The 144,179-nt window shown below is 38.5% G+C and overlaps 2 protein-coding genes, 1 long non-coding RNA gene and 1 pseudogene across 15 annotated transcripts, besides 3 other annotated features; 2 read left to right on the top strand and 2 right to left on the bottom strand.

Moving 5' to 3' along the window:
• Positions 1-1,717: 1,717 nt before the first annotated feature.
• Positions 1,718-46,311, bottom strand: LOC105372558 (uncharacterized). Of its 10 annotated transcripts, none has more exons than XR_001754528.1 (4): positions 44,598-45,240; positions 43,808-43,911; positions 5,192-5,258; positions 1,718-1,945 (listed from the first exon to the last, which is right to left on the bottom strand). It is a non-coding gene; the product is annotated as an uncharacterized LOC105372558 (long non-coding RNA). The 10 variants fall into 10 exon arrangements; XR_001754530.1 differs by lacking the exons at positions 1,718-1,945; positions 5,192-5,258 and adding exons at positions 36,108-36,141; positions 36,704-36,819; XR_001754526.1 differs by lacking the exons at positions 1,718-1,945; positions 5,192-5,258 and adding an exon at positions 36,681-36,819 and having other exon boundaries at positions 44,598-44,767; positions 44,924-45,240.
• Positions 9,489-9,783: an enhancer, noted in NCBI's record as "tiled region #14823; K562 Activating non-DNase unmatched - State 24:Quies". NCBI's record gives its function as "activates a minimal TATA promoter and a strong SV40 promoter by Sharpr-MPRA in K562 cells {active_cell/tissue: K562}" and the evidence as "EXISTENCE:reporter gene assay evidence [ECO:0000049][PMID:27701403]".
• RN7SKP140 (RN7SK pseudogene 140) lies at positions 18,133-18,416 on the top strand (annotated as a pseudogene).
• On the top strand, positions 45,648-47,809 carry NKX2-4 (NK2 homeobox 4). Its single transcript, NM_033176.2, has 2 exons — positions 45,648-46,216; positions 46,641-47,809. The coding sequence occupies exons 1-2, from the start codon at positions 45,775-45,777 to the stop codon at positions 47,261-47,263; spliced, it is 1,065 nt and encodes a 354-aa protein (NP_149416.1). The 5' UTR covers positions 45,648-45,774; the 3' UTR covers positions 47,264-47,809.
• Positions 47,810-53,348: 5,539 nt separating this feature from the next.
• XRN2 (5'-3' exoribonuclease 2) lies at positions 53,349-139,843 on the bottom strand. 4 transcript variants are annotated; one of them, NM_012255.5, is made up of 30 exons: positions 139,701-139,843; positions 116,768-116,895; positions 116,573-116,684; positions 114,504-114,615; positions 112,635-112,693; positions 112,469-112,558; positions 111,541-111,613; positions 111,356-111,406; positions 110,734-110,891; positions 109,556-109,630; positions 109,337-109,470; positions 109,180-109,237; positions 108,989-109,096; positions 104,086-104,130; positions 102,322-102,453; positions 98,966-99,084; positions 96,624-96,759; positions 94,921-95,028; positions 94,744-94,833; positions 93,713-93,785; positions 88,302-88,385; positions 86,997-87,094; positions 86,509-86,588; positions 85,382-85,438; positions 77,685-77,753; positions 77,470-77,601; positions 74,584-74,711; positions 61,117-61,180; positions 56,168-56,306; positions 53,349-53,901 (listed from the first exon to the last, which is right to left on the bottom strand). In NM_012255.5, the coding sequence occupies exons 1-30, from the start codon at positions 139,773-139,775 to the stop codon at positions 53,836-53,838; spliced, it is 2,853 nt and encodes a 950-aa protein (NP_036387.2). In that variant the 5' UTR covers positions 139,776-139,843; the 3' UTR covers positions 53,349-53,835. The 4 variants fall into 4 exon arrangements, with proteins under 4 accessions (NP_036387.2, NP_001304889.1, XP_016883212.1 ...); NM_001317960.1 differs by lacking the exon at positions 139,701-139,843 and adding an exon at positions 139,327-139,676; XM_017027723.3 differs by lacking the exons at positions 109,180-109,237; positions 109,337-109,470; positions 109,556-109,630; ... (7 more) ...; positions 116,768-116,895; positions 139,701-139,843 and having other exon boundaries at positions 104,086-104,154; positions 108,989-109,095.
• Positions 139,246-139,295: an enhancer, noted in NCBI's record as "active region_17624". NCBI's record gives its function as "activates an Ori minimal core promoter by ATAC-STARR-seq in GM12878 lymphoblastoid cells {active_cell/tissue: GM12878}" and the evidence as "EXISTENCE:reporter gene assay evidence [ECO:0000049][PMID:35858748]".
• Positions 140,016-140,145: a silencer, noted in NCBI's record as "silent region_12715". NCBI's record gives its function as "represses an Ori minimal core promoter by ATAC-STARR-seq in GM12878 lymphoblastoid cells {active_cell/tissue: GM12878}" and the evidence as "EXISTENCE:reporter gene assay evidence [ECO:0000049][PMID:35858748]".

Here is a 144,179-nt window from a genome sequence, read left to right as displayed (position 1 = left end):
GTCTCCTGCAAGGATGGGGAAAGACGATCTAAATTGGACCATCTTCCTGGAAAGCAGTTTGACATTTGAATAAAAATATGCTTACCATTTTACTCAGCAATTCTACTTTAATTTATCCTTTTGTAGCAGCTTTTTTAAAGTTGAAGTATAATTTACGTATAGTAGTGAAAGTTGCCCTTTTTAGGGTACTAGTTTTGACAAATGTACAGTCATGTAACCACCACAATACAAAACAGTTGATCATCCTTCCTTCCAAATTCCTTCATTTTACTGCTTTCTAGTCAAACCATTCCCCCAGTCTTACCACTGATCTGTTCTCTGTCACTAGACTGTCACCTTTTCCAGATCTGTTCTCTGTCACTAGACTGTCACCTTTTCCAGAATGTCATATAATGGAATCATATAAGATGTAGCCTTTTGAGGCTAGCTTCTTTCACTTAGTATACTACATCTGAAATCCATCCATGTGGTTGTATGTATTCCACCATACAGATGTACCAAAATTTGTTTATACATTACCCAACTGAAGAATATTTCGGTTGTTTCCAGTTTTGACAATTTAATAGCTTTTTTCTTTTATGGATTGTCATATCTAAAAAATCTTTGCCTAACCAAAGATCACAACAATTTTCTTCTGTTTTCTCTGAAGAGTTTTATAGTTTCAGGTTTTATATCTATTTAGGTCTAAAATCTATTTTGTGTTCTTTCTTTCTTTTTTTTTTTTTTTTGGAGATGGAGTCTTGCTCTGTTGCCCAGGCTGGAGTGCAGTGGTGCGATCTCGGCTCACTGCAACCTCCGCCTCCCGGGTTCAAGCGCTTTTCCTGCCTCAGCCTCCTGAGTAGCTGGGACAACAGGCGCAAACCACCATGCCTGGCTAATTTTTGTATTTTTAGTAGAGACAGGGTTTCACCATGTTGGTCAGGCTGATCTTGAACTCCTGACCTCGGGATCCACCCGCCTCAGCCTCCCAAAGTGCTGGGATTACAGGCATGAGCCACCATGCCCGGCTCATTTTTTATTTCTTTCATTAGAGTTTTGCAGTTGCAAGCATACAGATCCTACACATAGTTTGTTAGATTTATATTTGAAAATCTCATTTTTGGTTCTATTTCATTTTTTGGTGCTATTTTGATTTCAGTTTCTAATTACTCATTCCTAGTTACAGAAATATAATTATATTTGCATGTTGACCTTATATCCTGTTACCTTGCTAAACTCACTCATTAGTTCTAGTACCTTTTCTGAAGATTCCTTGAAATTTTCTACAAAGTCAATTATGTCATCTGCAAATAAACACAGTTTTATTTCTTCCTTCCCACGCCATAAGTTTTTTATTTCTTGTTCTTGCCTTTTTGCATTAGCCAAGACATCCAGTATGTTAAATATGAGTAGTGAGTGGACTTCCTTGCCGTGTTCCCAACATTAGAGGAAAAGCACTCTGTTTGTTTGTTTGTTTTTTTCTTTTTTTCTTTTTTGAGATGGAGTCTTGCTTTGTCAGCCCAGGCTGGAGTTCAGTGGTGTGATCTTGGCTCACTGCAACCTCCACCTTCTGGGTTCAAGCAGTTCTGCCTCAGCCTCCAGAGTAGCTGGGATTACGGGCATGCACCACCACACCCGGCTAACTTTTTTGTATTTTTAGTAGAGACGGGGTTTTACCATGTTGGTAAGGCGGGTCTCGAACTCCTGACCTCATGATCCGCCCACCTCAGGCTCCCAAAGTCCTGGGATTACAGGTGTGAGCCATTGTGCCCGGCCAGAAAAACACTCTTTTTCTCTTTTATCATCAAATGTGATGTTACTGACAGGTTTTTTGTAGAGATGCTTTGTCAGGTTGAGGAAGTTCCCTTCTAGTCCTAGTTTTCTGAGAGTTTTTATCATGAATGGCAGTCGAATTTTGTCACATTCTCTTTCTGCATCTATTGGGATGATCATGTACTTCTTTCATCTGTTGACAAGGTAAGTTAATTACATTGATCAATTTTTGAATATTGAACTAGCCTCATTCATATTCATAGTTTTGTTATTGAAAAGGAAGAATTAAAATTTTCCTTATTCACAGACAATATGATTGTATGGAAAGTTCAAACAAATCTACAAATAAATTATTAGTAAGCGAATTTAGCAAATTTTCTGGATTTGAAGTATTTATATACTATATATATAACAGTGACCATTAGAAAATGAAAATTTAAAAATATAACTTATACAATAACTTTTACAAATTATATTCCTATAAATAAATCAAACAAAAGATTTATAAGAAGACCCTTATAAGGTAAACTATAAAACACTGAGAGACTAAACAAAAGAAGAAACACACCATGTTTATGGATTTGAAAACTCAACATCATAAATAAGGTGATTATTCCAAATTGATCTACAGAATCAATTCAGTCCCAAATAAAATTTCAAAAACGTTTTTAAGGAACTAACAAAGTGATTCTAAAATTTACATGGAAATGTATAGAACCAAGACTAGCCAAGATAATCTTGAAGAAGAACAAAGTAGGAGAACTTAATCAGGTATCCAAACTTATTGTAAAGTTACAGTAAATAAGACAGTGTGGTACTGGTTGACGGAAAGACAAATAGATTAATGGAATAGAATAGAATTCAGAAAGAGACCCAAGCCTATACAGACATTTGATTTGTGACAAAGTAGGCAAGACAAAGAAAAGAAATGATGGTATTTCCATGGTTAATTTTTACAAATTTGTGTTCTAGTATTTGTCATGTTGTACTATAAACTGGAACAATCTATTTAGGGGAAGAAACTGGATTTTATTCATATTGCATAACACTAGCTGCTAAAACAAGCTCTGGTGTATACTAGGTGCTTAATAAGTGTTGATAACCAGCCAGGCGCGGTGGCTGATGTCTGTAATCCCAGCACTTTGGGAGGCCAAGGCAGGTGGATCAACTGAGGTCAGGAGTTCAAGACCAGCCTGGCCAACATGATGAAACCCCATCTCTACTAAAAATACAAAAATTAGCTGGCTGTGGTGGCATGAGCCTGTAATCCTAGCTACTCGGGAGGCTGAGGCATGAGAATTGCTTGAACCCAGGAGGTGGAGGTTGCAGTGAGCAGAGATGGTGCCACTGCACTCCAGCCTGGGCGATAGAGCGAGACTTTGTCTCAAAAAAAAAAATATATTGTTGATAGCAAATGGCCAAAGCACTAAGGAAAGATCATGTGAAGCTACATGTTTTAGGAGTCCTATGCTGTTCCACTAATTGGCAACTAGGCAGTGATCAATGGAAATGACAGCAGGAGGATACTGCATCGGTCGGTGCTCTCTGAATCTATTTGACCTGTAACGCTACTGCCACTGCCACCATCAGAGAGAATACAACTGACTCTTCTCACTTCCACACACAAACTTCAGACCACATAAATGTTCTGTGACTACTTCCTCCTTCTAGATTAACCTGATTTTACCTTGTAAGTGAGAAAAGAGGGCATAAGGAATATAATTTTCCCTTCATCTCAGCCCTAGCACAACAGGAACATTCATTTTATAACTTGTCTAGAGACATGTGAAACAGGCTGTTCGAATGCATGGGGAAGTCCCACAATGGAGCCATCTCTATCTTTTCAGGCAGGAAATTAATACCATAATTCTTCTCTCCATGGTTTATCACCACACACAAAAGCCATCTTTCAACATCAGTATGAGGATTGTGCCTAAGGGGTCTCAAAATGCAGAAAGAGTTGTTCAGGACAAAGCAGAATTAAAAATAACAAATTTCTAAAATAGTATTCAGATATCCTTTATATAAAAAATAAGACTTGGTACAGTAGCTCACATCTATAATCCCAACACTTTGGAGGCCAAGGCAGGAGGATCACTGGAGGCCAGGAGCTCAAGACTAACCTGGGCAACATAGTTAGCTCTCATCTCTACAAAAATAATTTTGTTTTAATGAGCCAGGTGTAGTGGCATGCACCTGTATTCCCAGCTATTCAGGAGGCTGAGACAGGAGGAGTGCTTGAACCCAGGAGTCTGAGACTGTAGGGAGCTATGACTGCACCACTTCACTCCAATAAAGGGCAATAAAGTGAGAACCTGTCTCACAAAAAAAAAGAAAAAGAAAGAAAGAAAGAAAGAAAAAGAAAAGAAAAGAAAGGCAGGCAGGCTGAGCAGAGTTTAGAGGAAAACTATTGAGAAGATAATGTCACATAATGAGGTTGGGGTGTTTTATATTTTAGAATATAGCATCTTGGCTTGTGATGGTTTGATTTACTTTTTTCTTTTTTTCTTTTTTTTTTTTTTTTGAGATGGAGTCTTGCTCTGTTGCCCAGACTGGAGTGCAGTGGCACAATCTCAGCTCACTGCAGCCTCGGCCTCCCAGGTTCAAGCGATCCTCTCCTGTCTCAGCCTCCCAAGTAGCTGGGATTACACATGTGTGCCACCACACCTGGCTAATTTTTGTATTTTTAGTAGAGAAAGGGTTTTGCCATGTTGCCCAGACTGGTTTGGAACTCCTGACCTCAGGTGATCCACCCGCCTCAGCCACCCAAAGTGCTGGGATTACAGGTGTGAGCCACCTCACCTGGCCAACTTACATTTTTCAAAACTATTCTGATGGGTTTATCAGGGTATTAAATGCATTTTACACTTATGATATTTTCAACTAATGGTGAGTTTATTGGGACATAACCCCATCATAAGTCAAGGAGCATTTGTATTAATTTTTTAATTACCAGTTAGTCAGGGTTCTCCAGAGAAACAGAACCAAAAGGATATATATATATATATGAATTGACTCATGTGATTGTGGAGCTGGAAAGTCTCAAATCTGCAGACCAGGCTGGAGACAGAACTCCTTCCTCTGGGGACCTCGCTCTTTTCTCATAATGTCTGTAACTGATTGGACAAGGCCCACGTACATTATGGAGAGTAATATGCTAGCTCAAAGCCTACTGATTTAAGTGTTAATCAGTTTAAACAGTACCTTCACAGCAACACCTAGACTGGTATTAGACTAAACAACTGGGCACCATGGCTTGGTCAAGTTGATACACAAAATTAGCTATTATATCTTTATATCTTTAGTACAGATTCTACGTATTAGAAAGATGAAAACATCATGCCACTCCTAATTCCAGCCTTTCCAAATGCTTTAAGATGCCATGCAATCACATGCTAAAATCTGATTCACTGACCCAGAGAAATAAGTAACTACTTACTAATACAGCAGCCCTTGAACATGGTTCCATGATCTATTCAGACCTCTTGAAGGATGACAGAAACATTCTAATGGTAAATGAGAACAATATTTGACATTGCCATATTTTCTTATGAACATAAGCATAAACTACAACATTAAATAGTAACATCGGAGGATCATCAGATTGTATTAAAGTTTAACATTTTATAAGACTGACATGCTGCCAACTGTGCCAACAGGATGATTAAAGTTTAACATTTTAGATACCTGTTTTGGGGAAATTATGTCTGAACATCATGATTTTACTTTTATAGCATTATTTCATCATCATATTAGTATTGTGTTTATTTTCATAAGGAACAAGATATAGTTCTCTTTCAATAATCAACATGTAGGTACACTAAATGTGATTTTGACAGATTATAATGATTACATTGGTCATGTTATAGTATAGGTTCTGTCAGGATTGTACAGTAATTGCTTAAATTTTTCTGAGTTCAGAGCTTACTGATATAATTCCATTTGACTTAATAAACAAATCTAATCCATGTAAATGCTGACATTATGATTTATTTGCATTTTACTACTGAATTTTTAGTTTTAATTACAAGAAGCCAATATCACTCATGACTTGAAAATTATTGCCCCTGTTTTAAGTAAAATTTTGTCCAACATTTTCCAGAAAAGCGGGATCAATGATTGTTACTTTCCCATTTTTAATTTTTGAGAGGTTTCTATATTAACAATTTTTATTTCTGCCAAATATGTCTAGCAAAGAAATCTCTCAACCTCATGAACTTGAACTAAGTGTGAAATTCCTGTTGCTCTCTCAGAAATTTCTGGTTTGGAATTCTGACAAGCAGAGAAATGGAATAAAAAGGATTTCTGCAGTGAAAGACACTTGAATAATGCCTTGAAAATGAAAGCAAACTATCTAACACATAACAAAAACCTATGTAGGAAACATGTATCAAAGGATTTAAAAAGGCACAGTAGTATAGAAACAAAAGAATAGAATACTAATCTTTTAAAAACAAATAACTACAAATGGAATTTATGACACAAGAGCCTGGTATAGGACAAGCTTTACAGAATGCAAAAATTAATCACATAGCATAGCATTAAGTGGTGAAAAATGAGTAATATTTGATTCTTCAGTTTTGCCAACCCAATCATTCAGGCCTTGAAAATTAGTATTGAACATGGAGTCCAACTTATCTCAAACTAAAAATGGTCACAAAGATATATGTAGTTAATCTAAGTCAAAGAACCCACTAAACTGAAATGGCCATTTACACACTCAACAAAAGCAGGCATATCCAAGAAATAAATTCTATACTACGTTAGTTTGTAGTGATCAAAGTGGTTACCAAGAAAGACAGAAAATCTGAAAAGCAAGCAGTCAAGAGCAGTAACTACTGCCTAAAGAGAGAGAATAAGATTACTGACAATGATGGAATGGTTTCAGGAGGAAATGAGAAAATCACATGTCAACGAATGGAATTTTCACAAAGGAAAATAGCCACAGTTTACCCGAGCTTTGACACTCAGTAGGCTAGAAATAAATGCATTGCTGACATATGATTCATAGGACATTAGTAACTAAATCACCAAGTAACGAAAAAACTCAGAGGACAGGCATTATTGTTAGAGGAGTATAAGGTGGTTGTATGTCCACATGGTTGAGTCATTTAAAATCTGTCTCAACATAAAAGTCAGGGCCATCCAGCTGCCTCAGTGTAGATGCGGTCAACACCCACATCATGATCATTTGAAGTTCCTGACACAAATGTTTTTATTTTTAATAATGGTTGGTTGGTTGTCTCTTGCCATTAGCAACTACATAAACATGGACGTAAACTAGCACTTTGGGGAGCGAACTCTCTGATATACCAGTGCTCCCACCCTTCAGCACTTGAAGGAGCCTAAGGATATGTCAATGTAACTGCTCAGTGACTGGAGATTATAAGGAGTCTAACTCTGGTTTTAGACATTTGACTGCTATCTGCTTTTGAGCCTCACCCTCCCTCTGCCACTCTGCCCCATAACTGGGTAAGCTGATAAGAAAGTCTGGGGGCTCCCTCCTTTGGCACTGGGGGAAGATTCCAACCATGCAAACCACTGCCTGCATAAAGGAATCCTCTCTCCAGCCCCAGCCACAACCCCAATAAAAGCCCTAGCCAGGCTTCTCGTTTCCTGCCCTCTCAAGCCATTTGAGACTCACTTGGGATGCCTGCTCTGCTCTCTCCGGAGACCACAATTATGTACATAATTAACCTTTTCACACTCTTGGTGTGTGTGTGCGTGTGTGTGTGTGTGTGTCATCATCAGTCTCAACATCTGAAACAAATTTTGAAAGGGTGTCCATTGTGTTTCTCAGAGTGGCTACAATAGTAATTAACATATTGCTTAGCCAGGACTCTTTCCCTTTATACAGAAAAATCTAGCCTGACTTGTTAGTGGCTTACAGATGATAAAGTTGGTATAGATTTGACTAAGGCTGGAAATAAAAGGTTTGCTCAACTTAATAACAATAACAAGAGAATCACAGGTTCTACCTCTCATTTACTAATGATACACTTGAGGAAATTGTGTAAACCTCTGTGTAGACACACCAATGTCATCAAACTGGGCTCTAGGTTCTACCTAGTTTCTGCGATGTTCATAAGATTCCAGACCTGCCAAAAGGTGACTTCAGATTACCCTTCTACCATTCACATGGGAAGTCATTCTACCATTATCATCCTCATAACAAGACAGATCTTCCACATGTAAAAGATTTTTAAAAATCATTGGAACAATAAAGACATTTAAATATTTTTATAATATTTGATCAGGAAAAGAATAAAAAACCAAAAGCCACAAAGGAAACTCCAACAGATTTAGTTGCATAAAAATTTTAAGGTCCATGTATTAAAAGACATTGAATCAAAATTAAAAAACAAACACCAAACTGGGGGAAATATCTGTAATGTATACACAAAACAAAGAGTTAATATTTTTACCGTATAAAGAACTCTTACAAAGCAACACAGAAAAGATGAACACCACAGTAGAAAAAAGATACGAACAGACAATTCACAGAAAAAATCCAAATGACTATTAAGTATATTAAATGATGCTCAGTCCCATGAATGATTACAGAAATGCAAACTGAAACAATAAAATACCATGTTTCCACTGGTATGGGTATGGTTTTAGATGAAAAAGAAGGCTAAAGTTCATTGCTAGCAAGTGTGTGGGGGAAAAGGTGACCCTTATATACAGCTGGTGAGAGCATAAATGGTGCTACTTTTCTTTTCTTTTGAGATGAAGTCTCGCTCTGTTGCCCAGGCTGGAGTGCAGTGGTGCCATCTCGGCTCACTCCAAGCTCCGCGTCCCGGGTTCACGCCATTCTCCTGCCTCAGCCTCCTGAGTAGCTGGGACTACAGGCGCCCGCCACCATGCCCAGCTTATTTTTTGTATTTTTTTTAGTAGAGACGGGGTTTCACCGTATTAGACAGGATGGTCTCAATCTCCTGACCTCATGATCCGCCCGCCTCAGCCTCCCAAAGTGCTGGGATTACAGGTGTGAGCCACCGCACCCAGCCAAATGGTGCTACTTTTCTAAAGGGTAGAGTGTATCAAAATGAAAGTTCTATCAATTCCACGTCTAAGAAAATCATTGTTCAGGTGTACAAAGCTGTATATACACTGACGTCCATGGGACCGTTGTTCACAACATCTGAAAATTGTAGCAACAGGAACAACAGTCAATAAGGACCTGGTGAAGTAAACCATGCTAGAATTATACGATGGAATTTCATGCAGCTGAGAACATGAAAAATGCCATCAATATAGGAGTACATAAACAGAGAAGACTACAGTATGTAGTATCACCCCATGTATGTAAAAAAGGGAAATGTATGAAGGAGTCTAAAAGACTACATACCACATTTTTAAATGGCTGCCTCCGGCAGTTGTGTCTTGGGAAACAGGGCAAGGGCAGGCATGACTAAATGCCCTGGAATCATTTGCACAGGTGTCCCCCTATAAGACTGAGATCTGGAAAGCCAGACGGAGTGATGGAGACTGCAGGTGAAAGCAGCCTCTCCTCTGACCCCAGCTGGCTTCTGCTTGAAGGGAAAGGAAGAGAACTAAGGGGAGAGATGTTATCCAATTACAGGAGTCCCTATAAATAAGGTACCATAAGCACAATGAGGGTGGGTGGCTTAATGGGAGGCTTAGAATACATTTCATTTAGCGCCACTCAGCTAGTTATTCCTGGCTGTAATGCCCTCAAGAAAAGGGAGCTAAGAAGGTCTGTTATAACACTGGGGTAGAGTGGGGAGGAGGAGTGTTGCAAAGTGCTGAGGAACTCTGTAAACCCCCAAGCCTGGCATAATGAGTTGTGCTCTGACATCGGCAAAGGGGTGATAAGGAGGACTACTCACTTTATCAGGGAGAGAGGGAAATGACATCAAGAAAAGAGCAATAACTTGCCTTTTGTGAGTCATCCAAGAGTGTTGGGACAGAGTAACTTCAGAGTCACACTCCACAAGCAGTCAATCAGAAGACAGGCCCAGGGCTTTAGCAAACAGGTAACACCACAGTGTAGTGAAGACAACCTGGTGCAACCCTCAGAAGGTGCAGAAATGTTCCTATCTGTAAGCCCAGCTCCAGCTTTTTGGAATCTGGTGCTGAGCCATGTGCATGGTACAAAGTGGGAAGGAGCTTCAGTCTGTGAAGAGTGCCAGGGCAGAGATGAAAGTTTCCAAAGCCGAAGAAAGCCGCCGAATGGTACTTTGAGAATGACAGCTACTGGTGAATAGAACAGATGAGATCAGGGTTCTCAGGATGGATCAAGGTGAAAAACTTCCCCTCTCATTCCTCTCCCCCAACAGCCATGGCTATGCCCAGGAGTGACTAATTCAGAATTCCAGATCCTGGAGATAAAGGGAGGAGCACAGTTTTTAGTGGTTGGTGCTCTATCTCTACTCCCGACACCACCACTGCCAATAGAGACAAAATCTACCTACAACTAAGTATGGACTTGGAAAGAAAGAGTATCTTAGATTTAAATCATCTGGTGGACTACAGCTCTTGTCAAAGGAACCAAGGAAGTCTTGCTTTGGATGTAGGCAAGGAAAAAGTCAGGGTACCCCCAATCTTGATGCGCAATTCAAACTCAGGGCAGGCAAGATGAAGTTAGACAAAAACAAAGACACTTTTACTAGGAGGTCAGAGAAAGAACCATCTCTGCTTTCTCAGTAATGTTTTATTCTTGAATATTTTAAATATTCAAACGGATTTTCTGGAAGCCAGAAAGTAATTATAGGACCAGAGACAACCCATGACAAGGATGGCATAAATGGTTTCATTGTGACATCTGAAATATTTTCACATGACAGGCTTAAACATGTTAACATTTTCATTTCATTATACTGGCAACATAATTAGTTTCAGGATATAAGTACTGAAGGTGTTGATCCAAATGTAATCTCTGTATTTTAGCTCTGAGATATAAATGTCAATGAGTTACAGTTGTCTGAGGCATTTAAAAAAGTCAAAAATATAGGGAGAAATAGCTTTGCTTTGTACTTTTTTGGCATGTCACAGCTCAAGTAAGTGGTGAAATAGTGATGACAGTAAGTGTGAGGTCTTAACCACACTAATCAATTTAAAACTTGTGAGGTTTATAGATATACCCATCAATGAAATAAAAGAGAGAGTTCAGAAATTTTTGGTGTACACATATGTCAATTGATTTTCAGCAAAGACAAAAAGGCAGTTCAACAAATGGCGCCCAAATAATTGGACATTCATTTGCAAAAGAAGGAAGGAGAGAAAAAAGAAACTAGGTCAACACTTCTTCACACTTTTCACAAAAATCGACTCAAAATGGGTCACAGACCTAAGAATAAAATCTAAAACTTTAAAACACTTAGAAAAAGAGTGAATTTGAGGGGTTAATGAAAATATTCTTTATTTTGACTATGGTGGTGGTTACATGACCCTACGCAGTTCAACATTTATTGAACTGAATATTTTTCAAAGGTGAATTTTAATGTATACAAATTATACATTAATTTAAAATTTTTCAATGGCCAGGTACAGTGGCTCACACCTGTAATCCCAACACTTTGGGAGGCCAAGGTAGGTGGATCACTTGAGGTTAGGAGCTCAAGACCAGCCTGGCCAACATGGTGAAACTCCATCTCTACTAAAAATACAAAAATTAGATGGGTGTGGTGGCACACGCCTGTAATCCCAGCTACTTGGGAGGCAGGAGAATTGCTTGAACCTAGGAGGCAGAAGTTGCAGCAAGCCGAGATAATGCCACTGCACTACAGCCTAGGCAACAGAGTGAGACTCCATCTCAAAAATAAATAAAATAAAATAAAATATTTCAAAATTGTAACTGTTAAAAAAAGGGATCAATTTATATAAAACCAATCAACTCTGCCACTAGCCATCAAATGTGACCTGGGCAAAACTTAAGTTTCAGGGCTCAGTTCTTCAATTAATATACTGAAGTTAATATAAGTAGTATCTGGAACATAGAAATATATTCACAAATGTATCTTGGATTGATTAGAATAAGGAAAACACTGAATTATACACAATTTAGAAAATATGAATTACATAAAATTCAGAAATATTATTACCTCAAAATGCTATTTCTTAGCCCTTGAAAACAACTTTTAAAAGAGTTGGTGGCCGGGTGCAGTGGCTCACGCCTGTAATCCCAGCACTTTGGGAGGCTGAGGCAGGCGGCTCACTTGAGGTCAGGAGTTCAAGACCAGCCTGGCCAACATGGTGAAACCCGTCTCTACTAAAAATACAAAAATTAGCCAGTGTGGTGATGGGCACCTGTAATCCCAGCTACTCAGGAGGCTGAGGCAGGAGAATCGCTTGAACCCAGGGGGCAGAGGTTGCAGTGAGACAAGATCGTGCCACTGCACTCCAGCCTGGCCAATAAGAGCAAAACTCCATCTCAAAAAAAAAAAAAAAAAAAAAAAAAAGAGTTGGTGTTTTTTTTTTTAACCTTTGGGAACATAAATATTTCTTCAAAATAAAACAGTAAGATGTAAAACAACCAATCAAGGTTTTTCCCTCTTTCATCATTAACAATAAAGCTTCTAGTGCAAAAAGCAATACAAAGTTGCCATACCATGCCCAAGCTCTCTATTTTCAAAAAGCTTGCTACACACAGCAGTTTCCCAGCAATGTAGATAAATTCTAGGACACCTTAGGCCTATCTCTTCCCTGCACGAAACCTCCTGCAGAAGGAGAAAGTTGGCTTCTTGGGAAGCTGTGTACAGGCGTATTCTCTCTCCTTGCCTGATAGGCACACCTGTGAGCAATGTCCCTCCAGCCCTGCTACGCAGAAATGTATGCTTGGTGGCTGAGGTCTCTGAGGTCTTGTTGGGAGCATAGCTATGGGCTAGGCTGGTCGCATGTGTATAATCTGCTGTGGAGAAGCTCCAAGCCTAACCTCACCTGCAAACCTGAAATGCAGCTCAGGACACCACATCAGCTTCCTCAAAGGCCATCACCATTATAAATGGGTAAGTGGATTTAAACTATATTTAGACAAAAATTTGGACGAGAAGTAGCCTTTTTCTCCTTTGGGAAATTTAAAAGACACCTTGCAATCTGGAGAGACAGATGAATCCAGAGAGTTACAGCCATCACCTGCTGATGTGGAACAGAAGTGCTAGAGTCTTAATCTGAAAGGAACACTTAATTGGTGAGTGATGAATTGCTGGAGGTTAAAGGTGGACTAGTGTGACAGTGAGAAACTCTTGGAGAATGCAGCCTTGCCAAGGGAGTGTGGCGGGGGCGTGACATACTTTCATGGGTTTTACCTCCAGGAACCCCACCAGGTTCTTGCAGTAAAAAGTCAGGAAAGAGCCCCTCTAAGGCTCTGTCAGGGGAATGGAAAAGTGACCTTTGTGAAATACACCCAGAGCATTCCCCTACAAATGCCTGCTCTCAAGGGAGAAGCACTTTACCAGAGACTTGCCCCATCTGGGGGAAGAACAATTCTCCAACTCCAATCCCAGCTAGACTTCCCGACTCGCCAAAGGGTGCAGGAGGCAAGAAACACTTATGAAGATCACAGCCAGGAACACAGACCCATGAAAAGACTGAGATTTCATCATTAGAATGAGAATTCCATATTCATAAACATGACTTATAAGCAAGATCATTTAATTCTATAATCATAAAATCATAAAATTAGAGAACTTTTAATCTTAACCATAAATTTAAGATTTCTATATTGTCCTAAGATTACAGAACTCCCCTACATGTTACCACTAGACCAACAGGGCACCAGTATGATGGCTGTCCAGTGGATTATAACTGAAAGAGCTGTACGATTCAGACTACATTTAAGAAAGAAGATCCAAAACAACAGGCAAGCACACTACAGAAATCTGAAGCCTCTGGCACCTACAGCTATAGAAAACATGAAATACAGCCCAACTGCTAGCTAGATTAACATAAAAACCTCCCTTCAAGGCCTATTTACCTCAGTTCCTATTACTAGATACATAGTATTTGTCTTTCGACAAGAAAATTACAAAGCATGTTAAAGACAAGAAAAGGCTGGGTGCGGTGGCTCACGCCTATAATCTGGGCACTTTGGGAGGCCAAGATGGGTGGATCACCTGAGGTCAGGAGTTTGAGACCAGCCTCTCCAATATGGTGAAACCCTGTCTCTACTAAAAAATACAAAAAATTAGCCGGGCATGGTGGCAGGCATCTGTAATCTCAGCTACTCAGGAGGCTGAGGCAGGAGAGTCACTTGAACCCGGGAGGTGGAGGTAGATGCAGTGAGCCGAAATTGTGCCATCGTACTCCAGCCTGGACAACAAGAGTGAACCTCTGTCTCAAAAAAAAAAAAAAAAAAAAAAAAAAGGCAAGAAAAAGTCTAGTCTGAAGAGGCAAAGCAAATATAAGAACAAGATTTAGATATGGCACAGATTTGGGGACTATCAGACAGGGAATTTTAAATAATTATGATTACATTAAGGGCTTTAATGGGAAACAACAGACAACATACAAAACATATGGGTATTGAAAGCAGAAAGATGGAAACTAAGAAAGAATCAAAAGAAAATGCTATAAATCAAAACCACTCAGTGGGTTTGAAGAGATATTAATAGAAACTTCCCAAACTGAAATACAAGGAGAAAAAATAATGAAAAAACAAACAAAAAAAAAAAACACAGAGCATCCAAGAACTGTGGGACAAATTCAAAAGGCATAATATACACCAAGGGAACGTTAGCGGGAGAGAACCAAGCAGAAGGTAATAATGACCATTTCAAAATTAATGATAGGCCAGGCACAGTGGCTCATGCCTGTAATCCCAGCACTATGGAAAGCTGAAGCAGGCAGATCACCTGAGGTCAGGAGTTCGAGACCAGCCTGGACAACATGGTGAAACCCTGTCTCTAGAAAAATACAAAAATTAGCCGGGCATGGTGGTGGGCACCTGTAATCCCAGCTACTCAGGAGGCTGAGGCAGGAGAATCGCTTTAACCCAGGAGGCAGTGGTTGCAGTGAACTGAGATCATGCCACTGCACTCCAGCCTGGGCAATAGAATGAGACTTTGTCTCAAAAAAAAAAAATTAATGATGGACACCAAAATAAAGATTCGGTAAGCTCAGAGAACACCAGCAGGATAAATATTTAAAAATGACACCTAGGCATATCATATTCAAACTGCAGAAAACCAAAGACAGAGAAAATCTTAAAAGAAACAGTGGGGAGGGGAGACACCTCACTATAGAGGAACAAGTACAAAAATTATAGTGAACTGTTTATCAGAAACCATGAAAACAAGAAGAGATTAGAGTCAAATAGTTAAATGATCAACACCGTGGTAAGTGCTATGAGGAAGAGATAACATTATCTATAGCCAAAGAGTTAATTAACTGGGAAAAGGAGGTTAACATGTAAAAAATAGATAATTTACCAATCACAGCCACGTTTAAAAAGTGAAAATGCCTCCCTTTAATCCCATCTATTCCTATTCCCTAGGGGTAGCTCCTTGTAACTGTTTGGTGTAATTCCTTCCAAATAATTTTCTAAGATGATAAAACTATAAAAGTATATATTTAAGATATACAATGCTTTCTTCCCTCCTCCTCCAAAATGGGATCACATTGCATAATTTTACAACTTACCTTTTTTTGTCAACAAAATATCAGAGATATTTTTATGGCTGTGGATGCACCTGAATCCAGCCTGCCCTCACTGTTTTCAGTGACTATATAGCTTTTTCCTATTGATGAAAATTCAAATTATTGATAATACTACAAATTACCTACTACTACAAATTAACTACTATCTGGACAGTTTTTATGTATATCTTTGTCCAAGTATTTTTTCAGGATACTTTCCTAGAAATGGATTTGATATATCAAAGGGAAGTATATTTAATATTTTTAGACCAAAAAAGCTATATCACTTTAGGCTCTTAACAACCTTGTGACCTTGTGATCCTATATTCTCCAACTCTGAATATAATGTACATCTTTCTGGAGAAAAAGAATGGCTTCTCATGGCTATTTTATGTGCCAGTACCTAATTCCACTAGGGAACAAGCATCTTTTCAGGTGGTTATTAGCCATTTGTGTTATTATTATTTTTTGTAAATTGTCCATTCTCTATTGGCTTGAAGACACTTTTTTAAAAATGTTAAGAGATGGAGGTCTCACTATGTTGCCCAGGCTGGTCTTGAACCCCGTGGCTAAAGCAGTCCCCTCACCTCAGCCTCCTGACTAGCTGTGACTATAGGCATGTGCCATTACATCCAGTTTTTGAAGTCACTTTTATAGTAGAAATATTAATCCTTCGTATATATGTTGCACACATTTTCCCCAGTCATATATCTTTTAATCTTGCTTATGACATATTTTCCTTCACAGAAATTTTGAATTTCTATAAAATCAAATCTGTAATGTTTTCCAGTAACAAGCCCATACCCTTCATTCTACATGTGTGGAAACTGTCAAGTCTCATGCCCAATCATATATTCCAAGCTAGTACTAGAGCTGGCATCAGGATCCAGGTCTTTCCACATAATGTCTTCCAACAATGATGAAACAACAACAAAAAAGATAAATGAAATCATTTAATAGGAACTCTTAAGTTGGAGTAGCACATCAGTGGAGAGGGAGAGCAGAAGGGCTGGCCTAGCTGGGAGAGTCTTTATGGAAGAGAGAAAAATTTAAACTGAACCTTGATATATGGATAGTATGTGGATTGTTGGGAAGAGGACATGAAAAAGGCAGAGAGGCAGAGTGTGGTGGCATATCTATGGGGTAAAGAGAAGAACAGCCTGACTAGATCACAAGATGTAACCTGGAAGGAGGATGACTAGGAAATAGGTATCCACAGACAGAGATTACTAGAACCATAAGAATACTGAATTTTCTGCATATAAAGCCGGGGAATGAAATCCCTCTGTAAAATATTGGCTATTCACTTCCCTTAACCCATGAGATTGCTATGATGGTAAAGTCTCCAGAATGTCGAAGAGAAGTGGCAAAGCCAATCGCACTCATCCTCTCCCTGCTGGACATTCAGAAAAAGTAGAGAGAGGGAAGGATAGTAGCAGCAACCAGTCTGAAATTTACCAATCAAAAGCTTGAGATCTATTGCTAATCAGGATATGAAGGGCTCAGTTTTGAAATCAGTCATTATAAGGAGCAAAAATAGGAAGCGGAATCAATATAGGAATCATAGAATGAGCATGAAGCAGGCCCAGATACTAAAGAAGTTTTCCAGAAAGCAAAGATGATCCTCAAAGGAATAAATCTTTCTACAGGTCCAGATCCACTGATAAACTAATGTTACTTCTCAGCTATCTCCTTTGACATACTAGTAGCCAACCCTGGAGCCCACTGCTACCAGCACTGGTGACCCCACCCATCCCAGCGGTGAGGCTGCCTCATGTCTGTGTGCAATCCACAGGGGCCCAAGAACTGGCCCACCTGGGGCCTGCCACCTGGGACCAGCCTTCCTGGGATCCACTGACTCCACATCAGCAAATCTGCCCCCTCTAGCAGAGGGGATGCTGCCCACCCACATGTGCCCCTCAGGGGCCCAAAACCCAGCCTATTTAATGTCCTTGTCCTCAGCAAACAAACAATCACAGCTTCCACAAACAATCACAGCCTAAGCCACTGAGAAACTTGTGGATATTGCTGACGTTGATTACAGCTGAAGAAATCATATGGAGACTACACTACTGCACTCAACCAGAACCAAAGCCAGAGTATCATATCCAACCAACACTATAGCTACATCTACAGAAAAAGGTCTTTCCCTGTGAAAGCTACTCCATAAAATTGGAAGAAGTGACTGCACGTACATCAACACAGGGACAAAAGAAACATGATAAAGCAAAACACGACATTACCAAAGGAACACAATAATTTTCCAAAACAGACCCCAAAGAAAAGGAAATATATGAAATACCTTTTAAAAATTCAAAATAATGCCTGGCCAAGATGGTGAAACCCCGTCTGTACTAAAAATACAAAAATTAGCTGGGCATAGTGGCAGGCTCCTGTAATCCCAGCTACTCGGGAGGCTGAGGCAGGACAATCACTTGAACCCAGATGGCAGAGGTTACAGTGAGCCAAGATCATGCCACTGTACTCCAGCCTGGGCAATAGAGCGAGACTCTATCTCAAAAAAAGAAATCAAAATAATAATCTTAAGGAAACTCAGGAAGATAGAAGAGAACACAGACACTACAAGGAAAGCAGGAAGATGATTCATGATCTAAGCGAGAAATTCAGCAGAGATAGAAATCATTAAACAAAAAAACAAACAAATCTTAGAACTGAAAAATTCAATGAATGAAATAAAAATACAATTGAGAGCTTCAACAACAGACTAGATCAAACAGAAGAAAGAAAAACAACCAAAAACAAAACAGAAGAGAATGAGGAGGACGTGAGGGTGATCTGGCAGTGACATCTGTCACCCCACTAATCGCCAGGGCTGATTTGGCTAATCTGTCTGGCTAAGCAGGTGTCCTCTTCCTCCCTCACAACTCCATGTGTGTCCCCCCTTCGTGCTTGGTTGAAGAGGATGAAGTTCCCCAACAGAGGAGGACCATTCTTTAGCCAAGGGTATACAAGTAGCTGTGCTCCCCTACTAGAACCTCCAAACAAGCTCTCAAGGATGAAAAAAGCCTATGTAACACATGGGACACCATTAAGTAAACAAATAATCCAGAAAGAGACAGGAAAGAGCATAGAAAACCTATTTAATGAAAGAGGCCAGGTGCAGTGGCTCACACCTGTAATCTCAGCAATTTGGGAGGCTGAGGCAGGAGGATCGCATGAGCCCAGGAGTTCAAGACAAGCCTGAGCGACATAAGGAGACCACATGATATGGTTTGGCTCTGTGTCCACACCCAAATCTCATGTTGAATTGTGATCCCAAGTGTTGGAGATGGAGCCTGGTGGGATGTGATTGGATCATGGGGGATGGATTTCCCCCTTGCTGTTCTTATGATAGTGAGTTCTCACAAGATCTGGTTGCTTAAAAGTGTGTAGCACTTCCCCCTTCACTCTCTCTCTCTTCTGCTCCACCATGTGAAGATTATGCCTGCTTCCCCTTCACCTTGCAACAAGATTGTAAGTTTCCTGAGGCCTCCCCAGCCATGCCTCCTCTACAGCCTGTGGAACTGTGAGTCAATTAAACCTTTCTTCTCCATAAATTACCCAGCCTCAGATATGTCTTTATAGCAGTGTGAGAATGAATTAATACAGAAAGTTGGTACCAGAGAAGTAGGGGCATTGCTATAAAGATACTTGAAAATGTGGAAGCGACTTTGGAACTGGATTATGAGCAGAGATTGGAACAGTTTGGTGGGATCAGAAGAAGAAAGGAAGATGGAGGAAGGTCTGGAACTTCCTAGAGACTTGTTGAATGGCTGTGACCAATAGGCCGATAGTGATATGGACAGTGAAGTCCAGGCTGAGGTGGTCTCAGATGGAGATGAGGAACTTATTGGGAACTGGAGTAAAGGTCACTCTTGCTATGCTTTAGCAAACAGACTGGTGGCATTGTGCCCCTGCTCTAGAGATCTGTGGAACTTTGAACTTGAGAGAGATTATTTAGGGTATCTGGCAGAAGAAATTTCTAAGCAACAAAGCATTCAAGATGTGGCCTGGCTGCTTCTAAAAGCCTGCACTCATTTGCATAAACAAAGAAATAACCTGAAACTAGAAGTTATATTTAAAAAGGAAGCACAGCATAGAAGTTTGGAAAATTTGCAGTCTGACCATGCAGTAGAAAAGAAAAAACCATTTTCTGGGGAGGAATTCAAGGCTGCAGAAATTTGCCTAAATAAAGAAGAGCCAAGGCAATGGGAAAAATGCCTCCAGGGCATTTCAAAGACCTTCACAGCAGCCCCTCCCATCACAGGCCTGGAGGTCTAGAAGGGAAAAATAGTTCTGTGGGCCAGGCCCAGGGCCCTGCTGCTCTGTACAGCCTTAAGACATGGCACCCTGTGTCCCAGCCACTGTAGCTCCAGCCGTGGCTAAAAGGGACCACAGTACAGCTCGGGCCATGCCTTCAGAGGGTGCACAACCCAAGCCTTGGTGGCTTCCAAGTGGTGTTGGGCCTGCAGCTGAGCAGAAGACAAGAGCTGAGGTATAGGAGACTCTGCCCAGATTTCAGAGGATGTATGGAAATGCCTGGATGTCCAGGCAGAAATCAGCTGCAGAGGTGGACCCCTCAAGGAGAACCTCTACTAGAGGAATGCAGAGGGGAAATGTGGGGTTGGAGCCTCCACACAGAGTCCCCACTGGGACACTCCCTAGTGGAGCTGTGAGAAGAGGTTCACCATCTTCCAAAGCCCAGAATGGCAGATCCACTGACAGCTTGCACCATGTGCATGGAAAAGCCACATGTACTCAGCACCAGCCTGTGAAAGCAGCTGTGGGGGCTGTACCCTGCAGAGCAATAGGGGCAGAGCTGCCTAAAGCCTTAGGAACCTAACCCTTGCATCAGTGTGCCCTAGATGTGAGACATGGAGTCAAAGGAGATTATTTTGGAGCTTTAGGATTTAATGACTACTCTGCTGGGTTTCAGACTTGGATGGGGCCTGTAACCCCTTCGTTTTGGCCAATTTCTCCCTTTTGGAATGGAAGAATTTACCCAATACCTGTACCCCCACTGTATCTTGGAACTAACTAATTTGTTTTTTATTTTATAGGCTCATAGGCAGATGGGACTTGCTTTGTCTCAGGTAAGACTTTGGACTTGGACTTTTGAGTTAATGCTAAAATGAGCTGAGACTTTGGGGGACCGTTGGAAAGGCACAATTGTGTTTTGAAATGTGAGAAGGACATTTGAGGTTTGGGAGGAGCCAGGGGGAAATGAGAGGTTTGGGAGGGGCCAGGGGCAGAATGATAGGGTTTGGCTCCGTGTCCCCACCCAAATCTCATGTTGAATTGCTTTGGAAGTGGAGTCAAGCATTGGAGGTGGGGCCTGGTGGGAGGTGACTGGATCATGGGGATGAATTTCCCCCTTGCTGTTCTCATGATAGTGAGTGAGTTCTCATAGATCTGGTTTATTTAAAAGTGTGTAGCACTTCCCCCTTCATTCTCTGTCTCTCCTGCTCTGCCATGTAAAGACTGTGCCTGTCTCCCCTTCACCTTCTGCCATGATTGTAAGTTTTCTGAGGCCTCCTCAATCATGCCGTCTGTACAACCTGTGGAACTGTGAGTCAATTAAACCTCTTTTCTTCATAAATTATCCGGTCTCAGGTATGTTTTTATACCAGTGTGAGAATGGACTAATATACCCCTACTCCATTAAAAATATTTTAAAAATTAGCCAGGCATGGGGGCCTACATCTGTAGTCCCAGCTACTCCGAAGGTTGAGCCTGGGAGCTCAAGGCTTTAGTGAGTTGTAAACACACACTGTACTTCAGCAACAGAGAGGGAGAAAGAGAAGAAAAGAGAAAGGGAAAGGAAAAGAAGGGAAAGGGAGAGGAGAAGAGCGGAAGGAAGGGGAGAGGAAAGGAAGAAAGAGTAGGGGAAGGGGAGGAGAGGGGAAGGGAAGGGGAGGTGAGGGAAGGGGAGGGGAGAGAGGGGGAGGGGGAGGGGGAAGGGGAAAGGAATGGGGAGGGGGAGGAAAGAAAAGGAAAGAGAAAAGAAAACCTATTTAATAAAAGAATACCTAAAAACTTCCCAAATATTAGAAGCGATATAGACATCCAGATACAAAAAACTAAAATATCTCCAAATAGGGTCAGCCCCCAAAAATCCTCTTTGAAGCACATTATAATTAAAACTGTCAAAAGTCTAAGTTGGGGTTCAGGTGTAGTGACTCATGTCTGTGATCCCAGTGCTTTGGGAGACTGAGGCAGGAGGATCACTTGAGGCCAGGAGTTCAAGGATAGCCTAGACAACATAGTGACATCCTGTCTCTACAAAAAATAAAAATAAAAATTAGGCCAGATGTGGTGGCTAATGCCTCTAATCCAGGCACTTTGGGAGGCCAAGGGATTACTTGAGGCCAGGTTTGAAACCAGCCTGCCAAACATAGTGAAACCCCGTCTCTACTAAAAAAATACAAAAAAGTAGCTGAGAGTGGTGGTGCATGCCTGTAATCCCAGCTACTTGGGAGGTTGAGGAACGAGAATTGCTTGAACCCAGAAGGCAGAGGTTGCAGTGCACTGACATCATGCCACTGCACTCCAGCCTGAGCAACAGAGTGAGAGACTTTGTCGAGGAAGGAAGGGAGGGAGGGAGGGAGGGAAGAAAATTAACCAGGGTGTGTTGGCATGTGCCTATAGTCCTCACTACTCAAGAGGCTGAGGTGGGATGGTCCCTTGAGCCCAGGCGTTCAAAGCTGCAGTGAGCTATGATTATGCCACTGCACTCTAGTCTGTGAGACAGAATGAGACCCTGTCTCTAAAAAGTAAAAAATGAAAGTCAAGATAAAGAAAGAGAATTCTAAAAACAGTAAGAGAAAAGCACCAAGTCACATATAAGGGAATCTCCAACAGACCAACAGCAGATTTCTCAGCAGAAATCTCACAGGCCAGGAGAGAATGAGATAATCTATTCAATGTGCTGAAAGAAAAAAACCTGCTAGTCAAGAATACTACACCCAGCAAAGATATCCTTCATAAATGAAGGAAAAATAAAGTATTTTCCAGACAAGCAAAAACTGAGGGAATTCATCATCACTATACTGGCCCTACAAGAAATAATTAAGTGGGTCTTACATCTAGAAGTGAAAGGAAGATATCTACTGTCATGAAAACACACAAAAGTATAACAGTCACTGGTAGTACAGATACACAAATGAGAAAGAGAAAGGAATCAAATGTTATCACTACAGAAAGCCACCAAACTGCAAAGATAAACTGCAAAGGTAAACAATAAGATGGCTCATGCCTGTAAACTCAGCACTTTGGGAGGCCAGTGCAGGAGAATCACTTGAGCCCAGGAGTTGGAGATCAGCCTGGGTAACATAGTGAGACCTCATTTCCACACATACATACACACACATACACATACACACGCACACACACACACACACACAAATTAGCTGGGTGTGGTGGCATGTGTCTATGGTCCTAGCTACTCAGGAGGCTGTGGTAGGAGGATTGTTTGAGCCCAGGAGGTTGAGGCTGCAATGAGCCATGACTGTGTCACCGCACTCCAGCCTGGGCAATAGAGCAAGGCCCTGTCTCCAAAACAGTAATAATAATAAATAGCAATCAGAGAAGAAGAAAGGAACAAAGGATATCCAAAATTACGAGAGTAAGTCCTCATCTATCAATAACAACCATTTAAATCCCACAATTAAAAGATACAGACTGACTGAAAGAATAAAAAATAAGACCCAACTATATGCTGCCTACAAGTAACTCACTTGACCTGTAAAAATGCAGAAAGACAAAGTGAAAGAAATAAAAAAAGATATTCCATGCAAATAGAAGCCAAAAGCATGCAGGAATAGCTTTATTTATATAAGACAAAATAGATTCTAAGTCAAACATAAAAAGAGACAAGATAATTATATAATGATAAAGAGATGAATTCAGCAAGAGGATATAACAATTTTAATATGTATGCACCCAATACCAGAGCACCCAGATATATAAAGCAAATATTATTGAGTTAAAGTGAGAGGCCCAAAAACAATGAAGTTAGGGGACTTCAGTGTCCCACTCTAAGCACTGGACAAATAATCTAGACAGAAAATCAACAAAGAAACACTGGACTTAAACTACCCTATGGAGTCAATGGACCTAACAGGCATTTACCAAAAATTTCATCTAGTAGCTGCAGAATATATATTCTTCTTTTTTTTTGTAATTTTTTTATTATACTTTAAGTGCTGGGATACATGTGCAGAACATGCAGTTTTGTTACATAGGTATACATGTGCCATGGTAGTTTTCTGCACCCATCAACTCGTCATCTACATTAGATATTTCTCTGAATCATATCCCTTCTCTTACTGCCACCCTCCAACAGTCCCTGGTGTGTGATGTTCCCCTCCCTGTGTCCATGTGTTCTCATTGTTCAATTCCCACTTATGAGTGAGAATATGCAGTGTTTTGTTTTCTGTTCCTGTGTTAGTTTGTTGAGAATGATGGTTTCCAGCTTCATCCATGTCCCTGCAAAGGACATGAACTCATTCTTTTTTATGGCTGCATAGTATTCCACGGTGTATATGTGCCACATTTTCTTTTTTGTTCCCATCCAATTTTTTTTTATTGTGGTAAAATATACATAACATAAAATTGACATTTAATCATTTTAAGTATACAGTTCTATGGCATTAACTACATTCACATTGCTGGGTAACCATCACCACCATCCATCTCCAGAACTTTTTCATCTTTTTATTTTATTTCATTTTTTATTATTATACTTTAAGTTCTAGGGTACATGTGCACAACGTGCAGGTTTGTTACATATGTATACATGTGCCATGTTGGTTTGCTGCACCCATTAGCTCGTCATTTACATTAGGTATTTCTCCTAATTGCTATCCCTCCCCCACCCTCCCACCCCACGACAGGTCCTGGTGTGTGATGTTCCCCGTCCTGTGTCCAAGTGTTCTCATTGTTCAATTCCCACCTATGAGTGAGAACATGTGGTGTTTGGTTTTCTGTCCTTGCGATAGTTTGCTCAGAATGATGGTTTCCAGCTTCATCCATGTCCCTACAAAGGACATGAACTCATCCTTTTTTATGGCTGCACAGTATTCCATGGTGTGTATGTGCCACATTTTCTTAATCCAGTCTATCATTGATGGACATTTGGGTTGGTAGATGTGTGGTGTTATTTCTAAGGCCTCTGTTCTGTTCCATTGGTCTATATATCTGTTTTGGTACCAGTACCATGCTGCTTTGGTTACTGTATCCTTGTAGTAGAGTTTGAAGTCAGGTATCATGATGCCTCCAGCTTTGTTCTTTTTGCTTAGGATTGCCTTGGCTATATGGGTTCTTTTCTGGTTCCATATGAAATTTAAAGTAGTTTTTTCTAATTCTGCAAAGAAAGCCAATTGCAGCTTAATGGCAATAGCATTAAATCTAAAAATTACTTTGGGTAGTATGGTCATTTTCACGATATTGATTCTTCCTATCCATGAGCATGGAATGTTTTTCCATTTGTTTGTGTCCTCTCTTATTTCCTTGAGCAGTGGTTTGTAGTTCTCCTTGAAGAGGTCCTTCACATCCCTTGTAAGTTGCATTCCTAGGTATTTTATTCTCTTTGTAGCAATTGTGAATGGGAGTTCACTCATGATTTGGCTATTACTGCTGTATAAGAATGCTTGTGATTTTTGCACATTGATTTTGTATCCTGTGACTTTGCTGAAGTTGCTTATCAGCTTTAGGAGTTTTGGGGCTGAGATGATGGGGTTTTCTAAATATACAGTCATGTCATCTGCAAACAGAGACAATTTGACTTCCTCTTTTCCTATCTGAATACCCTTTATTTCTTTCTCTTGCCTGACTGCCTTGGCCGGAACTTCCAATACTATGTTGAATAGGAGTGGTGAGAAAGGGCATCCTTGTCTTGTGTGGGTTTTCAAAGGGAATGTATCCAAGTTTTTCCCATTCAGTACAATATTGGCTGTGGGTTTGTCATAAATAGCTCTTATTATTTTGAGATACGTCCCATCAATACCTAGTTTACTGAGTATTTTTAGCATGAAGGGGTGTTGAATTTTATCAAAGGGCTTTTCTGCATCTATTGAGATAATCATGTGGTTTTTGTCATTGGTTTTGTTTATGTGATGGATTACGTTTATTGATTTGCATATGTTGAACCAGCCTTGCATCCCAGGGATGAAGCTGACTTGATCGTGGTGGATAAGCTTTTTGATGTGCTGCTGGATTTGGTTTGCCAGTATTTTATTGAGGATTTTTGCATCAGTGTTCATCATGGGATATTGGCCTGAAATTTTCTCTTTTTGTTGTGTCTCTGCCAGGTTTTGGTATCAGGATAATGCTGGCCTCATAAAATGAGTTAGGGAGGAGTCCTTTTGTTTTTCTATTGTTTGGAATAGTTTCAGAAGGAATGGTACCAGCTTCTCCTTGTACCTCTGGTAGAATTCGGCTGTTAACCTCTCTAGCCCTGGGCTTTTTTGGGTTGGTATGCTATTAATTACTGCCTCAATTTCAGAACTTGTTATTGGTCTATTCAGGGATTTGACTTTTTCCTGGTTTAGTCTTGGGAGGGTATTTATGTCCAGGAACTTATTTCTTCTAGATTTTCTAATTTATTTGTGTAGAGGTGTTTATAGTATTCTCCGATGGTAGTTTGTATTTCTGTGGGATCAGTGGTGATATCCCTTTATCATTTCTTATTGTGTCTATTTGATTCTTCTTTCTTTTCTTCTTTATTAGTCTGGCTAGCAGTCTATTTTGTGAATCTTTTCAAAAAACCAGCTCCTGGATTGATTTTTCTAAGGGTTTTTTGTGTCTTTATTTCCTTCAGTTCTGCTCTGAACTTAGTTATTTCTTGTCGTCTACTAGCTTTTGAATTTGTTTCCTCTTGCTTCTCTAGTTCTTTTAATTGTGATGTTAGGGTGTCAATTTTAGATCTTCCCCACTTTCTCCTGTGGGCATTTAGTGCTATAAATTTCCCCCTAAACACTGCTTTAGCTGTGTCCCAGAGATTCTGGTACATTGTGTCTTTGTTCTCATTGGTTTCAAAGAACTTATTTATTTCTGCCTTAATTTTGTTATTTACCCAGTAGTTATTCAGGAGCAGGTTGTTCAGTTTCCATGTAGCTGTGTGGTATTGAGTGAGTTTCTTAATCCTGAGTTCTGATTTGATTGCAGTGTGGTCTGAGAGACTGTTTGTTATGATTTCTGTTCTTTTGCATATGCTGTGGAGTGTTTTACTTCCAATTATGTGGTCAATTTTAGAATAAGTGCTATGTGGTGCTGAGAAGAATGTATATTCTGTTGATTCGGTGTGGAGAGTTCTGTAGATGTCTGTTAGGTCCACTTGGTCCACAGCTGAGTTCAAGTCCTGAATAACCTTGTTAATTTTCTGTCTCATTGATCTGTCTAATATTGACAGTTGGGTGTAAAGTCTCCCACTACTATTGTGTGGGAGTTTAAGTCTCTTTGCAGGTCTCTAAGAACTTGCTTTATGAATCTGGGTGCTCCTGTATTGGGTGTAAATATTTTTAGGATAGTCAGCTCTTCTTGTTGCATTGGTCCTTTTGGTCCTTTTACCATTATGTAATGCCCTTCTTTGTCTTTTTTGATCTTTGTTGGTTTAAAGCCTGTTTTATCAGAGACTAGGATTGCAACCCTGCTTTTTTTTTTTTTTTTTTTTTTTTGCTTTCCATTTGTTTGGTAAATATTCCTCCATCCCTTTATTTTGAGCCTATGTGTGTCTTTGCATGTGAGATGGATCTCCTGAATACAGCACACCAATGGGTCTTGACTCTATCCAATTTGCCAGTCTGTGTCTTTTAACTGGGGCATTTAGTCCATTTACATTTAAGGTTAATATTGTTGTTTGTGAATTTGATCCTGTCATTATGATGCTAGCTGGTTATTTTGCACATTCATTGATGCAGTTTCTTCAAAGTGTCGATGGTCTTTACATTTTGGTATGCCTTTGCAGTGGCTGGTACCAGTTTTTCCTTTCCACATTTAGTGCTTCCTTCAGGAGTTCTTGTAAGGCAGGTCTGGTGGTGACAAAATCCCTCAGCATTTGCTTGTCTGTAAAGGATTTTATTCCTCCTTTGCTTACAAAGCTTAGTTTGGCTGGATATGAAATTGCGGGTAGAAAATTCTTTTCTTTAAGAATGTTGAATACTGGTCCTCACTCTCTTCTGGCTTGTAGGGTTTCTGTTAGCCTGATGGGTTTCCCTTTGTGTGTAACCTGACCTTTCTCTCTGGCTGCCCTTACCATCTTTTCCTTCATTTCAACCTTGGTGAATCTGATGATTATGTATCTTGGGGTTGCTCTTCTTGAGGAGTATCTTTGTGGTGTTCTCTGTATTTCCTGAATTTGAATGTTGGCCTGTCTTGCTAGGTTAGGGAAGTTCTCCTGGGTAATATCCGGAAGTGTGTTTTCCAACTTGGTTCCATTCTCCCTGTCACTTTCAGGTACACCAATCCAACGTAGGTTTGGTCTTTTCACATAGTCCCATATTTCTTGGAGGCTTTGTTCATTCCTCTTCATTCTTTTTTCTCTAATCTTGTCTTCACACTTGATTTCATTAAGTTGATCTTCAATCTCTGATATCCTTTCTTCCACTTGATCAATTTGGCTATTGATACTTGCGTATACTTCATGAAGTTCTCTTGCTGTGTTTTTCAGCTCCATCAGGTCATTTATGTTCTTCTCTAAACTGGCTATTATAGTTAGCAGTTCCTGTAACCTTTTATCAAGGTTCTTAGCTTCCTTGCATTGGGTTAGAACATGCTCCTTTAGCTCAGAGGAGTTTATTACCCATCTTCTGATGCCTACTTCTGTCAATTTGTCAAACTTATTCTCTGTCCAGTTTTGTTCCCTTGCTGGCAAGGAGTTGTGAACCTTTGGAGGAGAAGCAGCATTCTGGTTTTTGGAATCTTCAGCATTTTTGCACTGGTTTTTCCTCATCTTCATGGATTTATCTACCTTTGATCTTTGATGCTGGTGACCTTCCGATGGGGTTTTTTCGTGGGCATCCTTTTTGTTGTTGTTGATGTTACTGCTTTCTGTTTGTTAGTTTTCCTTCTAACAGTCAGGCCCCTCTTCTGCAGGTCTGCTGGAGTTTGCTGGAGGTCCACTCCAGACCCTGTTTGCCTGTGTATCACCAGCGGAGGCTGCAGAACAGCAAAGATTGCTGACAGCTCCTTCCTCTGGAAGCTTCGTCCCAGAAGGGTGCCCGCCAGATGCCAGCCGAAGCTCTCCTGTATGAGGTGTCTGTCGACCCCTGCTGGGAGGTGTCTTCCAGTCAGGAGGCATGGGGATCAGGGACCCACTTAAGGAGGCAGTCTGTCCCTTAGCAGAGCTTGAGTGCTGTGCTGGGAGATCTGCTGCTCTCTTCAGAGCCAGCAGGCAGGAACGTTTAAGTCTGCTGAAGCTGCACACATAGCCACCCCTTCCCCCAGGTGCTCTGTCCCAGGGAGAGGGGGGTTTTATCTATACGCCCCTGACTGGGGCTGCTGCCTTTCTTTCAGAGATGCCCTGCCCAGAGAGGAGGAATCTAGAGAGGCAGTCTGGCTACAGCAGCTTTGCTGGGCTGTGGTGGGTTCCACCCAGTTCAAACTTCCTGATGGCTTTGTTTACACTGTGAAGGGAAAACCACCTACTCAAGCCTCAGTAGTGGCAGACACCCTTCCCCCCACCAAGCTTCAGTGTCCCAGGTCGACTTCAGACTGCTGTGCTGGCAGCGAGAATTTCAAGCCAGTGGATCTTAGCTTGCTGGGCTCTGTGGGGGTGGGATCCACTGAGCAAGATCACTTGGCTCACTAGCTTCAGCCCCCTTTCCAGGGGAGTAAATGGTTCTGTCTCACTAGCATTCCAGGTGCCACTGTAAATGAAAAAAAAAAAAAAAAACCTGCAGCTAGCTTGGTGTCTGCCCAAATGGTGCCCAGTTTTGTGCTTGAAACCCAGGGCCCTGGTGGTGTAGGAACCTGAGGGAATCTTCTGGTCTGCGGGTTGTGAAGACACCAGGGGAAAAGTGTAGTATCTGGGCTGGATGGCACTGTCCCTCATAGCACAGTCCCTCACGGCTTCCCTTGGCTAGGGGAGGGAGTTCCCTGACCCCTTGTGCTTCCTAGGTGAGGTGACACCCCACCCTGCTTCGGCTCGCCCTCTGTGGGCTGCACCCACTGTCTAACCAGTCCCAATGAGATGAGCAGCTACCTCCATTGGAAATGCAGAAATCACCTGCCTTCTGCATTGGTCTTGCTGGGAGCTGCAGACGGGAGCTTTTCCTATTTGGCCATTTTGCCAGCCACAGAATACACATTCTTCCTATCAGCACATGGAACATCCTCCAGGATAGACCACATATTAGGCCACAAAAAAACAAGTCTCAACAAATTTTCAAAAACTGAAATCATATCAAATATCTTCTCAGACCACAATGGAATAAAACTAGAAATCAATAGCAAGGAGAACTTTAGAAACTTTACACAGAAATTAATATTCTCTTGAATGGCCAATGAGTCTGTGAAGAAACTAAGAAGGAAATCAAAAAATTTCTTGAAACAAATGAAAACAGAAACACAACATACCAAAACCTATGGGATACAGCAAAAGCAGTGCTAAGAGAAAAGTTTATAGCAATAAACATCTACATCAAAAAAGTAGAAATATTCCAAATAAACAACCTAATGATGTACCTTAAGAAGGTAGAAAAGCAAGGGAAAACCAAAGTCAAAATTAATAAAAACAAAAACGTAATAAAGATCAAGCAGCAGCCTGGGCAACATAGTAAGAACTCATCTCTACAAAATTTCAAAATAAGAATAAATTAACCAGGCATAGTGGCACATATCTGTGGTCCTATGATCCCAAGCTACTCAGGAGGCTAAGGTGGGAGGATCACTTGAGTCTAGGAGGTCAAGTCTACACTGAGCCATGATTGTGCCACTGCATTGCAGCCCAGATGACAGAACAAGACCCTGTCTAAAAAAAAGGAGGGAGGACAAAAAAGATCAATGAAACAAAAGAAAATCTATAAACCATTAGCTAGACCATGAAAAAAAGAGACACAACCCAAATAAAGAAAATCAGAAGCAAAAAAAAAGATACATTACAACTGATACCACAGAAACAGAAAGATCATTAAAGACTATTAATAAACAACTATACTCCAAAAACTGTAAAACCTAGAGGAAACAGATAAATTCATGTATACATATAACCTACCAAGAAATAGAAAGCCTAAACAGACTAACAAAGACAAACCCACCGCCAGATGGCTTTACTGTTGAATTCTACCAAATGTGCAAAGAAGAACTAAAACCAATTGTCTGAAACTATTCCAAAAAATGAAGAGCAGGGAATTCTTCCTAATTCATTCTATAATGCCAGCATTACCCTGATACCAAAGTGAGACAAGGATACAACCAAAAAAGAAAACTACAGGCCAATATCCCTAATGAACATAGTTGTAAAAGTCCTCAGCAAAATACTAGCAAACCAAATCCAAAAGCACATCAAAAAGATAGTACACCACAGTCAAGTAGGATTTATCTCAGGGATGGAAGGATGGCTCAACATATGCAAATCAATAAATGTGATACCTCTCACCAATAGAGTGGAGGGCAAAACCTTATGATCAATAGATGCACAAAAAATATTTGGTAAATTTTAACATCCCTTCATGATAAAAGAAAACTCTCAACAAATTATGTGTAGAAGGAACATACCTACACAATAAAAATCATATATGACAAACCCACAGCTAACATCAGACTGAACATGGAAAAGCTGAAAACTCTTCCTGTAAGAACTGGAACAATACAAGGATACCCACTTTCATCACTCTTATTCAATGCAGTACTGAACATCCTAGCCAAAGCAATTAGGCAAGAGAAAGATATAAAGGGCATCCAAATTGGAAAAGAGGAAGTCAAATTGGCCCTTTGCAGAGAACATGACCTTATAGATACAAAAACCTAAAGACTCCACAGAAAAACTCTTAGAACTAGTAAATGAATTCAGTAAAGTTGCAAGATACCAAATCAACATATAAAAATCAGTAGATTTTCTACACACCAATAATGAATTATCTGAAAAAAAATCAAGAAAGCAATCCCATTTACAATTGCTACCAAAAAATACTTGGGAAGAAATTTAATCAAGGAGGTGAAAGATGTCCAAGATGAAAACTACAAAATACTAATGGAAGAATTTAAGGAGGACACAAAACATGGAAAGACCTCCCATGCCCACAGACTGGAAAAATTAATATTGTTAAAATGATCATACTACCCCAAGCAATCTACAGATTCAACGCAATCTCCATCAAAATATCAATGATATTCTTCACAGAAATTTTTTAATCCTAAAATATGTGTGAAACCACAAAAGACAAGTAGCCAAATCACTTTTGAGCAAAAAGTACAAAGCTAGAGGCATTACACTACCTAACTTTAAAATACATTACAAAGCTATAGTAACCAAAACAGCATGGTATTGGTATAAAAACAGACATATAGACCAATGGGACATAAAAGAGAAACCAGAAATAAATCCATATGTTTACAGTCAACTGATTTTCAACAAAGGCATCAAGAATATAAATTGAGGAGAGGACACCCTCTTCACTAAATGGTGCTGGGAAAACTGGATATCCATATGCAGAGGAATAAAACTGGACTTTTATCTCTTACCATATACAAAAATCAACCTAAAATGAATTAAAAACTTAAATGTAAGACCCAAAAGTATAAAACTGCTAAAAGAAAACATAGGGAAAATCCTCAGGATACTGGTCTAGGCAAAGATTTTATGGGTAAGCACAGGCAACAAAAAACAGAAATGGGCAAATGGTACTACCTCAAACTAAAAAGCTTCTGCACAGCAAAGGAAACAACAAAGTGAGGAGACAATCTGTAGAATGGGAGAAAACATTTGCAAACTATACATATGAAACAGGACTAATATCCAGAATATATAAGGAACTCAATAGCAAAACAACTAATAATCCAAATGAAAAGTTGGAAAAACAGATAAATACCACAGGTCCTCACTCATATAGGAGCTAAAAAGTTGTGCTCATAAAAGTAGAGAGTAGAATTGTTGTTATTAGAGGCTGAGAAAGGCAGGGGTAGGAAGATAATGGTTAACAGATACAAAATTACAGCTAGATAGGAGGAATAAGTCCTAGTGCTCTGTAGCAATGTAGGATGAATACGATCAACAATAATTTATGGTACATTGAAAAAGGTAGAAGATTTTGAATGTTCTCAACACAAAGAAATGATAATTTTTGAAGTGACAAATATGTTAATTATCCTGATTTGGTCATTGTACATTGTATTTGATCATTGCACGTGTATTGAAATATCACTTTATCTCATAAATAGGTCCAATTATGAGGTGTTAACTAAAAAGGAAAAGAAAAAAATATATACTTTTGGGACATACTAAATAAGAAAGGAATAAAATAAATAATAAAGCAAATATTTTCTAAAATTGCTACAATGGGTGACTTCATCTATTACTTAAACCTATTTAATCTAACTTCACATTTTTACAGATGAGAAAACTTAGATTCAGAAAGGTTAAGTAAAATTTGCCACCAAATTTTACAGTTTGGTAGAATGTGATTCAACTGAAGTCCATCTAATTCTTTTTTTTTTTTTTTTTTTTTTTGAGATAGAGTCTCACTCTGTCGCCCAGGCTGGAGTGCAACCTCTGCCTCCCAGGTTCAAGTGATTCTCCTGCCTCAGCCTCCCAAGTAGCTGGGACTACAGGCAAGTGCCACCACACCCCGGTTAATTTTTGCATTTTTAGTAGAGATGGGCTTTCACCATGTTGGCCAGGCTGGTCTCGAACTCCTGACCTTCGGTGATCTGCCCACCTCGGCCTCCCCAAGTGCTGGAATCAAAGCCATGAGCCACCACGCCCGGCCTGAAGTCCATCTAATTCTAAAGCATAATTGCTTTTTACTAAACCATGATCCTCTCAAGGAAAAGTAACAAGGTTGAAAGTAAAAATATGTTAAGAGTGTAGGCTAAAATTTTCAGCTGGAATACTTCTACAATAGTGGTATTTCTGGGTGTTATTTTCAGGGGACTTTCCCCTTACAGTTGATATATTTCTTGGTTAATTTTCTTTTCTTTTTGGTTGTTTAAATGAGCAATAGTATTTTTTGTAAGTAGAATAGTATTAAAGAAATATTAAAGTACTTAGTAAAACTGAATTTAGACTGGTTAAAAACGTTTTAAATTATTATCTAGTGTCAGTGAGAGATGTAGGGAGAAAAGTCATAACACTGCTAACGTAAACTAATGTGTAAACTAATAGTCTTTTTGGAAGGCACTTTGGCAGCCTCTACCCTAATGTGTAATAAATTTATCCTCTGACTGGCTGGACAAAGTGGCTCACACCTGTAATTCCAGCACTTTGGGAAGCTGAGGTGGGAGGATGGCTTGAGATCAGGAGTTCAAGACCAGCCTGGTCAACAAAGCAAGACCCCCATCTCTACAAAAACTAAAAATATTAGCAGAGCATGGTGGCATGCACCTGTAGTATTGGCTACTCTGGAGGCTGAGTGGGGAAGATTCCTGGATCCCAAGGGTCCAAGGTTACAGTGAGCTATGATTGAGCCACTGCCTTCCAACCTGGGCAACAGAGCAAGACCCTGTCTCTAAATAAACACACAAAAAAACTTACCTTCTGATCCAATTTTAGTTCTAGAAATCTGTCCTGAAGAAATTTCTGTACCAGTACACAAAGATCTGTATGTTCACTGCAACACTGTTTATAATAGAAAGGAAGAAAAGAACTAAAGAACAAAAGAATGAAGAGAGAAAGAAAAAGAAAGAACAAACCTCAACTCCTTAATGGGGAACTGGTTAAATAACTTACAGTAAAACCATATTATGGAATATAAATAATCATTAGAAAGAATGTTGAAGATCAGCTGGGCACAGTGGCTCACACTTGCAATCCCAGCACTTTGGGAGGCTGAGGTGGGAGGATCACTTGAGTCCAGGAGTTCGAGACTACCCTGGGCAACATAGGGAGACACTGTCTCTACAACAACAAAAATTTCTGTATTAGCCAGGTATGGTGGTGCACACCCGCGTAGTCCCAGCTACTTGGGAAGCTAAGGTGGGAGGATCACTTGAGCCCAGGAGGTGGAGGCTGCTGAGTTGAGATCACATCAATGCACTCAGAGTGAGTAGACCTGGGCAACAGAACAAGAGACACTATCTCACAAAAAAACAAAGAATTATGAAGATGTGCACTGCTGTGAAAACATGTATTTGTACTGACAAGAAACATGTATAGGTACTGATGTGGAAACTGATACAAAATATAGTTAAAGAAAGGAAATCACAGAATATATATGTAATAACATTATATTAAAAAGTGTAAATATGTTATAGATACATAAATAAAACTAGCCATAGGATATATGTGGGTGTGTGTACACACAGATATACAGACATATATAGAAAGATCTAGAAAAACAAAAAAATACCCTAATAGTGATTGCTTCTAGAAACAGGTGTGGGATTGGATATATGCATAAGTAACTTTCTCTTTTACTCTTGCAGAGGTTGACCCACATTTTCTGTAAAGGGCCAGTAATTAAATATTTTAGGCTTGTGGGCTATACAGTCTCTTGCAATTACTCAACTATGCTGCCGTAGCAAGAAAGCAGTCATAGACAAAGGAGTGCAAGTGTGTTCAATAAAACTTTATTTATGAACACTGATATTTGAATTTCATAGGATTTTCACACATCATGAAATATTACTAATCATCTAATTTTTTTCAACCATTAAAAAATGTAAAGACCACTCTTAACTCCTGGGCTGTACAAAAACAGGTGCTGGACCAGATTTGGCCTACAGGTCATAGTTTCCTGATCCCTGCTCTAGAACAATGCTGCTGAATACAATAGCCATGAGCAGCACACTGCTACTGAGCACTTGAATTGTGACTAGTCCAAATTGAGATGTGCAGTAGGTGTAAAATTACAAAGGCTTAGTACAAGAAAAACCTCCTTAATGATTTTACATTGAGTATATAGCATATAAAAATAATAGCCTTTTGGAAATACTGGGTTAAATACAATTTTTATTTTTATTTTTAAATTAGAGATGGGGGGTCTCACTATGTTGACCAGGCTGTTCTCAAACTCCTGGCCTCAAACAATCCTCCCATATCAGCCTCCCAAAGAGCTGGGATTACAGGCATGAGCCACTGCGCCCAGCCTAAATATATTTCTATTTAATACCACCTATTTCTCTTCATTATGTGTAACATAGCTACCAGAAAATTTTAAACTATACTTGTGGCTCACATTGTATTTCTACTGGATAGCATTGCTCCATATACTTCCACACATTATTTGATTTGTTTTACAAAAAGCTTTTATCACCTCAGTAATTTTAATAATATTGAGTTAATAATGATCAATGCCAGTGTTCTACAAATATTTGTCACTATACCTGAGAAACTATATTATTCAATTATCTAAGAAAATTATTTCAAGCCAGTCATGGTGGCTTATGCCTATAATCCCAACACTTTGGGAGGCCAAGGTGATGAACTGCTTGAGCTCAGGAGTATGACCAGCCTGGGCAACATGGCAAAACTCCGTCTCTACGAAATATACAAAAATTAGCAGGGCGTGGTGGTGCCTGCCTGTAGTCTCAGATACTCAGAAGCTGAGGTGGGAGGATTGCTTGAGCCTGGGAGGCACAGGTTGCAGAAAGCCATGATCATGCCGCTGCATTCCAGCCTGGACAACACAGCGAGACCTTGTCTCAAAGAAAAGAAAAAAGCAAAAATGAAAATTACTTCATTACTGTAGTACCTAGAGGAAAGAAACACCTTCTATTACTGCTCCATTAACTCTACTCTAACCACTTGAAACTTCCAAACCTTCTGCTGCCCTTATAAAGAAAATGTATACAAAACAAATATCCAATTAAAATAGTCATCAAAATCATCTGGCAATGTAAGAATAGTCTCATTAACAACGGCTACTCAAAAATACCACAAATCAGGCCAGGCACTGTGGCTCATGCCTGTAATCCCAGCACTCTGGGAGGCTGAGGTGGGCGGATCACTTGCGGTCAGGAGTTTAGACTGGTCTGGCCAACATGGTGAAACCCCATCTCTATTAAAAATAAAAAGATTAGCAGGATGTGCTGGCGGGTCCCTGTAATCCCAGCTACCTGGGAGGCTGAGGCAGGAGAATCGTTTAAACCCAGGAGGTGAGGGTTGCAAGTGAGCCAAGATCACACCACTGCACTCCAGCCTGGACAACACAGCAAGACTCCGTCTAAAAAAAAATTGCATAAATCATCATCTATTAACCTTGTAGAGATGCAGGAGAGCAGCCATAAATAACTTTAAGATTTCTTTTTCACCCCTATTTAGAAGATCTTTACGTTTGAACTGTCAATGTTGATGACACTTCTCTTCTATTGTACCTATTAAATGAGATAAACACATAAAGCTCATGAAAGTAACTAGTATGTTAGTAAGACAAATAAATATTAGTAATGTTTACAATTTTTGCCTTATCCCCACCTTACAAATGGGATGTGTTCTGAAAAGTTCATTAGTAAGTCAGCTATTTAGAATTTGACATGCATTTTCTTTTAGACATATACATATATATATATATATATATATACACACACACACATATATATACACATATATATACAGGATATATTCACATGGATATAAACATATAATTTCAAATAGTACATAAAAGTACATAAAGTAATACATATTATGTATACATGTCTTAGTCCATTTGCTATATAGGAATACCTTAGTCTGTTGCTATAAAGGAATACCTGAGGCAGGGCAACTTATAAAGAAAAGAGGTTTATTTAGCTCACAGTTCTGTAGACTGTACCAGAAGCATCTGCTTCTGGTGAGGGCTTCAGAGTGCCTCAATTTACGACGGAAGGTGAAGGAGGGCAGGCATCACATGGCAAGAGGAAGCGAGAGAGAGAGGAGGGTGGTGCCAGATTCTTTTAAACAATCAGATCTTGCAAGAACTAAAGGAAGCAGTCACTCACTACCAGAAGGAAGGCACCACGCCCTTCATGAGGGATGCCTCCCCGTGATCCAAATATCTCCCACCAGGCCCCACTCCAACACTGGGGATCAAATCTCTGCATGAGATTTGGAGGGGTCAAGCATCCAAACTACATCAATATATAATTTTAAAATACTGCTCAACGTCAGGATATGAATGCCAGGGATAAGTTTATTCTAATATCAGAGGGGCTCCTTCCCCAGTTTTCTAAAGCACTAAGACAATCTTAAGCATATAGTAATCACTAAATAAATTCTTAGTTAATATAATTGTATGTGTTCATTCTAGATCTTTTTGCTCTGGAGGATTTTTTTAGTATGAAAAGGAGAAAACATAGGTAGAATATAATATTCTCTTATATTTAGAGTGCTTTGTGGGAAAGAACTAGAGTTAGTTTGGCATCAAAGAACTGATCTAGGACTGTTACCTGCAAATTATGGTGACCTATTTAGCCTCAGTATCAGAACTTTCTAATAACTAGGATATCAAACGATGTTGTAGTTTCTATGAAGTTTTTTTTTTGTTTTTTGTTTTTGTTTTTGTTTTTGAAACGGAGTCTCACTCAGTTGCCCAGGCTGGAGTGCAGTGGCGCGATCTCGGCTCACTGCAAGTTCCGCCTCCTGGGTTCACGCCATTCTCCTGCCTCAGCCTCCCAAGTAGCTGGGACTACAGGCGCCCGCCACCACACCTGGCTAATTTTTTGTATTTTTAGTAGAGACGGGATTTCACCGTGTTAGCCAGGATGGTCTCCATCTCCTGACCTCGTGATCCACCCGCCTCGGCCTCCCAAAGTGCTGGGATTATAGGCATGATCTATGAAGTCATTTTTTTAAAGTATGAAGCATTCCTGAATCAGAAGGCTACAAACCTGAACCATATTTTGTTCCTAAACCTTAGAGTCCTTAATTGAGATGATTCGATGTTGAGGTCTCAGACTTTTTAGGAATGGCCACTACAACAAGCCAATATTTAAAAATAATTCCATCTGCTATAGAACTATTAAGATGTTTATGTTCAGTGCTCCCTCCATGAAGCCCCATGACAAATTTTTTTTTAGAGCTGAGTATTAGGAAATGCCTCTTTCCTTGAGAAATGTTGTGTGTATGTCTGTGTGTATTGGGAGGGTGTTCTTCCTAAATGCAAGGAAAATATAACTGACTTTTTCAATTGACCACGAGGAAGCTTAGAGCCAAATGTGAGGCTCAACTATAGGAATTCAGTAGGCTTTATAGCCTGTTTAGTTGATGTTTTTTCAACTTATATCTTAATTTCCTACTCTTTTATAAGATCCTTATTTATGAGGTCTTGAGTCTTACTAAATGTTTAAAGCGCACAAATATATTTATTTATAAACTGCCTCAGATTTTTTATATATCAAGGCAGAGGAAGAATAAATGTTTATGTTTTTTTTTTGCCTTACATATGTCCTCTTGAGTCTCTAAGTAAAAATATCTATGTGAGAGAGATACATCTTGCTTGAACATATGGAAACGGGACAATCCATATACAGGAAGCTAAGGACAATTCGTGATTAGACTTTCTTGGGCGTGAAATGTGTTTGATCTTCATAAGTGTGTTTACCTGTATCATTTATTACCTATAAAGTTAAATACAATCACATGTGCATATTAAATATACAGAACATTCTCCATTTTTCCTTTAACATGGGTACAGAAGCCCTGATTTGTTCATACAATATCCATGACCAAATAATATTTCTGCCACATAAATTTTTTTCATGAGCAGCGCACTTAAACAACAATTGTACCTACTAAACCTGGGTTTTATGTAAAGATTATTTCAGAGGGCACTGGAAACCCCAGGTTTCTCTTCGATCCTCCAGTTCTTTAGAAAGCAATTTCTAACCCACCAGTTCTACCACCCTTTTAATCTCCATAAATTGTTGGTAAGAGCTGCATCAAGGCATTCTGCCATCAATTATGTTCACAACAGTAGCTCAATCATATATGCACTATCACTGATTATCCTAAAGAAATACTGCACTTAAGAGAACCAACTCTAAATCATCATACATCTCATTCCAGCAGATGTAGCTAAGAAATAAAAACAAAAAATAATTATATATATACCTCAATATTTATAGAAAAATAAAATTTCATATAATACTTTCCATTCAGATCTTTCAGAGTATTTTGTTTATATGTTTGTAATGGTAAACATATAAAGAATGTATTGAAACAATGGCCTTGTAAATTATTCTATTATCCAAATCCTAGAACAATAACTTATGCAAAACATTTAACCCTAATATAATCTTTACAGTTCAAGATTTAGTCCTTCATTAAAAAGTGAACTTTAAAAAATATAAATTTGATTTAAATTTTTTTGAATATGTTATTTTAAAAAATCTTTCACTCATTGAAGTTTGCCATTTTTTAGGGTTGAGTTAGTTTTTTAAAAATTTACCTTGGATACATAGCATATGCTTTTTGTTTTTGAAGAGGTAATCTACTCCAAATATTCTATTTTCCTTCTGTTAGATAATTATACATTTTAAAAGACATACTACATGCCAATGATAAGCTGCTTTCATTTAAGCTGGTTCCGATTTTCTCAAGCAATTCTCATTTATCTGGCTTGGTATTTCAGGCCAAATTCCAATGGCTGTGGTTTGTGACATTTTTGTGTAATTTCCATGATTTCTAAAAGTACAAACACCAGTTTGAATCACCTTTTCAGTATTACACCTACGTAATTCCCTACACAGTGACAAGATCAAATTGCCTTTTACATTTAGTACTTCACTTTTAAAAACTTTATAATAAACCCTAGATTTACTAGAGTCAGATCCCACAATTTATTTCACAAACTGGATATTCTGGGGCAATAATCAGTAATTTTCAAGTCCATCTGACACGTCTGTTGTGGTTTGAGACTCTCATTTTATTAGGTTTTTTGGGTTTTGGTTTTCTTGAGAAAATCTTATAAGGCAACTTTATTAGTCAGGTTTTCCTTGTGGCACTTACTGTCTGAAGAAAGTAGATTAATGAAATTGTTTCATATTAAGCTTTTTAATGCAAATTATTAAGCAATAAATTGCTTAAAATCTACCAAAATTTGCATTGATTTATGAGGTAAACATTAGCCTATTGCTTCCTTTTAAGAACAATTCTCAACCTACAATTCAGACAGATACATGTGAATACAAGTATCTGTCAACTATTCCCTCAACATTAGTAGTACACAGAAGAACAAAAGGGGACAAAATTGAGCAAATTATTCTCTAATTACTATATTGTCATAGCTGTTCCTTCTAAAATGTACACAGTAAAACTTTTTATTAACAAATCCAACAACCTAATAATCAATTTACCAAAACATCAAAAATTGGAGTTCTCCTTCAAGTAAGTGATGGTGGCAACAGCCCAATTACTCAGCCCAGATGTTAAAAACTGATACCTTCCTTGATAATTACAAAGTAATTTGTAAATGCAAGATGACACATCTTTAATGAGACTTGTAGGAGAAAAAGAGTTTACATTAAAGCCACTAAATCTCAGATTCGAAAAATGTGACAGTATGTGAGAAGTTATAAAGTAAGTATTTTTAAAAGCTTTGTGTATTTACTCTAATTAGGTTGTGTTGGAAACATGGTGGAACACTTAGAAAAACTAACTCCTCACACAAAATAACCAACAGAAATATAGTTTTGTTTAAAATTCAGAGGATTCTTTTTCCTATAAAACAGCCATTTAATGACACTCCAAAACATCTAAAAAATGTTGTTCAATGGAAATACCACTATGTTCCAAAATATTTTAAACTTTCTATATACACAAAATATACAATAAACTTGTAATTCAGAAATAAAAAATTATATTTCAATATTGCCATTGTTTTTCCCATACATGTATTATTACTCTAAAAAATGATTTTTAACATAGAAAAATTTGAATTTGTGGCTCAAGCTCCTAATCCTAGGGTGAGAGAATTGGGACACACTGGATAATTTCCCTATTTTTACTCCCCTGTTATAGCCCAGTGTTATTCTCTACTCTGACTGTAAAAACTATAGTGTTACAGCTTGACCCTAGAAGGGGAGGTTTCTTGTTTGTTTTTTTCCTTAGGGGGATGGGAGGAGGAATCATTTCATTGGACCATATTATAATAATTTTGACAACAAAATGTGATTACCTACTATTCATTCTCACACTGTACTAACAATTGTGTTAGCTTAAAATGTGTTTATTGATACCAATTATCATTGGTCAGAAAACAATTTTCAGTCTAAAATATCTGAATCTCAGGAAAAGGATCACAAGATTTTTTTGAGTAAACTGCCAGGAGTTTGTATTTTGTGAAGAAAATATGAAAGGATTACTGTGTCACATAGAAATAACAAAGCCTTATAAATGCAAGTGTAAAATTACTGTAAGACATTTAAAATAATTGAAATGAACACTATTGGAAAAAGGCTTATAAAGGGACTAAAAAGAAATGAGAACCAGATCTCAGAAACTGATGAATTTAGCAAAAAAAAGTAAAATAATTCAAATAAACTTTGTGTTTCATCTCTATGGCAGTTTTATTTTCCTCTTTATAACCTCAAATTTTGCTGCAAAATACTAGTATCCTTAAGATGTTTCTTTATTCCTTCCCAACTGCAAAGACAATATTTTAAGGCTACTTCCACAACATAAAACTTATTAATCAAATTGTTGCACAACTAGTTTAAACTAATTGCAAATGTAGCAAGTGTCTCAGTTCTAAAAGGCACTTACGTTTTTGGGTATCAAGCAGAAAGTTATATTTTCAAACAGTCTTGATGAGGAAATACAAGACCCACTGAAAACCTATTCACCACCTAGATAAACAATATTTCCCTCTAAGTACTGGCTGGACCCCCACTTCAAAGTGGGTATGTCAGAAGTTTCTCAACTCCTCTCAGGTCCCTTTCGCTGAGCTTCTGTCTGCCAAGAGCAAATCCAAACTGCAGAAGGCTCTTTCCTTAGAATTTTTTTGCTAAATATTTTTGGCACTAAGGCTATCTAACACATCAGAGATTTTCAACAAATACCACATTTTTGCCAGAAAGCCAGGAGTGTTTTGTCTAGAGAAATCTTGTCTTTTTGTCTAGAAAAAATTTCTGTATCTGCCACAGCCTATCTTCGTCTGTTTTCAATGTTGCAATGTGTGAAACTATAAAAACCTAAACTATGAAAAAGGCAAGGTACCAAATCACATAGAGCATGCTATCTTTTGTGTGTAAAATGGTAGTATGCTTCTAGATGGACAGGCCATTCCAAAAGAAACAGGTAACACCAAATTCCTCTGAGGCGAAGAACTAGGAGCCTTGAAGGATAGGAGAGTGAGAACCAATTCTTTTCACTGTATTCCCTTAGGCAGTATTTGCATTTTATTTTATTTTTTAATTTTATTATTTTGCTGGGTGCCAGCATTGTTTTTTAAGGAAAACAATGAGAAAACACTCCTGAGAAATACATTTCCTGTGAAATGCAGTTTAGCCAATAATATTTGAGAATCTACTAAGTATAAATTTCCACACATAATTTAGGTACACGATAATCTGATGAAATGAATACAAAGCTTCAATGGAATATCAATTGGGTTATATTGTGTCTATATATAAATGTACATATACATCCTTCAGACTATATCAATTTTCAGAATCATCCACACGCATCCAAATAGTGTTTCCGGCATGAAGATATGTAATTTCTAGAATGAGGTACAAACAATTGACAGGAAGAATTGTCAAAGACTGTAGATTTTTCTTTCCCAGAACTGTTTACCTACAGTGATGGAATACTATTTGGCTTATCAAGTTCCTAAGCAGTCAGAAAGTGACTCTCTGCAGAGAACCTTCAGATGTGATAAAGTGCTTTTAATTTAAAGATGGAAGCATTCCAGATGTATATGCACTTATAACAGGACCCAATGCAGTTGAAAAACAAAATAAGCAAAAATTGTAGTACAACCACTTGATGTTAACTGCTATGTCAAAGTTCTACAAAGAAAATTACATGAGATGAAATTTATAGCCTGAAAACAGAGTAATAATCATCTGGAAAAAATTAAAATTGTAAACACTTTTCAACTTGGACAACTAATCAATATGGAGATTATGATAATGCGTTTCATATTTGAAATACGTTTGAACTTGAAAAATAAAATATAATGGGCCACAAATAACTTTTATATTCACAGATGTCATAACACAACTATTTTTTACTTACCCTGTTGTCTCTGAGAAACATTTGAAATGACTATTATTTTATTTAAGCTAATACATACAAGTAAACAATACAATTTAAACTAAACCGGAAACGTAAAATTCAAACTGTAGTTTTCAGAAGGATCCCAGCAAGTGTTTAAATACATACATAAGTGCTTCTTTGTGTATCATTAGTTTGTTTTTCTTAAGTAGGTAATTCCAGTGCAGGTGAGGATGAAGACCTAGCCGATGTGTTTCAAGTTCATAAAAGACCTGTAAAAGTAGCATCGTGTTAAAACTGTAGCAATATTAATCTTGCTAAGTCAATACTGATGTTTGTAAACAATTCCTGTAACCTTGCATTTTATTTTTACAGTATATTAAAACATTACTCTTAACATTCGTCTGTCACTTCCTTCCCACAGGTGACCTATGGCTTTTTCCCCCCTAGAAAGGGCAGATTCTTTGCAAAACCATACTGAGTTGAACAAAACAATTATTAAAATCCTAAGAACAAAACCATGGAGAACATTTCCACCAAAGGGCTAAAACCAAACAGAAAAAGGAATATGTAACACTGTTCTTGCCTTCAAGACATGTACTGTCAGGTTAAACTTAAATCGATTCCACACACCCTTTTCTGGAAAAAAAATAAAACAAAATATTGCTTAAGAAAGCACTCTCCTTGTTTTTCTTTCTCCTGCTCCAGTTTCCAGGAAAACTTAAAAGTGTTATCTTTGTTTTCTCGTTATCATTATTATTGCTGCAAGATTGTTTTCAAAATTTAATCAATATGCTTTGCACACTGCTTTTGTCTTATGCTTTGTCTTGTTCAGTATTTAGTAGAGAGTTCATAATGTCTAAGTATTCGGGTAAAACTGCAAGTCAAAGGATGACAAAGTTTTAAAAATCTGTTTATCTATGGTTTTGTATTTTTCCAAAGAAACTACAATTTTCACCTGATTTCTGCATCCATTTTCATATCGCTTGAACAGGTTATATTTTTCCAACAACAACAAAAAGACCCGTTGCGAACAACTAGAAATATTTGGAAGTTTTGATATTTTGTCTTTCTCTTCTTTTTGATCACGGTAGTGATGGGAGAATAAACTTAAGTCAGAGATATTTACTGAGAGAAAGAGAGTAAGAACACACACAAAGGGAAAGAAAGCAGAAAAAACTTTACAAGTGCAAACTCAGTAGGAAACATTTTAGGAAATAAAAATGTTCCCCCTCTTTCCCTTGTTCAATTTCCATCCCCACAGAGGAAAAACAGAATACTTACAAGTTAGCATCTGCGTATTTATCAGTGTATGTGTGTTTTCTCTCTTCTCTGGGCTTGGATACTTTGAGCTAATTTGGAAGTGCCCGTTTGGTTGCCCACAAAATGATGCTTAAGGGTCTAAAAACGCATAAATTAGGGAGCCCTACAATGGCAAAGGACGGTCATTGTACCTCCTCTCTTTATGCGCTCTTACGGTGGGACCCAAGAGCCTTTTTTTTTTTTTTTAACACTTTAGGTGATGGAGCGAATGAGGGGCTGATAACTGGAGAGGACGAAGCAAGCCCCCGCAACACCCTCCCCCCAAACTTAGCAGCACGTTCCCCATTCCGCAATTATACCGGACTTTGGTGCGAAGTCACTTTAGAAAACTGGGATCTGGAAGGGGCCAGGCGCGGAGTCCATGTCTAGCCTCGACGCCAGCCTCCGAGTTTCTATTTCTGGTGCTCGAGGGCTGGGGTAACGGCCGCGGATGGAGGAGCGAAGGATGGGAAAAGCAAAGGATGGGAAAAGCAAAGATGGGAAAAGCAACGGGGAGTGATCTTTCCAAGAAACACCCAACTGCCCCTTTTACCTTTTTTTGCCTCCATTATGGGGCGGGGGTTGGGGGGGCGAGAGAAAAAGATGTCAATGACCATTGTTTGCTCGTTTGGGATGTTGCTCCGCCCCCCGAGTCTGTCGTAAACCTGGCGCCGGACTAAAATAAACCCCAGATCCCGCAGCCCGGGGGGCTCGCCGAGCCGCCGACTCCTCGTCACAGGCTCAGCTGCCGCGGCCGAGGTGGCGGCGACGAGCGGCCGCCGCGTCCTGCCGGCGCGCGCCCCAGGCCCCCCTACCTGGCTGCCCGCCGAGCCATGTCGTTGAGCCCAAAGCACACGACGCCCTTCTCCGTGTCCGACATCCTGAGCCCCATCGAGGAGACCTACAAGAAGTTCAGCGGCGCCATGGACGGCGCGCCACCCGGCCTGGGGGCGCCCCTGGGGGCCGCGGCCGCCTACCGCGCGCCGCCACCTGGGCCCTCCTCGCAGGCGGCGACCGTGGCGGGCATGCAGCCTTCTCACGCCATGGCGGGTCACAACGCGGCGGCCGCGGCGGCGGCGGCAGCAGCTGCGGCGGCGGCGGCCGCCACCTACCACATGCCGCCCGGCGTCTCGCAGTTCCCGCACGGCGCCATGGGCAGCTACTGCAACGGCGGCCTGGGCAACATGGGCGAGCTGCCCGCCTACACGGACGGCATGCGGGGCGGCGCGGCCACCGGCTGGTACGGCGCCAACCCGGACCCACGCTACTCGTCAAGTGAGAGGGGCCAGGAGCGCGGGGCTGCGGGCGGCTCAGGCGTTTCCCGCCACAGCCGAGGGGCGCGGGGGCGCGGGACGGGGTGCGCGCGGCTTAGGAGGTCCTGGGGCCGAGCGGGCGCGCGGGGCGTCCTGGGACGCGGCCCGGGACGCGCGGGGTTTCTGGGGACCCTGGGCGCGCGGGGGGTCCTGGGACCTGACCGGGAACGCGCGCGGCGTCCTGGGACCCGTTGAGGGCGTGGTGCTCTGGGACCCGCCGAGGGCGCGCGGGGCGTGCTGGGGCCGGAGGCCGCGGCGGTCAGGGGGTCTTGGGATTCAGCGAGGGCCCGGCGGCGTCGCGGCCGCGGCGTGAAGAGAGCGGCGGCTGGACCGGCTCCCGGCGGGCCTGGAGCTCACTCGCCTTCCCCCTTGGGACTCTTCCCCAGTCTCCAGGTTCATGGGGCCGTCGGCGGGCGTGAATGTGGCCGGCATGGGGTCGCTGACCGGCATCGCGGACGCCGCCAAGTCGCTGGGCCCGCTGCACGCGGCGGCGGCGGCAGCCGCTCCGCGAAGGAAGCGCCGCGTGCTCTTCTCGCAGGCGCAGGTCTACGAGCTGGAGCGGCGCTTCAAGCAGCAGAAGTACCTGTCGGCGCCCGAGCGCGAGCACCTGGCCAGCATGATCCACCTGACGCCCACGCAGGTCAAGATCTGGTTCCAGAACCACCGGTACAAGATGAAACGGCAGGCCAAGGACAAGGCGGCGCAGCAGCTGCAGCAGGAGGGCGGCCTGGGCCCGCCGCCGCCTCCGCCGCCGTCCCCGCGCCGCGTGGCGGTGCCTGTGCTGGTCAAGGACGGCAAGCCGTGCCAGAACGGCGCCAGCACGCCCACCCCCGGCCAGGCCGGTCCGCAGCCGCCGGCCCCGACGCCAGCACCTGAGCTGGAGGAGCTGTCGCCCAGCCCACCCGCGCTGCACGGCCCGGGGGGCGGCCTGGCGGCCCTGGACGCGGCCGCCGGGGAGTACAGCGGCGGCGTCCTGGGCGCCAACCTGCTCTATGGCAGGACGTGGTGACAGCGAGGGCGCCCCGGGGCTAGGTCCTGGTGCACCCGAAGGGTCTGCAAGAAACTGCTAGAACGGATGGGGGAGGCATGCGAAAACCGACTCGCGCGTGTAAACTGCGATTCAAAACGAACCGGTCTCAGAGAGGAGCAGGCTGTGAACCTCTTGCTGGGGGCGGGGGACAGCGACAGCCCGGAAACCGAGTAGTGTAACATTATGCCACGAGGCTTTGAGGTGGTGATTTTCTCCTCCTAGAAGTTCTTAAATGACGCGAAAAGGTGGAGAAGTTCACACGGCATTCTTAACTACAGCTCTCAAAGTTGGAAACTTTGTTGGCGTTTGTAACTATAAAAATCAACCCAGCTTTAACAATCAGTCCTTTTTGAAGTGGAATTTATCTTGGGAGATTAATTTTCGAAGGGCCCCCTAAGTGCAATTTCATTAATGTTTGATTGAAAGTAAATTGAAGTGTAGCTCAAGGTGGATCATACACATAGCAACATTATTGCAGAGGAATTATTGCCATTTAGGTAATAGAGCAATGGAATCAAAATAAAATACTGATTATATGGATTGATGGAGCTTTTTAAATTTAATGCTGATTTCAAAATGTTTTGATGATTATTTGGCAAGTGAGTGTTTGTATGTTACGCTAAAAGAGGATTTTCCCCCCTAAGATGCAGCTCACCATAAGAAAGGTTGTATACTATTTGTATATGAAATCTGGTCTCCCAACATCAACTGAGAAAATAAATAACCCTATCCTTCTGTAAACATGGTATTTACTCTCTTTGAGGTATTTTCTTGTCTGAATTTGAATACCTTGATAAAGTACTAGAACAAACAAGTAAAATTTCTAAAATTGACATCAATTAATCTATATTCAAAGCATGACAAGAAGAAGAAAGGTGATTTATTGAATTGTAATCAAGATATAAGGAATAAGTAACTACAATATAATTTTTCCACCATATTTAGAACTTAGGAGTTGCACTGGTTTTGTTGGTGTTTTATTGTACAAATAATGTATTTACTCTTTAATATGCCGATTTATATTTCCTATGTTTCTAATGGATATTTAAATATAACTTAAAAGAAACAAGTTCTTTTTTCTAAAAGTCAAGTGGTCATTTCTTTTTCATTAAGTTTATACATGGCTTGATGTGTTTTTAAAATACTAATTGTCATGATGTGACAACACAGCTCAGTTTACTCATAAATGACTGGTAGTGGACTAAAAATACTAAAAGCTGACGAATTTGTGCTTATAAATAATTAATGAAAATTAAAGAAATAACATGGATAAAGCATGATTTGCAAATGATCAAAACAAATAGTTACCGGAGACCCTAAACCTCTTCTACATTTGAGATTTTAGAATTACAGCTTGGGGCTGAAACATTGTGTTTCACTTCATTGTTAGAACATTTTTCTGAATGTGCAACTTGAATTCATAAGAAGGTGTTTTAGAAGTTAAACTTGCACTTTTTCTAGACTCTTGTATAGTAATTTTTTAAAACTCCAGTTTCTTTCACAGAGGGAGAAAAAACACTAAAGAAGCAAGGGAATCACCCTTTATCAAGGGGCCGTAAAAGAATTTTTAGAAAATGAGATCTAATTTTTAAAACATTTTATGTAAGAACAAATAATCTGAGCAGACAAATTTGTAAGAAAACGCTACAGTACACCCACAGGAAATTCTCTCAACTTGGGGTGTTTTTGGCATATTAATGGAAATGACTTTAGAAATGTTAACTAAGCTAGCAAATCTATTATTGATGTGCCAAATTTCAAAATGTTTGTTTATATTAGTTTGATTTCCTCACAATAGTACCATAATTCTGAAATTTTACTTCTAGAAAACGTTCTAAAAGCCCACATGGTTGGCAGTGTTTTTTGTTACAGTCCAATACCTACAAAAACAATAATAGCTTATAGTCCAAGGGCTCCGGGTAACATATTTAAAGAAAATGAGTCTTCATGAACAGTTTATTTCTGGAACAAAATCCTTTAGACTGAAGAAGTGCACTTTCTTTAAGAAATATGTCACATTAAGAAGAAACAACTTTTATATACAATATTTTCTGGAAGTGTATTTTGTGTGGGCATATCTTATTCCTTTCAGCATTCCTTTAAAGAGTAAAAAACCCCAAGCCAGAAATAATTGCTGCAAAGGGCTTAACATTCTATACCCAGAGACTGACTGACTGTATGTGTGCATATCCTGAAATTAGGGAAAGGTTTGATTCTTGAAGCTTAAAATAGAAATGTTTTTACCATAGAATCCCACCTTCTGATTAATGCAAAACGAGCTGTTTTCTTCTTTTTGCAATTAGTGCTTTGCAGATCTTTTATAAAAATACAAATGGCCAGACTAGGTGAAACTCATTAACTGAAGAGGAGGATAAGTGTCTCCACAACTGAGAGGGAGGACTGGCGCAGGGTCTGAGTGGAACAAAGGCCCCTCAAAGTTTGGCAGAGGCCACAGCAAACCTGTTTCAAAAATGCTTACTCAGCAGATGTGACCTTTTCCTAAATGTTTTTGGGTTTTACAACAATCTAACTTACCTTTTCCAATTGAGGCACGGAAACCAAAAGCCAGAGTCAAAGTTGCAGAGAGGAACGGAGGGATTGCAGGTACTTTTCTGTAATCTGTGTTGGGATGTATATTGAAGTGCTGTGTGTGCGAGTGTGTGCAGTTTTGAAGGACACAAGAAGGGTGTTTTGTATATGGAAGGATGGGGGTGTAACCCAGTTGTCTTCTATTTAAGTCTTTGCCTAGAACTAAAACCTAATGGTCAGAACAAGTAGTCAGACTTCTATCAACACAGATGTTGTGTTCAATCTCCATTCGGCTAGCGACTGTTTACTTTCAATTTAAAGCAAATCAGAGACTCAATCCTGTTCACTAAATGCAAGCATCTTCCATAGACTTGCTTTGTTAACTCCATTGAATACTGATGATTTTAAAAGACTTTTTAGAATAAATTTGTGAGCCATAATTATATAAAGACCTATCAATTGGATTTTTAGATGTGAATTTGTGCTGAAGAGAAAATAATGCATTATGTGATGGCAACACAAATTGCAGACACAGTTCAAAGCATGGATAATACTCCCTCACTGCTTACCATAACACTAATGTGTGGATGAAACCCTGTATGTTAATTATTTGAGTACAGTTTTTTGAAACACTATTATTATCCTGCAACCCAGTGAGACAGAGAACGATGATACATTTTTAAAAATATAAATACCCTTTCACTACTAGTGAGATTTGGTGAACATCTGGGGAAGTTTCAAAGAAGATGCCTAGACTGGGGAACTGCATTCACATCCCATCAGGAATTTGCGCTCTCCAGTAAGTATTGAGATAACTTTGTGATTTCAGGATCACTTTTGTTTTTATTATTTTTAACTTTAGAGGTAATGGAAGTTTCTGGGAGAGGTGGGTTTGGTTTTGTTTTTGCTTTAGAATGTTTACTTGCAATTGAATGAAATGCCTTTCGTTTTTTGAAATTCCATGTAACCTTCAGTAATTGTTTAGGTGACTTCTAAAAAAGTTTAACTAGGAACTAGGAACATTGCCTAAATTTAAGTTGTGCAAACTATTTTGCAGTAGTGAACAGCTATATTCCTATTTCATACACATCAATTCAAGCCTGTTCTCTTTTGGCCCTCATTCCATAAATAAGGCGTGGAGAAACAAGCCACAGGAGGATTCTGCTTTACTGAGTGGAGGAGAAATCCATCGAGAATGGGCCGTTTGCTAGTTCATTCGTTTGGTGACTTTTTCCTGATGGGAAATAGCAGAGCAGTGGATCACCAGGAATAGAGTCTGGCGAGATCGCAGCTCCAGGATCCTTTCGGGGTGGGCAGGAGGCGTCAGTCAGTGGGACGGAGCCAGATCGAGAAACTGGGGACTCTAAGTTGACTCTTCAGGGAATGTCCAGATTTTAGATTTCTAAGCATAGCAAAATTCGGTTACTTTCACACTTGGAACTTAAAACGGCAGCCTCGGAAGGAAGACCATTTCTGGTATTCTACAGCTCTGCTGCTTGCAGGGAGTTGAGATGCAGCGGCAGGTTGAGAAGCTGCGGCGCCGCGGACGAGGAAGGAGGGTGCGCCCGAGGGTAGAGGAAGGGGCTTTCCGCGCCCATCCTGTGCGTGCGGCCGGCTCGCGGGGCTCCCGGGAGGGCCAGCCGCGGGGTCTGCGGGCTGGGCCGGGCGACTAGCGAGCCGCAGGGGAGACCCAGGCGCCGGGCGCGTGCCCCACGTGCACCGAGGGCCTGGCGCTTCCCGACCCCGCTGGGAGAAAGTTGAGCCAAGCACCTAGGACCTGAGCTCTGAGTAGCACGCGGGGCCCGGGCGCCGCCACCATCCCGCCCCCGGCTGCGAGGTCGCGGCGCCCGGGCCCTTCAGTTCGGTCCAGGCGCGCCCAGCAAAGGAGTGCAGGGACCCCGGCCTCACCCGGCCCGTTCCTGGCATCCCACGTCATCGTACGAAAATTAACCTATCGCTCATTACACCCAATTTGCCTTTGTAACGCTAAATGGCAATCTAATACCAGTTTGTAGACGGCTTTGTACATTAACATACATTACCCCATTTGATCTTTAAAGGGAAGACAACTGCTCATTACGGGCCCTTAGCCCCAGAGTAGTCAGGCTGTTTCCAGGTTCTAAGATTTTGTTTAACAGGAGACCCTGAAAAAATGTGCCGTTTAAAGAGAATATAATTGCGTACAAGTAACTACTTAAAATTGGCCCAACGAATTTATTTTTACATCAGAATTTGGAGGAGATATTTACAGCTTTAAACATTAAAGCTCTGAAAAGCATTTTGCTGATTGAAATGGGCAGGGCATTTTCCTGGAAGATTCAAACGCGGAACCAAGTTGGAAAGAGATGAAGACTAAGGATGGAGAGGAAGAAGCAAGGGTGAGGTCACGGAGCAGGGCCTGAAGCCGGCTCAGCGAGGGAACACCTGCCAGTTCTGCAGAGGAAATCTGCCGTCATCAGTTTCTCCATCAGGCCTTTTGCTCAGATGTCTTCCAAACAGTGCTTTAAACATTCAGTCAAAAACTGAGTCAGTCTCAGGCCAGCTTAAAACTAAGCCAAAACTAAAGGTCTGAGAATATAAAGAGTGGAATTGTGGGTTTTGACTATGAACTATAAACAGTAAAACATTTATAAGCTCCTTTAGAATATGCAATGCTTTACTGAGATGGCTGTCTACATTTTTAATATTTGGGAGATAAACTTACAGAGAAATTTAATAGAAGGCATTATCACTTGAATGTTGAGCGAAGGCAATTATGTAAGGGTTGGGTTGGTAATTCCTGATGGAGAGACTCTTTGTCTCAACAATAAAGGATCCTGCTCTGGTCACCCATCATTAGCAATGAACTCAATAGCTACAAAATACCTTCCTATTCAAGGTTGAGGTGAGATTTTTTTTTTTCCCACAGACTAAGTTTAACAAGCGTGCTTCAGTTGAATATTAAAGCAAAAATATCCTAAGTCAGGAGGTCAAAGAGAAGCTTTACCTCACAATCTTGGGCTAGGAGGGAAAAACTGAAACAAAGCAATAGTCTCTGTATGTGTGTCTAAATATGTTTTGGCAATCAAATGAAAATGCATATGTAAGTGCTGTATGTGAACTCCAAACACACATTTAAGCAATTTATAGTGTACTTAGTAGCAAGGAAAAACATGAGTACAAATTGCAATCTAATGACATACAAAAATATGCTAAGGAGCATAGACTATTTGGCCATTAATTAAAATTGTCAACTTGAAGATTTAAAACAAGTCCTTAAAACTGGAGAAGTCTACATTAAATTTGTAAAAATGTAATTTATCTCACAAAGATTTCTGAGTTAGCCAGATCAGTCACTGACATAATACAACAAAGTTAAAGCTTTTGTTATGTCTTGCTGACCCTATCTTTTAAAATCTACTTCTTCATTGACTTCTTTGTCCTTTGGTTTGGACATCTGATTACAGAAATAGTTTTCTGCAAAAGTTAATTTTAAAAAACCACGCTTGGTCAAGATTTTCAAAGTTGAAATACTGCAAAATAACAACACAAAACAGAGTTTTAAAAGTTTAACTTTATTTTTTTTTACTAAAGTTCAGAAATTTCTGTAAGACAAGTACATTAATGAAATGTTTCCAAAGAAATACTGAACAATATATACTCTAGTTTGCTGAGGTTCCAGCTCGAGTTCAAACCTAATTCTTGTGCAATAAAAATCAGCATGGATCTTAGATGATCTAGAATACACTGTGTTTTGAAATCCACAGCTGGTTTCATTTTTAACCATTATGAAAAACCAGTACTCCTATTCCATCAAATGTGTTTTATAAGCAATAATAAATTCAGATCCACTGTATTATGCAACATACATCTTTGGAAAGCAACATAAACAGTGAGATCAGATCAGTAGAAATATACACAGTTAAAAGAAATACACAAAGTACTGTAGTTTTATTAAAAACTACTACTTGAGAAAGAAATCTTTCCACAAATAGCATAAAACTGTAGAATGATGAAAGGATTTGGGAAAGCTTTACAAAAGCTTAATTCCAATTGTATCTTCCTGAGGGTGGTGGCAAAGGGTATTTCCTTCCTTCTCTGGGATATCCCTGAAAATAAACAAAAGAAAGAGTTTATTTTCTGGACCGATACTCCTGCAAGTCAGTTAACTTTAAACCTCTATGGAAAAACACATCATAAGGAAACTGAGTATGTGTTAAAGGTACAGCACATGGAAAGGCCCCATAAAAGGTGCTTTGATCCAGAGCTTTAATACAGACTTGTTGCAAAGTTGGAGGCTAGCACAAATGCTATTACTGAAAAATAAAACAAAAAACCTTAACAATCACAAATGCACACAAATAACTAAAGTGTTCTGTGTAAACAACATGTACAGACAGTGGTTCTCAATTTTCTCACTGTCCTAGCAGTAGTAATTCAAGTCACTTTGTGGTAAGATACCCACATCAATTTAGACTTATTACACAAGGAAAGTAACTTTGCTTTAACCAAGGCAAGAGCTTGCTAAGTCAGTTAAGGCCAAATGAGCAATTGATTTTAGGGATTTTTTATTTAGCAACAAATAGTAGGGCTTTAAATGACATATTAAGGTTATTACACAATCCATTAGCCGTGACCTTTATAACATATCCTAGTATGTTTGCAAATAACATTTCTGTATAACAAAAGATAAACCTGACACCTCTTCATTATAAGTCCTTTCCTAGGCCTCTAGGGTTTTGAAATGGAACCCCCTCCCACCTCATTTTGCCACCCAGAGAGCACTTCAGTACTTTAAACATGAACATGTGCAGACTCAAGGCCAGAATGCAGGCTAAGGCCTTGTTTGGTCATATAAAACTTTACTAAAAATACAATGAAGTAATGATTCTATGTTTTTAACAACAAACTTCTGCAATTTAATAGTGCTTCAACAATTGTGATTTAATAAAAAGTATCTCCCTGGCAAAGGGACTGAGAAAGAAGAAATGTTATTTTCAAAAAGTCCTAAAAGAATAATAAATTTACCAATTGGTTTATATCTTCTAAGTAAATAAGAATTTTACCTCCTGTAACAGCACAGAGTTCCTTTAAAAGGAAGATCTCCAAAGGAGAGAGGAAAATGGATGAACTGGGGTCAGCAGTCTAGGCAGCCAGCTACCAGTTCTCCTGCTGAACCGTGTGGGGTTTTCAGGGTTTCAGTTCCTGACTTGGAAAATGAGGTGACTAGACTACACATTCTCCAAGGTTTCTTCCAGTTACAAATAGTCCTCACTTCAAAAATGCTCATCACTGAAACGGCCTAGTGCCATCTAACCATAGTAACATAAAGAGCCTTAGTTCACTGACACGATTTTTAGAGGTCCTGGGCTGAAAGAATTCAAAGCAAAATTCGATAAACTGATTCAAATAAACTGTAACAAAATCTCAGAAGAAATTATTTGCAATTAAGGTGATTATCTTCTTGTAAGGTGGAGATACTTGTAAGAATACATCAAAAAACATACAAAATATGTTCCTTAGCTGTGAGAAGAGAGGTCTTACTAATTAATATGTGAAGCACTGCAAAAGGCCTGGAGGCAACACCAGGTAAGCAATTTAAAAACCACTTCACATCACTGCAGGTGCCAAACTCCATACACATTACTCTGAATCACAGCATTCTAATCTTGTTCTCTAGTAAGGATTCCATTAAGAGCATGTAAATACTGGCCAGGGTGTCAAATTGCTGGAGGAAATTATGTCAAATAGACCTCAGTCTTAAATGCTGCTAAAACTGGATGCTGTAAAGAGAAGGACATGAAGCTTACATATACTAAATTTGTCTAGGAATTATGATAGTCATTCAGTGATACAGCTGCTTACATTGAGAAGAAAAATATGTGGAAGATTATCAAGCAGAAATTTCTTTTATGAGGAGGGATATCAGATGAATCAAGGCAGGAGACTTCTAAAATGACAACATTGTAAAATGACTTCTAAAAGACAACAGCTGAAAAAGCAGACTTACTTTCCAGCTTCCAGAAAATCATCACCCATTAAGAGGGATCTAGGTTCTATTGAAGAACAATATCCTTAAAGGAAAAACAATGTGTTTTGGTGACTGACTATACTTGGACTAATTATCACTGACTGCTATGATTTAAAGGGCTTTTGGGTTAGAAATTCTTTGGCATCTTCAAGGTATATAACCTATTTAGTGAAGCAGGTACTCAACCCATATACATTTTTAATGACAGACCCAAGTTCAGCCAAGCTACTCTAAGCTACTCTATCAGTGTCTTCTCCAGAAATGTTGGTAAGAAAATACGGAGTCCTGTGAGGCTTGTTGAAATATAAAGTGAGCAGTATACTTTTCATCCCACAACCATTTACCTGTCTCCCTCCACGATCATCTCGTCTGGGTGGATACCCACCAGGCCCAGCTAGCATCTGGTACTGGTTTGGCTGGAAGGCTGCATTCTGGGTTTGCAGCATCCGGTTCCATGGGAGCAGAGGTTCAGCCCCAACGCCTCTGTAGGAAAGTACCAGTTTTACATCAGAAGCCACACCTATTATACAGCACAAAGCCTAAAATCGGCAGGTATCATCTCCAAATTTTAGTACAATCCAATTTACCTGGATTTATCATATGGGATACAGAGTATCAGAATGGCCTTTGTGTCCCTTATATCCAGTATAATCTAACATGTTTCATGAAGCATCAGCATTTATTACAATGGATGTTTAAACTCAACTGAGAAGTTCTGACTTTTAAAAGTTATTTTGTTCATTTTCAATTGGGAAATTTCCTTTTTAGTCACTTAAAGATGTAGACCCAAGATCACCAAGATGGCTACATTTAAGATGCTATCCAAAGAGTAAACATGTACAAGACAGGAGAATGAGGCTTTATTTTCAAAAATGTCCAGACTCGTTCTTGGATCCATTCTTTCTACTTAATTGCAGGTTGCAAATGAATTCTTACTGCTGAGTATTTTGAATCCAGGGTAGGAGACTTGGCTGTTTTTTCCCATCCATTATTCTGTTCAATATGTCAGAAGGTCTGATTGGGAGGAAACCTTTTCAAGTTCTATTGATGCAGCTTTCAATTGACCACGGTGACCTAGCAACATGAGCACTAATTGGCATGGGCTGACTGGCATTTGGTGTACAGTTTACATGGGAACACAGATTCAACGGCTATTATAACCCAGTTTGCTGTCGCAGATTACTAGTCGAAAGAAATGTTTTAATTGTCTTCAAGTGACTATTTTAACTTTGCAGATGCAAAGCAACAGGTATAATGTACTAAATCATAACTTAATTAAAAACTGTCACATAAACAATGTAGCAAGGATATACCTTCTAAAGGCAATCACCATTTAAGACTTTACTTTCTCCTTAAGGCACTTTCCATAACTTCTATTTTATGGAAGGCACTACAAAGAATAAACAGAGGCAAATGCTCCAGTATACTTGAACATCAGAAGCTTTGGGGCCACTGACCATGTTAGGAGGAATTCAATAAAACTTTAAATTCACTGAAGTGCTGACTAGCTGGTAATCAGTTATAACCATATCAGCATAAGAATTTCACTTCCGAGGTCTTAGGGGAAAAAAGCCCGGCGCTGGGCTCATTGGGTAAAGCATTCTTCTCACAGCTATTCAAGCCTGAATCCATCCTCTCTACCCCCACTCTCCTCCCTTCACTTGGAGCTTGCCTTCTTTTTATTAAAACAACACCAGAGATAATTATTTTTGTGTGATGATTCGAAGAAATGAACTGCTCTCTAAAGAACTCTAGAAAGGCTAAAGTTTTTCTTTACAGTTGGTAGCTGAAACCAGAGCTCTAATAACAATGTGTTATAAGTAATTCAGAATACAATTAAAAATAAGTTTTTATCTCAGAAAGAAAATGCATATGGCTAGGGCTTTTAATTATTTTTCAGGACAATTACTAGCACAAATATATTTTAGCAAGAATGCCTCCATCTGTTTTAGCAAGAAGAGCTCCGTGTGCAGAGATAGGAATGGTCTCTTCCAGTCTCTGCAGGAGTGAAGGGCTAAACTAAGGTTTGTGCTGTAACCAAAGTCTCATCAAAACTGGGCCAATTAATGCAAAACCCACGGGCTAAAAACACAATTCACATCTTAACTGTGATCAGTTTTTCTTTTGAGTCTTACAATAATAAAATTCAATTGAGTTTTAGGAAGATCTGCTGGCATAAATAATATACATTATAAATGCAATTCAAAACTATTTTATGTTCCAAAAACAGGTTAAGAACAAAGCCACAGTTTAAAAACGCAAAGTTCTTTTTGTTTGAATTGATTACTTATAATGTTTTTGACAAATATAATTTTTATGAAAAAAATCATCAATAATTAAAATTAAACAGAAGAACAAAGCAAGGATGTCATGTACTACCTTCTTCTGACTTTTATGACAGAAAGGCCTTTATTTTCAACAAGTTTATCACATGTCTAGACTAATTATATATTTTGCAAATACTTACAAAACTAAAAATTTGCCTAGGAAATTATGTTTTAAAATCTGGGATAGAAGCACAGAAACTGACATATCCTAAATTCTAAAAATTAGCAATTAGGCCAGGCACAGTAACTCAGCCTGTAATCCCGGCACTCCAGGAGGCCGAGGCAGGCAGATCACTTCAGCCCAGGAGTTTGAGACCAGCCTAGGCAACATGGGAAAACCCCGTCTCTACTAAAAATACAAAAATCAGCCAGGCATGGTGGTGTGGGAGCCTGTAGTCCCAGCTACTTGGAAGGCTGAAGCATCAGAATCACTTGAACCTGGATGGCAGAAGCTGCAGTGAGCCAAGATCATGACATTACACTCCAGCCTGGGTGACAGAGTGAGACCTTGTCTCAATCAATAAATCAATAAAAGAAGTTAATAAATAAGGCAACTTATTTGAGCCATTTGGCATCGTAGATAGCAACAATTTTTTTAAGTTTCCAAATTGTTTTGGAAAGTTACTGGAGATGTGAACTACTACCAATTTGAATATTTTAAATGTATGCATATGGTAAAATCGGAGTTTTATTTAAAAGATTTTTCATGATTGAGCTTAACACTCATAGGTAAAAAACTAAATGGCTGCCTTGCAAATGACTGAAAAAGAGGCCTCCATTGACAAGAAGAACCCAAACAATGTGGCAAAACTCAAGTGACAAAGGGAACTCCAATGCTGGGTATCTATTAACTCTAGGCTGTGTCTGTGTTGGGAGGATGTTCCTGTTGTATTTTTAAATCTACTGGATATATGGATTATACATACCATCTTAAAGTAGGAAATTATTCAAGAAATGCAATGTAATAAAAAAAAGACACTCAAAATTCTCTTAATAGGATTCTCAACAAACAGTAGCGTCGTGGAAACATACTGAACTAAGAACTGGTAAAACCTGGTTCTGGAACAAAATGGTATCTTTCTTAAATGTCTGTGATGTAAGACTTTTATGATAGAACTCTATTATGCTCACATTTACCTTTTGCTTTCAGGCATAATTTTAAGTATCTGACTAAAACTAAACCAAAAAACATTCCCACAAAACTTGTCACTAACCTGCTGGGTTCACAAAGTCAGAATAATACTAGTACTTGGCTAGGGTAGAATAAGAACAAAACCTGATGGACAGCAGGGTAAGGGAAGGGACAATGATGATGATCTTAGGAAAACTTTTAATGTGAACAGAGGGGAGGAAAGCTGTTGGGGCCTTAGAAGTGGAAACAGATCCTTTACTTCCTTTGAAGTCCCTACGTCTTTATATTACGCTCAGAGTAAATATTCTGGTAAGTTTTGTTCCAGTGAAAAGTTTCTTGGTAAAGAATGGCACAAAAGAGTGACCTTAGGTAAGCTGCTGAACTTCTCTGTGCCTCACTTTCTTCATTTGCAAAAATGTAAACATAACAGCATCTATTTCAATGCACTGCTAGGAGGAATAAATGAAATCATTCTTATTAAAGGATGTTAACACAGTGTTAACACTTTGTAAGCAGACAAACATTTGCCATTATTATTAGTATGGAAAGTGAGCAATAAGATAGAGAAACCAAGTATATAATTTAGGAAAAATTTACCCCTTACTTACTTAATTTCTGCTTAAAATTTGTGGTACTGAGGAAAATGAAACAGCACATACTGTGTGCTTTCAGAACATATACTAAAATCAAAACATTAATACACACATTGCTAGTCGTATTGCATTTAATGAGACTTGCACTAAGTTGACACTATTAGTAAACATCGAATAACATGATTCCTTTTATCCTCTTGAAGATAACAATGAAATAAAGTTCTGGAGTCTCTAAAGAGTTATAAAGTTTTCTTAAAAGGGAAGCTGCATTTAGAATCCCATTTATAAAAACACTATTCATTTCAGATGTGAACAGATTAGAGACTGTAAACATGGCAGAGGAGAAGAGAATAAAACAGATTAAAACTGGGAAGGCAAAAAAGAAAGCCTTATTATGATGGGGCTTAATTTGTTTTTGCATTTACTGATGTTGGCAAAACCATCATGAAATGATACATCTTAAAGCTGGCCTTTAAAAATTATTCTACAGATGTTAATTATTCATAATGTGCCTAGTTGTCTTGTCGTACAGAGTCCATCGGACTTAGGAGCACACAACTTATCAATGAAGGAATACATGTTAAACATCCCTTGTTATTAAACCATGTCACATTCTTCCTAGTCCATGGTACTTATTAGACTGCAGATCCCATAATCCTCTTCTGAGTCCCTTCTGCGTTTAATTCAGTTCAGTCTTAAGTAGTTAAAGAAACTGTTTTCAGTGGCAACTAATAACTACTGACCTACAGTGACACTGCCCTACAATAGGCTTGTCAGCCCTGAAAAAGTTGTACCAAAGAAGCTGATTAGGACTTCAAGAGGTTTGTAGCAAGAATCAATGGTTGGTCTGTACTAACGCTGCATTGCCCGCACAGAAATGATAAAAGTGGAACACCATTAGTTATGCCTCATTAAGCTGCACAACCCTTCTAAAAAGAAATTTGTTTAGCCTGACCAAAACCTAATACAGTTTTAAGCTGTGTTGCATTTTTCAGGGCATCTCAAAAGCATCAATAAAATAAAGGCCAAGAACCAAGAAAAGTAAGAAAGTATATTAAACATGAGTCTTTTAATTCAAAGTATTAGCTATATATTTTCTTAAAGGATAGGCACAAGGGAAATTGTTTTTGGTGGGAAAAAGTACATTTCAAACCACAGAGGTTTTAGCTTCCATAAAAACCATAAACCCCAAATGTTGGTGTCAGAAAGTATTTAAAAGTCATGTCTACTTTTAATATTACCTGTCAAACCTTTGCTGCTGGAAAAGGGGAGGAGGACCTCGCCAGGAATCCTGGGGCCTCATATCTGAAAAAGAAACAGGAAAGGGTTAAGAAGATTTTTAAAAGTAACCAATATTCAACTACCCAATATTTTATAATTAAAAGTTCTTGAAAAAAATCTGAGAAAGACTGTAAACCAAATAAACTAGTATCATAATAACACACACCACAAATGTAAAAAGGTAAGTAACTAACAAGGTCAGCAAATTTTTTATTATTTTTCCTTTGATAACAAAATAGGTTTAGTAACCCCTGGTCACTAAACTCACATAATCCTGTGTGTGTGTGTGTGTGTGTGTGTGTGTATGTGTGTGTAAGTAAAGATACATACATTACACACAGTTTTTACATTTATATTTTAAATGCTGTGGAAAAGGAAAGGTTTAGTTCTTTTCCATAAATAGAATTAATACAAACTGAATGAATAGTATCTACAACAGAAATCCTGAAATTTTCCTTCTGAAGGCATAAATTGCTTTCATTAACATTAAGCAGAGCACACACAATCTCTCCAACACAAACCAAGAAAACACATTAATGAAGGGACCACCCACTTCTCCATCTTTTCTGATAGTTTTCTTGTAACGCAAAGCTGAACTAGCAACATCATCTAACTAGAAGAAACAATTAAATGGCTCCTGCTCTTCTACATAAACTGACGGATATAGGATGAAAGAAACATCTGGGCCTGTCTATATCAGCGAACCACAGCTTGCAGTCACTTCACCTTCAGCGGGGTCTGCTGTGACCTAATTAAAACTGCTGGTTCCAGAAGTTGTCTAATGAGTTCACCATGTGAGGACAGTAACCTCCTCTAGACTCCCGAGACCAAGGACAACGCTTACCATAATGTATTCAGGCTCACATTTTAATAGAAACACAAACTAGAAAAATGCTTTTCAAAATTACTTAAAGAAAAGAAGAGTTGAAAGCTTATCTCTGGTTAGAAACCAAAAATATATATGGTTTTTACTTAAGAAAGAGAGAGAAAGAAAAAAGTAGAATCATGCTTTAAAAGCCCCATGACAAAGAACACGGAATCAATAAAATATCTAGCTGCTCACAATGATTCTAGCTCATAACTGGCAGCCTCAGCCCTGGCTTCCTTCCCATCTCGACATGCTGAGAAGGCCAGACTGAAGAAAGTTTTCCTTATGTGGACAAACTACCTGAAGGAGGGCAGCCATCTGCAGCTGCCACAGCCCACTCCCACATCAGTCCATGGCCAGCTGGAAAAGTTTCTGCAGCCATACCCATGGGTGCCAAACCCACCTCTCAGAAAGGTGCAGGAAGCCCTTCACCAGCTGTCACTTCCAGGCAGATTCCCATTGTGAATTAAAAGGTGGTATCTTTAGTCAATTGGAATTAAGTTCCTTTTTTATTTCTTAAAAACCAAACTACTAGCAGTCAAACCGAGTAACAATGTGGAGGATGCTGACTACTACACACTCCACAGAAAACAGAGGAAGACAGTTCCCCACCCTACGCCCAGAGTAAGTTCTGAGTCATTACTACAGACTATACACTATCAGAAAATCAATTTTCTGAAGAGATAAAAGTAAGAAGTTCTTACAATAATAGCAATCATTTCATTTGTATGGTTTATTTCTATGGGAAAACTTAAGATACATTTACATATATGAATTTCAATGAGTTACCATTTGTGAGAAAGTAATCTACTGAAAGTAAAATCAATGTTTGAGCCACTTTTTCAGCTCATGTACAAAATTAGTTTAGTGAGAATCAGTTAAAATGTTCCCAGAAGTATTTCATTTTAGTGCCCTTATATATACAAAATTTGCAAATGTAACAGAAGTCAAAAGAAATACAGCAAATATTCATCCGGACCCCTCTACTTCACATCCCCTGGAATCACTGCGGTTACCCTGGAAACATACCCCTTTTTACCATTAGGACTTAATTCCATATTGTGCTTGCCTGGTGTCTTTTTATGTATGGTATAATCGCAGGATACACATTCTCCATGGTACTTACGAAAGCTTCCACAGTGGCTCCCTAATAAATTTAAAATCGAATGAAGACAATACAAAGATACAGCTACATTAAGAGAAACCTTCAGAAACAATCTAATGTTTTAAGAAAAATAAAGATGGGAAAAAAACTTGTATATTTTGTCCTAGAAACTGTGCTAATGGAGATGAAGCCATCACCACCCATAATATATATTCATTAGACTCAAACATGCTATTCTTAGATTAAGCACAGCAGTATTTCTAAGTAGAACTGGAATGTAAAGTTTACTAAGTGTAAATGCTTTTTTTGGAGGAGGAAATAATTGTCTAACCTATACAACTAGTTGTCTAACCTATACAACTAGAAATGTCTTAAAAAACAGCAAACATTTCTAATATATCACTTCTAGTGTGCCAGGTGCCTCTCTATTTTCCATTTTCTATCTCTCACCTCCAGGACAATTTTCTTTTTCCATATAAACTCAGCACATACAAAAATTACAGTTTTTTGTTAAAACCTAAGCAAATTTTCCAAAACTTTCAATAAACTCTGATGCAACTGTTAAAACACTCCTTGTTTTCAATCCAAAAAGAAAAAAGGCTCAAAGAAATATTTCAAGGCTATTTTTAACCAAATTTCTTCATATGGCTCTTAGTAACATATATAACCTGGAAGTATTCATAAAGCAGAAGTATTTCCTGGCTGATCTGTAATGAAGTAGATGGTAAAACAAACTTATTATCATTCATTTGTATGGCTCTAACAGAAGACCCATTTGAGAGGAAGAAAAAAAATTCTGAGACAGTGAATTGCACTTCAGAAGGTACAGGCGAGAGTGGAAAATTTTTTCCTTTGGTCTTTAAAAACTTATCCCTTTTCTAGAGCTCTAAGGCCATGTAAACCAAGCTTCGCCAATAGCTTCTCAAGTGACAATTTACCTAATCAGCGTGGCAATCACAGAAAAGATTCCATGTTTACTGATAGCACTAGTCAAAAATCACTTTTCAACGTGGCTAATTGACAAGTTTACAGACTAAAATGAAGAGAAGTCACATTTAAGGTTCTCTGGGCTACAGAAACCAAATGCTTTATTCAGACTGAGTACTCAGGGCTACACTCGATTCCAACAAGTTATCAGTACTCAGACAATTACTCATCAGCCAAAACTGACACATCAAAGACAAATCAAACACCAACAATAAGAAATACCTACAGCAGACACTTGACAGTTGTCAGTTTGACCAAATGGCCCTTCTTGAGTGCAATTTCATACTACACGAAGAAAATGATTATGATACTAAAAATATTTTAGACTGAATAAATGGCTTAGAACTCAATCTTACTAAAACAAGCTATTTGACTAAATTTTAAAGTTCAAAATTCTATAAAAGGAAAGATGATCTTTTATCACTTAATACTTTCACAGTACTTATTATGTACAACGTACTATTTTAAGTGCTTAGCTACTTAAATTCATTTAGTCTGGTTATTTTGTCAGGTAAATATTCTTATCCTCTGTACTATTTTCGAGATGAGGAAACTGGGGCAATGACCAAACCTGTCAGAGGTCACAGAGTGAGGCCAGGGGCTATGTCCCCGTAACCACTCTCTACTACACTGTGCAATCTCAAAGTTTCACATTCATTTATGCTGTCGGTTGAGATGGCACTTCATGTTAATTTATTTCAGAAGACGCAGAGGAGAACCACCCATGATTTTGTGCTGCTTAATCAGGAGGCTCAGAAACTTACAGTTTCAACAAGACTGGATGGGGGGTTTAACAACTACTCTCAACATCTTAAAGGTTTACAACCGACATTATTACTCATATCCAATTAGGATAGGAAAGAAAAATAACACACATTTTAGTTGTAAGCATCTAGGCAAATACAGGATTTATAGGAAGAAAATAAGAAAACATCTTGGCTAAAACACTGGAATCTCTGCTCTTTTTAAAAGGATAATACTACCCCTCAAAATCTGGCACTTAAAATGTAAAGAGAAGGGATCAGATAAAAATCAGTATCAGCGGTTCCTGAAGCACAAACCAAAACCCAACATCACTTCAAAGAGATCAGCCGGTCTGTCGAGGGACGGAAAGAGCGGAGAGGTGCTCTCGAAGCCGTGACAGCCTGGGTGAAATGAACCAGGTCCCCTTCCTGGTCAAGCCTATCTCCCTAGGGACAAAAAAGTACCTCTCTGCCCTCATAGCCAGAGGAAGCAACAGAGAGATGTGGCGCTTAGATTCACTCTACAATCCCGTCCATCCAAGTCCAAATCATCTTAAGGATGCTTTTCCTTGCCCTCTATCTCTCTTCCTTTTGTGTTTTTCTTCCTCTTATAGCAAGATGTGGATGAATGGATGAAAGATTGATACATAGGTGAAGACTGGTTCTACACAAATATTGAATCTAGAAGTAACAAGATCACAAAATAAATATGTCAGAAGTCTTAATGACAGTAAACTAAAAGAAAAAAAAAAACACAGGCCGGACGTGGTGGCTCACGCCTGTAATCCCAACACTTTGGGAGGCTGAGGCAGGCAGATCACTTGAGGCCAGGAAATTTGAGACCAGCCTGGCCAATATGGCAAAACCCTGACTCTACTAAAAATACAAAAAGTAGCTGGGCATGGTGGTGCATACTTGTAATCCCAGCTACCTGGGAGGCTAAGGCAGGAGAATCACTTGAACCTGGAAGGCAGAGGTATAGCGAGCTGAGATTGCGCCACTGCACTCCAGCCTGGGTGGCAAAGCAAGACTGACCAAAAAAAAAAAAAAGAAAAAACCGACAAATCATATGTTGGACTATGCTTAAAGAATATTAGGAAAATATCAGATTTCCTTTCTTCATTGTCTGCAGCATTTGCCTGAACTTATCATACTTTAATGACCATTCTAGATGAAGCTAATTATTTATCCAATACATTTCTTACAAAAGTATCAGGGAATGATTTGTGAAATGACATGGTTGCCTTCTAGGAAGTCCAAACTCTTAACCCAAGCTTTCCAAGGTTTTTTTTATAACCAAGAGCAATCGAAATCCATCAATCTATTCAACTCTTTTTTGAGCTTTTATGTTTCTAGTTTATATGCAGACAATCCCCAAATTTCTCTCCAACTACATCCTCTCTCTCTTGAGCAAGAACCTGACTCCTATGACTACCTAGCACAGATGCCTCTAAAGTATTTCAGGCACTTTGACCCCCACAAACTCACTCATCACATTCTTTCATATTCCTTCACCCTCCTGGGTTTCCAAACTCTGTGAAAGGCCTCAGTAAGCACCCAGGCATCACAGTGAACGCACAGGACTCTTCATTCCCTTCTCCCTCTCCTCCTCACTCTTCATATTCAATTATCCAGACTTTCAGCCTTCCCTTCCTCCCACCTTCCGGACTTTGGATCCACTCTGCCAGTGTAGTTCAGACCCTCATCATCTCTCCTTAACCCACAGAGTTGTGGTTCTACAATGGAGAGGTATCTGGTTAATTCTTCTAGAGTTTTTAAAACCTTATAAACAAACAGACTAGTGCCCAAATTAAATCAGCAAGGGACAAGAACAGCCAACTTACAAAAGAAAAACTGGTCAGTAAAAATATGACCAAAGCAGAAATTGAAAAATCATATCTTAAAACAAAGACACATTATTCCTTATCAAATTAGCAAGAACTTTATTTATTTTATGTTAAAGAGACAGGGTCTTGCTGTTACCCAGGCTGGAGGGCAGTGGGCTATCATAGCTCACTGCAGCCTCAAACTCCCGGGGCTCAACCAATCCTCTCACCACAGCCTCCTGAGTAGCTGAGACTACAGGCACATACCACCACGCCTGGTTAAATCTGTGCTTGGATTACAGGTGTGAGCCACTGCACCCGGCCAAGAACTTTTAAAAAATAACACCTGGTGGCTGGGGGCAGTGGCTCACGCCTGTAATCCCAGCACTTTGGGAGGCCGAGGCGGACGGATCACGAGGTCAGGAGATCGAGACCATCCTGGCTAACGCGGTGAAACCCCGTCTCTACTAAAAACACAAAAAATTAGCCGAGTGTAGTGGCGGGCGCCTGTAGTCCGAGCTACTCAGGAGGCTGAGGCAGGAGAATGGCATGAACCCGGGAGGCGGAGCTTGCAGTGAGCCGAGATTGCGCCACTGCACTCCAGCCTGGGCGACAGAGAGAGACTCCGTCTCAAATAAATAAATAAATAAATAAATAAAAAATAAATAAATAAATAAAAACACCTGGTATTGGTGGGAGTGGGATATTAGACATTCTCATATGCTATTGTAGGAAGTACAAATTGGTATACTCTTATTTAGAGGTTAATGTGGTGATACTGACCAAAAGTCTAGAAATTCACCATACCTTCTGATCCAGCAATACCATTTCTAGAAATTTAGCCTGCAGTTAAGAAATAAATATATTTTTAAAAGATTATTGGAAAAGCCCTATAAATTAAAAAAAAAATTAAGCAATATACTTCTAAATAATCCATGGGTACATAATAAAAAATAAAAATCAGAAAATACCATGAACTAAATGATAATAAATATGTGAGACCAAACTTTGTGGGATAAGGCTAAAGTGATTAGAGAGAAATCTGTAACACTGAAGTGCATATATTGGAAAAGACCAAAAATAAATTACCTAAGTCTCCATCTCAAAAACTTGGAAAAAGAATGCCAATTTAATCCCCCAAAAAAGTAGAAGAGAATAATGAAGACAAAAGCAGAAATCAATAGAAAACAAATGTACATGGAGGGAAAAGAACAAATATCTATATATCAACAAAGCTAAAGGTTAGTTCAATGGGAGGAAAAAAAAACAATAAAATTAAATAGGTTCTCAAAAAAAAAAAATTAAATAGATTCTAGCAACACTAATCAAGAAAAGAAGAGTGACTATATATTACCAGTATCAGCACTTAATTTTGAAGTCTTACAGTCATTAAAAATCTTATGAAAAATTTCTGGCAATAAATTTGAAATTTTAGAATGGGCACATTCCCACCAAAAAAAAAAAAAAAAAAAAAAAAAGAACTTACCAAAACCAACATAAGAATTACCGAAAAATCTGAAAAGCCAGAACTAAAAAATTTGAATCTATAATTGAAAACCTTTTCATAAAGGAATCTCTAAGCCCAACTGGCTTGGCCACTGAATTCTTCTAAAAATTAAGAAATGACGACAATCTAACGATAACCCATACAGAGAACAAAAATGTAGAAAATATTTTCTAATTTGTTTTATAAGGCCAGAAAAACCCTACCCCAGAACGTCCAAAAAAGGGAAATAAAACTAATCTCTCTCATAATACATAGATTTTAAAAATCCCACCATACACTGACACATAGAATGTAGTGACATATAAAAAGATGATATATTCCAGAAATTAGGTTTACTCCAGAAATGCCATGTTGGTTTAATATTTCAAAATCAATCAGTGTAATTTACCATATTAACACAACAAAGAAAAAACAACAAACAAAACCCCCAGGTTTTAGAGAAAAAAGCATCTGATAAAATTCAATACCCACTAGAAACAAAGAATAGAAGAACTTCCTCAGTGTGATAAAGGTTATCTACACAGAAAAAAACTGCAGCAAACCTCATATTTAATGATGAAACAGTAAAAGTCTCCCCCTTAAAACTGATTGGGAATGAAATATCTACCATCATCACTTCTATTAATTATGAGAGGTCCTAGCTTGTGCAATAAAGCAAAACAAAAAACAAACAAAAAAGGCATTAAGATTAGAAAATAAATAAATAAAATGGTCACTACTTGGAGATGACATAATTGTGTACACAAAAAGATTTCAAAGAACATATAAACTATTAGAAGAAATGAATCTAGTAAGGATGTCAGATACAAATATCAAAAAAATCAACTTTATTTCTACATATAAACAAGCAATTAGAAAGTGATATTTAAGATACTGTTACTTAAAACATCAAAACACATCAATTATATAGTATTAATTCTTTTTGTCCTGAATTTTTTATTGTGATGATTTCAAACTTAAAAGTTACAAGATGAGTACAAAGAATTCCCACATCCCCTTCACCCACATTCCCTAAATGCTGGCATAAACCTCTGTTCATCATATGACAGCAATAATAAAGCGAAAAGGCAAATTGCCAAGTGGAAAAAGATATTTCCAATATAAAACTACTCTCATAACCAGAATATAAGAACGCCTACAAAACAAAAAGATAGACAACCCAATTTAAAAAAACCACACAAACCTTGAACACTACCATCACACAAACAAAAATATCCAAATGGTCAATAAACATTTTAAAAAATGCTCCACTTAGTCACCAGGAAGATGCCAACTAAAAGCTCGGTGAGATATTCACTCCCTGCTTAGTCAAATAGCTAAAAGTGCAAAGACTGACAACACCAAGGGTTGGCAACAACATGAAGCAACCAGAACTCTCCTACACTGCTGGAGGAGTGTAAATTCATACAAACTGAATGTAATTTGGAAAATGTGTCTGGCACTTTCATTCACTAAAGCTGAACATACACACAATCCTACAGTCTTGCAATTCCACTCCTATGGAGTACATATCCATCATGAGTGTTTACATATGTGCATTGAAGGACGCACAGTTTCACAGCAGTCCAATCCAGCAACCTCAAACCAGAAACCAACCCAAATGCTACTGGATAAGTAAATAAATGGTGATATAGTCCTATGATTTAACACTATAAGCAATGAAAACAGATGAACTGCTGGGCGCGGTGGCTCATGCCTGTAATCGCGGCGCTTTGTGAGAACGAGGCGGGCAGATCACGAGGTCAGGAGTTGGAGACCAGCCTGGCCAACATGGTGAAACCCCATCTCTACTAAAAATACAAAAATTAGCCAGGTGTGGTGGCACATGCCTGTAATCCCAGCTACACAGGAGGCTGAGGCAGAACTGCTTGAACCTAAAAGGTGGAGGTTGTGGTGAGCCAAGATTGTGCCACTGCACTCCAGCCTGGGCAACAGAGCAAGACCCCATCTCAGGGAGACCAAAAAAAAAGAAAAAGAAAACGGATGAACTACTGCTACAAGCAATATAAATCTCAGAAACAAAGACTGAAAAAAAGGCAAGCTTTTAAAAGGGTAGTCATGTAATAGCTTTTTAAACTATTAGGTAATGTTAAAAAAACAAAAAGGTAATGTATGATACTATGATACTGCAGTCAGGATACTGGTTCCCTTTAATGGGCAGGGGGTAGTGCCTGGAAAGGACACAATGGGGGGCTTCTGAGGACTGACACTTTTCTACTGAATCTGAATGGTGAATACATGAATATATCTATTTCATAAAAACTACACTGTACGGTTCGATTTAGCACTTTACATATGTTACATTTCAATAAAAAACTATATGTAAAAATACACGTACAATAATCTAATTTTCAAAACTTGCACACATGAAATAATAAAAAGAAACACTGCTTATTTCGGGACTGTGGAATTATGGGTGTTTTTTATGTTTTATTGCTACATGCCACATTTTATTCAATTAACATGTACTGTAGTTAAAAATGCATTTTAAAAATATATTTAAAAATCACTAAAAATATTTTAAAAATTAGCTCTCCTCCCCTCATAATCTGTTCCAAGTATGCTCCCAGTCTAATTTTGTACCAGTTATGCTATGCTTAACACCACCCAACTACTTGCCATGTACTTCAAAGCTCATAATTTTCTCTCAGCCTAGAGGAGCCCAAATTCCCCACTTGTTGGCTCAATTTAAATATCACATGATTGCCAATTTTTTGTCCATAAACTTTTTCACTCCTCCCATTCCTGTGCCCTTTGAAAAGATGTTAAATGTCATTAGAGTCCCAGCACTAATCCTCAGTTGAGTCAATGTTTACAAGTCACGAGGCAGAGGGTACTTGTTTCTTGCTCTAAATCAATCCCTACTTTACAAAACATATCTCCCAATTTTTTCATGACGTAACTGAAATAAAGATATTCTAACTGGAATACATTCTAATTAAAGTCTGTAAGTATTTTGTACTTTGTAAGTACACATTAAATCTAATAACAGCCACAACAATGGCAAATAAGGAGTTATTTAACCAAAGTAATATTAATAAAAGTAGAGAGGGGACTCCATTATTTGAAATAAAATACACAGATGCAAACAAGAGTTGTCTATTTCCAAAGAAGGCAGACGAAGAACTATAGAACTGTAGGCCCCTAAGGGCATGAAATTCTCTCCTTTGGTGTAAAGCTAATAAATAAAAGAACCTTCTGGCTTCTTTCCCTTATTATTGGAACATGATCCTTCTGCTAGAAGCAAAAGGCCATGGTATCCATGTAAATGGTAAAAAGTCACAAGAAAAAAGAAACTGATAAGGAATGTGTCAGTAACAGCTGGCTTTAAAAATATGTTGGATATGCTTTCACCATTTATTAGTAAAATCTTAGGGCAAAGATAGCTCCTTCAAAATGATTAGACTCTCCTGTTGTACATGGTATGACTTGATACTGAATACATGGAAATACCTAGAAATGTTATTTGCTAAATCTTACGGGAAGCAGCTGTTAGCCACTGCACCAAGCAGATTCCCACAGGACCACTGACTCTGTACCTCTGTGCCCCTTCTGTGCTTCACTGAACACAAGTCCATAGTTTGCATGATAGAGCCTCACAAAGCTCCACTCAATGTCATTAAGCTATACAGCAAAGCTACACTGCCAGAGAGAGGAACAGAGACAGAGAGTGAATACACTAAAAACAGAGGGCCCTGAAAGAGTAAGACCTATAGAACCAATTTCTTCTTGGGTACTACATCCAGAAAATCTGGACTTCTGGTGTGTAACTTAACTAGCATTACAACAGTGCTAGGTGCATAGTACAAATATTTCCCATCAATTATCCATTTTAACCTGGCACGTTCTTTCATAAGTACAGCTTCGGTTTAAAAACAGCTCTGAGGGGTATCTATAACAAAGTATCACTCTGTTTTTTGGAAATCAAATTTTTATGAAATATTTCAAACATTTAGAAAAAAATGTTTTAATGATATGACACTCAGATTTAACAAACGTGAGCATCTTGCCACACTGTTTCTTCTCCCCCATGCTGCCCTTGTGGCAACCAGACAACCAGGAATGGAGAAACAAAGCCTTCATGAAGACATTCATTTTGAGAAACAAACACTGGCACATGACTTACAATTCTTTGATAAATGGGCATAACAATGGAGCTCAAAAATAACATTAAATGGGGACACAATTTAAAATCAATGTAAAATCTATGAAGTCTAACATTCAACTATCTTTTCCCTTTCCCACTGCAATCCAAATGCCATGTTAATTATTTTTGTGGTCAACATTTCTGACCTGTCCACAAAACAGATTATGAGGGGTTAAGGAAAGACTAATGTCTTCCAGAAATATAGGGTTAAAGGTATAGTCTACCTAAAGCAGTCCCTGGCTATATTGTAGGTAGCATTGAGATACAATTTGAATCAAGAAAGGGACACCTTTGTCTTTCAGGCAACTAAGTGATGACGATCCATATCTACCATATCTGATTTAATTATACTTGTATTAATTAAATAAATTGCAATCATTTCCTCATACTTTTTTTTGCCTGTGTTAACTGAGAAACAGATTTTAAGTGAAGATTAAGGAAGAAATCCAAATTACCTTATTCATTTAACTATATATAGTCAAGATGAAAAACAGACCCAGAATAATCAAAGTTATCCTGAGCAAAAAGAACAAAGCTGGAATAATCACATTACCTGACTTCAAATTATACTACAGAGCAATAGTAACCACAACAGTATGGTACCGGCATCAAAACAGATAACAGACCAATGGAATACAACAGAGAACCCAGAAATAAATCCATACATCTACAGTGAACTCATTTTCGACAAAGGAACCAAGAACATACACTGAGGAAAGGACAGTCTCTTCAATAAATGGTGCTGGGAAAACTGGATATCCATATGCAGAAGAATAAAACCATAAATTTATCTCTCATCATATAAAAAATCAAATAAAAATAGTTTAAAGACTTAAATCTATGAAACTGCTACAACAAAACTTTGGGGAAAATCTTTAGGATATTGGTTTGGGCAAACATTTCTTGAGCAATACCCCACAAGCACAGGCAACCAAAGCAAAAATGAACAAATGTAATCACATCAAGTTAAAAAGCTTCTGCACAGCAAAGGAAACAATCAGCAAAGTGAAGAGACAACCCATGGAATGAGAGAAAATATCTGCAAACTATCCATTTGACAAGAGTTTAATAACCAGAATATGTAAGGAGCTCAAACAACTCTATAGGAAAAAAACCTAATAATCTGATTTTAAAGTGGGCAAAATATCTGAATAGACATTTCTCAAAAGACACACAAATGGCAAACAGGTATATAAAAAGTTGCTCAACATCACTGATGATCAGAGAAATGAAAATCAGAACTACAATGAGGTATCATCTTGCCCCAGTTAAAATGGCTTTTATCCAAAAGACAGGCAATAACAAATGCCAGTGAGGATATGGAGAAAAGGGAACTCTCATGGACCACTGGTGGGAATGTAAATTAGTATAGAGCTACCATATGATCCAGCAATCCCTAATGCTAGGTATATACCCCAAAACAGGGAAATCAGTACGTCAAGGAGACATCTGCACTCCCACATTTACTGCAGCACTATTCACAGTAGCCAAGATTTGGAAGCAACCTAAGTGTGCATCAACAGATGAATGGATAAATAAAATGTGGTACATATACACAATGGAGTACTGTTCAGCCACAAAAAAGAATGAGATCTTGTCACCTGTAACAATGTGGATGGAAACGGAGGTCGTTATGTTACATGAAACAAGTCAGGCACAAAAAGACAAACTTTGCATGTTCTCACTATTTGTGGGAGCTACAAATTAAAACAACTGAACTCGTGGAGACAGAGAGTAGAAGGACGGTTACCAGAGGCTGGGAAGGGTAGTAGGGGAAGGGTTGGGGAGGGGAGGATGGTTAATGGCTATGAAAAAATAGTTAGAAACAATGAATAAGATCTAGTATTTGATAGCACAGCAGGATGACCATAGTCAATAATTTAATTGTACATTTCAAAATAATTAAGAATATAATTGGATTATTTCTAACACAAAAGATAAATGCTAGAGGTGATGGATACCCCATCTACCCTGATGTGATTATTACTCATTGTATGCCTGTGTCAAAATATCTCATGTTCCCCATAAATATATACAGCTACAATGTACCCACAAAAATAAAGATAAAAAATGTATGAAAGATTTTGCATAAGGTATTCTCTCACAACTCTTCTAACTTACATGTTTTTAAAGTTCACTGTCTGCACTGATACAACAAATCTTTTTCAGCAAAGAAGATTAGAAACCAACATTTGCTGTGATATTTAATTTATAATGTAAAATAACCGATTTGTAAAAGCTTACTTGACATAAGTTTTGGAATCTGGGCTTGTCCTCTCAAAAGCGGCCTGTATAAGTTTCCCTGGTAAGTCACAGGTGGTGGTGCAGCATTGCTGTAAATGCCAGTTCCTGAGCCTCTTGGCATCACATGGCTATAAAAGGACCCAACACAAGAAAAAAAAATTGTATAGTGATATACCCATCATAACACAGCTGACACAAATAAAACAAATGCTCATAGCCACGTCTTCACTAACAGATCTGATTAAGATAATACAAACAAAAAGGTGGTTTATAATTAAAGCTCAAAACTACATAATGGTAATAGTGATAGCAAATGTTCATCTGCCACACCAAGACTCTTAATTGATAACCATTTAAATATTTACAACTTACATCATACGAAAAATAATTTGCATATTTTTCTTTTTTTGCATTATGTTTCAGTTTTGTCCTTAAGGATCCATGTTCTTGCTATCACTGTATACATGACTACTCTACATCTTGCTATTTTTAATTTACTATATCAAATACTTGCCTGTATCTTTTCTTCATCTTTGTAATTCCAACACATAAACCTATAGAATACTTTACTATGTTGATGTCTTATACTTTACTAAACCATTTCTCTCATTTCGTACTAGTAGTATAGATTACAATACAATATAAATATTTGGGCATATAATTATGCTCATCTAAAATTATTTCCTCCTCACAAATCCAAGAGGTAGGAATTTGGACCAAAGGTTAAGAGTATCTTCTGAACTCACTGCTCTATTCAGAGGAAATACTATGTTGCTTTCCAAAACAGTTGAAATAATGGAAAAAGTTAAGACTATTTTAAATCTGCATTTCTTTTACTGCTACTAAGAATGAAGATTTTTCCAAAACAATGACAATAACAACTAATGTTTACATAGTGTTTAGGAACTACCCTAAGCGCTTGACAGACATTAGGCTCACTTAATTCTCATAACTTCATAATTTTAAGAATATGTAGGTATAATTACTGTCTCCACCTCAGACATAAGGAAATGGAGGCACAGAGTGGTTCGGTAAAGTTCACAAGTATATTAAGTGGTTAAAAAAAAAAAAAGGTATCTGAATCCAGACATTTAAGATCTAAAGCCCATGCTCTTAATCACTCTGCCACACTATCCCTCTTAATATTTGCTGTATAAATTACATGTTGATGGTGACCTTCTGCCTAAATAATTTTTTGAATCTTAAGGTTTCCCCACTAACTGGAAACATCTATTTATAAGTTATCATTATTAATGCATGAATCCTAACTCATTAACATTATGGCAAGCCTGTTGCTCTTTCTATACCAGCTTTACCTGTTATTGTTTACAAGTCCCCTCTCTCTATAGTATCTTCTACAGCTAGGAAAAAGACAATTCAGTTAACTAAAAAGGGCAAAGGATAAAAACTGGAAATTCATAGGAGAGGAAATACAAATTACTAATAAACATATTAAAAGATAATTTCAGTAGGCAGGGAAATGCCAATTCAAGCAACTACGAGATACCACTGTTCAAGCACTGGGCAAACAAAAATTTAAGAGACTGGAGGCTTCTACACCAATATATTGGTTAACACTTGAAAAAGAGTCTCCATCATACATTAATTAATTCAGCTAAAACTTTCTTGCGGGTAAAGAGGAGGTTTTATTCCCTTGAAGTAAGAGTCAGAAAAACAGTAAAACGTCTTAGAGAAAGTAATAGAATTCTCATGCAACACATATAGCAATACATAAATGGAGAAGTGAATTTTTAAAAATGAAGAAAAGCAGAGCAGTATCAAAGTTATTAAAATACTTACAAAACAGTTGTATTTTATGGTCTGTTAGATATTTGTGGTGTACAATAATGTGTTGTCCAAAATGCCTGTTTAGGTTTTAAAGATGGAGCTCCACTCTTTGCTTGGTTTTAAGTATGTAAGCAATGTTATGAGAGGACATAGTAGTAGTGGTGGTCTGCCATGGTGGTGAGACAAAAATATATGTGTGAAACAAACTCAGTATTTTCTTTTTTTCCCTTTTTTTTTTTTTGGTTGAGACGGAAGTCTCCCTCTGTCGCCCAGGCTGGAGTGCAGTGACGCAATCTCAGCTCACTGCAAGCTCCGCCTCCCAGGTTCATGCCATTCCCCTGCCTCAGCCTGCCAACTAGCTGGGTCTACAGGCGCCAGGCGCCTGCCACCATGCCCAGATAACTTTTTGTATTTTGTTTAGTAGAGACGGGGTTTCACTGTGTTAGCCAGGATGGTCTTGATCTCCTGATCTCATGATCTGCCTGCCTCAGCCTCCCAAAGTGCTGGGATTACAGGAGCGAGCCACCGTGCCCGGCCCAAACCCAGTATTTTCATAAAGTTTATATATATAATATATATATATAAACTATATTATATATATAAACTATAAATATAATATATATTTATATATATTATATAAACTATAAATATATATTTATATATGTTATATATATAAACTATAAATATAATATATATTTATATATGTTATATATATAAACTATAAATATAATATATATTTATATATATTATATAAACTATAAATATAATATATATTTATATATATTATATATATAAACTTTATGAAAATACTGGGTTTCGGCCGGGCACGGTGGCTCACTCCTGTAATTATATATATATAAATTTATAATTTTATATATATATTATATTATATATATTATATATATAATTATATATTATATAATATTATATATAATTATATATTATATATGTAATTATATATTATATATAATATATATAATATATAATCATATATTATATATATGGCATAAATTTATATATATGGCATAAATACTGACTTGTTTTATGGGATGATTCAGAAAAAGCAAAATATACAAGGGCTAAAAACTGACAACTCACCCCAAAGTCCTGAAGGCTGCCTGATCCAGGTGCACAGGCCTCCGGTCACGGTTAAAGCCAAGCTGAGGCTTCCACTGCCGTCCATTGCTGGATTTTTCCCAGTCACTAGGTTTCAGTACTGCTGCTGGCTTTCTGACCATTTAAAAAGACAACACTTAGTAATAGGGATGAAAACCATTTGTACAAAATAAATCTAGGTAATTTACTGTTGTTACCTTGCTCCTGGAAGCATTACAGCTTTAAAAATGTAATCTTCAGCAAACTGTGGGTCTTTAAAATTAATACTGGAAAAGAACAAGAAACAATTCAATGATCTGATTATATCAGCCTGTCTTATCATGTAGACTGAGGTATTTTTCATGTTTAAGTCCTCTCCAAAAATTATTTTAGTTAATAAATGGGTTTGACAAATGGCTAAATGTCTTCCTCACCAAACTGTCTCTAATTCCTGGTACATATAACCTTCATGTAACTTTCTCTGAGGGAAAAGTTATGTTCTAGCTGACTATTGGTGATGACAGAGAAGTAACAGACATTGCCCCAACTCAAATTTCAAAATGATATTGTAGACAGGTCGAAGAGGTTTACAACAACAAAAAATAAAAATAAAATAACCTTTAATTTTGTTCAGTCCACTGCAAAAACCCCAAAGCATCTTGAGGCAGATTAGCTCTTATTTTAATAAAGAAAAGATGGATATACCAATAGAAATATTTGCAAAATCAAAAAATGCACACAAATAGCTAAGAAATCTATGGTGCGGGGGGGATGGACTTAACAAAAAAAATTAAACTTCACAGTTGGACCCTTGTACCCTTCTCTCCTAATGTGTTATTTTTAAGTAATAAAATAATTTTCACCATTTGAAAACTACACAAATATGCTTTTTTTTTTTTTTTTGAGACAGGTCTCGCCCTGTTGCCCAGGCTGGAGTGCAGTGGCACACTCACAGCTCATTGCAGTCTCAACCTCCCAGGCTCAGAGATCCTCTCACCTCAGCCTCTCTCATAGCTGAGACTACAGGTACACAACACCATGCCCGGCTAATTTTTGTATTTTTTGTAGAGATGGGGTTTCCCCACATGGCCCAGGATGGCCTTGAACTCCTGGACTCATAAGACCCACCCACCTCAGCTTCCCAAAGTGATGGGATTACAGACATGAGCCACCGCGCCTGGACAGTATAACTATTTTTAAAAGCTATACACTCAGGCTTTGAGTATAAGCTGGGTCGAACTTCTTTTCTGGTAGTGATAGCCGTGGTAGTGGTATGTATGTGTGTTTACCTATCCCAAAGGTTGGTAAGTACCTAAGTCTGTCTTCTGACATAGCAATGCTTCTTCCAGGACTCTGGTTATACACCAGATTTATACTTAAGGATACTTATAACACTATTATTCATAATGTTTCAAAGACTGTAAAACCCAAGTGTATGAATAACAGTGGACTGGTTAAAAAAACTAGTCCTTCCTAAAAAGGAAGAACTCAGATAATATTTTTAAAAATTTAGTAATAGAAGGTTGGGTGCAGTGGCTCACAAGGTCAGGAGATCGAGACCATCCTGGCTAACACAGTGAAACCCCATCTCTACTAAAAATACAAAAAATTAGCTGGGCGTGGTGGCGGGCGCCTGTAGTCCCAGCTACTCGGGAGGCTGAGGCAGGAGAATGGTGTGAACCTGAGAGGCAGAGGTCGCAGTGAGCCAAGACCACACCACTGCACTCCAGCCTGGGCGACAGAGTGAGACTCCGTCTCAAAAAAAAAAATTTAGTAACAGAATACTTAATGACCTTAATGACATGGGAAACATATATACAACAGACTAGACATATTCATCAATCGATTATCAGTGATTTTTCTCTATAAGTTAGTAACTTGTTTCCTTTAACATATTTTTCAAAATTCCTCCAATGATTACACTTACAGTCAGTTAAAAAGGTTTTTAAAAAAAGTTTTATTGACCTGGTTGACATTTTTAGACAGCAGTTTTCTTTCTGAATACTGCCACTTTAACTAGAGTCTATCTGCTTTACAGAAATTTTCATTTTAAGTACACAAAAATGGATTCACTTACAATAAATATACCATAAGCTCAACAGCTGAACAATACTTATTACTCAACTAGTTCTTCTTACAACTCACTCTTCACTGACAACTGTCTTTAGCTCAGATTTTCTGTACTGGCAAGATGGCATGGGGCAGGGCAAGGTAGGACAGGCAGTGATAAAGGTTTAAGAGGATGACAGAGAAAATGGTAGTTAAGTATTTGTGCTCATTAGGGCTTTGCAGATAAAAAGTCAAGTAACAAAGCAAGACTTGCAAATAAAGTGTTTTGAAGCAGGTATCTGTGTTTCAGCAGGGCGTTTTTAGCACTTTGCCAAACTATTAGAATACCTATCGCATGCACGGTTCACGGTGGGAGGGAGGTTATGCACACCGCCAGGCATCAAGCCTGCCTCCCCTTCTAATAAGGGAAATAAGGAAGAAAGTGGAAAATGCAACAACAGGCACAGAAAAGATGCTGAGTCAAAGCATGTGTGTGTATACACCTTCCATATAAACATCTTTGTCAGTGTGGGCTAAAGCTATGTGTGTACTGCGGGGAGGGAATTATTTCACCTGAGGACCAAGGAAAACATCATCCAAGAGGCTGCGGTTTAAGATGAGACAGGATTGGTCACAGGGTGGCAGAGGAAACAAATGGAACAAAGATATGGAAAGGGTCCCAGGACCAAGGAACAGTACAGTTTTACTGGAGCAGCCCTTCTCAATGGGGATGTGGGAGGGAATTAAGCCCTACAAAAAATGATGAGTGAGTACATTCTCAATTCTCCCAAGGAAAAAACATAGCTAGTATCATTCTAGAGATACAGGACACAAACTGCTACCTACAATCTGATACATACAACAGATGCTTTAAGATCTCAAGGCAGAATTCTCCCATGGAACTCCAGTTGAGAAGGGCTAAATTAGAGTAAAAACGCATTTGAGCAGAAGTGGGGCAGGAAGAAAGGTAACAGAAGTGGGTTATGGTCATGGAGGGTTTGTGTGAGTATAATGTGATGCCTTTGCAAGTAGTCAATGAGGACGTGAAAGTGATCAAAGATAATTTCAGAAAGAACAACCCAGCAGCAGTGTGCGAGAGAGCAGAGGGACACCCATAAAGAGGTCACCAACAGAGCCTAAGCAACAGTCTTCGACACACATCTTGGATGGGAACGTTGGGAAAGTAAATGAAATGGTAAGGCTGGAACTAGAATGGAGATCGAGCTCAGATGAAGATCTCCAAGTCATGCACAGAAAGACCTGAAACTAAGAAAATGAAGGAAATAGCCAAGGTAATAAGCTCCCAGGGAGAAGAGAAAATCCCAGCGTCACAGAGATAACCACTTCTGCAGGAGAATGGTTATAACAAGAGATTTAATAAGACAGCTGAAACTAAAGTTTGAGAAAACAAATCCATTTGTTTTCCAATTATTCCTTAATAAAATTGTTTTTAAAATTCCATTATTCATGCTCATGCTCTGAAAGGGAAAAACTTTCCAAGTCAATAGGACAGTCTCCAAGATCATCCCTACTTCCCCTCAGAACCACATTCAACAAAAGGATCTACACACTTAATACAATACAAACCATTAGGAGATAGAAAAGGAGTATCTAAAAATAAGTTTGGAAGTTTCCATTCAAAGATGAGGACACTATTTATGATACCAAAGTATTAATATCATTTTTCCTTGGATCTTTGAGAACAATTTGAAGACACACTCTCTCCTAAAATGGATTAAGCTTCCAAGGGTTGAAAGATTCTTAGTATCTTAATTTGTTCCCAAAAATGTATACTAAGATCTACTATGTTTTTAGAAATGTATTTTTCCAATGTGATAACAGCCATAACTCAGATTCAAACAAACTTCCTAAAAGTCAAACACACAGACTAAGCAGGAACCCATTAGGCAAAGACTCAAAAAGGTAACTTTTTATATGGATCCAAACATTTGAAGGTCTTTTATTTTTTTCATGTCTATGTCATTTAAATTCCATCATCAGAAGCAAAAGGGTTACTTGTGGAAGGCTTATCTAGGGAAGTAGTAAGTAACACTGAGGTAAAGAGAGAAGCACCCTCAAGCAAGCTCTGAGAAGCAGAGGAAGGAAATGAGTTAATACAGCCTACGGACTCAACAGTCTGACCAGCTGAGGTAAGAGACTTGTGTTTAGATTCGTATTGCTTCATCTAATTCTGTAAACTGAAGTATTTTTAAACAACAGTATTTTCATCCACTTTTTCCAAATGCAGGTGAAACACTGTTGACTCATCAAGCTTTTATGTACCAGACCAGCTTTCCCCCAAGTAGCATAACAGATCCTTTCCTTAATAGGTAACCTCACTATTTTAAATGCTTGATTGTCTTCATAAACACATCAAGGGCAAAGTAAATAAAAATTTAAAACCTAAGCATGGTTGAAAATAAGGAAACTGAACAGTGCTTTTATTTATACCACAAGTAGCACTTTCAGCACTGCTGGTAAGAAGAAAATACTGTAGCAAAGTCTCAATAGAAAAGGAATGGAATATAGAACACCTTTTTCTGATTCGCTTTAAGAATTATCCTTAGAAATGCTATTTTAAGTATTACTGTTAGAGAGTGTTAACATAATTCAGAAAGAAAGCAGAAAACTCCAAATATCAAGTTTCATTTTTACACAACCTTTCCCTGATACATTCCATAATTAATGCTAAATTGGCATACAAAGGCAAACTGTTCTTGCAGGAAAATCTCATGATTCATATACTTGACATTTTAAAACACTTAAAGAGTTTATAGGATTGTGACATTCTATCAGAAGAGGTTAACCAATTAAGCATCGAAAGTGAAACCCTCCCAACTGTTTTCCACCATCAAATCCACTGCTGACTGCATGTATTCCACTTCCTTCAGGCTTTGGATCTTGAGTTATCTGCTTGCCAAGCATAAGCCTTGCAAATGCTGCAGAAATAGTTACTTAAAAAATCCATCTCCATACACATTCACATTAAAACAAAAAATCTCCTTGAAGGAATAAAACATTCTATATCTTGTCTGATTCATCCAAAAGTGAATACAAAAAGTCTAAGAAACACTCCTCTGAAGAAAAAAGTTTACGCTCTTCAAAGACTTTGGCAAACACTGGTTGCAACACTATGAACAACTGAGCTTTTTAAATATGGGTTTAGAACTCTGCTAGGTGCTATGAGAAAAAAAAAAAAAACAACCTAACAACACTACTGCTGGAAACAACATATATAAAAACTGTATAAATTATGCTTTAGAAGAAAAGCAAAGCAATAAACGGCAGGCTATGGGGCAGGTGGAGAAAAGAAAGGAAGAGCACTCCAAACAACAGGAGGAAGAGGCGGAGGTCAAAGGGTATTGAAGGGATCAGCCTGGGCAGGAAGGAAGCATCCTGAGGACCTGGGGGTTCAAGCACAGGGCCAGGGCCCTGCCAAGGTGCATCAGGCCTTGAAAAAGTAAAAGCACACATATGCACTTACCCTCCAGATGACAGACTGGGAGGAAAACTCACATGCAGAAGCTAATATGTTGAATAATTTGTGGAATTAGAAATGGGAAAAAAATATGATCTCCTAGGTTAGAGTTGACTATATTCTCTAAGGGTCTGTCTACGAATTTAAGGGACTTCAACAGCTTGTATAACATACTTTCTGAGCACTACAGATAAGAATGAATACAATGGGAAGAACTTACCTAAACTCAACTTGAGGAAACGATTTCTCAAATATCAAATGGGATACTAGATGTATTTAAATAAGGAAGAGGAAAAAAATGCCAGGAGTCAAAAGAGAAATAACTGGCAAATGACTGGTGAGTATATTCTGAGATTTTTTAAATCTGAAAATTGTAAGTTAAAGTTATAAAGCAAATTTAACACTGGAATGTACAACAAGCCCTAAAACAAACATGCAAAAACCTGCTGTAAAAACTGGATCTCTGCCTCAATGTTGCCGCCCTTCAGAGAAAACACTGAAAATTACTTTTACCTAAGGGAAAAGTTAACTTTGGTCTCCCACAAATCTTCAGCAAATTAACCTAATTTAGTTGATTTTATTATAAAGTTATTTTCAATATACACCTGAATATGCATTTAGATCTGGGATTTGTTTTATACATTTTTTTTTTTTTTGAGATGGAGTCTTGCTCTGTTGCCCAAGTGGTGTGATCTTGGCTCACTGAGGCCTCGGCCTCCTGGGTTCAAGCGGTTCTCTCACCTCAGCCTCCTGAGTAGCTGGGACTATAGGCATGCACCACCATGCCCAGCTAATTTTTTGCAGTTTTAGTAGAGATAGGGTTTCACCATGTTGGCCAGGCTAGTCTTGAACTCCTGATCTCAGATGATCCACCCACCACCCTGGCCTCCCAAAGTGCTGGGATTACAGGTGTGAGCCACCGCGCCCGGCCTGTTTTATAAATTTAATAATCTTGTGAACATAGTATGTACTAAATACCAAAGGCCCCTTTAGGCTCAGAAACAACCAACCAACATCATCATCATCCAAACAAAAAATCCAAAATGTTTCCATTAACTCTGTAACTCTCCTCTGGGCAAGCCTCTCTATCCTAATTAGAAAGTTAAGTAGAATTAACTATTTCTAGAGGGTTAGGCAGGAAGGCCCTTGAATATATGCAGAAAAATTGAGAAGCACAAGCAAACATGTGACAATCCAAAGAGAGAACCGTGGAATTAATTGGCCTGAAGCGCCAATGCTTTAATGAAAGCCAGAGACTCCAAGGGTTAATACACAGTGTTCACACTGAATCTGTCAGAGCCAGATTGTTTGTGATGGGTTTAGGAGCGTGGCTTTCAATTCTGTACTCCACCCTTAACAAAAGAGCACAAAGACAAAGAACCAGGACAAATTAGGTGTAAAGATAAACAAAAAATTATACGTAAAGATAAACGTAAGCAACTCATCCAGAAAGATTTTTCGAATTCACAGTAGTTTTCTTTAAATAAAAGCCTTTCTAGAATGGCAATCATTTACTACCTGAATCCATTTAAGATAGGAAATAAACATGTTTATATTTCACAAAGGGAAATCTAAAAAAAAATCTAAAATATTTCCTGAGGGGGAGAGAAACAAAAATGGATGGAAAAGGAGGATTCAGGATTAGCAGGCTTTTATCAAATTCTTGAATACCTGAGATGTGTTTGCTTTAGTCTTACCTAAAGATTGGAGAAAATGACAACTAAATTCTGTCATCAAGATTTGTCATTATAAAATACAAATGAGTAGTCAATTTGTTGGATTTTAGTCCAAATGGTCATATTACATTTTATATTATTTTTACTCAATAGAAAATGCTGTCAGCACCAAAGAACTGAGATATAAATTAGTTTTCCAGAGAGAAGAAATTAGCCCTTTAAGTTTATAATTGCTAATAAAAATTTTCACAAATATATTCTGTTCTATGTCATCTTAACTAAAACATACTACAGAATATTTTTGTGTTCAAACTCTGCAGGGCCATGATTATAAACATAAGTAAAATAGTCTGTTGTAATACAGGGAAGCTGTGTGAACCTCTGGGGTGTAGAGTTCTGTTTGTTCCTATATAACAAACTGCTAGATACTCCTACTCTTTACCTCCCACTTGCCTAATCCAGGAAGAATTACAGGTTGTCATGGGAAACCAGAAAACAGATAAGCAAGCATGTTAAATCAGTAACCTTAACAATATACATAATTTAGAGTTAAGAGGCTCTGCTGTAAGGTCTGCAACACAGGGACTCTCCAATCTCGAAGCATTGGTGGATTAACAGCTGCCATTTCCTTGTGAATCAAAGGTCTTTTAAAATGGATTTGCAAGTTCAGAGCTGTGTTCTGGGTGAATGCCATGAATTTTGGAAAACTTACCTGACTACAGTGTTCTGTGTCAGATCCCTTAACATAGGAACAGGAGAACATACTATTCTAGAAGGAAACAAGAGAAGAAACATCTCTCTGTAAACTGTAACCTTTTAGGTAAGTGGAAATAAGATGTTGCTATGTTTGTTAGTCTTTAGAAAAGATAAATCATTAGAATGCACTAACAAAAACAATAAAAACCATTTATATCTTAAAAAAAAAGAGTAAGTACCACATACATGAAATGGTTAACTATTAACCATAAGGCATTCAATCTCATTAGTACTCAAAGAACTGCAACTATAAACCACAAGATGTCAATGAGCATCCACCAGACTGACAGAAATTAAAGCTGTGACAAGGGTTTGCCAAAACGTAGAGCAACAAGATCTCTCACAAACTGCCACTGGGATTACAACACAGTGTAACCACCTTGACAAACCTCCTAGAAATATTACCTAGAAAAAAAATGAAGATACACATACTCTATGGCCAGCAGTTCCATTCCTGGAAATGTACCCTTGACATGTGGTTCACAAACTCTGGTCTCAGAACCCTTTTACATTCTTAAATCTCAAAGGGCTTTTGTTTATAGTGGTTATATTTATGAACATTTACCCATTAAAAATTATGACTAAGAAATTTTTAAAATACTAAAAGATACCCTACATGTTAACATAAATAACATTCTTATAAAAAGCTATTTTTTTACAAAGCAAAACGATGTCATTGTTGTATACTTTCAAAAATCTCATTAATATCTGGTTAGTATCTATTTAATAGCTACTCTCCTCTGCTTCTATCTCTTGAGAGGCCTCTGGAAAACTCCACTGTGCACTCAAGAGAGAAAGTGTAAGAAAAGCAAGTAACACCGTAACATCTTAGTATCATTATGAAAAGAGTTTTAACCTTCAGAATATCCTGAAAGGGACTCCCAGAGCTCCCTGCACAAGGTGACACAGCTACTTTGAAGAGCTAGGCTTTGAACCCAAGCATTTTTCAGTCAGCAAGGTTTTGTCTTATTTTAAATACAATTTTCTCACTATTATTAGAAAATAAACATTTAGACAACAAGGAAAAAAATCCTAACTAAACTTCCTTCCAGTCACCTCAATTATATACAAAATGAAACTTACTGATCTGGAAGAATGGCTTCTTCATCCAAAGAAAACTTTCCTTGAATCCCATGACATAGTTCAGGGGGTACCTCCACTGGCTGTGGAAAAATGCATTCCTGATCTCATATGCAAAGAATGGAAAACTGGGACTCAAGCAGATTCTTGAGTGTTCATAGCAGCATCATTCATAAGAGCCAAAAGGCAGAAACAAACCCAAATATTTACCAATAGATAAGTGGATAAAAAAGTACACATAGAGTATTATTCAGCCATAAAAAGGTATGAAATTCTGATACATTATTTAACATTATTTAAAAGGTACAGAAATTCTATTTGGGAAGATGAAAAAGTTCTGAAAAAGTGCTAATGGTTATACAACACTGGAAATATACTTAATGCCACAGAATAACCACTTAAAAATGGTTATAATGGTAAATTTTATGTTATGCATATTTTACCAAAATTTTAAAAAGTGCATTTCTAATTAACCAAATTGCGTAACATACCTCTGTGGAACCTGTCTGGTACAGCTCTAAAATGAAGTCATGGAGTGGGTGATGTTTCCCCACAAATAAGACATCACCTCCAAGGCTGTTTCTTCTGGCTAGGGAGAAAGAAAAGAATAAGACCTACACATAAAAAAATTGTACCTGCAAGACCAATTTTTATGAGCATAAAACAAGGGAAAGCATCTAAGTGTTAAGAACTTAATTATAAAATTTATGAAAAATAATTTTAAAGTGATAGGTTAGACAAGAGTAAGTTCTAGTATTTGATAGTACTGTGGAGAAGTTAGTAATTTATTACATATTTCAAAATAGAAGAAAGAAACTGTAATGTTCCCAACACAAAGAAAAGATAAATGTGAGGTGATGGATATCCCAATTACCCTATTTTGATCACATATTGTATATAGGTATCAAAATATCACATGGACCCAAAATACATGTGTAACTATTACATATCAATTTAAAAAAAATTTTTTAATTATAGTGATAGATCTAAATGCGTGATGTGCCTCTATGGGGAAAAAAATATTTTAACAAAAAAGTTTCAAAAAGATCAATAGTTATCAGGAAAAAAAACCCACTGAAATACGTATGAATATACTGCAAGATAAAGGGCAATATTTTCTTTTTATAATAAACTCATTTTCTTAGTATAAGAAATACATAATCATTCCCTAAGGAAACATATACAGTGTCATTTGATGAAAAGATTGTTCTAAAAGACAATCTTTTTGATACAGAAATTGTTTCTAGAGGCTTATTATAATGGTATTAAATTTTTCAATAGAGCCCAGCTTTGCAATTTCCGAATATGAATACTTTTTACTGTCAGTATTGATTACAAATTGCCTCCTTTTATGTCATATTTCAAGTTAGCACTCTAAGAGCATATGCTTTTGTTTCACCCTAACCTTTTAAACAAAGTAGTTATTACTGGGGAGAAAGGAGGAGTAGGGAAGAAGGTAGATGGAGAAAATGAATAATATCTTCCCAACAGGCAAAAGATACTTTCGTGTGTGCATGTCATATAAGAATCAAAATGTCAAAGGATATTGTTGAAGTATTGCTTTTTAAAAAATTTAAGAAATACTTGTAAGTTAAAACATTTTATTTAACTACTACTCAACTTACAGATAATGAATTAAGAAGCAAAGTCAACGTCTGTAATAAGAAAATAAAATCAATGATTTATATCCCCTTTATGGGAAATCTGACAAACAGGAGAAGGAAGGTCTAATTTTATACAGAAATATAAAGTGTATATTACACAGATCAATGTTAACTAAGAAGTATAATTCTTACTCTCTTCTGGAGTGAGGTCTGGGTATACCTCTTCTAGGGCAGCTCGTAGCCTTCGCTCATCCACGAATGGCAAGAGAGCAACACCTGAAAAAACAAGTGCAAATGAACCACCCCTGCTACCAGGATCACCCAAATTCCAACTTATCATTGCTCGAAATGAACGTTTCTAGTAGAGTTTCCTTGCTGATACAAAAACATTTTGGAACTGAACTCTTATTGTCTCATTAAGCCAAAACTCAGATGCTAATATTTCCCCTGTAGTTGCAGAAGAAAAAATTCTACGTATTTTCCATTCTTAAAATGGCTTATATGGAAAATCATGTTTTCTGAATCTTAACTCCATGGTGATAAAAATTTTAAATAAATGAACAAATGGCTACCTGGATACCAGTAATATATTCTCACTTTAGTTACTAAGATGCCCCCAAGCAAGCCAGTTACTCTCCCTAGGGCTTGAGTGTGTCCTTTCTTCTTTCTAGTACTTGGTTTCATCTTTTGTAAAATGAGAGCATTTCAACTAAAATACTCAATTCTGTTCAACCAAAATGCATAGATCTCCTCCTGCTCTAAAATTCCATAGTATTCTTTTTACATTTTAAAGCCTACTAATTAATTTATATACAAAAAAATTTTAAAGACTTGCTTAAATAACTTAGGGGGCAGGGGACAGAACAGAGGCTATTCATTTGAGACTTAAAATGATCCTCTGGAGTATGCTGAAATTAAGGGCACTTATTTGGACCCAAAAGCATAATTTTCAAAGAAGCACATCACTAATACAATGCTATAAGAAAAATATACAAAGTTATTGAAGCGTATATATTTTCTGCTCTACACAGTATAAGTAGTATTTTGGCTAAACAAAAATTTTACAATACACAGCAAAGACAAATGCTAAATAGTGTTAAATAATTCTGAAACTACTGCTACTCAAAACCACTGTTATTTGTGATTATTCCCTTTAAAATTATGAGAAATGAAAAGGTTTCCAAGTCTTATTTAGCTTAATTAATTATTCCAAGGTTAGGAATCATGTTCAATTTCACTACCTAGTAACAGTTGTTTTTTTTTTTTTTTTAAGATAGGGTCTCACTCTGTCACCCAAGCTGGAGTGCAGTGGCACGATCATTGCTCACTGCAGCCTCAAACTTGCAGGCTCAAGCAATCCTCCCACTTCAGCCTCCTGAGTAGCTGGGACTACAGGCACATGCCACCACCACACCCAGCTAATTTTTAAAATTTTTTGTAGAGATGAGGTCTCCTTGTGTTACGCAGGCTGGTCTCAAATTCCTTGTTTCAAGCAATCCTTCCAACTTGGCCTCCCAAAGTCCTGAGATTACAAGCATGAGCCACTGCACCTGATCTTTTTTTTTTCTTTTTAAGTTAAAAAGAAACTAAGTTCTAGTATGAATTTTGAATGGCCTAAAAGAGTGATTTCAAGGCTCTTAATACCTAACATGTGAGTCAGGCTATTTCAATTACTGATAAACACATGAAAAAAACCCAGGAAATTGCTAAAACATTATTTAGTCATACACTTAAGAGAACTATATCAAGGGGAAACTACAGCATCATCTAGCTTGTTTTCTACCCACTACATTTAAGAGATATATATATATATATATATATATATATATATATATATATATCCTACCCACTACATTTATTTATATTTATATATATATAAAATATATATAAACATATATTATATTATATATTAAATATTAAATATTATATATTAAATATTATACATATATAAAATAAGACTTTTCTACAATATCAATTCCAGAAGCTAAATCCAATCAGTTAACAATGTGAAGTGCTACTCAACAGCAAGAAAATCACTAAGCAATAAATTACCCCTACTGGCCAGCATAGAAAGGAATGCCTTACATCCAGATATGACAGAGCTACAGTGAGCTGATAGTAAACATGAGAATAGCAGCTACTGTTTTCTGAACACTTCTTATGTTACATGCATTATCTCACTGAATTCTTTCAATACCCAGAGGGAGCCCAAGTACTGGTAATAACTTAGGTATTACACAGTCACTTCAAATGTGAGCTCTAGTATCAGACTTTCTGAGTTCAGGTCTTAACTCTGCCACTGTGTGACTTGATGGAATTACTTAAATTCTCTATTCATATATAAAATATACAGCATCAAAACTACTATGCTATATATCTATATAGTACTAAGCAAATTGACCAAAACGATACTGCTTTTAAATTACGTGTGTTGGGCCGGGTGCGGTGGCTCACGCCTATAATCCCAGCACTTTGGGAGGCTGAGGTGGGCGGATCACCTGAGGTCAGGAGTTCGAGACCAGCCTGGCCAACATGGTGAAATCCCACCTCTACAAAAAATACAAAAAAATTAGGCAGGTGTGGTGGCACACGGCGGTAATCCCAGCTACTCAGGAGACTGAGGCAGGAGAAATTGCTTGGACCTGTGAGACGGAGGTTACAGTGAGCCGAGATCGCGTCACTGCACTCCAGCCTGGGCAACAGAGTGAGACTCTGTCTTTAAAAAAAAAAAAATTACATATAATGTTGATAAGCACACATTTAAAAATGTTGACGTATCCAGATATAGTTTATCTTCTATTAAGATGTGCTCAACCCAGGTAAGAGCTTAACTAAGTATTATCATTACTTTCACTAAGTAAGTTTTAAAAACATGTATGAGGAAGAAACTGTATTTCCCAACAGTACTAAATTTTACCTCAAGAAAAGTGTGTTCTCGCTACTAAGCTAAGTAAAAATATTTATATAAAACATTGTATAAAATACAAAAATATTTGAGGTCAAAATTTAAACCCATCCTAAAATTCATGTGAAATCTCAACGGACCTTGAATATGAATAAAGTTGGAAGACACAATTTCTGACTTCAAAACTCACTACAAAGCGACAGTAATTACAACAGTATAGCATTGGCATAAGGAAAAACACATAGCTCAATGGACTAGAATAGACAGCCCAGAATATTTTCAACAAAGAGTGCCAACTTATTCAATGGGGGGAAGAATGGTCTTTTCAACAAGTGGTGCCGGGAAAATTTGATATGCACATGCAAAAGAATGAAGTTGGACCATTACTTTACACCATATACAAAAATTAATTCAAAATGGATCAGATTTAAATGTAAGAACTAAAACTGTGTAACTTTTAGAAGCAGACATAGGAAAAAAGATTCATGATGTCGGATTTGGTAAAGATTTCTTGGATATGACACCAAAAGCACAGGAAACAACAAAAAAGATAAACTTGATTTCATCAAAATTAAAAACTTGTGTGCATCAAAGGACATCATCACAGGGTGAAAAGATAATCCACAGAATAAGAGAAAATACATGCAAATCATATATCCAATAAAAGATTAATGTCTAGAATATATAAAAAACTTCTATAATGCAACAACAAAATCAACCCAATTCAAAATTGAGCAAAGGATTTGAACAGACATTTCTCCAAAGATTTAGAAATGGCCAAAAAGGACATGAAACGATGTTCAGTATCACTAATCATTAGGAAAATGCAAATCGCCACCACAATGAAATACCATTCATACCCATTAGCATGGTTATTACTAATAAAAACAAAATAACAAATGTTGGAGAGGATGTGAAGAAATCTGAACTCTTGTACATTATCTCACTTTTCCCCTAGAGTTAAGTTATATTGAAAATATCCTGTCAGTGAAAGAAATAATGTATACCACAATGACAGAGTTGACAAGTCACCTGCATGTTTATATATTTAATTATCTACTTAATAAACCCAGACAACGATTTAATAATTTACTTATTTAACAAACACAAAAATATATTTGCTTCTTAATTTACTTAGTATTTTTACATCCCTCACTGTCCCATGCATCTTCTCTCTCTGCTTTAATCAAGACATCCTCCACAAAGCACCTTGAAAAACCCGAATCTCCAATCCATTTAACATGTAATAATACATGATCATGAAGCACACAACCCTTATATAACCCCAATGGGTGCACTTCCATGATCATTCCACTGAAGCGATATGATATTTCTGCTACTAAATAAATCAAGTCAACTCCAAAGCCTCCTGATTTTTCAATTTGTAAATTGTATTATTTATTCCCCCTTTGTCTCAAGATTCTCCGTAAGTCATTTTATTGGCCATTCCAACCACAGAGAACAATAAGTAAAAAATGAAAATATGATTTTACCAAATGTGTTTATTACCCTAGGAAAATGTATGGTGGAAGAAAAGGTTAAATAATTTGCTGCAGGATGACTTTAGTGTGAAACAACAGCTGGTTTACTGTGTAAGAGATATTTCTTTTTTTTTTTTTTTTTTTTTTTTTTTTGAGACGGAGTCTTGCTCTGTCGCCCAGGCTGGAGTGCAGTGGTGCTATCTCGACTCACTGCAAGCTCTGCCTCCCGGGTTCACGCCATTCTCCTGCCTCTGCCTCCCGAGTAGCTGGGACTACAGGCGCCCGCCACCACACCAGGCTAATTTTTTGTATTTCTAGTAGAGACGGTGTTTCACTGTGTTAGCCAGGATGGTCTCGATCTCCTGACCTCGTGATCCGCCCGCCTTGGCCTCCCAAATTGCTGGGATTACAGGCGCGAGCCACTGCGCCCGGCCAAGATATTTCTTTATTGTATTTTACATTCAATCATCATTACATATTGGTTGAGTGGTAAACACACCTTAAAGTTAGTACAAATTTTATATAGCCATTCCTACAAAATCTGTTAATGGAATGAAAAACTAGTAGGAAAAGTAATGATCAACATCAAGTATTTAAACTACATAAAAGTTTCTAGCATATTTTTCAAAAGTTTCCATGGAGTATACATAAATCTCCACATGGATACTACTGTGTTTCTGTATTTCTCAGCAACCTCAAAAGGTGTTAATGAGCTACTGACTGAATGTAACAAGCCCCATTAATTAATCACAAAGGAAACAAAAGATGTAATTATCAACCTATTTCAACCCAATTTACTGCTTCTAAGAATGTTATAATTAAATTTACTATTAATCATTGCTAATCCCAGGTTGGATGGAGAAATATCAACATTTCACATATAATTCTCAAAATATTTACCTTTTAAAATATTTATTTATTCATTTATTTATTTATGAGACAGGGCCTCACTCTGTCTTCCAGGCTGGAATGCAGTGGTGCAATCGTGGCTCCCTGTAACCAAGACCTCCCAGACTCAAGCAATCCTCCCACCTCAGCCTCCTAAGTAGATGGGACTACAGGTGCAAGCCACCACGCCAGGCTAATTTTTGTATTTTTTGTAGAAATGAGATTTCACCATGTTGCCCAGGCTAAAATATTTATCTTTTACAGAATTATTTCATTTCAAAAATTATGTTTGTTCACAGTTTTACCAGAAAAGAACGTCTAAATTTTACCTTGCCATGCATATTTCTTCCCATTCAAATCAATAGCAAAATCTTCAGGATAGAAGTCAATTATACTAGAATCCTATATTAGGGAGAAAAGTAAAGAATCAAAACAGAAGTCACACATCTCTGTTATAAAGAATTTGATATGACTTTCATTCAAGTTATAAGGTCTGATGAGAAAATAAAGTGCATTCCTTTTAAAAAATGTTAAGAGACATTAGGTCATTAATCCCAAGTATAGTAAAACAAAATGAACAATGTTATTTTAAAAGATGAAAAAGCATTACTGTAGAAGAATTTTAGAATTGACAACTATGGGCTTCAGACAGGCAGAAAGTAAAGGGTTTACGTACTCTAACATTTCCTACTTCCCGGCTGGGTCTCACTCTTTCTAGCTAGCATACAAAACAAGTTCACAGGTGATTTTGGGTAAGGCAGTTTCCTCATCTCTGGTGGCTACCAAATATGGCTGGAACAAATAAAATTAAAGACTTACAGGTAGCCAGAGAACAAAAATTTTTCCCCGGCCAGGCACGGTGGCTCACGCCTGTAATCCCAGCACTTTGGGAGGCCGAGGTGGGCAGATCACGAGGTCACGAGATCAAGACCATCCTGGCTAACAAGGTGAAACCCCATCTCTACTAAAAATACAAAAAATTAGCTGGGCGTGGTGGCGAGCACCTATAGTCCCAGCTACTCAGGAGGCTGAGGCAGGAGAATGGCGTGAACCCGGGAGGCAGAGCTTGTAGTGAGCCGATGGTGCCACTGCAATCCAGCCTGGGCAACAGTGCAAGACTCCGTCTTACAAACAAACAAACAAAAAAATCAAAAACTAAACAAAAAAATTTCTCCCCAAAACAAACTGATTTACTGTGCAGGGCCAAAGAAAGCAGGAAATATATGTGTGTTTGGAGTAAAAAACATACTGTTTCTGTACTTCACTGTTTTAACTATCAGCTGCAAAAGCAATTGTAACTGATATGAATAAAATGTGACAAAAATCCTGTCACCCACACACTCAAAATACTGAGACTCACAGGATCACTCATGAGCTTCCGCCATGATGGAGGTAGAAAATTACCACTTGCAGCTGGAAATACCCCCATAAGTTGTTCTAGTGGTTTAAACTGAAAAAAGAAAAAACATTAAAGACCCAAGATTATTATCTAATCCAGAATTCTATAAACTTTATGACTTTAAGTAATTAAGCTTACCGGTTTCGTACCCTTCTCAAAATCAGATGGCATGTCTGCAATGCCTTCAAAGTCTGAAGCAAATGGTGCATAATGAAATGGATAATACCACTTCCAGGAAGCACAGCCCTAGAATCATTAAAAAAGTAACAACAAAATCAAAAACCTATGTTAATGATGAACACAATTAAAAAAAACAAAAATTAGACTGTTAACCTATAATATTCTACTTATAAAACACATGACTTCTGGCATATATTCCAAATACTGATCTTTTCCATGACTCCTAAAAATTCCTTAAGTTTGAAGTTTCTAATTCATATCAATGGCTCTTTGACTTTAAAAATGCTACAAAGCATCTTTGAAAAATCAGTAGTTACTGCCAAACTTCATATTCACAAACACAATTTGGTAAGATTTTTATCCTTAAAATACATTTGGTGACATTTCTTTCCATCTCTAGAGCTGTCATCATCAAGTAAAACCAAAAGCAGTCACAGCAGACATTTACTGAGCATGTAAGGTGGTTAGAGACATTATTGGAACAGCAGTTGAAAGTAAAACAGCCATGAGTTTCATTTTAAAATTCACCATTATATTTTCACCTGACAAGTTTCTTTTGACTATAAAAACATGTGAGTAAACACAGCAAAAAGAAAACAAAAGCAAGTTATACTCATAGGAAAGAGATATCTAAGATGTGTTAAGACAGTGTCTAGTGAGTTGAAATCTTGACAGTAGGAGTAAAACGCAAACAGAGTACTTAACGGTCAATACTCAGTGCACTGTGTTACTTTCTACTTGTCAACAAACTTCATCTATTCCCAGGTCACACCAAATTTAACTTGGTTTGCTCTCTAAGCACGAAACCAGATATTAACTATCAGTGTTACAGTCCTCAATATGTCTACCTAATCTCTCACCAATCTGACATCTCAATTATCAAAAGGTAGGATACAGGTTATTCCAATTAGAATGTGCTTCATGTATCATCACTATATTATGAAAAGCGTAGCATTCAAATTCCTTTAGAATTCTTATTTGTATTTTCCAGGGTTTGTCCTCTGTTCAGTCATTCAGTGACTGTCAATTCATTACTCAGTTATTTTTAAACTCCAATTTAAAAAGCACTAACCTTTCGTCATCTTAAAGACAAAGTGCAGTCAACCACATTACTTGATCCTGAAAATACTTTTAACAAAAATTAGCTTTGTTTCTATATTAATATCTAAGAAACTTCCACGTCTTCAGAAACAAATATTTACAAATACGGACTTCTGAATAGGGAGCTTTAAAAAATGAGCCTGGGTTTGTTTTCAAGATCCAGCTCAATAATACTATTATTACAGAAATTACTGGGCTGGACGCAGTGGTTCATGCCTGTAATCCCACTACTTTAGGAGGCTGAGGCAGGCGGATCACGAGGTCAGGAGTTTGAGACCAGCCTGACCAACATGGTGAAACCCCGTCTCTACTAAAAATACAAAAATTAGCCGGGTGTGGTGGTGCGCTCTGTAATCCTAGCTACTCAGGAGGCTGAGGCAGGAGAATCGCTTGAACCTGGGAGGCAGAGGTCGCAGTGAGTTGAGATCACGCCATTGCCCTCCCGCCCAGGTGACAGGGCAAGACTCCGTCTCAAAAACAAAAAACAAACAAAAAAAAAGAAATTACTATTTTTCTTAAATGATTAACTACAAATTCAGAGGAAAATATTCTTTTTGTACCTGGTAATAATATCTAAGAACCCAGCAAAGTCCTTCAACGTACGACTGCACAACTTTCCGACGGAATTTCTCATCAGCTGCATCCACATCAAATTTGTTCTTGTAGTACCGCTGCTTCCAGCCAGCTTCCCATAACCTAAAACCAGGCACAGCTCATTTATGCTGAATTAACACACCTTCAGTAACAGGCTGTCTACTAATTTATACCCCAAATCAATTTATATTTAATACCCAGGGGAAATGTGAAAGAGTTAAACAGTCATGCTAACACAGATTCATTTAACTATTTCTAAAAAGTCTAATTTCATAGGATTTATTATCAACTTAAAGACAGTTAAACACACCCCAATCACTGATTCTGGTAAGACCATTATAAAACCACATTTTCAAAAATGTTATTGAAAAAGATACAGAACACATTTGCTCAAATTTTAATACTACTTTATATGTTTCTTTGTACAATTCTAAAGCTACATTTTAAGATTCAAATATTGAAGATATTTTAAATAGTTCAAGTTCCTTAGTTTGTTAAAATATATTTAAACCATACAAAGAAAGTCAACTAAATTACTTAAGACGCACACAGGTAACTTTTTTAAATGTAAAAAAATAGTTTATAAAAGAATAATCTAGACATTAGGCAGAAATTATGTGTATACCTACTCTCTCTATCCTTGCTTGGGCCTTATCCCTCTTTCAGCTAAGAGTTGTTGATGGCTTAAGGAAAGGAGATAGAGATATATATAGAGAGACATACACATTCTATATCTCTATATATCTATGTATACATACACACACACAAACATATGTATGTTATGGTAAAATCTAGAAGCAGGTCAATGAATCCACTAAATTATCATTCATCACTGAAAATACAATGTGACCAACCACATTTTCATCCAATGTATTATTTTTTTTAAGAATCCATTTCTTATTCTCTAAGATTTAACATTTAAGGAACATAAAGAAGCCAAATAACACTTTACAAACATCAGAACAGATCAAGAACATCAAGATGATTCTCCATTTAGGCCTCTTTTCCATGTGCCAGATTTCACATATTAATTGCAGTCATGTTTCAGAATATACCATATCAATTTTAATCTGCCCCTCCCACAACACAAAGGAGTCACAGAATAACAATTAGAAATATCCCCCATTCATAAGGTGGATTATCACTATTTTACAGAAAAGGTTAATGAAAAAATGCTAAAAGCCCCAAGCATTTCTTGGTAGAGGCATTTCCTCTAGGATTAAACAATGATTTCCTCTAGGATTAAACAATTTCCTCTAGGATTAAACAATAAAATACTAAACAAATCAAGTTACCTATTAAACTAGTATTGATCATGATGGCTACATAGTAAACAAAACCAAAGACATGCTGTAAGAGGAAAACCCAAAGTACAGAAAGTAGAGGATAGAAACTAAAGATATACAGAGTAAATGTTCAATCACAAGTAGACATGGATCTGAAATCAAAGAATGTTAGAAAAATGTGCAGAACCACACGTGACCCTTGCAAAGTTTCTAATCATAAACACAAATCACACACTTTCCATGTCCTGTAAAAGAAGCATGAGCTGTAGGTGACTACTGTCTTGTTTACCTTTGAAATAGATCGTTTTCCTAAATTCTTAATGAGCTACAATTATTGAGATTGTTGGCCTTTTGCACTTGGAGCCCACGGTTCAAATCTGGATTTAATTACATGAGAGGTTGTTAATCTTATTATATAATGATCTCAAACTTCAGGATGAATTAAAGAATCAGCTTCCTATTTTAAATTTGAAGTATACAGTTAAAGGGAAACTCCTCTGTCATGAAATATAATTGCGCATATGCAAGTCTGTGGTTTTTAAAAAACATACATATTGATCTCTTAACAGAATGATTTCTGCATATTTCATTTTGAGGAAGAACTCTTTCAATAGAGAAGATTAAGGCAAACTATATTAAGTGTCTAAGTATAACTGAACTTTCTAGGTTAAGCAGCTTGAAAATTTAATCAGTCTCCAAACAGCAACATTCAGATCACATAGTCAGAGCTAAACACCTAGATATGATATCTAGCCGATCTTGTGCCTGGTCTCAGAGGGAAAAGTGGATTGGAGGACGAAAGCCTGCACGCATACTAATCTAGACACTTAGGTTTAACAGCTACAGCTTACACATCTCACTGGAATTTACTGACTATTCTAACCCTCCACATTAATTACTGATGGATAAAAAGATCACAGGCAAGCATCTGAAGGCACTGCTGCTCTAAGCTAAATAGCATTAATTAGACTGCATCTATTTCAGCAATTTGCTAACAAAGTGCTACCAAAAAATGGCTTCACCTGACATTATCCTCTGGCTCAGGTTCACTGTCACTGTCTTCTGCTTTTCGCTTAATTCCTCCTAATGGAGACGGGGAGCCATCAGATGTGAAACTCGTATTAGGAGATATCGAAGGACTCTGCAGACAATGATGACATTACAGAAGAAGGATTTCATTATTCATTTTACATAAGAAGGTACATCCAACCACCACTACTTACCATGTTTCACAGTAACATTTTTAAAGCTACTACATAGAGATGGTAAACATATTTAGAAGGTACAGAGACTGATCTTGCTCCATTTCACTTCCCCTCAAAAGAAGTAATGTAATACCCAAACTTTCTATGCTTAAACTAAAAACAATTAACATTATTAGGGCAAAAAAAAAAGTTTCTGAAGAAAAAAAAAGTTTTAATTTTATAGATTTTTAAAAATTATAGTACTTGAATTTTATTTTCCTTTGGTGGTTCACAATCATTTGTGACAATCAGTTGTAACAATTCCTGTTAGGAATTCACAATCATTTGCCACCTACCAAATGGCAAAGCTATGAGGGGAAAAAATTATGTGATATATAAAATGCATTACATATATAGCATATAATATATAATAATATAGATGTAATAATATATAAAATAGTCAATGCTGGTGAGAATGCAGCTAAATGGTTAAGTCTTCAACCTAGTACAACCACTCTGAAAAGCAAGTTTAATAAGACTGTGTTAGATAACTTAAATTACTTTATATGTTCAGTTTTAAAAATCAATCAACAAATAAAAATCTATTAGTCATCTTAGAAAAATGCAGATTTTATTGGTATTTCAAAGACTTAGCTGTCACTTTAAATTCAGTATTATCTTCCCTTTGTACCTAACTCAATTAACATAATACGTTAATTTTAATTAACATATTTTAATATAACCCTAACATATTTTAATATTTAAAAATTAAAAGAAAATGTTCTGCAACTTTAGTTACTCAAGCTAAAGGACCACATCACCAAAAACATAAGGGGCAGAAACATTTCCACAGTCAAGTTTTTCTTCTGTTACTCACAGTATATTAGCTATTTCAAGTAAACTGAATTTTTTTTAAACTGAGAGCACAGAAGGCCATTTGAATGATATAATAATTAGAGTATCCACAGCATAAACACAGTTCATACCACAGGTCAAGAAAAGTTAAAATAATACGAAATCATATTTCACATAGAACTTAGAGCACATCTCTTTTAAAAACATAATGTCAATGTTATTAATGAAAAGGTACAGACAATATTGTCAAAAAAAAACCCAATAAAAATAAATACAGGAAGGCACTGTTGTACTTGGAAAACGAGGCAGGTATTGTTGTATTTTAGTCATACAGATCTGAGTCTGAAATACCAAATTCAACCTTTACTGGCTGTGTGGCCTTGAACAATTTATTACTTAACCTCTGTGAGCCTCATCTTAAAATGGGGATGATAACGTTCTGTTTCCTTACAAGTTATTGCAAGGATTAAATGCATCAATACATGTGAAAGATTACTGGCATGCTGCCTACATGGTACATGGTAGTTAACCATTCAGTAAGTAATCACTATTGTTTTTTCAACCCTACACTAATCCATTTGTATTAAATTATGAGAGTGACATTCCCATTAACTGTCTACAGAGAAGTTGTGTAAAAAGCAAACTTTAACAAAATTAATTACTAACAAGATATAAACTCTATCTTTAGAAAACAAATAATAATATACTTTCTAGAAAAAAATGCTGTTCACCATTTAATGCTAAATCTCCGCTGCTGTCTCTACCAACAAAAATATTCCCTTGTGAACATACCAGATTCATATTAAATTCAAATTTCTTCTTAAGCTGTTTTTTTCATCAAATTAGATATAATGAAACCACACTGAAGAACGCTAAATATAAAACCACAAATATAAGGAAATGGAAGCTATTTAATAAAACACTAAGAATGTTAATCATCAGTAGATAAGTATTAGAGACTACAACCCAACAGCTCAGAAAAATAAAACACGAGAAATCTGTAACTTTAATGGCTCCCTTTAAATAAACTGGTAATTTGACTTCAAAATTTCCTTAAATTTAGAACATTCTAGGTGAAAATCCCACTCTGCAAAGATTCGAATTCCATACCTCCTCTATATAGAAATAATTGTGGCAAGGGAAGTTAATTAAGACAGAATCAAAGAAGCAACCTCATCACCAGTCTCCCCATTACTACTCCTATGGCAGATGTTATCGATCTACAGTCTGGTCCTGTGGCCTAATACTACCGGGCCTGAAGATAATACTGGAATGCTTCCTGAAGCAACCACAGCTGGCAAAGTTTAAACCTGCCTGCCTCCCAAGATTTAAAAAAAAAAGTACTCTACCATCAACAGGGCATATAACACCACCAGTCACTCTCAGTTCTGCTCTGCGGGGATGGTAGTCACTAAAATCTTGAATGATGGGCATCAGCTATTTCTGTTCCATATGAGCATCAATAGGATAACTAACAGAATAACAGAAATTAAATATCCAAGCTTATTCAATTTCCTTGGATATATCATAGCAAAAGTGTATGTTCCTTCCTCTACTGTTAGATCAGGGTCTGTTCCCTCAGCCCTGTTGCTGTCCCACTGGGTATTCTGAGAGCTCATGGTCTATTTCCACTACAATAGGAAGGTGGTGGACAAAGTACAGCCTTGCAGGATAGGTTGATTTGCTTCTGGAGTTTGGATTACCAAGTTCAAATATGGAAGAATACCACAAGGCAAATAAATGCATGCAGTTGCTGAGTTCACAAACAGGGAGTAACCAGTAAGTGCTACCTTAAGATATTTATTTAGATCTATTCCATGCTGAATTGGAGAGCCAGAGTTTACACCTAAGGAATACTATTTTGCAAAATGCTCACAACTGCCCACTGAAGGAAAGGGGAAATAAGGGAATAAAACCCATCCTCCTCCTCTTGCCTCAGCTTTGAGACATATGGATGTCCCTTGACAAGCTTCTAGAACCATTCACCACCCTATTCTTTGGAGAAGGGAGAAGCAGTGTGTGGTTCATCTGCATTACAAAAACACTGCAGCCACTTAGCTTATTTTTGAGACAGGGTCTCACGCTGTCACCCAAACTGGAATCAGCTCTTTATATTCGCATGTATCAACAATCCTACGTGCTCTTCTTTCACATCATTTGGATATTTTCATATTGATAAAGATGGACTTAACAGAACTAAACATTTCTCAAGGCAAAGCAATTAAGAAAAACTATAAAACAAAACTCCAGGCTGTGATAAATTTCACACACACACCACCCCTGCAAGAGGTATGTGATATTCACCACTCTTAAATGTCACATAAAAGTAAGCCACTTACAGAGTTATTCTGCATCCTCATTTCATAGGCTGCTTGTCTCGGATTACTGGCTACTTGAGAACCTGGTGAATTTCTTGAACCCAAGGCATGAGGAGTTAATATTCCACTAGGAGTGAAAGCTGGTTGATCTCTCTAACATAAATGGAATGAATGTAGAAATTAAAATTAAATCACAACACAGTTAGATGACAGAAAGGAAAGAAGGGCAATGGAATAAAGTCCAAACTGTAAGCACTTTACAAAACTCACTAAAAAACCAAATGATCTTCGTTAATATTACAAGGTTGTCTACACTTTGATTTGATGGTAACTTATACCTTCTAAACAATAGCCTATAATACTTAATAACTCAGTCCTAAAGTACATATAATACATTATACTGAAACATAGAGAAAATCTTTCAAGTCTCATTATGCTAACCCACTGCTTTTTATAATTACAGAAAACATTCGAGACACAATTTCAGGCTAATAAAAACAAAATAATTTAGGTTTAAAAAAAGTTGAGTTTGAGTTATACTTAGGAAATACAACTTTTTAAATTTATTTATTTATTTTTGAGACAGAGTCTCACTCTGTTGTGCAGGCTAGGGTGCAGTGGTGCAATCTCCACTCACTGCAACCTCTGCTTCCTGAATTCAAGCGATCCTCTCACCTCAGCCTCCCGAGTAGCTGGGATTACAGGCACACGTCACCACACCCGGCTAATTTTTGTGGAAATACAACTTTTATTTACCCTTTGCCTTGCTAGAATTTAACTCTTTATTTCCAATTAATTAGATATGATTATAGCTAACATAGGTGATAGTCTTGGCTGACTAAGATACTGACAAAAATAATAATATATAAGTAGAAACCAAATATGCCCCTCCCAATCTAAATGATTTTGAACCCACTGCAACAATAAATAACTCTACTTTTCTCCCTTCTTGTTTCCTGAAATTGCTTAATTCTAACAAAACGTAGTAAAAGGCAGTCCCTAAACTCCACAAGCTTGAAAATCTAGTAGGGAAGATAAGAAAACAAGAACTAAAGAAGTTAAATGACTATAAAGCATTATGCAATTAAGTAAGAAAACATGTATCAGACATAGGAAGCACCAGAGTTAAAAGAAAGGATTGCTCAACCTGTACTATGAGCATAACCAAGAAGGGAGGCCTTGTAGAAAAGGTATGATGTCAGTGAGCTGCAAAGTCAAAAATCCATTCAGAGGTTACAAATGAAGGCAACACTCTTAATCAGCAGGGATATGGCGTATTTAGAAGACAACAGGGGATGTGCTGGACGGCTGGAATTCAACTGGATGACAGTGTGCTCTGAACACCAAACTAAGACAGAATTGGATTCTGAGGGGATTAAGGAGTCAGTGGTGCTTTTAGAGCAGAGAAACAAGTTTAGAGTGTTGTGTTCTAGAAAGATTAATCTGACAAAGAGGTAGAAATAAGAGTACAGTAACTTTCAAGGGGATACAAAATATTGACCATTTTTACTTAAAAAACAATACTTGATTGCTGTAAACCATTCAAATAGCTAACTGCCACCCACCTCTCACCTCCCAAGTGTATCCCTTCAGACATCAGAGCCTAGAGGACCTTCTTTAAATCGACACCAGTGTTCTTTCTACAGGTAAAAAGGTAACTGGGTGGACACTTACGTCCCTGACTAAGTCCTACTGGACAAGGAATAAAGCTACTGTAATGAACATCTTCCTCATAAATTGTAAAATTACGCTATTGCCAATCTCATGAAATTAATTAAAACTCACCTTCATTCTCTTTCTTTTTTCTTTCTGTCGTCTTCTAAAACTGTCCTAAAAGTATAAAATCCACATATTCTGTCAAATAATTACACAAAAATGTCAGAGTTAAGCATTACCAGGAATGATTTGGGAGACAACTTAAGTTTTAAAGGACGACCCCAGAAATCTAGGTACATGATTAAACCAGGCAATAAGACTATATGTTCAAAATGCTGCTTATCAGAACTTAACAATGGAAGACTGAATTTAGATACAATTCAATTGATCTTGGTAATTCTGTTCAGAAAGCTTTTGAATCATTTTAGGAAAATGCAAAGCCATTACAAAGACCCTTGGTTTTATCCTGGAGCAAACAGGCTGTCAATATGGAGAAGATACAAGTAAGTTAAAAAATAAAATAAAATAAAATAAACAACTCAACAATTCTTAAGGTTTAGTTGAAGGTAGTTAATAACTAAGGTATCCATTTTTAAAAAAATCAGCAAGACAATTTAATTAGACTCTGTTATCTAAAAAGGGCTCTTATTCTATAGCATGCATGGCACAATGGAGAAAAGAGAGAAGTGGGACTCTACGCAAACATTATCCCTCACCCTGGCCAGATTCCAAAAATATCAATCCGATGGAAAAAAAGGAAGGAAATTGAGGTGTATGCACGGCTTACTACTCTGGGCCAATTTAATTCACAGGAGAGGGTCCAGCCCACGTTGATTCTTTCCCCCTACTCATTTCCAAATTGTAGCCATGGTTTCAACTAGACAGAATTTTGTGTTCATCTTGTTCCCTACTAACTCTGGGCCATTCGCAGGCCTCCCATAACCATGCCCAAGTTTCCCTGAGTATCAAGGAACTGAAATGACAGCTAGGGTGGCCATAGCTACTGTTGTAGCCTAAAACAGGGGCCAGTGGATCCTATACTGATGGTCATCCTAGTAGGTACACTTCCAAAGTCAGTCCTACCAACTGCAATATAAGGCCTTAAGGAAATTGGAAATTGGTGCTTTCTGCCAGGCAAAAAGCTGAATGCCGGATACATAAGTCTCCTGCTCTAAAGTGGAGCCCAGGTGATCAACTACCCTAAAACCTCCTCTGATGTAGAAACCACTGATTTATTTAATCAAGCTTCTGTCCCATCTTCAATGAAACGTCTCTTGTGTAGGTCACCAATGACCTGCAGACTATGAAATCCATTAGTCAGATTTCAGTCCTTATCTGACCAGGATTCTTTCCTCCTTGGATCAGTCTTCACTTGGCTTCCAGGAGGCTACACTCACCTGATCTCCTTCCCTCTTGCTATGTGTCTTTGTTCCTCAACTCCCCAGCCTCTTAACCCATTTATGCTGGAGGTTGCAAGTTTTTTGTGTGAAAAATCAAACCTTGGTGATGACCTTTAGCAGTAGGATATAAATAACTCCCACAAGCTTATCGTTCCAATAATGGAACACTGGGCAGAAATGAGTTAATGTTGGTGCTCCCCTGGGCCCAGTACTTGGATCTCTCCACTTCTCTCCTCCCATGGGAGTCATCACCTGGTCTCATGGCTTTGAACACCATCTACATGCTGATGACTCCCCAACCAGAGCCTCTCCATACTTAGCATCTCCATTTGGCTATCTCAAACTTCACATGTCTGAAATAGAATCCCCAACCCACCTTTGCACCTCCCAGTCTTTCCATGAGGGTTGCTCAAAACATCTTTCAGTCTTGTGTCACCTTTCCTTCTCTTACACTCTATGTTTAATCCATTTGCCAATCCCACTGGTTCTACCTTCAAAACATGTTCAGAATCCAACTGCCTCTGATGATCTCCACTGCTACCATCCAGGCTCCCTTGGATTACTGTAAAAAAGGCTCCTCACTGGCCTGGGGCTCACTGCTTTGACCTTTCCCTCCACACAGTACTTCCAACATGGCAGCTAGAGTGATCCTTTTACAGTATGTGTCAAATCTTGTCACTTTTCTACTCAAAACCTTACACTGATGCACAATGAAAGTTAACAGTCCTATGATGACCTGTTGGGTCCTACCAGACTGGGCCCTCCGTCTTCTTTCTGAGTTCATCTCCTACTGCTCTTCCTTTGCCTCCTCTGCTCCTTCCACACTGGCTCCTTTGTGTTCTGTGAACATCCTGAGTATGTTCCTGCCCCAGGGCCTTGGCACTGGTGATTCCCTCTGTCTGTAATGTGCTTCCTGAAAACATCTGCAGTGTGCTCCCTCACATCCTTTACAACTTTAATCAAGGTCAGCTGTCAGTGAGGCCATCTCTCGTCACCTTTTCTAGAACTGTAATGCCCAACCTCTCCCTTCCCAGATGCCTCCTCACCTGCTTTAGTTTTCTTTGTGGCACTTATTCTCTAACACTTAATGAGGTTTACTTAGTTACTGTGTTTATCTTCCAGCTCTCCCAAGAGAATGTAAACTCCATGAGGGCAGGGATTTCTGTCTCCTTTTTTGTTTTTTGCTGTATCACTAGCACTCAGAACACTGTCTGGCACATGGTAAATACTTAAATATTTGCTTAATAAATGAACAACATTCCCAAGTTAAAAGGTAAACATGAAAGCTCATACAATAAAAAGCAACACATTTCTTGCCTAAATGCTCAACTTCAATAACAATTTTTTTTTCTTTGGAGACAAGAGACTTGCTCTGTCGCCCTGGCTGGAGTGCAGTAGCATGATCCCAGCTCACTGCAGCCTCCACCTCTTGGGTTCAAGCAATTCTCCTGCCTCAGCCTCCCAAGCGGCTGGGATTATAGGCGCCCACCACCACGCCCAGCTTAAATTTTTGTATTTTTAGTAGAGATGGGGTTTCACCAAGTTGGCCAGGCTGGTCTCAAGCTCCTAACCTCAGGTGATCTGCCCACCTTAGCCTCCCAAAGTGCTGGGATTAAAGGCATGAGCCACCACGCTTAGCCAATAACAAATATTAATGTATTCCTTTTCTATCATTTGTTCTGCTGGTCTGTTAAATGCCTATCTCTAAGGGTGGTAGTCACGCACAAACAGAAGACCACCTGGGTGGACCTTATGGATCTCTCCCTTTTTTGTGCTATGAACTCCTTTGGAAATCTGTCAAATGCCAGGGACATACTTCCCAGAAAAATACATATATCTGGAAACTTTCCTATTGCGTTTTTGAGGGTTTCCCCTGGTGTCCAATCATGCTGAAGGACATGGCATGACTTCAGGAACACCAACAAAGATCCAAAGCTTTAAAATGCCCTCTCCTGCCAGGTCAGCTGAAAAATCGTATTAATTAAATCTGTAACACTATGGTGTCTACCAAATCCCATACTTCCTCCTCTAATGCCAACTCAAGGTGCAGAGTCGGCTAAAGAGACAGTAGAAGCTACTGTAACTCAAGGTTTTTAAACCAAGTGGTACAAAGTATGTAGCAGCAGATCAAGGGATGCCACCATAATTGTTGAAAAAGTAGTTAAAAATGTTCCAATTGACATCTGATCTTCCAGACAAAGCTAGTTCTGTAATTTGAATTCTATATGCAAAAAACTCTTGACATCACATAAAAACATTACCAAGTACTGAAGGCTTTTGGAAAGAATGCTTACAGTCAACCCACTATGTTACATAAAATGACACCCAAAGTTTTAAAAATAAGAGATCACTAGCTACAGTATACAAAGTTGATGAAAACAGAAAATAAGATTCAATGACACATTTTAATGTGCTGGGAGATCATGAAGCAATGTAGCAGTAATATATGTTGTTATCTGCTTAAAATAGCCACATGACTTTTATAAAATCAGTTTCTGAAAGGATTTCCTTGCTGTTTCTAAGAAGCTATTACCTGCTTATTTTGCCCACTGCTGGCCTCCCTTGCTACACCCTGCAATCACCCTCCAATCACTCTGCCTCCAGGCTGCTGCTCCTCCACTCCTATCAGCTCACCAGTGGATCCCAAACCCTGTCCACGGACGAAGTGCCTGTCCATCTCACTGTGACCCCTTGAGCATGGCTTCCCATCTCTTCAGGAATTTCCTTCTACCTCTCTATAACTGGCTCCTCTTTCTCTTTAAATGTCCGTGGTTCCCTAGGCTTCTATTAAAGGTACTTTTACTCCACACAAGCTCCCAGGGTCACACTCATAGTACACTCATAGTTTCAAGTATCTTCCATTAGTTAATGGTTCTCAAATCTCTTCAAAAGACTTCTGCCCTGAGCTTTATACACATTCAACTGCTTAATGGACTTTTCTCCTCTCAGGTGTCCTACAGCCCCCTCACATTAAACATCTCCAAAATGAAACTCAGTTTTTACTTTGTCCCCACCCCAACCCATTCCACCCCTAGTGCTTGCTATCTTAGTAAATGGCACCAGCAAATTCCTAACTGCCCAAGCCAGAACCTGGACTTTTCATGTAAGCGCTCATCCATAATATGCAATCAATTTTCAAATGCTTTGCTATTTTATTTCCTTCTTGTGTTTCAATTTTTTAAGAGATTCAGCTCTCCACAGATCCTACATTCTCCCAACCCTCTGCCCTGGCTGATATAATCCAACCCACACTCCCTACATTGTCAATTCTTCTTAACCTGTCTTCCTGCCTTCAAAACATGACAGCCACTAGTTCAATCCCAATAGACTTCCAGCCTTGGTACCCGCATTTCAAATCCTATTGATTAGAAATGTGTTTGGATTTATATTCAGATTATGAAGACAGAAAAAACATTACAATGCAACTCAAACAGGGTACAATACATAGTTCCACAGAGCAAGCAGCACAACCTTTATAAAATAATCAAAGCACTGACCACTCATGATTACATTAGTGTTGACACACCATAATGATATAAAAACACACTCAAAGAGATTAAAAGTAATCACAGGATCATCATAGCCTATTAGAGACAGGAGCAATTTTAGCTACTGCAATAGAAACACTTTACCTCATCATCCTTTCTCTTTTTAAAAATGCTATCCTCAACTTCACCAACTGCTAACATGATCATCTGTACTCTTTGCAGATTGACATAACCACTTTCTGTAAGGTAACCCTGTAAGTGATAAAATATATGTAAAATGATCTTCTTATAAAAGCAAATACTTCTGTTTTGAAATCATTCAAGAATGAACTTACCCCAGTTTTGTGTACCACATTTTTGTATATGTTAACCAAACGGTCAATTGCATTTTCCCTGTCAGCAAGAGACAAACATTATGCATTAGGACCAGTAGGCACAGTAAAGTCAAGAAGCCTAAAACAGTCGTTTGAAAAGCTACACAAATGCACATACCTAATCTCTAACGATGGCAAATGAGGGAGGAAGTCATTTCCCACAAAGAAGCACATGAAAACCCAGTCATCAATGCTCCTCTCAACATCAAATGTGAATGGTAGGCTGGCCATTGTGAGTTCTCTTTCCAAATACTACAACCAAAAAGGAATGCTGCCATTACAGCTATCAAAGGCACCCTGCTTTAGAGTGCTGATTTCAATGATTATTGCTACATACCTCACGAAGAACATTAAGCCGAAGGAAGATAAACTCTCCTTCTGCACAAGGAAGACTATCGGCAAGTTCATCATGCTGCAAGAACAGGAATGAAGATGAAACAAGTCTACTCTACGTCCAGTAATTTTTTCCAACCAAGCAAATTTTAAGGCTTTTTCTAACGCACAATCCATTTTAATATCACAAGTATTTAATTTTTAAAAGCTCACCAATGCATTTTAAAATAAAAATTACCCATAAAATCAACCACGTCTAGATCAGGGGTCAGCAAACATTTTCTGCAAAGGGCCAGACAGTAAATTATTTTGGCTACTGGGGGACATATATGATCTCTGTTTAATAGTCTTTCATGTTTTATTTTGTTTTTAACAACACTTTAAAAATGTAAAAAACATAGCTCACAGGCCAAACCTGGAGGATTGAAGTTTGCCAACTGATGACCTATACCCAACCAATGATTACCCCTTCCTTGTGAACAGATGTGCATAGATACATGTATACTGTCTTTATTGTATTACATATCTGAAATAATACACTATATTTATCTCTTTTTTCACTTAACGATGTCTTTGAAAGAGGCACCATATTCTTTTTCCCCCCTCAAAAAGCATATGACTCAAGAGGCACCATATTATTGAAACAGAAGCCCCTTTAAAGGGGACTGGACATAACCAAGTGAACCTAAAATACATAAAAAGTGGGAGTAACTTAAAAGTCTTAAGAAGTTGTAGTTCCTTTTAAGAAGAGTATTTCAAACAAATAACTTCCACAAACAAATTACAAGCTATGGGCATTATTATCTATGGGAACTAAGCCTCGTGTAGATATAGGCAATATCAGAAAAAGTGCTAAGTAGAAAGGATGAGTGTGTGCATGTTTTTGAATGCAGGTTTATTTTAAAGTACTTTAAAAGATTCGTCTCTGTCGAGACTGTCTCAAAAGAAAAAAAAAAGAAAAAAGATACATCTCTGTGAAGGGTAACGGTAACAGAACAAGCACATAAAGAACTAATCAACCACAATCTTCTCTTCATCCATTTTAAAAACAAGGTAACTCAAATATTTAATGCTATTTAATTGTATACTTTAAAATGGTTGAAATGATATTTTATGTCATATACATTTTACCACAATAGATTTTTTTTTTTAATGAGGCAACTACCATCTCAAAGTTCTTACCTTTCCCTTCTTTTCTCTTGGCAAACCTTCACAATCTTTGACCTCATGTCCAAACTGATTACAAAGACCACATGGTTTGGGCTTGTTTGGTTTGAATTCTTCTCTAATAATGGTAAAGTTCGGTTCATGTGTGGCAAGGCCAAGCATAATGAGATCAGCTATCAATCAACAATGAGAAAAACATCGAACAGTGAGTATTCTGAGAGAAGTCTTACCATAAACTACTATGAGATGCCAACACAAAGAAAAGCCCAAATGAGCACCCAAATGAGCAGCAAAGCCCCAAAGCTTGACACTTCCTGGCATTTCCCAGTTAACAGGAAGTCCTCTAGATACGTGGACCTACAACATAGACTGCCACTAAGGATTAAACACTTGGGAAATTCTCCATTTTAAAGGTATGGGGAGTTAAAAGGTTGAAAAATGTAAGAAAGAAGAAAAGAAATTAAAGATCATTGACCACAGATTAAACAGCAACTCAATACTAGTTCCCTGTCGAACATAAAATAACCAAGGCATTTTGGAACTTCCAGGTAACCATGAATAATCCATTACTGCACACCAACCCATCAACTTGCTATGGTTTAATCCAAAAGAAGCAAATCCCAAAGAAGAAACTTACCATCTGCTCCACATAAACAATGATGAGTATTTGGGTCATGGTTAGGCTGGGCTAAACAAGAGAGAAACATGTATTTATATTAATATATTATATACCACAAGAATATCACTTCATACCAAGTATTTTCTATGCAATGGCTTTTTAAAAATAGAACATATAATCAAATATTGGTAAGTAAGCTTTACCTCTTTGCCTTCTAATGTAATCCATGATTTTATGTTCTCCTTCACCAGGAGCACTAGCATCAGATAAAATAACCTATAAAAAAATTGTTAACACTTTCAGATTATCCCCAATTTTCTATAGGCACAAAAATCAAAAGAATTATATGTCTCAAGAAAAACTGAGATAAGTGTTACGGGAAAATTTTCTGAATAAGGGTGTGTGTGTGTGTGTGTGTGTGTGTGTGTGTGTGTGTGAAAAACACCAAAACTACTTCACTGAAAATTTTCTGAATAAAGAAGGGGTGTGTGTGTGTGAGAGACACCAAAACCACTTCATTGATTGACTTACTACATGTAATGGAAAGGAATGAAATGTCTGGGTCAGACCTAGCCATCAGAAAAACTGATCATTCACAAGCTCCTATTTTCACTACTATGCAAGGATATAGTGCTGAACCATATATGCCCCAAGAATAATCAATAACACATATCTATAAAATATAATTTACCATTTCTCATTAATAGGGAAGCCAGCTTATGAACCTAAAATTACAAACAAGTTCATTTACATATTATTTAAATATTTGGGAACACAGCCATTTAAGACAGCCCCACAACTTACTAATTTTGCTGTATATTGATATGTAATAATGGAAATTTCCATTTAAAAATTACTTTCCTATATATATTTTTTAAATTATGAATCCCATTTTATAGCTTCATAGTGATGGTAAGAGGACAAAATTGGCTTTAAGAGAAAATTCAGCTATCTAAAACCTAACCATGCAAGGATACCCCATCTCCAAAAACCCTGGAAGCTTTTCTTTCTTCCAACAGTCAACTAGCATTTTATGGGGCAGGGCAGAAGGATAAATAATGTCAGTCATATCAAAGTACAGCCTCGAATGATCACCCTAATCTTTCTGAAGTATCAAAATGTGAAACTTACTGTCAAATTTTTCCACCCAGGGTCATTATTTAAACGATCAGCTATGTAATAGCGAAGGCATTTAGCAAGATTGTCCATGAATTCAGTTCCCTAAAATGATAGAAAGAAATAAATTAACCTATCATTTAAGAGTTAGCAATAGCTAGCAAAGTATGAGACTACTTACTGGTGTAATACAGTTGCTGTCAAATCTTTCTTTTATTTCTTCTGGAGGAAGAAAGCCACCTAGAGAAAAGAGGCAACGTTTTGTTCTCCCCATAAAAAGTGAGATAAATTACTCAACATTAAGCCAGAACAACAAAAACAAAAAGTTCCACTACAAAAGAAAGTGAAGTCTCGTCATCCGAGGAAAAATGTTCCCTCACTGGGAAGAAAATAAGATTCCATCTCTCAAATTTAAATTATTATTATTATTATTATTTGAGACAGAGTCTCATTCTGTCACCCAGGCTGGAGTGCAGTGGTGCAATCTCGGCTCACTGCAACCTCCGCCTTCCGGGGTTCAAGCGATTCTCCTGTCTCAGCCTCCTGAGAAGCTGGGATTACAGGCGCCTGCCACCACGCCTGGCTAATTTTTGTATTTTTAGTAGAGACGCAGTTTCATTGTGTTGGCCAGGCTGGTCTTGAACTCCTGACCTCCAGTCATCTGCCGTCCTCGGCCTCCCAAAATGCTGGGATTACAGGGGTGAGCCATCGTGCTCAGCCTTTTAAATTATGTTTTAATAAGACTGTAAAACAATATATGGTACACAAAAGATATTATATTGTTACATAAAAATTATGAAGTTCTTCACTCTGTAAGAGAATACACACACACACACACACACACACACACACACACACACACACCAGTTAGAGGCCATATTTTTTGATAACAGTTCCTAAAATAAAGGTGCCTAAGAAAAATGAAATTTAAAATGCCGAGTTCATCACAGCTTTACAGGATAAGAAATACAATTATCAGGTAGAGGAATATAAAAATCCTATTTTTTCCTCTCTATCACTATTAGCTGCTTCTCAAGAAACAAGTATATTTCATCACATCTTCAAAAAAAAGACATTCTTAAAATCAGAAACATTGTTATAAATACAAACAGGTTTTAGAGTCTTAATTACAAGTTGCAGCTAAAGGAACTATATACTTGTACACTTCCAGCAAAATTCAAGTAATATAAAATTTATTGTAATTGCAGGCCTGAGCTGGCTATACTATGGCATCCTTTTTCAACTGCAGAGTGCAATTATCCGGAGCCAAGACACTGTGGCTTTTCTGGTCTATTATACCCCCTTAAGTAGCAGAACACCAAACAAACCTGCTACAACCATACCCTACCTCACACACAGGTGTGGTAGGAGAGAACCAGTCCCAACTGGCATCAACACTCCCTGATCTTCCTTTTCTCTGAGGCTTAGTCAGTTCCTACCCATGTAGCCACCAGGAATTTTAAGGCTTTGGGGAACTGCAAAAATGAAGACATCCCACCCTAACCCCTCCAAACTTGAAGGAACCATAAGTACTGTGCCTGCTCCATCAACCTATATTGAAAGTATGCAAATGACTTGGCAACAGCCTGTAAATGTGGATCGAATCACCTCCGGCTTCCTCAGATAGACCTCTGAGTTTCAAAAAGCAAGCAAACCAAAGCTGATTTGAGGAAAATGTTTACAGCACTATAGCTTTCTGACAGCCGCCACAGAGAAAAGTAGTAAAAAATACTTACTATATTTCTATTCTACAGAGACATAAAAGTTTGTTAAAGAGCTGCACTGGCCCTGAGAGGAGTTGACAATCTGCAATCTCCACCAGAATTCCCTATTCCCAAGGCTCCCTCTTACTGGAGAGTTTGAAAATAAACAAGCCTATTAAGCCTATTGGTAGATTTCATGAACTACTTTTCCTCAACAGTGAACACTGGATATTCTGGGATCCTTATTAAATTAAAAGCTTGCCTCTTTGTAAGAAAAAGTTGCCACCACCCCCTCATTCTGCATACATCTTATGAAAAAATCCAACTTCAAGATGCATATTCTTTACCTTTTGCCAATATTTCTTCCCTGACTCGCTGCTTCTCGACTGCTGCTTCCATTCCTTCTTTTGATGCCCTGAACCTCCTTGAACGCTGCTGGTTCATTTTAGCACGTGGTGCCTGAAAATGTATTTCATATTCCATAACACTCATCAAAATATTCACAAATAAATCTGTACCTTATTTTGAATCAGTTGTTCTTATAAAAGCAGTACACTAAAATGGAAGAAAGGTAAGTAATGTGTCTAATAATCCTTTCATGACAGATACCAGATGCTGAGAACTTAAATTTGGACCGAGAACCCAAAAGCTGAGCTCAATCAGGTGAATGAGTGCCACGTCAAATGGACAAACATCCTATGAAGCCCTAGCACTTATACTTCAAGCCCTCCCAGTCTAACACCAGTTCCCCTCGGTTAGGGTGCTTGATTCAGGGCACCCAAGAAAGAAAGCTCACTTTACTCAAAAGACCCAGCCAACATCTGATGAGCAGTTACTACTGAACTAAGATCAGGAAGACATTCTCTATGTCCACACCTAAAAGGAAGAATGGTGTCCAAATGGGATCCACAATGTCTCATAAAAGCAACAGAAAACTATTTCTTTATGTGAAGAATCTCGGTGCACTTCTATTTCCCACAATAAGGTTTATAATTTTTCTGTCTTTTCAATAAGGCATAGCAGTTAGAAAGAAATAATGCCTTAACCAGAAGTACTTTTAAATCACTCTAACCAAATGCAATTTCAGTGGAAAAGCCCAAATAAAGTGAACTAGATTGTAAGATTTTCGAAGTTACTGAACTGAGTTTTGGGGTGGGAAGAAACTGTGAAATATCCTGTTTACATCTAAATGTAAGTTATTTAATATTCTCTTTAAACAATTCCCTTTTCTGTAGAATGAGACCATCTAATGAAGCCCTCTCAAGTACAAAGTTCTGTATCTACATTTATATATAAACAAAAAAATGTGTGTATAAACATGTACACACACATGCATATAAATGTGTACATATTTTATACTTGATGTAGCAGAAAGAACACACTGGAGTAAAGCTAAAGATTTCTTCAAAAAAAATTAGCTGAATATAAACTGAAATGTGCTCTAAACAAGACATATTCCTTTTCTTTTTACTCTTTACTCCATTCTAACTGCAACTTAGCAAGTTATCAGGTAGCTAAGGTTTTTCACTGAGTAAGACGAATCTCACAGAAAAGTTAATCTTCTTGGATTCAAAGTTCTCTGAATTTCCAAAATCATCCCATTAGCCGCTAGGATGCACTAAAATTAAAAGAATCTACTTGCAGATAGCTAAATAAATTTAGAGTTATATCTTACCTTACCCCCCTAATAGAGTTTGCTGGTCATTTATAAAAGGAGCTACTTGGTATTATTATCATAGGTCAGTAACTTACTCCTCTCAAATCATTTTCATGACTACTCATTGCCTATAGGATACAGTCCAAACTCCAGACGGTAAGGCTTTCTCAAGCTTTTGCTATACTTCCCTTCTCAATTCAAACCACCTGTAGTTGCCAAAACATGTCAGTGTGGTCAAAGGCACGGAAAGTGTGTTTACCTGCCACATTTGAGAAATCTGGAAGGTCCTCCCTCCCCAAACCCTGTCCCATCCATCTCCCACCACCACCCACCAATCTCCCAATTATTCTTCATTGTTAAAGAAATGGAACAAAAGTCACCTCTTCTCTATATCCTAACTTCCTTAGTAGCACTGACTTCCTCTTCCCTCAACACCCTGCATGTATTATCTAGTGCTTATAATGCCTATAAATAATTAAGCTCACCCATTTATCTATGCCTCCTTCCCTTTGACAGTAAGCCAAAAGTTCAAAAGCAAGGGCAGTCGCCAACATCCCCAGTATTTCACAGTACTGAGCACAAAATAAGCACAAAACACACACACAAAAAAACATCTGAATGAATGACTGAAGGATGAGGCTTTCTTTCTCAAGTTCATCACTGTCAACATTTTTCATTATTTAGCTGACTTTCATTCTAGACACTGGTAACACAGCAAAAAAAAACAAAATGGAGGCTTCTAATTATTTTAGCACTTACCACTCCATCTATTGCCATGTAGAGAAGTCTTCTTGGTCTTACAATACTGAAAAGTCTGTCAATGTACTCAAAAATTGCAACCATCATTTCATCTTCATTTTTTGGTGCTGGTCTATAATGACAACCAAACAATGTAATATAATATAATGTTTCCTCTGTGATTTGCTATATCAGTGACAAAAATGGGTTACGTACTTGTCTTCAGGATGAGTACAGGGATGGATGATTCCATTCATATCCAAATACAGATTATCAAACTCCACATCATTTGGATTAGGTTTACTGGCATCAACTGGAATCTTTACACCATTGCATTCTTTTGGCTATGAGGAAGTGATAATTAATAGTAGTTTGATTGTTCAAGTCTAAAAATGACAGATCCTAGGCTCAATATGAACTTGTGTTTCATTTCTGAACTGGAAATAAAACACTTCAAGTAACCTTTAAATTATAATAAGTTATTTTATTCCTTAAAGCAAACTGAAGCAGATATTTTATCTGTAGAAAGTGGATGGCTTCTAACACAAGTTATTTTTGACAATGTAGATGTTTAGAAAATTCACAAATCATTCAGGTTGTTCAAGTGAGAAATCATGGGAGTCATCTTAAAATTCATTTCCCTCACCACTCACATCAGTAAGTCCTGTCAAAGTAACGTAAAAAATGCTTACCTACTTCATCTCCTTTCATTCCCACCACCATGAACAACAAGAAGTTACCATCTCTAACCTAAAAGAGCACAACAACCTTCATCTAGTCTACCCCACCTCTAGACTCTCTGGTCTCCAGCTCACTTTCTGCATTGTCAGAGTTCTCTTTCTAAAACATAAAAGTGTACGTCCTTAATCTTACCTAATTTTTCTAATGATTCTCACAGCAGGTGTTTATCAATGAGCCTGGAGCCTTCCTAGTCTCCTATCCTGCCATACTATTGTTGAAGCCCACTCACTCTCTTGTAAGTTCCTGGAAAATGCCTTTTGATCTCTCAATGCCGTCACATGATGCTTCTTTCAGAACACCTTCTTCCTCCCTTGTCAACACCCACTTCCTGAAAAATTACTAATTTCCAGGGTCTACACTCAAATCAAATGTCACTCACTTTATAACACCTTGTACATATCTCCCAAGAAATTGTTCCTTCTGAATTTCCTCATAATTTTGCTTATTCACTTGTAGCACTTCCACTGTTTTACAGTTAGTCAATCTACCCCAGCTACATTGAGTTCCTCAAAAGATAAGGGCTTACTCACTGCCAGAGATACTCAATTATGTTTTTGTAAATGTTACTTCCTTTGTTTTTCTCTTCCAGAGCCTCAGCAAGAGATTAAGACTATGAGATCTAATTTTTACTATTAACAATAAAAGTCACTTAAAAAAATAACAGTTCCTCAAGCACATATAAAGCATCACTTGTAACAGCAAAAACTGTAAGCAATTTAAAAGCCCATCATGTACATACTACATCATGGATGAAGCTCAAAAACATTAGGTTAAGTGAAAGAAGCCAGTCATGAAGTACCAAGTACTATACAATCCCATTTATATGAAAAGTCTAAAATAGACATGTTTGCAAATATAAAAAGTAGATTAATGGTTGCTTCAGGTGAGGGTGGAGACAGGGGAGGGAGATGGGTAGCAACTGCTAATTACTTTTGAGAATGAAGACCCTCTAAAATCAGATAATAGTGATGATTGCACAGCTCTGTAAATATACTAAAAACCACTGAATCATACACTTTCAGCAGGTCAATTTCATGATACACAAATTATATCTCAATAAAGCTGTTAGAAATAGAAATTTAAAATCAGGTATGGTGGTATGTGCGGGTAGTCTCAGCTACTTCGGAAGCTGAGGTGAGAGGATTGCTTGAGGCCAGGAGTTCAAGGCTGCCGTGAGCTATGATCACACCACTGTATGCCAGCCTGGGCGACAGAGTAAGATCTCATCTCTTAAACAAGTAAACAGATCAACTTAGAGGAAAGGAAACAAGCCCATCAGGAAAAGAATAAGCTCATATAACATCCATATACTTGTGAGATGCAAGTGAGATTGGAAGAGCTAGAGCTAGATGGTCACAAACATACTAGGCCAAAAAAAAAAAAAGAACATATACAGTATACCACTTACAGAAAGTTATGAATAAATAAAACAGCATTCAATATTGCTCAGGGACGAATACATATGCAATGAAAGCATGGTGAAAAGCAAAGGAATGATAAACACCAACTTCAGGATATTGACTGTCTTTGAGAAGGAATCACGGGAATGCAACTGGGCTTCAAGTTGCACTTAGAATTGGAGGGAAAGAATAACAAAAGGGATTTAAGGCAGAACAGAGAAGAAGCTACTAGACAATCTTCTGTACATACATGCTGTGAATCAAGAAAAAAAGGCTTGATCAGGAACAGTGAGTGGAATAAGTGGTAAAGAAAAAAGCAGGTCAATTCTTGGGGGGGTGGGTGGAGTCTATAGAAAAAGATAATTTGATGACCCCAAAATTAAAACAAACTCTATGATGGCAAGAGGCTCTCTGCCTCTTCATCTAACCTCTACACCCCAAAGTCCACATCCACCTTCATCCTGTCCAACGGCCCACCACACTCAGGAAAATCAAAACTCATTCTTTGTGCCCTCCAGGAAAAAAATCAGTAAATATTTCAGACCTGCTGGCCATATGATCTCAGCTGCAACAACTAATATCTGCCTTTGAAGAGTGAAAGCAACCATAAACAACACAACATGAATGGACATGGCTGTATTCCAATAAAACCTGACTCACAAAAACAGGACGTCACCAGCAGGCTAATCCCTGCCCTAGTGCCTAGCACAAGAAAAGGCACAGCTCTTCATATGGAGTGGAGCTACATGAGAATTTCTACTTCTACTACCTAGGAAAAAAAATAAAGTACGGAGTAGGTGGGTCCTAATTTTGAGAAAAGAGCTCCAGGTATTCCCAGTAAGAAAACTGAATATATTTTCCCCTCAAGAGTACTGTAGACATGTCCAACACACTTATTATGTAACTTTAGAATTCCTTTCATCAAGAGAAGACTCTGATGCTCAACAAAGAACTGACTCCTCAAGAACCTTGTCCAATGCTATACCAACACGTTTCCTGTTCAGTTAAAGAGAGATCCTTAATCAAAGGGCAGCTAAAAGGAGAGCCACTCTGAACCCTAAAACCAATGTATTTCAAGTAATGACTTTTAATTATTTTTTGGATTCCCCAGATGACAGACTGAACACACACTGCAGTCTTCCCTTTCTACCCCAAGACCACATGAAAGACCAAACAAACAAACAAACAAATCTACTGTATAACTACGGCGGAAAACCAGAATTTGTGGCTGAGAAATGATGAGTGATACCTAAAATATGGGCAACCAATAGCCCTAACTGAAGATGGAGTGCAGTACCTCCAACATGTGAGAAGAGATATGCTGCCAAAGGTGGGCTAACACAAGAGGGCTCTAGGCCCAGAGAGGAGGCTCAAGGGACAGCTTCTGGATGATTCATCAGCGCCAGTCACAGCAACAGCCAGATGGGTCAACTCCTGCCCTCTCCTCTCCCTTCACCCACCCAGGTCCCATGTGAACCAGGCAACTTGAGACAGAAGCTCCCAGAGAATGTGAAGGCTTAGGTTAGAAAGGCAGTGCAGTGCCCTGGCTGAGTAACAATGCCTAGGAAGGAACAGAGAGCACCCCTACCAGAAGGCTGGCAGTCAAGGTAGCTCTGCCTAGTAGGAAGCCTGCTCCTTCGTGACTTCATGGATAAAGCAGGGGATATATTTATTCCAAATAGGCAGTTGGGATATCATTATATTTGTGCATGAAAATGCCAAGAAATCAAGATAAAGAAGGTATTTAAAGAAGTAAAGATAATACAAATATACAAATAATGTTTGTATAAATATACATTACACAGGTTTTGAAGTATATCCCTAAAATGAATTTCATGCCAACCCACTGTTCCAGTCAACCTTATGAGGAGAAACCACCACCAATAGCTCAGTAGATGCATTGTTTTTGTTTAAACCTACAAAGGATTTAACAGGAACATTAGAAAAACCATGAATCATGTCTGAGGTTCCAGGGCAACAGGAGTATCCCACTGATGGAAGTCATATGCCAAACCATACAACTCAGTTTCAGATTTCCCTTAAAGAAGCTTGGAACTATGAAAAGAAATTCAAACCATGGGTGATATTTTAGAGAGAAATGGCCAAAGGGCTAATGAAAAATTGAAATTACAGTATTTTGGCTTAAAAATTCAACCTATAATAAGACAATTTTAACACTTATGGGTGATTAGTATTTTTTCAAGTTGTACGTGTGTTAGATCTTCATTTTTATACGACGTTAGTGAATGAGGACTAATAATTACCACTAGCATTTACGGAGCACTTAACGTGATAAGCACTGTTACAAGGGCTTTTACTCATGGATTATTCCATTCTATCCTCACAACAACCTTGTGAGGTCTGGAGTATCCCACTTACAATTAAGAACACAAATGCTTAGAGAGGTTAAGTGGCTTTTCCAAAGTCACACTACTATAGATTCAGGAACTAGGATTTAAAACCATGACTCAGAGATGGTACCTTAACCAGTATGTTAGACTAATTAATTGTAATTTCACTAGATTCAAAGTGATGTGTACCAAGGTCTATATCAGGTACTACAGAGGATACAAAATAGGCAAGGTGTGTGACATTGATCATCATTTGCTAAATAAAGTCTTATCAGAAGATTTTATTCTAACATGACAGCATGAAGAGCTTCAACGACCTGCTCCCCAGTGAAACTGGTAAATATTACTTTTAAAACAAAAACATTTAAAGCCTTTGGAAATGATCCTGAGGGCAAACAGCAAGCAAATCAAGAAAACCTGTAAAAATTTTAGAACAAAATTCATTTGCAAAAGTGCACAGTAAAGTTTAAAAAACAAACAAAAAAAAGCTGTTCTCAAGAACAGTGAAAGTAGAATGAGGCCCAGTGGCTCATGCCTGTAATCAGCATTTTGGGAGGCTGAAGCGGGAGAATCACTTGCACCCAGGAGTTCAAGGCCAGCCTGGGGAACATAAGAGTCCTGGAGCCCCATCAAGAATCAGGAAGGTACAGTGGCATGTACCTGTAGTCCCAGCTACCTAGGAGATTAAGGCAGAGGTCTGCATGAGCCCAGGAGTTGGAAACTACAGTGAGCTGATTGTGCCACTACTGCACTATAGCCTAGGTGACAAAATGAGACCCTACACACACACACACACACACACACACACACACACACACACACACACACAGCCAGGCACAGTGGCTCATAACTATAATCAGAGCAATTCGGGACACCGAGACAGAGCACTTGAGCCCAGGAGTTTGGGATCAGCCTAGGCAATATGGTGAAACCTCATCTCTACAAAAAATTAGCCAGGTGTGATAGCATACCTGTAATCCCAGCTTACTCAGGAGGCTGAGGTGGGAGAATCACCTGAGCCCCGGAAGTTGAGGATGCAGTGGGCCAAGATCGCACTACTGCACTCCAGCCTGGGCAACAGAGTGAGACCCTGTCTCAAATACAAAGAAACAAACCAAAACAGTGCAAGCTATGGTGAAGAGCAACTGGGAGGAGACTAATAGATCTAATGAAGATACAGGCCTGGACTACAGGCTAGTTTGCAGAAGAAAACTCGGGATTAAGATGGCTGGGAGGAGCCCTCCTGGTGTTAGCACAAATACCAAACACTGACGTCAGAAACTAATTCCTGGAAAGATCTACAATTTAGGAGTTCGAGATCAGCCTGGCCAACATGGTGAAACCCCGTCTCTACTAAAAATACAAAAAATTAGCCAGGTGTGGTGGTGCATGCCTGTAGCCCCAGCTACTCGGGAGGCTGAGGCAGGAGAATCGCTTGAACCCGGGAGATGGAGGTTACAGTGAGCCAAGATCACGCCACTGCACTCCAACCTGGGTGACAGCAAGACTCCATCTCAAAAATAAATAAATAAGGCCGGGCGTGGTGGCTCACGCCTGTAATCCCAGCACTTTGGGAGGCCAAGTCAGGCCGATCACGATGTCAGGAGATCGAGACCATCCTGGCTAGCACGCTGAAACCCTGTCTCTACTAAAAATACAAAAAATTAGCCGGATGTGGTGGCAGGCGCCCGTAGTGCCAGCTACTCAGGAGGCTGAGGCAGGAGAATGGCGTGAACCCGGGAGGTGGAGCTTGCAGTAAGCCGAGATCGTGCCACTGCACTCCAGCCTGGGTGACACAGCAAGACTCCGTCTCAAAATAAATAAATAAATAAATACATAAATAAATAAATACATAAATAAATAAATGATGCCAATAGGTAGTGGGATAACATAAAAAGCAGTAAAGAAGTGGAAACAAACAAACAACAACAAAAGAACCCTGTCAACCAAGAATTCTCAGTCCAGAAAAGCTATAGTGCAAAACTGGGGTGACATAAAGACTCAGATCAATAAAAAGCTGAGAGAATTATTGCTAACAGACCACACTGTCAAAAACTACTAAACGAAGTTCTTCAAGCTATAAAGTTACAAAAAGTTTACTAAAGTTACTAAAGCAAGTGACTCTAGATGGTAATTCAAGTCCATGCAAACAATAAGCACAAGTATATTTTCCCTCCTTTCTTCTCTTAATTGAATTAAAAAGCAATTGTATAAATATTACATAGTATAATGTTGAGCTTATAAGGCAGAATGTAATATATGTGTAATATATTTGCCCTAATAGCAAAAAGGGGTGGATGGAAACAAAGTTGCAGTGGGCTAAGGAAATGGCTACAGACGGTAAAGTAACTCTTAAAAAAATGTATTGTTGGATTATGTCAATATATGTAATATATATAACAATAATATACAAAGGGGGGATGGGAACTGAACTATATAGCAGTAAAGTTCAATAAATTTTAGCATGTATTACTGAAACTAAGCAAGTATAAATCTGAATTTGATTCTAGCAAGATACATAGGGTAAGCTCTAGAACAATGACTTTGAAAAAATATATAGTGGAAAAAATTACTAATGAATTTAGAATCCTTCTAGTAACTGGCCACTGAATAAGAAAAGAAAAAAATTTGAATGCTATATTAGAAAATATCCTCTCATTGCAAAAGAAAGCACAAAGGAGAAATAGAGAAAAATGACATGAGACATACAAAAAACAAAAAGTAAAATGTAACTCTATCAATAATTACATTAAAATGTGAATGGATCAAACAATCCAACAAAAAGGTAGCTTGTCAAAGTGGATTTTAAAAACATGATCTAACTCTGCGTTATCTACAGGAGATACACTTGAGATTCAAAGACCCAAAAGAGTAAAAGTAAATGGATGAGAAAAGATAATCATGCAGACAGCAACCACAAGAAAACTGGAGTGGCTATACTGATATCAGATAAAACAGACTAAAACAAATAAAAAAATGTTACTGGAGGTAAAGAGGGTCATTTTATAACGATAAAAAGTAAATCCATCAAGAAAAAGATATAACAATTAAAAATACAGGTGCACCTAATAACAGCACCAAAATACACAAAACAAGACATATGGCAATTCAACAATGATAGCTGGAGACTTCAATACTCCCCCTTCAATAATAGAACAAAACAGAAGATCAACATGAAAACAGATAATTTGAACAACACTATCAACAGAGACCTAACAGATATTTCTAGCACATTACACTTAACAGAATATACATTCTCAGGTGTACACGAAATATGCTCTCAAAAAAAGTAAAAGCATAGAAATAATACAAAGTATACACTCTGACCACAATGAAATAAAATTAGAAACCATTAAGAGAAAAAAAAATTGGCAAATTCACAAATATGTGGAAATTAAACAACACAGTCCAAAATAACCAAGGGATCTAGGAAGAAATCAAACGGGAAACCAGAAACTACTTTGGGATCAATACAAATGAAGACACAATATACAAAATGTTATGGAATACATATAAAGCAGTGTTCACATGGAAATTTATAGTTGCAAATGCTTAGATTAAGAAATATCTCTTCAGAAGTATTTGGCTCTGAAAAAGTTAATTAAAAAAAAAATCTCAAATCAATTACCTAACTTTCCACCTTAAGATACCAAAAGAGAGTAAACTAAACCTAAAGCAAGCAGAAAGAATAAAAGATGAGAGCAGAAATTAATGAAACGAAAATTTAAAAATAGAGAAAAATCAATGAAACCAACAAAGCTAGTTGTTTAAAAAGGTCAACAAAAAATGACAAACCTTCAGCTAGTCTGATGAAAGAAAAAAGAGGGAAGACTCAAGTTACTAGAATCAGAGACGAGAGACAGGACATTACTGCTAACCTTATAAAAACAAAAAGGATTATAAAGAAATACCATGAATAGTCATACACCAACAAATTAGATAACTTAGATGAAATGGACAAATTACTAGAAAGACACAAACTACCAAAAATGATTCAAGAAAGACATAAACTGCATAAACCCATAACAAGTTAAAGCAATTAAATCAGTAATCCGCAAACTACCCAAAAGAAAAGTCAAGTGTAAATGGCTTCACTGCTGAATTGCATCAGACATTCAAAAGAAGAATTTGTACGAATTCTTCATGAACTCTTCCCAACAATTCCGAACACATTTTATTGGGCCAATATGACCAATACCAAGACCACACAAAAACATAAAAGAAAAAACTGCAGACCAGCATCTCTTATGAGCATGGATGCAAAAATCCTCAACAAAATACAGTCAGCCCTCCGTATCTGTCAATTCTACATCTGTGGAATAGATCAATCATGGATCAAAAATATTCAGGAAAAAAATGGACAGTTGCGTTGGTACTCAACATGTGCAGACCTTTTCTTGTCATTATTCCCTAAATGGTACAGTATAACAACTATTCACACAGCATTTACATTGTACCAGGTATTTAAGTAACCCAGAGACTATTTAAAATATACGAGAAGATGTGCATAGATTATATGCAAATATTACACCATTATATATCAGAGATTTGAGCCTCCGTTGATTTCGGCATCCACAGGAGGTCCTGGAACCAATCCCTCACAGATACTGCAAGACGACTGGACTAGCAAACAGAAGCCAGCAATATATTAAAATATTATACACCATGACCAAGTAGGATTTATCCTAGAAATGCAAAGTTAGTTGAACATCCAAAAACCAATCAATTAAACACATCATATTAACAGATTGCAAAGCAAAATGACACGATCATCTTCATATAGAAAAAGCGTTCGAAAAATCCAACACTTTCATGATTAAAAAAAAAAATACTCATCTAGAAATAGAAGGGAAATTCTCAACATAAAGGGCATCTGCAAAAACAAAAACAAACAAACAAAAAAATAACCTAACAGTTAACATCATACTTGGTGGTCAAAGCCTAAATGCTTTCCCTCTAAAATGAGGAATAAGACAAAGATGCCTGCTCTTGCCACTTCTATTCTGGAGGTTCCAGCCAGGGCAATTAGGCAGGAAAAGGAAAAGGTATTGATATTAGAAAAAAAAGAAATTAAACTATATTTGCACATGACATGATTGTGTATATAGAAAATCCTAAGGGATCCACTAGAAAATTATTACGATATATGACTTCAGCAAGGTTATAGGATACAAAATCAATATATAAAAATCAATTACATTTCTATACACTTGCAATGAGTATTCCAAAAATAAAGTTAAAACATTCTCACAATAGTATCAAAAAACTAGGGCTAAATCTAACAAAGAAATACGAAATTTATATTTTGAAAACTACAAAACACTGTTGACAGAAATCAAAATAGTTCTAAACAAATAACATCCCATATTTATGGAACACAAGACTCAACATTAAGATGACAATACTCCCCAAACTGATTGACAAATTCAACGTGCTCTGTAATCAACAGTAATCAAGACAGTGCGGTACTGGGACAAGGATAAACATTTAGATCAATGGAATGGAATTGAGTCCAGAAATAAATGCACACAGCTATTATTAGCTGATTTTTGATAAGGTGTCAAGATCATTTAATGGGGAAAAGAACAGTCTTCAACAAATGGTGTAGGACAACTAGATAGCCAATGCAAGAAAGTGAAGCTGGACTATTACTTCACACCTTAACTCAACCCAAACAACTCAAAATGGATCATGAACCTACATTTAAGAGCTAAAGCTATAAAACTCTTCCGAAAAACAGGTGTAAATATTTGTGACCTTGAATTTGGCAATGGAATTCTTAGATATGCCATCAAAAGCACAAACGATAAAAGAAAAAAGCAGATGAACTGCACTTCATCATCAAAATTTTAAACTTTTTTGTTTGTTTGTTTTTTGAGACTGAGTTTTGCTCTTGTTGCCCAGGCTGGAGTGCAATGGCACAATCTTGGCTCACTGCAACCTCCGCCTCCTGGGTTCAAGCCATTCTCCTGCCCCAGCCTCCTGAGTAGCTGGGATTACAGGCGCCCACCACCACACCCGGCTAATTTTCTGTATTTTCAGTAGAGACGGGGTTTCACCATGTTGGCCAGGCTGGTCTCAAACTCCTGTCCTCAAGTGATCTGCCCACCTCAGCCTCCCAAAGTGCTGCGATTACAAGCGTGAGTCACCACAACCGGACAAAATTTTAAACTTTTATTCTTCAAAGGACACCATCAAGAAAGTGGAAAGACAATCCACAGAATGTGGGAAAATATTTGCAAATCATTTATCTTATAAGGGACTTATATTCAGAATACATTCTTTAAAACTCTTACACTTCAATAGGACAACCCAATTTTAAAAGGGCAAAGAGGCCGGGTATGATGGCTCACGCCTGTAATCCCAACACTTTGGGAGGCTGAGGGAGGTGGATCATCTGAGCTCAGGAGTTGATTCGAGACCAGCCTGGGCAATATGGCAAAACCCTGTCTCAACCCAAAATACAAAAAGTTAGCCAGGCATGGTGGTGCCTGCCTGTAGTCCCAGCTACTCAGGAGGCTGAGGTGGGAGGATAACGTGACCCTGGGAGATGGAGGTTGCAGTGAGCTGAGATTGTGCCACTGCCCTCCAGCCCGGGTAACAAGAGTGAAACCCTGTCTCAAAAAAAAGGGGGAAGAGGAGACAAAGAACCTAAATAGACATTTCTCCAAAAGATACACAGATGGCCAGTAAGCACATGAAAAGATGCTCAACACGACTAGTCATCAGAAAATGCAAATCAAAACCACAGGAGATACCACGTCACACACCCACTAGAATGGCTAAAGCCAAGTCAGATAACAAGTGTTGGCAAGTGTGGCATAGTTCTTTGGCTGGCCTTGGACTAACTCAGTTCCTTTTCTTGCTCATAGTTCTCAAAAGTGACTGTAGAATGTGATGGTAATGCAATATCCTGAAATAGGGAAGAACTGCCTGAAAATGTCCAGCCTTGCTCCTGTCCCTCCCAGGAATTTAACATCTTGAGTGAGGGCGCAACTGCCCGGGACAAGGTGGGCTTTGTTCCTTTCACCCCTGGAAGCAGGACATTTTTTAAAGCATTAGCTCAGTGTGTCACATAAACCCTGAGGTGTATAACCCAGAGTGGGCTGCCTTTCAGGGTTCCTCTCCCGCCATGTAAGTGTGGCCCCTGCAGTCAAGACTCTATCTGCCCCGGGCATGTTTCCTGAGCCATGGGGGACCCATTCAGAATGAATCCTAGGCTTCTGTTGTCCTTTACTGTCTATTTGTAAATAATAAACCCTCTTCATGTAACATTGTACATGGATGTCCTTGTCTCCTCAGACTCAGACAAGTTGGTAAGCAACACACAGTAAACCTGCTTCACAGCAAAAATGTGGAAAAATTGGAACCCTCATACACTACTGGTGGGAATATAAAATAGTGCAATCACTTGGGGCTAGGAGTTCAAGACCAGTAGGCAACACAGAGAAACCCCATCTCTTAAAAAAAAAAAAAGTTAGCCAAGCATAGTGGCACATGCCTATAGTCCTAGCTATTCAGGAGACTGAGGCAGGAGAATCGCTTGAACCCAGGAGTTCAAGGCTGCAGTGAGCTATGATCATGCCATTGCACTCCAGCCTGGGCAACAGAGCGAGAACCTGGGAAAGTGGCTGGCAGTTCTTCAAATGATTAAACCATATAATCCAGCAACTCTACGCCTAGGTATACACCCAAGAAAAACGAAAACATATCCACATAGAAACATAACATGAATGTTTAAAACAGCATTATTCATAATAGCCAAAACATAGAAACTGTTCAAATGTTTATCAACAGACAAATGGATGAACAAAATGTGGTATATCCATACAATGGCACAGTATTTGGCCATAAGCAAATAATAAAGTACTGCGACATGCTACAACATGGGTGAACTTTGAAAACATAATATTAAGTGAAAGCAGCCAGCCAGAAACGACCATATTCTATAGATTCCTCTCATGTGAAAGTCCAGACTAGGAAAAATCTATATAGACATAAAGTAGATTAGTGGTTGCTTAAGGCTGGGAGAAAAGGAGACAGCAGTTAGAGGGACAACAGCTAAAGGGTACAAGTTTCTTTTCAAGGTGATTAAAATGTTCTAAAATTGACTGTGGTGATGGATGCACACATTTGTGAAAATACTAAAAATCACTGAGTTGTACACTTTAAATGGGTGAATTTTATTGTATGCAAATCATATCTCAACAAAGCTGTTTAAAGAATGTGGTAACCAGCTCCAAAGAAATAATCATATTAGAGAAAATAGAATGTAGGGTCAAGGATAAATGTCCACCTTATGATTTTTCTCCCTTCCCTCAGAGTGATGCCTATCACAAAAGTAGTACTCAATGAAATGGAAGAGAGAAAAGAGGCAGTGGAGGAAACCTGGATTTCATTACATGAGAACAGTAAGACCACACTGTACACTACAACGCAGTATTACCAAGAGTTAGACTCAAAAACATCTCTGCCTTTACTTGGACACATAAACTACTAAACATTAATTTACCAAATAAAATTCTGAAATCAGATTTTCCAAATAGTTGCCATTTAGCAAATGCTTCTGTAACAGGATTGTAACTGGTATTAATACATCTAATCCACACAACCACCCTCTGTGATACATACATAGCCAATCTTCATTATTCATGAATCCCATATTTGCAAATATGTCTACTCACTGAAATTTATTTTTAACCCCAAAATTAATAATCATGGTACTTTCGCAGTCATTTGTGGACATGCACAGAGCAGCGAAAAATTGAGTCACCCAACATACACATTCCCAGCTGGCAACAAATGAGGACACGCAGCCTTCTGCTTTCAGCCCTTGCACAGAGATGACCAGAGGGGGAAACTGTAGGGAGCAGCACAGTGTAGCGTAGTGTGTTAACTTACACCAAATTTGGCCTGAGGATGGCTCCTTACTGATTCTTCACTTGAAGAACTGCAATATTACTTACATAAAGTCCACTAAGGAAAAGCCTAACTTAGGAGCATACTTCTGTAACAAAAAGCAGAGTCTCCGCCAATCGCAGCAGTCGAGCTTCAGTCAATCACAGGTTGCCAACTTATCTGGCCATGTTTAAATAAGCCAAAAGATTAAGCTGTTTCTGTACCTCACTTCTGTTTTCAAGAGCTCCCCAAACCTCTTCTGGTTCTGAGGGCCACTCAACTGGCAAACTGTTCATTGCTCAATTGAACTGTGTTATTTAATTTATCTAGGGCCCAGGCATGGTGGCTCACGCCTCTAATCCCAGCACTTTGGGAGGCTGAGGCAGGCGGATCGCCTGAGGTCAGGAGTTCAAGACCAGCTTAGCCAACGTGGTGAAACCTCTACTAAAAATACAAAAATTAGCCAGGCGTCATGGTGCACACTGGTTGTCCCAGTTATTTGGGAGGCTGAGGAAGAATGGCTTGAACCCAGGAGGCAGAGGTTGCAGTGAGCAGAGATTGCACCACTGCACTCCAGCCTGGGCAACAGAGCAAGACTCTGTCTTCAAAAAAAAAAAAAAAAAAAAAAAATCTTGGGGTTTGGTTTTAACAAGAAGCTCTGGCTCTCTAGAGTTTAGGCATTTAAGTCATTTTCCGATGGTCAGAAAGCTGATAAATGGAGGACTGCATGAGCCAAGCAGTTAAAGTATATGAAGTGAAGAAGCTGATGACTGAATCAGTAAAGAGTTCTTAATAAGTGAGCAAAGGGAATAAAATGAAATCATAAAAACACAACCTAAGGCCGGGCACGGTGGCTCACACCTGTAATTCCAGGAAGTCAGGAGATAGAGACCATCCTGGCTAACACGGTGAAACCCTGTCTCTACTAAAAAAAAATAAATAAATACAAAAACTTAGCTGGGCATGGTGGCAGGCGCCTGTAGTCCCAGCTACTCGGGAGGCTGAGGCAGGAGAATGGCGTGAGCCTGGGAGGCAGAGCTTGCAGTGAGCTGAGATCGCGCCACTGCACTCCAGCCTGGGCAACACAGTGAAACTCCTCTCAAAAAGACAAAAAAAAACACAACCTAAAAGAAGGCATAAGACTTAAGAAACTGAAACAATGAACAGATGAGACAGAAAACAAATAGTAAGATGACAGATTTAAATCTAACCATATCAATAATCTTTTTTTGTCTTTTGAGACAGAGGCTCGCTCTGTCGCCCAGGCTGGAGTGCAGTGGAACAATCTCAGCTCACTACAATCTCAGTATCCCAGGATCAAGTGATTTTGTGCCTCAGCCTCCTGAGTAGCTGGGTTTATAGGTGTTGTACCACTATGCCCAGCTAATTTTTTTTTGTTACTTTTTTAGTAGAGACGAGGTTTCACCATGTTGTCCAGGCTGCTCTCGAACTCCTGGCCTCAAATGATCCATCTTCCTTGGCCTCCCAAAGTGCTGGGATTGCAGGCGTGAGCCAACATGCCTGGCCATCAATAATCATTTTAAATATAAATGTTCTAAATGGCCCAATTACAAAGCAGACTAGAAAAACAGTTTGGTGGTTCCTCAAAATGCTAAACACAGAATTACATGATCCAATGATTCCACTCACAGGTACATACTCAAAAGAACTGAAAGCAGGGACTAAAAAAGATACTTGTACACCAATGTGCATAGCAGTGTTATTCATAATAGACTAAAGGTAGAACCAGCCAAAGTGTCCAGAGTGTGACATATACTCCCATATACAATGGGAGTATCATTCAGCTTTAAAAAGGAATGAAATTCTGAGACATGCAACAACATGGACAAACCTTGAAAACACTATGTTAAGAGAAATAAGCCAGACACAAAAGGAAAAATATTATGATTTCATTTACATAAGGTAACTAGAATAGGCAAATTTATAAAGATAGAAAGTGGGGAGGGGGACAAGGAGTTACTGTTTAACAGGTAGCGTTTCTGTTTGGGATGATAAAATTGTTCTGGAAATAGACATTGGTGACAGTTGCACAACAATTTGAACATACTTGGTTCCATTGAATTGTACACTTTAAAACAGTCAAAATGGTAATTTTATGTATGTTTTATCCCAATAAAAAGAGGGGGCAGAGATTCTCAAACTGTATAAAAAAGCCAGACCCGGACAGGCGCAGTGGCTCACGCCTGTAATCCCAGCACTCTGGGAGGCAGAGGCGGGCAGATCACGAGGTCAGGAGATCAAGACCATCCTGGCTAACACAGTGAATGAAACCCCATCTCTACTAAAAAAAAACAAAAAAATTTGCCGGGCGTGGTGGCGGGCGCCTGTAGTCCCAGCTACTCGGAAGGCTGAGACAGGAGAATGGCATGAAACCGGGTGGCGGAGCTTGCAGTGAGCCGAGATCGCGCCACTACACTCCAGCCTGGGCGACACAGCAAGACTCCATCTCAAAAAAAATAAAAAATAAAAAATAAAAATAAAAAAAAGCCAGACCCAATTGTTATGTTACCTACAAAAACGTCCACTTTAAACATAAAGATGCAAACAGGCTAAAATAAAAGAATAGAAAAAAACACACCATGCTGACACTAGTCAGAATAACTGGCTGTATTAATGACAAATAAAATAGATTTCTGAGCAAATATTAACCAAGAATAATGAAGGTCATTTCATAATAAGTGTATTATCCACCAAAAAACTAGAACAATGTTAAGCATTTATGCACCTAATAAAAGAGCTTCAAAATACACAACCAAAAACCAATAGAACTGAAAGGAGAAACAGAAAAATCCAAAAGTTATAGTCAAAATTTCACAGCAGCAGAAAATGTATCCTTTTCAAATACACATAAAACATTTATAGAGACCATATTCTGAACCAGTCTGATAAACTTCAACAGACCTCAAATTAAATATGATCTCTGATAAGGGAATTAAATTAAAAATCACGAACAGGAAAAAATACCTGGAAAATCTCCCATGTGTGTGAAAATTAAGTCACACTCTTAAATAACCAGCGGGCCAAAGGGAGTTTTAGAACATATTTTTAAGTGGATGAAAATGAAAATACAACATGTTAATATTTGTGGCACACTGTTTAAACAATATCTAGAAGGCAATTTATGGCACTCAAGATCTATATCAGAGAGGAAGAAATGTCTCAAAACAATGACCTCAGCTTCTACCTTAATAAACAAGGAAGAGAAAAAACAAGTTAAACCCAAAGTAAGCATAACAAATACATATAAGAGCAGAATCAAAGAAATAGAAAACAGAAAAACAATAAAGAAAATCAATGAAACCAAAAGCTAGTTATCTGAGAACAGTGTAGCCAGACTGATAATGGGACAAAACAAAGAAAGTAGAATTACAAGTATCAGGAATGAAAGAGGTAACATCACTACAGATTCTAACAATATTAAAAGGATAATAACAAGTTAACAGGAAGAAAAAAGAAAACAAAAGAGAAGTAAAAACAGGAGTGAAAACATTTTAATAACAAAAAAAAAAGGATAGTAAGAAAATACTATGAACAACTTTATGTCAGCCAATTCAACTACTTAGATCAGGGGTGTCCAATCTTTTGGCTTCCCTGGGCCACTTTGGAAGAAGAATTGTCTTGGGCCACTAATACTAACGACAGCTGATGAGCTGAAAAAAAAAGAAAAGGTCTGTGCATAAATCTCATGATGTTTTAAGAAAGTTTACGAATTTGTGCTGGGCCGCATTCAAAGCATCCTGGGTTGCATGCAGCTTGCAGGCCACAGGTTGGACAAGCTTGACTTAGATGAAATGGGCAAAATCTGTGAAAGATACAAACTAAAAAAGCTCATCCAAAAAATAAATAAATAAATAAATAGGTAACCTCAATAGTTCTAGATCAACTAAAGAAACTTAATTTGCAGCTTAAAGCCTTCCCACAAAACTCCAAGTCCAGATGGCCTCACTGGTAAATTCTATCAAACATTTTAGGAAGAAACAATACTAACTCTACACAAACTCTTCCAAAAAACTGAAGGAACTCAATTTGAGGTCAACATTATTCTGACATCTCAACTACACATTACAAGAATGCTACAAATATCTTTTGTGAACAGAGACACAATTCTCAAGAATTCTCAAGAAAACTTTAGCAAACTTTAGCAAACTTGAATTCAACGTATATAAAAATAATACAACATGATCAAGTGAGGTTTATCCAAGGAATGCAAGGTGGCTTTAGCATTTAAAGACCGATAATTCACCATATGACTAGACCAAAAAATGGAAACCACAGAATGAAGTAAAACTATAAAACTTCTCTAAGAAAACACAGGAGACCTTGGCTTTGACAAAGGATTCCTTAAATACAAAAAGCAGAAATATAAAGGGAAAAAATTAATCAGACTTCATTAAAATTTTTAAATGTTTGCTCCCAAGACACTGTTAAGAAGTAAAAAGACAAGCCACAGATCAAGAGAAAATATTTGCAAAAGATATATCAAACTAAGGATTTCTATCTAGAATATGTAACAAACTCTACATTTAAGTAAGACAACCGAAGATAAAAATGAGCAAAAGATCTGAACAGATGCCTCACCCTGCCCGTGATGATATACAGAAAGCAAATAAGCATCTGAAGGAAATGCAAGTTAAAACCACAATAAGGTAACAGTACACTGGACTACCTAAAACTAAAAGGGCTAACTATATCAAGTGTTGGTGAGGAAGTTGAGCAACTGGAACCCTGATATGCTGCTGATGCCAATGTAAAATGGCACAACCAGTTTGAAAAAAAAAGTCTGGCAGGTTTTTCTTTTTAAGTAATCACACACCTAATATACAATCCAACCATTTCACTCCTAATGTTTTTCCCCCAAACAAATGCAAGCATACGTCCCTACAATGACTTGTACAGAGATGTTCATAGGTTTCTTTTTCAGAAAGCCAAAAACTGGAAACAATCCCAATGTTCATCAATCATCTGAATAAATAAATAAAATGTGGTGTATCTACACACAGAATACTATCCAAAAATTAAAAGACGAGGCAGGCAGATACTTGAGGTCAGGAGTTCAAGACCAGCCTGGCCAACATGGTGAAACTCCATCTCTACTAAAAATACAAAAATTAGCCGGGTGTGGTGGCATGTGCCTGTAATCCCAGCTGCTTGGGAGGCTGAGGCAGGAGAATTGCTTGAACCCAGAAGGTGGAGGTTGCAGTGAGCCGAGATCGCACCACTGCACTCCAGCCTGGGCGACAGAGCGAGACTCCATCTCAAAAAAAAATAAAAACAAAAAAGAAATAAACTACTGACACATACAACAACGGAAGAATTTCAAAATAAGTATACTGAATGAAAGTAACTGAGGCAAAAAATGAGTATATACTATATAATCTCATTTATAAAAAATTATAGAAAATGAAAACTTATCATACGGTCAGAAAGCAAACCAGTCAGTGGTTGGCAAAAGACAGGTGGCAGGGAGGGATAGTAGAAAGGAACTACAAAAGGGCAGAAGGAATGTTTTAGAGGTCACGTTCACTGTCTTGGTTGTGCTGGTTTCACAGATGTATGCACTGTATTAAATTATATACTTTAAGCCCAGGACTTTGAGGCTGCAGTGAGCCATGATTGCACACTACATTCCAGCCTGGTGACAGAGCAAGACCTCAACTCGAAAAAAGTTAAAAGAAAATTGTACACTTTAATTACCTGCAGTTTATTCTATGTCAAGTATACCTCAACAAAGCTGCAAAAACACCAAAGGTTGGGGGAGGTTTCAAGGAAAGCCAGAGAATGAGAGAGAAAATAAAAATAAAAATACATGAGTCTAAGAGGACCAGTATCCTGAGTCTGGAAAGGGAAGAAAAAAAGGTCAAGAAATCATCAAACAGCATTCCCTAAAACCGAAGAACGTAAGACTCCAGACTCAAAGAGTGAGCCACGTACTGATCAAAATGAATCTGAATTTAAAATAACATCTATACCTGGGTACCTAATAATGAAAGTTTACACTATCAAGAAAAAGATCTTTTTAAAATCTAGGAAGGAAAACTGATCACAAAAGAATGAAAGCATATGAGCATAAAAATTAAGTCCTTCTGGTTTCCACACTAGCTCTGACATTTATCAGCTGAGTGACCTTGGGTATGATACGCGACCCTGCTGTGTTTCCATTTTCTCATCTGAAATAATAATAAACATAACAATAATCATTATTTTTCTGAGATGGAGTCTCGCTCTGTCACCAGGCTGGAGTGCAGTGGCGGGATCTCGGCTCACTGCAATGTCTGTCTCCCGGGTGCAAGTGATTCTCCTGCCTCAGCCTCCCAAGTAGCTGGGACTACAGGCGCGCCACCATGCGCAGCTAATTTTTGTATTTTTAGTAGAGATGGGGTTTCACCATGTTAGCCAGGATGGTCTGGATCTCTTGACCTCGTGATCCACCCACCTCAGCCTCCCAAAGTGCTGGGATTACAGTCGTGAGCCACCGCACCCGGCCAATAAACATAGTAATTATTATAACATAATAACAATATTGGTTGTCTCCAAATAACGTGCTTCTATTATTTGTATGTAATAAAAATAATTACAACAGTAGAAGTCATGTGGTTGTGAGGATCAAACAAGTTATAATAAAGTTCTTAAAACAATGGTAAATGCTATATAACTGCTGGTTAAATAAATACATCACATTAACACCGAACTTGTCATCAACACTACTAGATGAGAGAGTACAAAAGAACAATTTCTTTCAAAGTTCTGAGGGAACCTAATATTAAAACTGGAATTCCTGGCCAGGTGCGGTGGCTCATGCCTGTAATCCCAGCACTTTGGGAGGCAGGGGCTGGTGGATCACCTGAGGTCAGGAGTTCAAGATCAGCTTGGCCAACATGGTGAAACTCCGTCTCTACTAAAACTACAAAAATTAGCCGGGCGTGGTGGCGCGCCTGTAGTCCCAGCTACTCGGGAGGCTGAGGCAGGAGAACGGCTTGAACCCGGGAAGTGGAGGCTGCAGTGAGCCGATATCACACCACTGCACTCCTGCCTGGGTGACAGAGCTAGACTCCGTCTCAAAGAAGAAGAAAAAAAAAACACCTCGAATTCCATGCCTAGCTAATGATCATTCACGTGTATAAGGGTAGAATGGAGCTATTTTGGGTCCTACAATGACTCGGAAATCTCACATCCCACACAGCATTTCTTAAGAATTAAGAATAAGGAGGCCAAGGCAGGCGGATCAGAAGGTCAGGAGATCGAGACCATCCTGGCTAACACGGTGAAACCCCGTCTCTACTAAAAGTACAAAAAAATTAGCCAGGCGTGGTGGCGGGCGCCTGTAGTCCCAGCTACTTAGGAGGCTGAGGCAGGAGAATGGCGTGAACCCCGAAGGCGGAGCTTGCAGTGAGCCGAGATTGATTGAGCCACTGCACTCCAGCCTGGGAGACAGAGCGAGGCTCCGTCTCAAAAAAAAAAAAAAAAGAATTAAGAATAAAAACTAAGAAAACGATTTAAAGGAAGAAAGATGGGCCGGGCGCCGTGGCTCACACCTGTAATCCTAGCACAAGGGAGGCCCAGGGAGGCGGATCACGTGTGGTCAGGACAGAGACCAGCATAGCCAACATGGCAAAACCCCGTCTCTACTAAAAATCCAAAAAAAAAAAAAAAAAAAAAAAGGCCACGTATGGTGGCTCATGCCTGTAGTCTCAGCACTGTGGAGGCTGAGGCAGGCGGATCACCTGAGGTCAGGAGTTCGAGACCAGCCTGACCAACATGGCAAAACTCCGTCTCTACTAAAAAAAAATCAGCTGGGCGTGGCGGCGCACACCTGTAGTCCTAGCTGCTCTGGACGCTGTGGCAGAAGAATGGCTTGAACCCAGGAGGCCAGAGGTTGTAGTGAGCCGAGATCATGCCACCGTACTCCAGCCTAAGAGACATAGCGAGACTCCGTCTCTAAATAAATAAACAAATGAAGTAAGATGATGATCCAGAAAACAGTACCTCCCACTGAAGAAAGATATGATAGCAATAATAATAATAAAATCCCAGATGCAGCTTTCCAGCAAGCCTACAGAATAGCCAGGTGTGACAGCAACAAAAATAAATAAGACCCCAAGAAGGACTATTCAAGAAGAAAGATGACTCTTGATAGACTACCTGGTAAAATAGAGTCCGGGCGCGGCAAGATGTAAAGTGGAAAAAGAAAGACAGCCCCAGGGAAAAAGACAAAAGCAGCACAAAAAACAAAATCACAGTACATAACCTGAATCTACACAGTGTCAATAGTCAACTATCCTATCTGATTTTTCAGCATTTTAAATCTGTATAGTCAAAGCCCTGATCATTTAATTTTGGATGCCCACAACGCAAAAGTACAGCTGACAAACTTGAGGTGAAAGGGAAGAAAAGCTAAGATCGACCTTAGAAAGCATTGAGTCAAGGGATACGTTACACAGGCGATGGAATGAAAAAGGCAAATTACTTAGTTATAAAGCTTACCAATAAAAATATATATCTAGTGATTTACTCCATTAAGAGTATAGAGGGAGGGCTGAATAGGTGACTAAATCCTCTCCTATTCCAGCTAGAATTCAACAGATCTAAAAGTGATAACGTATAAGTATGATACTTAGAGACAGAACCAAAACAGTTAAAGGTGGAGAAATGGGATGAGAAGGGGTAGAGCAAGAACTGTTGCTTTTTGTTTAACCCACGTGCAAGTAAAGTTCAATAAAGTTCGATTAAAATTTTACAAAGGAAACAAGTATTCAATTTAGCAGTTGCTTTTTGAAAAAAACAAGAAATAGTGGGAATGTCACTAAGACAAGGCTTTTGGTTCCTCCTTGGATAGAAGCCAAGAAAGTTAAAAAAAAAAAAAAAAGCAGAAATAAGTTCACAGTGACAGGCAAGCACTGCCTTCAAAAACTAAGGAGTGAGGTACGCGTGATGTGCCTCTGAACGTTTCCAATCCAGAAATTCTAATTAAGAGCACAAAATCGAATCCGCATGGAATGACGAAAACAATAAAAACAAAACTCAATAATGGCCAAAAATCTACTTACGTATTAACTAACAACAAAAATTGTACTGCTCAAGTACATCCAGTAATCTTGAAATTTTCAACAAGCACCCACCCCGTTCAGTAGTCAGGGCACACAGAGAAGGGTAACTTCTCAGAATTCTATAGCGCTCATCCTGGACCTGACATACTGCTTTCAGCGTCCAATCTAACCAGAACAACAAATGGTCCTGAACACTAGGAGAAAACCTTTCCGGCACAATTGGTAAACAACGAAAAGGTCGCCGCCAGGGATTCCTTTACAAGGTTGTCAAAAAGCTGGCCTCCGAATCCGTGCATCCATAACCCGCTAGCTCAGCTGACCTGGCATGCATTGCTCAACAACAGCCTCTGAACCTCTTCCGAGACCCAAAATGCGCGGTCTGGAGAGGAAACAAAGCAGTGGGCGGGGCCTTCCGGTGCCGGGAAAAAGCGAGTAGGGGAGGAGCGACCCTCCTGCGAGTTCGGAACCCTATAGGCCCTTGCCCCGCCGAGGGTCCTGAATTCCTCGCCCCCGGGGTGCTGAATCCCACAGCCCGCGTCCCATCGCGTGTGGGGCTGCGACTGCTCGCGAGGCTGGCAGCAGGGCGCGAGCTCCGGCAAGGCTCCCCGGGGGCAGGCGGCGGAGCCCATGGGCCGCGGCCTAGACGTGCCGGGGGCCCGGGCTCGAGTGTGGCGGCCGCCTGGCGCCTCCTCACCTTCTCTTCCACGCAGTTGACTATGATGGACGGGTACTTGCGGCTGAGCCAGCGGAAGAACGCCGGGACTCCCATAGCGGCACACGGCTGGAGGCGGCGGCCGACCGGCTGACGAGCGTAACCAAAGAGACGGGAGCAGCGGCAGAGGGCACCAGCACTTCCTCCCACGTGCGCGCTGGAGAACGGAAGTGACGTCACGGCGCCGCCGCCGGGGAAGCTGGGAAGGAGGCTTCGCTGGATGAGGGAGCGGCGGAAAAGGGCCTTGCCGGGCTGTTTGTGGGAGGCGGAGTCCGGCGGCGGACCGGGTGGCGAAGGCTGCAGCTCGCCCTCGGTGGTCCCAGCCCCGGAGCGCGAGGCCGAGCGCGTCTGAGTTGCGGGGGCTCACGGGCGACTGCTCTGCCGGGGCTCCGCCGGGATCTCCCAGCCCCAGCCCTCCGGCTCCCTGGGCACAGAATCGCTGCGCTCTGCATGCCCGGGAGGAGGTCTCCCTTGCCCGTTTGGTCACCTCTTGTTTGGAAGAAAATGTCTTTTTTTGCCTCTATGCTCACCCGTCTCAATCTAGGGTAGAATCGAAGCATCCAAACTTACTCGTTACTTCCATTTCCTGGTTTCTCCTAGTTTTGTGCTGCAGTACGTACCTGGACTATCAAAAGGAGCATTTTAAAGCATTTTACAGTAATAATGGCTGCTTTGCACCAATAATTTGATTGTTATGCAAATAAATAATTATGATAGTTACCGAATGGAATCTAGCCGGTATTTAGCATCCAATACAATCTTCCAGCTACAATTACGGGTATAAAATAGTTGCTAATATGATTTTCCAGCATTTACTGAGCCTTTACAGTGTACCAAGACATTGACTAAGGGATTGTCCTATGTAATCTTCACTTGAACCTTGTGAGGGTACTGTTAGCACCCTCGTGTAAATGATAAGAAAGCCAAGTTACAGAGGAGTTAAGTCACTTATGCACATAGCTTCTGTTTCAGTTCAAGCAAAGGTCATTTTTAATCCATCCTTGTTCTAACACGATACTTTTATCTTTTGTTTTCTGGTGGTCCCAAACGAATTTTTTCCATATGAAAGGAGAGGTCTGGAAGAGGAGGTATATTTGTCCGTTTGCTCAAGCCTGGAAGTCTCCCTGAATCCCCTCTTGGTTTGACACACATCACACACGATGCTAAATGCTCACCTCATGAGGCCTCTGTGAAAGTATTTCGCCGAGTTACCTCACAGGCAGTATTTATTGCCCCCTCCTCTGTGGTCTGATGACTACTTTGTTTAAACTACTAGTGTGGAAATTAGAGAAATAGTCATCCCGTGTTTTACTTAAGGATAGCCAAAACTATTCCAAAGTATTATGTCTATGGTGAAATTCCTCCTTTTACCTGGAAGCAGCCCCTCTGGTTTCCCTGGGAGGTGCTGTTATAGGAACATGTACACCATAGGCAGTTCAGGGATAGACAGCTGGCCAAGTTGAGCCATTTAGAATCCTTAACCAGCATTTTGGCGGGTTGGGAGGGTTTATTGTTTTGTTTTTGTTTTTTCAGACGGAGTCTCAGTCATCCAGGCTGGAGTGCAGTGGCAAGATCCAGGCTCACTGCAACCTCCACCTCCCGGGTTCAAGCGATTCTCCTGCCTCAGCCTCCCGAGTAGCTGGGATTAGAGGCGCCTGCCATGACACCCCGCTGATTTTTGTGTTTTTAGTTGAGACAGGGTTTCACCATGTTGGCCAGGCTGGTCTCGAACTCCTAACCTCAGGTGATCTGCCCACCTCGGCCTTCCAGAGTGCTGGGATTACAGGTGTGAGCCACTGCACCCAGCCTTACCAGCATTTTTGAGCTTTGAACCATAAGAAATTTAAGACTGCATCTTTCCAGTGCGTGAACGCTAAAAGATAAGAATTGGGACTTGTTGCCAGTAGGCAATGAGAGAAGCAGGGTTAATTCCCTGGTTCCAGTTAAATCCCTCTCTTCCTGCAGTTTGATTAAGTCTGTCCTTTGATTCTGTGAGCCAAATTTTTTTTTTTTTTTTTTTTTAAGACAGAGTCTCACTCTGTTGCCAGGCTGGAGTGCAGTGGCACCATCTCGGTTCACTGCAACCTCCACCTCCCAGGTTCAAGCGATTCTCCTGCCTCAGCCTCCCAAGTAGCCGGGACTACCAATGTGCGCCACCACGCCCGGCTAATTTTTGTATTTTTAGTAGAGATGGGGTTTTACCATGTTGGCCAGGATGGTCTCAATCTCTTGACCTTGTGATCCGCCCGCCTTGGCCTCCCAAAGTGCTGGGATTCCAGGTGTGAGCCACCACTCCCAGCCAAAAGTTTCCTTTTGCCCTAAGCTGGCTTGGGCTAAATTCTTATCCCTTACAAAGGAAAGAGTCCAGTAACAAAATTTGGGGAGTGCAAGCTAATTCACCTGGGTGGTGAAATTGGTTTGCATAGAAGTACTAAAATTGGAGTTTTGGCACTCAGAGAAGGAGTGGGTAAAAGAGAGAAGAAACTTGAAAGGCGGCAGGAGGATATGGACTAAGTATTGTGACACTTTCCCTGGCCCAATGTGTCCAGTAAAGCCTGTCAGACTCAGGCTTGGTATGGGTTTTTCTTGTAGAAATCAAATAAAAAGTCTCCAGTTGGGGTCACTGTGGTTTGGAACCACCACGGGGTGGGCAACATAGCAGACCTCTAGAAGCAGAAGAGGTGAGAATTTATTAGTGTTGGAAATTAGCAGGGAGGCCAGGTGTGGTGGTTCACATCTGTAATCCTAGCAAATGGGGAGACTAAGACAGGAGGATCACTTGAGCCCAAGAGTTTAAGGCTGCAGTGAGCTATGATTGCACCACTGTGCTACAGCCTGGGTGACAGAGCGAGAAGCTATCTAAAAAAAAAAAAAAAAAAAAAAAGAAAATAAATTAGCAGAAATACTGAACCAGACTTTGGACTTATACAGGCAGAGAACCCAGAGGTTTTGAAACATTTTTGCCCAGATCTCAAAGGGAGAGAGGAAGGCCACAGCTAGTATCTGGATTACATTAATGTGAAAAACAATATGAAAAATATATAATATGTGGAAACTAGGATGTTTTTAAATATTCATCAATTCATTTTTAAGCCCCATTAACATTGTAATTATCATAGAAAAAAATTCTCAGTTTTTTTTTGCCTACTATTGGTCCTTCTACCAAGTGATTCCTTTCCTTCTTTATCCTTACAAAATTCATTGTGAATAACCTGATGTATTTAAAACAGTAATTGTGGCCATTTTGGGTTGAGATAAACATTTTTAATCAGTAGAGTAAAGCAGATTGCCCTCCATAATGTGAGTGGACCTCATTTCATCAGTTGAAGGCCTGAATAGAACAAAAAGTCTGGCCCCCAAGCAAGAGGGAATTCTCTAGCCAACTGCCTTGAGATGTAATCTGCCTCCTGAGTCCTGAATCTGCTGGCCTACACTGCAGATTTGGATTAGCCAGTCTGTATAGTTACGTGAGCCAAATCCTTATAATAAATGTCTTTGTATATGCCCACATGTTGATTCCATGTCTCTAGAGAACGCTGACAGCTACAGATTCTGGTACTAGAAGTGGTTCAAGCGGAACGGAATCTTAGGGATGCATTTTTGTAATTGGTTCTGAGGTTTCTGGAAGTGGTTCTCTAGTCTGATTAGATTAAAAACAGGAATGACTTTCCAGTAGTAAATAAAACACTTGATAGTCTATGGCATGATGAAGTAGTAGAATTACACAAAATATTACCAAAACTAAAAAGAAGCAGGATCTGGGTGACCATGCGTATGATACTTTATAACATATTTGCCAAAATAACAAGTATAATGAGATTGGTTGCCCCTAATGTTGCTGGACAAAGTGGGAAAAGAAAAGGATGAGCTCAGGGATTCAAATTCCCAGCTCAAGTATAACATAAGTGACCTGAAACTTTCTATTTCTGCCCTGAAAGAGACCCTTATCTCCTATAGCTGCAGAGCCAAGATTGTTAAAAATCAACTCCGAATCACATCCTGTAAGTGGCTGAATTAAAGTGCAGATTGAATTTTTGACTTTGCAGGTTGTCTACTTCTAAAGTGAGGGCATTGATTGGGAACGAATTGGATCCTGAAAGTTGGAATGGGGGCATATGGAAAGACCTTGATGGCACTGGGGACATTGAATTCATAAGTTCCAATGAGTCATCTTTGCCCGTAGAAGCATTTTCTCCACCCCAGTAGATATATCCTCTCCACCCCCACCTGAGGGAACTAACCTTTCATTGCTTAAGGAATCTATCATGACCTCACCTGATACAGTTGTCTCGCAAGACAATGCTGATTCTCCTCAGGACACACCCCCATTACCCCTCTTGGCTTCTAGAACTTTAACTAGACTCAAGTCCTAGCAGTCCCAAAAGGTGAGGCATGAAATGTGATCCATGAGGCATACTACACTCCAAAAGAACTACTTGAGTTTTCTTATTTAGTCAGAAA

Source organism: Homo sapiens, chromosome 20, assembly GCF_000001405.40.
Source record: "Homo sapiens chromosome 20, GRCh38.p14 Primary Assembly".
NCBI classification, from domain to species: domain Eukaryota; kingdom Metazoa; phylum Chordata; class Mammalia; order Primates; family Hominidae; genus Homo; species Homo sapiens.
Note: the sequence above shows the minus strand (reverse complement) of the source record. Positions and strands in the feature narration are given on the sequence as shown.

Coding starts and splice junctions, on each gene's coding strand:
- NKX2-4 (NM_033176.2), top strand. CDS start 45,775: ATGTCGTTGAGCCCAAAGCACACGACGCCCTTCTCCGTGTCCGACATC. Junction 46,217..46,640: donor GGACCCACGCTACTCGTCAA/GTGAGAGGGGCC, acceptor ACTCTTCCCCAG/TCTCCAGGTTCATGGGGCCG.
- XRN2 (NM_001317960.1), bottom strand. CDS start 139,635: ATGGGCTCCGCCGCCTGCCCCCGGGGAGCCTTGCCGGAGCTCGCGCCC. Junction 109,631..110,733: donor CAAGAGAAAAGAAGGGAAAG/GTAAGAACTTTG, acceptor CTGTTCTTGCAG/CATGATGAACTTGCCGATAG. Junction 74,712..77,469: donor GCAGCCTTCAGGACTTTGGG/GTGAGTTGTCAG, acceptor GTCCTTTTATAG/CCATGTGATGCCAAGAGGCT.